Raw genomic sequence first — 144,179 nt, 5'->3', positions numbered from 1 at the left:
CCCCACAAAGTTAGGTCTGTGAACTTGCTGCAACAAGGGAGACTGCACACCTGGCAGCTGTGGGCCTCCTACCAGAGGTGTGACAAGGCTACTGAAGGATTTTGGGGGAGAGCAAAGTGCAGGAACAAATTTAGATAAAGGAGTGTTTGACGCAGTCAAGACAGAGCAAGGTTGTATGTGAAGGGGATCTGTGTTGAGAGATAGATCCAGGGTTGTACTTCCTCAGAAACTACAAAGATAAGATTTTATGGGATGTTGTATCTGAAAATCCCTTACCTGGAGCTCTGTACCTGAGTTAGAGATGAGGACTGGTTCTCTGAGCAACTATGAACCTGTGGTTCAGCCCCAGCTCTGCCACTGCCTACCTCTGCGATCTTTGCCTACTTAACTGCTCAGAGCCTGTTTGGGGACAAGCACAGACCCACAATCCTTAATCAGCAATTCCAAAAAACTAAAAAGCAATAAAAACCAAAAGATTTTTTTGTAACTCATGAGATGGTAAAAACCTGTTTTTACCTAATTCATTTGGTGGCAAAATCTGCCTAAACTGACATGAGTCTCTTTATGGTCTCTATTAATTCTTCAAAGTGTGAAGATTTGTATATTTCTCTGCAGAAAATATTGATGTATTTGATTATGGGGCTCTCCCCAAGATCCTCCTGGGGGATTGTAAAATGTATATAGTATATGAATCATCTTATTTTCCTAAAATATGAAAAATTTTCAATTCCCAACACCATACAGCCCCAGGGTTTCAGGTAAGGATTTACACACCTTTGAAAGCTGACATACAAGGTACTTGGGGGAGCAAATGGGGTGCCATGTGGAAAATTGCTTTTTTTTTTTAATTTTAATGGAAATGCTTCCAATGTTTTATTATTAAGTATAATATTGGTTATTGATTTGAGATTAATATTCCTTAACATATTAATTGTTATGTTATGTTAACATAATATAACATAATATGTTAACATAATATGTTAATATGTTAACATAACATAATATGTTAATTAATATTAACATATTAATTGTTATGTTAATTAAGGTTTTCTTAAATTACAAATCTATGTTGATTTTTTTAAATTTATTTACTTTTAAAATACATTTGTCTCTGCCTCCCCCCCACCTCTTTCCCTTGCCCCCTCCCACCTTCCCTCCCTCAGCTCTTCCCCTTTGGTTTTGTCTGTGAGTCCTTGCTATATGTTCCTTGACTTTCCCCTTGCCTTCCTTGTCCCTGGCCCCCCTCCTTCCCTCTTGTCTCTGTTGATTTCTTTTCCTTTCAGTGTTGCTGGTCATATTTTCCTTGCTTCTTTGCATTGTTGGTTAGGTTCCACTTATAGGTGAGATCATATGGTATTTGTCTTTCACCCCCTGGCTTATTTCGCTTAGCATGATGTTCTCCAGTTCCATCCATGCTGTCGCAAAGTTTAGTACTTCTTTTTTTCTTTCTGCTGCGTAGTATTCCATTGTGTATTTACAGAGCACATGGCAAGTACCCAGTAATGCCAACCATTAGGATTGTAGCAGCATGCTACTTGTACCTTTCCTCTCTCCCCAGTGTCCCCTTCCCAGGTCTCACCCCCTTCCTCAGGGATTCTGGCCACTTTGCCATCCCCCCAGCCCTCCATGCCTCCTCTGGGCATTGCCAATTTTGAAGCTGTCTTCTCAGTTATAAGCCTCCTTCTTAGGACATACTTACTACCAGGCATGGCCCTCCCTTCCATCAGGACACCCTTCAATCCTGTCCTTCATCTCACCTCTGATCCCTCAGCCTGGCCTCCAAAATTCAGGAGCAAGGCCAAACCAACACTTTGCTTGGCAACTTTCTCCTTCCCACCCCAGATCTCCACGCCTAGCTACTGATACTGAAAAGCTGATTAGAAGGGAGGGCCTCTTGTGGGATTTAATGTGTCACCATCTTTCCCATCATTCAGTGGCAGGATCTGCTGGTCCCAGTACCATGGAACCTGATGCATGGCTTACTCAGAATGTGGGAGGCATGGAGGCTTCCCAGCAACTCCTGGTTGTCTCCTGGGATTTCCAGGCCTCCTGAACAAGCCATTCGGAAATCCTCTGTGCCTCCTTCACTTCCTGGGTGTCTGCCAAGGACACCGTCTTGTCATGTGAATGAAACTGATCTTGTTCTTTCTTTCAGAATGCCTGGGGCCAATGGCTGTTGGTGGTGATCTTTACCCATGAGATGTGGTTTCTGTTTTTCACCAAGACAGAGCACACCCAGGCTTTATACCTGCCAGGCGCTGATGGCACCCTTCTAAGGGGGTATGGCTGGGTCCCTGCAGACTCAGCCTTCCAGGTCTGGAGCAATGTGGGAAGAGCTCAGGAATTGAAGACTGAGAGTCACAAGACCTAGAAAAGAAGGGCACCATCCCCCAGGCATGGGGACCATGGGGACAAGATGACCAGTGACTATGGGGTCAGAGGTCATTCCTCCTGGACTGAGGTCAGGGCTCAGGTATTTGGACTGTGTCCTGGCACATTCACAATCCAGCAGTGGGTCGATGCCATTGGTTCTCCCCTTCCTATTTCTCTTCTCAAAGTTATACATCATAAGCTTGGCTTACCTCTTCCTTCCCTAGCTGGTGCTGTGGAGAGGGACTCCTCCATGTTACCTACTTCCCTCAAACACCCCTCTACCTCTGGACTTTCCTGAATCCTGACTTTCTCCATCTTCCCTATACTCCCTGTGGGTTCATTTAACAGCCCCTCAAGGGCCTTGGAGTTCCAGCCCCTGACACTTCCAGGACCCTGGCCCAAGGGCCCTTCAGGATCCCCATGAAAGGGACCATGTATTTTGTCTTTGCTGCACATCATGCATTGTCACCCAAACTGCAACTGAGACAAAGAATGTCTCAGAGTTCTCCCTTGCATTAACACACTGCTGGGTGGGGGGTGAGATTATTCCTCCTTCCCAGCCCTCTCCCAGGGGTCAGACACCAGGAAGTACCCCATTCTGCCCCATCCTCTCAGCAATATCCTTGACTCCTCTGTCTACTCCAGCCCAGCAGCCAGTGCTGGGTCCTGGTTGGCTGGCTTCTCCCCTCTTTCTAGCTGACTTTCAATTCTGAACCCTGACCTTGTTCCCCCTTTGCATATGCCCTCCTAGGACATTTATTCCAGGGAGGGGAGACAGACAATAAACTTAATCTGTAAACTATGCATATAGGGACACACACACTGGAAAAAATATTAAGCAGCCAAGGGGAATGAGAAGTGTTGGGTGCAATTTAAGCAAGGTGGTCTGGGAAGGCTTTATGAACAAGAGCAGGTAAGAGGGAGATGAGGAAATGAGACCTGCTGGAGGATCACTTTCCAGGCAATAGATAGAGCAGGTACAAAAGGCCCAATGGATGGAGCTGGAATGCCAGGACCTGCCCTGGAGCAGTGAGGGTGGGTCAGCCCAGAGCACCTGGAGGCCAATGGGTGGGTGTGACACTGACTTCTAATCCTCCAAGGACATTAATTGAATGAGATGGCACTGATCTCCATTAGCTTGTTGGGCTTTTTAAGGTAATAACCTGGGAGGTGGGGAGGGCGGCAGGGAGAAAAGCAGCTTCATAGTTAATGAGAATGGAATCTGGCATCATGCTTGTAGAAAGCCATTTGGCGTTATGCATTAAGAGATGTGAAATGATCCTACTCTTTGAACTAGTCTTTCTACATCTGGGACTCTTTAAGAAAAATCTCAAACATGGTGATCCTTATGTGGTTCCCTTCAATTCCCCCTTGAAAGCTAGTTGACTCCCCAGGGCCTGACACACTGTCCCTCCAGTCCCAGGGCTCTGCACTCTGGTGCCCCATCCCACACCTGGCCCCTGCTCTGGCCTTCCACCTGGAGCACCTGTCACAGTATGTGATCTCCATCTTCTCCTCTCTCCTCTGACATCTAGCCAGGGACATCTCATCCAGGATCCATATCCTGCTCAGAAAAAGTTCTTATCCTTTACTTTTCAAAAAACATCCATGACTGATCCTATGCCAGGTGCCTCTCTCCATCCTTCCTACTGGGATTTGAAGTTGGGCCAGCACTCCATGAATAGAGGGTGTTATCTGGTGGTCCTCTATATAGGGAATAGCCTGGGCTCTTCCTGGGTCCCCTGAGAGTGCTCATTGGATCCCGTTTCTCACTAGGGATGGCTGAGAAGGGCTACCCAAGGACAGTCTTGGCCCTGCTGTTCTCCCTCCTGCCAGTCATTAGGGTATGAACAGAGGCTTTGAGCCCATTAACTGTGCAAACTAAACATTCCACAAGGGAAGCTGGAATCTGCTCAATATCTGGAATCACATGAAAAGAATGTTCCAGGTCATACAGTTTGCTACCAGAAAGCATCCAAGAGGTTGAAGTAAGAAAATGGCAACTATCTACCTGTCACCTGTTCAATTGCAAAGCCAGGGATGGTATATTTAGTGCTAGCCTGGCCAGGCATAGAGTCCCCACAGATGGTCATGCACCTGACTGGGGCCTCACAGCCCACAGGGGACAGACACATTCCTTATAAGGGATGCAGACATGTATCTTCAAGTATTAGTTTGAAACTAGCTGTAAATGAAGTTTAATTAATAGCATCTTAACTACCTGGAAAAACAATGCTCTAGTTAGTCTTCTTAACACTCAAACCTGATCATGTGCTCTGAGTCAAAGTGCCCTGCCGCTGACCTTCCCCATGGCTGCCACCACCAACTGCTGGGTCCCCATACACCTATGGAGAGAGGGAGGCTACACCTGCATTCAAGTCTCCAGGTAGGAAGACTCTATATCCCTGCTCATGTCAACATCTGGAGGCCCAGGACTGTTCAGGGGTTACCCTCCCCAACTCAGACAATCTTGAGTTGGACCTCTGTAGAAATGGAGCCTTATGGGCCAGTATTGCCAGAGTTAGGATCAGTCAGTGTCCTGGGCCACCTGCCCATGCCCCAAAGGACCATTTCTTTCCAGCAAGATAGAGATTTTTTTTTCTCCAGAACCTCTCACAACATCACCAGGAGATTGGGGGTCAGAATCCCCACCTTTCTGGCCCAGACTTTCTCCCAGAGACCTCTTCTCAGGGCTTCATCTTGTCATGCATCCATAGTGCAGGCCCCTGGAGTTCTTCAGATATGTTTTAGCACCTTTTTCCTCAACCAGAAAGGGTCAGAACTCCAGTCACTTGCATTTCTGAGAACACCTCTAAAGAGACACTTTATATTTGTTCCATATGTGCCAGGCACAGTGCTGGATGCCAGGGACATAGTGGTGACATATCTGAGAGGATAACAGCTCATGCATGTGAACCATTGGCTATCAACAAGAGCATCATCACAGGCAAGATTAGGGGTGTCATTATCCTGAAGTTTTCAGTCCTGCCTGCGCATCCTCCACCACTCCCAATACCCCTGTTATGTCTGGTCTCAGCCTCATTCCTGAGTTCAAACTGCAGGTGAGGAGAGGATCCTTCACTTCAGCAACAGCTGTAGCTAGACCCTGGAGGGGTGGATGGATGCTCCATCTCTTTCTTTCCTGCTTCAACAAGAGTCAGAATTCCAGTCACTTGCATTCCCAAGAACACATCCAAAAAGAGGCACTTTTTATTTGTATAGGGAGCTGGGAGCCAGTCCTGCAGTGGGCTCAGGATGGCCTCCTGTCCCACTGAGCCACCCAGTCCCTCCAGCTCTGACCTATTATCAAAGCCATATTTGTGGATGTGGGAGCACAGGCTCCAGGGTCACTTGCCAGGTGCAAGCCCCAGTTCTGTCACTTGCTAGCTGCATTATCTGGACTGAATGACTTCATATCTCTGTTTCTGTCTCATCAATATAAATGGGAAAGGATAATAGTATCAACATAATAAGGTTCTGTGAGGAATAAGTAAGCCAATGCTAAGCTTTTCAAACTGTAGGTGGCCAACCATCTGTTGGTTATAAAACCAAGCTAATGGGTTGTGACCAGCATTTAACATAAATACAGTGGAAACAAGATAGCACCTTGCTTTGAGGGGTATGGTACACACGTCTTTGTGTACATGTGGCACGAACTGTACCCAGATGCTTTTCTGCCTTTGAGGTACTATTTTGGGGCCTGGAAGATGTTAGATGGATTAAATATAGGCCACAGTGAGGACAAGACATGTGTGCAAACCCAAGAATACCTCCTGGCCATGCCAAGGTAGAGGCATGTGCATATATGCCAGGAGACAGGGAAAGAGAACATGGACAACAGTGGAACTGGGCATGACAGCACACAGATATCCTGGACAAACAGCTGTGCACATGTGGCAGGCAATGCTAGGAGAGGCAGTATGGGGAGGGGCTGGGGTCATATAGCAAGGGCTTTGAAAGCTATGGTTAGCTTATGAACTTGACCGTAGGCAACAGAAATTTAAAAGAAGAGGATGACTAATTTAACAAATATCTATTGAGTGCCTTCTGTGGGGAAGATTTAAGTTTTTAAAAGTTAAGTGTGAAAGCAGTTAAGGGATCAAGAGCTATTGACAATAGTGGAAGCAGATCTATTAAGAGGCTATTGCAATAGTCCTAGCAAAAGATATAATAAGGGAACTTCTAGTCAAGGTGGTAACATAAGTAAACAGAGCTCACCTCCTCACAAAACCACATCAAAATTGCAACTAAAACATAGGACAACCATCACTCAGAACTGTCATAAATCAAGTTGCATGAAAGTCTGATGACTGTGGAATTAAAGAAACCACAACCATTCAGGCTGGTAAGAGGGGTAAAGATGTGGAATGGGCTGGTCTCACATCCAAGTGTGGTGGATAAAAATTCAGAAGGGATATCTCAGGAATGAGGAGTCCCAGGCCCACAACAGGCACCCTGGCCTAGGGTACCAGTGCTAGGAAGATAAGTCCCTGTAATTTCTGGCTGCAGAAAAGCCAGCAGGGATTGTCAGTGGAAGAAACTTTGAGAGTCTCAAGCAGTTCCTCTCCAAGAACACATACAAGAACTTACTCAGACTCACTCCCTATGAGCTCCAGAACCTGCATAGTAGCTTGAAAGTTACCAGTAGCAATGAGGGAGAAACTGAAATGTCTGGCATCAAAGTGAGATCTGGGGGACAGCTTTCTCCCGGACAGAAAGATGGACACAGACCATTGTCCCTTTTCCAAACAATCTCTCCACCGCCACTGAGCTGGCAAGCTCGTGCCATATCTGAGACTCTATCAACCTGGCTAACAGTGGTTGCCCCACCCTGGAGGTCCCCAGAGATCCTGTCCCACCCAACTTACAGGTCCACCCAAGCTGCCTTTCCATATGACTGGCCAGTCTTGGCTCATGCTTCACAACTTCCTAAATTCTCTCAAACAAGCAACAGTCAGCCTCAGTGAGCACCCAGCCCCTGTACCTCTTGCTAAGTGGCCTCAGGCTTGGCACTGGCAGCAACCTGCCTAGAATCACATCCTGGCTTCACCTGGGACTCTCCAAGCCCAGCACAAGTAGCAGCCATCTCACATTGCCTTATATCTCAGGCAGAGTGAACCTGGGAAAACACAGATGGGGGCTGCCCTTGGTCTGCACCACCTGGGGAACTCCAGAGCCCATGCACATAGTGGACAGCTCTGCTATTGGAGCACTGCCACCCTGCTCCTGAACAGAGATCCTCCACAGAGGGTGGAGGCTGGTTGTCAGGGGTCACAGCCAGTCCTTGCAGCTGACTAGACTGAGTAAATCCCTCCCATTGACCTGCCAAAAGCAATCAATGCTCAACTACAAGAGGAGAGTGTACTCAGTCCACATAAAGGCATACCTTGAGTACCCAGCTTGGGTGATAGGGGAGGCTGTGCCACTGGACCCTACAGGACACCTACTACATTAGGTCATGCTACCAAGATGGGGAGTCATAGCAGCTCTACCTAATACAGAGAAACAAACACAAGGAGGCTGCCAAAATGAAACAAAGAAACATGGCTCAAATGAAAGAACAGATCAAAACTCTAGGAAAAAGAACTAAACAAAATGGAGATAAACAATCTCTCAGATGCAGAGTTCAAAACTCTAGTTATAAGGATGCTGAAAGAACTTATTGAGGATCTCAGAAGCATAAATAAGATCTAGTCAGAAACCAAGGATACACTAACTGAAAAAAAGAATAATTTACAGGAAAAAAAACAGTAGAGTGGGTGAAGCTGAAAATCAAATTAATGATTTGGAACATGAGGAAGCAAAAAAAAAAAAAAAAGGAAACGAAGGAAGGAAGGACAATCAGAACAGAGGGAGGAAAAAAGAATAAAAAAAAATGAGGATAGTGTAAGCAGCCTCTGGGACAACTTCAAACATTCCAACATTCACATCGTAAGGCTGCCAGAAGGAGAAGAGAAAGAGCAAGAAATTGGACATCTATTTGAAAAAAAAAGTCCCTAATTTGGTAAAAGAAATAAACATGCAAGTCCAGGAAGCACAGAGAGTCCCAAACAAGAGGCCCACTCCAAAACACATCATAATTAAGATGCCAAAGGTCAAAGATAAAGGGAGAATCTTAAAATAGCAAAAGAAAAGAAGGTAGTTACCTACAGGGGAATTTTCATAAGACTTATAGCTGATTTCCCAAAAGAAACTTTGCAGGCTAGAGGGAATTGGAAAGTCATGAAAAGCAGGGACCTACAGCCAAGATTGCTCTACTGAGCAAAGATATCACTTAGATTCAGTGGGCAGGTTAAGAGCTTTCCAGACAAGAAAAAACTAAAGGAGTTCATCATCACCAAACCATTATTATATGAAGCATTAAAGGGGCTTATTTAAGAAAAAGAAGAGGATGAAAACTATGAACAATAAAATGGCAATAAATACATATCTATCAACAACTGAATCTAAAATACAAACTAAACAAACAAGAAGAGAAAGCATTTTGGTGGTTGCCAGATAAGAGGGGGGTATGGGGGAAAGGGTGAAGGGGTAAGGGTATTAAGAAGTAGAAATAAGTAGTTACAGAATAGCCATCAGGATGTAAAGTACAGTATAGGAAATGGAGTACCCAAAAAACTTATATGCATGATCCATGAACATGAACAATTGTGAGGGTGCTCGGTGGAGGGGGACAAAGAGGGTAAACTGGCACAACTGTAATAGTATAATCAATAAAATATAATTTTAAAAGAGAAACATATAATAAGGACAGAGGTCAGAATGTCTGGATAAGGAGGAAACAAGCATAGCTTCTGTACCTGGGCAGGATGCAGCCATGAAACTGCACACAGATTGGAGGGGAAAGAGTGGAGCTTTGAATGCCAAAGAGAGATTCCACAAGTCTCCAAAACACAAATGCCAAACGACCAAGTGGATAAACTGGTAGGCATGAATCAGGCAAACAGGTGACCTTGGCACATTACTCAACTCCCTGCACTGCCAATTTATGAAATGGGGTCTAGAGGAGAACTTGGCTCATAGGAGTGTTATGAGATTGAAAGCTAATAATGCTAAAAGCCTTCTATCATCTCTGGCATAAGGCCAGGGCTCATGCTAGGACTTATTTCTTACCTCTTTCTTACATCACAGATACAGCTGCAGAAGACACTGGCAGGCAGCCTGGGAAAGGACCAACTTCCAGCCACCAAGATACAAGTCAGGGAAACGGCTGACTTTGCAGTGCCCTGCATCCTCTAAGCCTATGTTCACAACTCAGACCTGTCCACAGGACTTGGAGCATAGGACTGGCAAATGTAGTACATGTCCCTGCCGGATCAGCAAATAGGGACTTCTCCTTGCATCTCCACCATACACACCTGAAGGCCCTCTGAGAGGCAATCTATTTTTAGGGTCAGATGATTCTTGAACCTGTGGCCACATTACCCAGGAACAGAGGGTTTCCACATTTCTTAGTGAAGACGGTCACTACATCCCCATTCAGAACAATTTGCTCCTAAACAAGTATCTCCCTATAATTTGCGCTGAGCCCTTCTAAGTGCAGAGGTAGTGCTGGGTGCTGGGGACATACTGAGGCAGTCAAGCATGATGCAGCCCCATGCAACTCACATCTATAGGGGACATCCTTTGAGGGCAGTCCTCTGCCCTCTCTCTGTGCCGGTCTCTGGGATTTCATTGCCCCAAACTTGCACTTTTCAATTCTAAAAATGAAAGTGGCTCTGACTGGTGAGTGCTCCTTCCAGATCAAGACAACCCTCCAAAACTAGGAAACATGCCTGGCAGCCTTCATCTATCTTCTTGGGTTTCCCAACAGAGCCAATGCTGACTGTAAAATGCAGAGTTTCCCTTAAATATCCTTTCGCCCGCCCAACTAGACAATCAAGGGAGCTTTTCAGTGAGGCTGCAGTGTCAATGTGCCTTAAAACAAATGTTTCCTGGCTCTCCCCAGGGTACATCTGGGATATTTTTCAGGAACACTTCAGTTTTCCTCTAAGTGTTCCTCTGTCCATTCCTCGCTCAACAGAATTTTGGCACAATGAAAAAGCCTTGTTCTTTTCAAAAGTAACAAACAGACTCATTCTTCCATTGCAGTCTTCTCCTGGGTATGTTGTGGGTCAGGCACTGAGTGAGTTGCCTCAGACCCCCTCTGGTAGAGGAAACAGACACATGAACACATCCTTATAATGCAGTGTGACAAGGACAGTGATGGCTGCACAGTTTTGGTACAAAGAAGAGGGAGATCAGTTTTATTCAAGGGGAATGAGATAAAAGGCATGATTTAATTAAAAAAGATGAGTAGGAGTCATCTAGGCAGACAGAAGGGGGTGGGGTATATTAACAACTATACCATCTTACTTCACAAAGAATCTTATCCCATCAGTACCTAACCCTGGAGACATTGTCAATGCACCCACTTTATAGATGTTAAAGTAAGGTTTGGAGAAATTAAGTAACTTGCACAAGGTCAGAGAGTTAGAAGAAACAATTCTGTACACCTTTTTTAAATGTCAGAACATTTAAGTAAATTTGGCCAAGGTTAGACAGGTAGAAGATGATAGTCAGGGATCAAATCTGAGTATCAATTTGAGACCATAGAGGTAAATGGGTTAAAGAGGCTCTTTTATATCAAGCTAAAGAATTTGGACCCTCTCCATTGATGCTACAGAGGCTCTGAAGGGTTTTAATTGGTGTGGCAAGTTCATATCAGCTCTAATTAATCGTGCTCAACAAGTATAAACCACAAATTATAGTAGTGAAAAAGTAACAAGAGTTATTAGCTGGACATGTCCAGGTAAACTTTTTTGTTTATTTAATGATGTTATCTTATTTAATGATAGAATTCTACTTAATGAGAATTCCTACAATTCAATAAGAAAAAGATAGACAATCTAATAGAAAAATGTTCAAAGAAACAGGCAATTTATTTAAAAAATACAAATAGCCAATAAACATATAAAAAAGTTTCACCCAATTAAAAGAGTTATAAATAATTATATAATTAAAACAATAATGAATACCGTTTTCTCCTATCAGATTGACAAGAGATTAAGAGAGAAAAGATCAATAGTTGGCAAGTAAGTGTGCTGGAACTTGTGTCCTCTCATCCACTGCTTGTAGGGGTATATATTTATGCAGCCACTTTGGAAGGGAATTTGTAAATTTCTTTCAAAATTGAAAGTGTGCACAGATTGCTGGATCAACCAAGTTGTTATATCTCCTGGAGAAGCCCTTCCACACAAACACAAGAAGACTCATTGCAACAACCTCACACTTGAAAATTAGAAATAACCTAAATGTCTGTCGTAGGAAGATAACAGCAAATACTACAGTATATGTTCATAACAAAGAACAATATGTAGCAGCAAAGATAACTGAGCTATTTCTGTATAAACTAAACTCTTTCTATTGTTGAGTGGAAAAGGAGAGAACTACAGAATGATGCACATATAATACTTATGTTAAAATATACTTATTTAAACATAAAGCCTGCTTACCTTACATTTTTATATAGGTTCATAGATATGGTTTGAAAATGGTTTAGAAAAGGGCTTGGAAAATACACATAAAAACAATAATAGTGGTAGTTTTTTTCTTTTATTTTCTTTTTTCAGTGAAGGAAGGTTGGTTATTGTATTGAAAATCCAGTGGGAGTTTCTGAGAGGTGGCAGAAACAAACAGGGTTTGGGACCACAAATGAACATTCATAATGTTCTAACTTCTATGAACATCTCCATAAATAATTTCTATTTATATATCACTTACATGATTAACAAATGTGGAGATGGAGATGGATTTTAAGACCACTAACACATCATTTCCCATATAAAGTGCTATGCCCAGTGCTCTGCAGAATGCATAGCAAGCAAAGTCTTGTTACTAGGCACACAGAGATAGATCTTGCCTTCAAGGAGCTCTGAAGCTGGTACAGGGGAACACATCCATCACCATGAAGAATAAATTCCTGGAGAGGAGAGAGATGGGTGTTTGTTCACAAATGTCAGGAATCAAGGAACATTATTATATGGCAATTAAGGAGAGGCAAAGCCTAGCCTGGGCTGAGAGAACTTCAGGTTCAAAGGTGTGGAGGTGAGAGCTCCTGGGGTTTGTAAGAGAGGACAGGAAAGGTTGGGGCACACTATGAAAGGCTGTATTTCTGGGAGAAGAACCTGGACTCCAGTCCCAGGCAGCAAGGAGTGCTATGAGATCTGTGAGCATGTGGGAACTTGCCTAAAAATTTACAGAAAAGTTTTTCCTACATGGAGGGGTGAGTTGGCTGGTTCATGAAGCAAGGGACAAGTAGAAAGTGATTGACTGCCCCAGTATGAAAGATCATTAGTGCTGAGGGAAGATTAGGGGGCAGGAGGGCCTCAACGGAGGAGATAAATGAACCCAAGAGACTCATCGGATTAGGATGGGAAGTGAATGCAGGGAGTGAAAAACCAAGATTTTGAGGCCCTGCTGCCACACAGTGATTCAGGGAAATGTCAGGTGTCAGAAGGAAAGCAGGTAAGGGCAGCTCCTGCTCTCAGAGCTAGAAAGAGGAGCTCTGAGGCCTGCTCACAGTGCAGTAGCTGCACTCTTTCTTTTCCCTTTGGAGCTCCGCTACACTCACAAGGCAGGTCTGGGTCCTCAGGACCAGTTGGCCAAGGGCAGTCAGGCAGACACGTAGTCCTTCTGGCTTCCAGCCACCAGACTCACAGGCTTCCGGGAAAGGCTGACAGGGTGGCTCTGTTCCTTTGAATCTGAGAATATGTGGCTGCGGAAGCCTAAATTAATTAAATGATGCTGAGGACCTGAGGTCCTCCTAAAGAAGTACACAGGGTTGGGTAGCAAGGAAGGCCAGGGTAAACTGCATTCCCTCCCCCACATTGGAATCCAAAGAAGCCAATGAGCTTTGTTAGAACTAAGCCAGCACTTAAATGCTTCCAGGGAGACAAAAAAAATAATAAATCAAGAGCAGTGCCCCTCCCACATGTTACCAATACCATCAACTTGTTTATCCATGGAAACACAGCCATTATATGCCTCAGGGAGATGTCTCAGTGAAGCAACAAGCCCCTCCTTGGAGTTGACTTGGCCCATCATGGTCCCAGATAACAGTCCATGATTGGTTGATGTCTTCATCCAAAATAGCACCCACACACACAACTCTTCTAAGACTCCTCCCCCCATACACACACATACCAGACCTCACCCAAGCACAGATGCAGGAAGGTAATCTTCCTGGCCCCTCCCCGAACTCCCATACACCAGGAATCCCCTAGTCTACAACAAGCACCAGTACAGTATGAAAAGGACTTGGTTCTAACAGAATGAAGCCACAACTGTATCCAGTGGATAAAATGAAATGTTGTCATCCAGAAATCATCAAGCTGTCTCTGTCCACACAAAACCATAACTTAGTTCCTATAAAGTGTCAGGCATTGAGCTAGATACTTTCAAGTTAGTCATCTCATATTTTTCAGATATCCTGGACCAGGACAGCATAGTGGTTGAGAGCTGAATGCTAGGGCTAGGTAGCCTGCATTGAATCCTGTCTCTACCACTTGTGAGCAATCTGACCATGGATGAATCATTATGCCTTACTATCCTTGCCTGTAAAAAGATAATATGGTTGGTAAGAGGATTAAGTGAGTTGTTTGTAAAATGTTTAGAACTGTGCCTGGCACATTATAAACATTTCTATGTGTCTAATAAAATTCCTTTCTTTACTCATTTGACTTACACTGAGTATCTGATAGGGACTTTGTAACAATAGTGCCTATATCTGACTGAAAAAGGAGAGGAAAAAATGCTTCCATTTTCTCCAACAGAATTGGAATGGAAGTTCTCATATGCCTGTAAGTTATATTCAACAAAAGGAGTATTCAGAAAGGAATTTACCAAGAGTTCTGTTGAAGAGGAAGTCACAGGTACAGGAAGGCTGAGGGACAGGGCCTGTGGGGAGGCTGATTGGCAAGTGGTGGAGTCAGGGCCAGCACCCTGGACAGCTCCCCTAAGGCAAGGGCAAGAATGGGGTTGTTCCCAATGTCCTGCAAAGGCTCAGGTCCAATACTTTTGCTGAGGTAGAGAGTCCTTACCTCCCCGCAACTCCTGCAACATAGTTTTTGGAAGGAATGGTGTGGGGAGTTGTCTTCTGAGCTTGGATTTGGAGGGTGAAGAAGTTTAGTGTCTCTGGGGCCTCCTTAGGAATCCAACCCAGGACCTTCTTCCTCCTGTGGATTTCATCTGCCCCTCTCCCCTACACTGCCAGGCTGTGGCCACCTTGCAGATGAAGCAGCAGGAGCACATTGAGGTACAGGGTGTGAGGAGGCAGTGTGAGGACCACAAGTCACACAGCCCCGGTTCAGATCCACTGGTGGGACCTTGGGCAAGTGACTCAACTTCTCTATGCCCAGTTTTCCATCAGTAAGAAAGGAAGAATAGCACCTGCATTGCACCAGGACTGAGTGAGGATTAACTACAACAGCACACACAATACCCCTGGCACAGATTGTTTAATAAATGAGTCTGTTTCTTGCCATTAGGGAATGGAAGACAGGGGATTTAAGCGTGAGCCTAAAGATAACTTGGCTCCCTGCTCAAAAACAGCCATGAATTATGTGTGTCAGAGGGCTTGGAGAAGGGTTTGTACCTTGAAGGCCCTGGAAAAGTCTCTCTTCTCTAAGATTCTACTAAGTTCTAAGTTCTTCAGCCACTAGACAAAAACTTCTGCTTTAAATATCCCCCTTTCAATCAGACAGGGAAAACAATATATGCATAAATAATCATTGTTCTGCACAAGGGAAGACTGCCTCTTTAAAAGCCTTATAATGAGAGAGTCAGAAGAGGCCTGGAGATTCTAACTCAAAGGACTAGAGACAGACAGGTGATATAAATGTGCAAAGCCAGTTAGAGGGAGCCTGTAATGAGCTTGAAAGTGTATGTGTCCTGACTAAAGGCCTCCAAATAAAATATAAAACAATTCTTTCACCCCAAAAGAGCCCTTCTACAGCACCCATTTCTGCTAAAGGGCCTCAATAAGAAGGCTCTCCCCTAATCTGTACTTAACAGATACTAAGGCTGGAGCTCAGAGAGAAGCTACAACTTGCCCAGGATCACCCAGAGCCAGGCCTGTCCCCAAACTGAGGCTCTTTCCCTCTCTCAAACACAGAGGCAGGGCTGATATTCTGGGCCTGGTAGGGGCAAGGCGACTTTTCTCCTCAATCCCCAGAGCTGTTTGACTGCTACAGAGCAAGGTGCTGGCAGCTCCTTAAGTGCAAGAATTTCTCCTTTTTCCCTGTGGTGCCTGGGTGAGTGGAGAGATTAGACAATAGGCTGCTGCCACTCATTCTAAAGCTCTGGTCTCCATCACCTCACCTCATCCCATAGTCATCTCAGGGACAGAAGCCAACTTTCCAATGATCCTCAGCCTTCCACCAGCCAAGACAGCTTGCAATCACAATGCCCACCCAACCAGAGGGACTAGCCAGGAAGCCAGGCTGACCCTGTGCATTTTATCTGCTCTTCACAAGACTCACAACTGTGAAATGAATATAAAATAGCACATTTTACAGGTGATAATAATAACAATATAAGGCACTTACATCCTTCTTACTATGTGCCAGGCACTCTAATCAGTAAGTACTATTACCTATATTGCAGATAAAAAAAAAACAACAACAAAAACTGAGACACAGAAGGGTGAAGAAATTTCCCCAGCATCCTAACTAGTAGTGCAAGAGCCAAAAGCCATCTCAGTCACCTGTTTCTCTAAAGTCCCAGTGCTTCGCACTGCATCAAGGTTCTTGTTAGGGTCAGGAAGCATGGTAGGGGAAGAAGTAGGACCTAATATTCATTTCCTTTTGAGGTGAGAAGGGTAGGAAGAGTCTTCTCGGACTCTGGAAGGGGAGACAAACTGTAATCTCAACAACACAATGCTAAACCCATCTTCCCCAGGACCTCTGTCCTGCCAACCCACAAACCCGTACATGGACTAGATGTTCCATACAGGATCAACGCTCTTTTGGGGGCGCACTGGATCCAGTGTGCAGCCAGGGAAGCTCAACCTGTCCGCTTAGAACGAGGCGTCTCAATGGGTACGGCCCTTTCAGGAGGTGAGCCTCTCTTAGGTCTCTGATGAGAGCAAAGCGGCTGAGTCTAGCTTGGGCGCGGAGGGAAGCGGAGACCAGTGATATTGGGCGTGGCGCCCAAAAGGTCTTTCTTACAGCTCTAAGAGAGAACCCAAGCCACATCACTCCCGGAGTCCACCTGGGGCTGGAGGAAGCTTTGGAGATTGGGGGTGGGGTGGGGGCGGCGGATAGAAATACGGAGCAGGGAACGGGGCGGGACTCACTGGAGCCCGAGGAGGGGTTATTCTCTGGCGAGAGCGTAGAGCCTGGGAGGAGTTAGAGGGGGAGGGGTAAGGAGGAGGGAAGGGAGAAGAGGCGGCGCTGCGGGACCTGGACAGTTAAAGAGGAAAAGGGGTCTACTGGCTGGGAGAGGATGGCGAGGCAGTGCTGGAGTGTAGTAGAGGCAGGGTTGGTATTCCTGGCCCGGTAGGGGCAAGGCGACTTTTCTCCTCAATCCCCAGATTCTCTTAGGAATCCTCTGCTTTGACATTCTCCTGAAGGGCCGGTCCTCGGAACCCCGCCCAACAGTCTCTGCGCTTCACCCTCCCTTCCCTGGGGTAGAAGGGCCGGGGGCGGGGCTGGAGGAAGGGTTGGGGTACCTGTACCCCAAGCTCCTCAGGTCTCAGTCCCACAATTAGGCTACTAGAACAGATGGACGAGGCTGCGGCTCACCTCGGGGGCTCCTTGCCCGCTGTGTTCGGAGATCCAGGTTGCGGTGGAGATTTGGAGCCCCAGGCGCCCCCCTCTCCCGCTGGGTGGGGTGAAAGCAGCCGCTGAGCGCCCCTCCCAGGGGGAGAAAAAGGGACTCGGACCCAGTGGGTCCTAACTGGGGGCAGAAGGTGGGCAGAAAGCCAGCTCTTCACATGCAGCACCCATTATCCTAGGGGACTTGGCCAAGACTCTTTCTGCACCAAGACCCCTTTCTGGGGTTTTCAGCCCGAGCGCATCTGGGAAGGAGACCCCAGCCGGGCCGCGCCCCGCCCCCGGCTCCCGCCCCGCCGACGTCGTATTAGCATGAACGACGCAAGTGGCCGGGGCACCACTCGGGGGCCGAGACTCGCAGCGTCACAGCCCCGAGTGGAAAGGGAAAAAAGAGGAGGCGGCGGAGGAGGAGGCAAGAGTCGGCGCTAGGGGAGGGGAAACCGGCGGCCGGGTGAGCAGCCGGGGGGCGGGCGGCAGCAGCATGCCCCTCGGCCCAAGCAGGCGATCTCTCCGCCCCGCGGGGAAGGCTCCAGGCGCGCCAGAGGCTCAGCGCACTCAGTCTTCGGCCCGGACCATTTAGGGCACCCGCCTTCCCTGATCACCCCTGATCCTAGCGGCGGAGGGTCTGGGGTTCCGCCCCGAACAGCGCCGGCGTCTCTCCGAACCGGGTATTTGCCTTTCCTGGGGTGCAGGGCAATGAGCCCTGCAGCCACCTGAGGCACAGGGGGCGCTGCGTGGCGGGGACCGCGCCCCCGAAGTTCTCTGAGCTCTTGTCTCTGCACTGCAGGGTGCCTGCGTCCGGCCCAGCAGAGGTGTCCTCGGAAGTGCGGCCGGGTGGGAGAAATGGAACCAGCTGGCCAGGCCCAGGAGGCAGCCACCAAGCTGTCGGAGGCTGTGGGCGCAGCGCTCCAGGAGCCCCGGCGGCAGCGACGCCTGGTGCTGGTCATCGTGTGCGTGGCGCTGTTCCTGGACAACATGCTGTATATGGTCATCGTGCCCATCGTGCCTGACTACATCGCCCACATGCGCGGGGGCAGTGAGAGTTCCATTCCAACCCCGGAAGTGTGGGTGCCCACTCTGCCACCGCCCACTCTAGCCAATGCTAGTGCCAACATGCTCAACAGCTCAGAGTTCCCGACGGCTTCGTGGCCCACCGGGCCTGCCCTGAGACCCCGCTACCCCACAGAGAGCGAAGACGTGAAGATCGGGGTGCTGTTTGCCTCCAAAGCCATCCTGCAGCTTCTGGTGAACCCCCTAAGTGGTACCTTCATCGATCGCATGAGCTACGACGTGCCGCTACTTATCGGCCTGGGCGTCATGTTCGCCTCCACAGTGCTGTTTGCCTTCGCGGAGGACTATGCCACGCTTTTCGCCGCGCGCAGCCTGCAAGGCCTGGGCTCGGCCTTTGCAGACACGTCCGGCATTGCCATGATCGCCGACAAATATCCCGAGGAGCCTGAGCGCAGTCGCGCGTTGGGCGTTGCGCTGGCCTTCATCAGCTTTGGAAGTCTGGTGGCACCGCCCTTCGGGGGCATCCTCTATGAGTTCGCGGGCAAGCGCGTGCCCTTTCTGGTGCTCGCCGCGGTGTCACTGCTCGACGCGTTGTTGCTGCTGGTGGTGGCCAAACCCTTCTCAGCCGCGGCGCGGGCGCGGGCCAACCTGCCGGTGGGCACACCCATCCACCGCCTCATGCTGGACCCCTACATCGCTGTGGTGGCCGGCGCACTCACTACCTGTAACATCCCTCTCGCTTTCCTCGAACCCACCATAGCCACGTGGATGAAGCACACGATGGCCGCGTCGGAGTGGGAGATGGGCATGGTCTGGCTGCCGGCCTTTGTGCCTCACGTGTTAGGCGTCTACCTCACCGTGCGCCTGGCGGCGCGATACCCACACCTTCAGTGGCTCTACGGAGCTCTGGGGCTGGCAGTGATCGGTGCCAGCTCGTGTGTGGTGCCCGCCTGCCGCTCCTTCGCACCACTAGTGGTCTCTCTCTGCGGTCTCTGCTTCGGCATTGCTCTGGTCGACACGGCTTTGCTGCCCACGCTCGCCTTTCTCGTGGACGTGCGCCACGTTTCAGTCTACGGAAGCGTCTATGCCATCGCCGATATCTCCTATTCCGTGGCCTATGCTCTCGGGCCCATAGTAGCGGGCCACATCGTGCATTCGCTCGGCTTTGGTCAGCTTAGCCTTGGCATGGGCCTGGCCAACCTGTTCTACGCTCCTGTCCTGCTGCTGCTGCGCAATGTGGGCCTCCTGACGCGCTCCCGCTCCGAGCGCGACGTGCTGCTCGATGAGCCACCGCAGGGTCTGTACGATGCCGTGCGCCTGCGTGAGTGCCCTGCGTCCGACTCGGACCGTGCGCCTCGCAGCCCGCCTGGCCCGTTTGACGAGTGCGAGGACGACTATGACTACTACACCCGCAGCTAGCAGTCCCGCTCCTCCTCCAGGCCACCCACCCCCTTCCTACCCCTGGGGTCAAGGTGGCTGCTCTGTGAGGACGGTGTCCAGCTCAGGCTCAGGGCCTGACCTCCAGCGAGTACCCCGGCGCCAGTTTCTGTCTTTAGTTCCTCTACCAGGGTTCTCTCTCCATGACCCTTTCTGTGTCTCTTTCCCTCCCATCTAGTACAGTATGGAGCACCGAGGCATGCAAAGCAAGGTCCTTGCACAGAAAATGAGATGTGAGAGCCTCTACCTTGGGGCCACCCTGTGTGTAGGGCTGTATGTATGTCTGTCCTCCCTTCTGTTCCTTGGCCTGCTGCACAGAGGTGTCTCCTGCCCAAATCAATAAACCAAAACTGTCCCAGACTGAGTTTCTTTACTGGTGGGGATTGGGGACTAGGCACAGGGCCAGGACAGAGGGGACAGTGAGTTCGGCCCAGCTGCAATCCAAGTTGCAGCCAGCCATCACACAGAGAGCCTGTGGCTCTTTTGCTACCTGAATAAGGAGACACATACGAAAAAGCAAACCCGACAAGGGCTCTCACCAATGGCCACCCTAGGGCCCACATCCCCTCAGCTTGAGACAGCCTAGTGCAGCGCCCAACTGTGTGGCCCAGGGGAAACTGAGGACCTGCTCCCTCTGATGCACAGGACTCACCCCTGTAGGACACGCCCAGTATCGGACACAAACCTCTGATGCTCTGGGGGCTGGGCTTCCCCTTGAGCCCAGCGGCCTACTTCTCTCGACTCCAAAAAGGTATAGGGGTAGAGCTGTTCTGGGCAGAGGTCTGATCTCTGGAAACATGTGTGTGTGATGTGTGTGTGTTTGTTAGAGTCAGGCTGTATTCTATGAGAAGTAGGAAAACAGTTGTCAGTGTGTCATGCTGTGTCCTCATCTTGTGGGTTTGAGCCTGGACTGGAGAGGGTACCACTGTGGGATCTATTGCCAGCCCCTCACACCTCCCCACCTCTACCCTGTCCTGGAGTGGAAGTGACTGCCTTCTTTGAATTCGGGTCCCCAGGAGCCCTAGGCATGTATTTGTGTGCCACTCCCAGTTTCCAAGCCTGCGACCTGCTTAACACCGCAGAGTCCTCATATTCCAGTCTGGAGAGAGCCTGCTGGGATTGCAATGCCTGTTGGGATCTGCATGCTGGTGTGTGCATAGTCTGTCCTCAGTATGTGTGTCTGGCTTTGTGTGTTTGCCTGGGCAGGGTCTGTCTTTGTGGGTCTGTCTGTGTGTTGTGTGTAAGGATCTGTATGTGGGGAGGAGGAGGAGTGCTTTGTCTGGAAGGAGTGTTTGTCTCTGGCTGCCTGTCTCTAAGAATCCCCAGGTCTGTATCCTCCCCCACCCCAATAGTGCCAGACAGTGTGGGGACCTGCAGTGATTAACAGGTTGTTTTTGTTATCATCATCACCATCATCATCATCATCGTTGTCCTTGTTGCTGTTATTTTGGAAGGAGTTGTATGTAGTAGGGTTTGAATATGGCCTAGACGATGAGGAAAACACCGATTTCCCCAGATCCATTCCTTCCCAGAGTTCTGCAGACACAGCTGCGGCTAGGATATTGGGGTTGGGTGAGCGAGGGGACTGGGGATGGCATGGGTCGGGCGAAGTTCTGCACGCCCTTCTCAGTTCTGGCTTCTGCTGGCCTTGTACAAACTGACCCCAGCTGGGCAGTTGTGGCAGGTGGGATTCCGGAAGGCTGCGGCGAGAGGGGTGGTGAGGGATAAAGGATGGGGGGGGGGGGGGGGGGGAGGGAGGGAGAGAGAGAGAGAGAGGGAGAGAAGAGAGAGAACGAGAACAGGGGTGGGGCTGGGACAGGGAGGGGAGGGGAGGGGAGGGGAAAGGAGAAGAGGGGAGGAGAGGGGAGGAGGAACAGAAGGAGAGGACAGGCGCGGCCGGATCGCTGGCAGGCGGTCGGGAGCCCGCGAGAACCCGACAAACGTCGTCGGAGGCTCTGCAGCCGACAGAGCCAGCAGCCCCAACGCCGCTCTGCTGACGCGCTCTCGGATCCCTTGAGCTCACACTCCCGCCCCCAGTCCTGCTCGGTGCGATGCAGCGGCGGCTGAGCGGCAAAGCCTAGGAGAGCAGGTAAGAAGGGTTGGGCTGGCTGCGCCCAGTGCGGGGAGCAGAGGAAGTCTCGGTCCAGAGACCGCGCCGGGACGACAGGTCCCGGGACTGTCGGAGTCCTAGTCCTGAACGGCAGCGGCCGTCGTGGGACCGCCAGGAGACTGAGGGGTTCCGCAGCTCTGCTTACCCAGAAAGAGCGGGGGCAGGGAACGGGGAAGCCGGACGGTGAGACGTTTGGGAGAAAGGGCTTGGAGAGGCTTGATCATCAGGGCCCCGCGGCTCCACGTGAATGTTTTCACTTCTCCAGGACCTCCATCTGCTGAGTGCCAAGGTCTGCACTTCTCGTGCCCAGTCGGAGGGTCTGCAGGTCTCCCCACGACCAGCCCGAAGTGCCGGCGAGCACTTACTTTTCTCCCACTCTGGAAGAAGCAGGTGGGGAGAGGGCGAGAGTAGCAAGCATGAGCCAGGTCTCGGGGAGTCCCTTGAGGGCTGGACAGCCTTGCCTATGGTGCGGGAGCGAGCTGGGGTTGGGCCTCTAGGGCAAAGCAGAGATCTCTGCGGGAAGCCTTTGAAATCCTGACCGGTGGGAGGGCACCAAATAGACTGAAAGGTACACAGGCACACACTTAACACCCTCTAGGCGCCTGCCAAAGCCAAAGAAGAAGGATAGCTGCCTCAGAGACCAGGACCTCCCCTTTGGCCCCGAGGAAACAGCACTGCTTCCATCTTCTGCAGCTCTCCGGGTCGTGGGGTCTCTGGGTTTTGGCTAGTATCTTCCAGCTATGACACTGGCCCTGGGCCAGAGCAAGAGGAAGCATGAGCTACACTGTCTGAAGGGCCTTTACCAACCCGACCTTTCCCTTCTTTGCCCCATCAAAACCCTGTTATTGTGGGGCTGGACCCTCACCTGGATACTGAAGCTTCCACAATGGGTGGGAGAAGCCCCTATGTGAGCCATTGCACTGGCAGTTTGGAGACCACCTAGTCCGGAGCACCTGGTGCAGTGCCTGCAAGGACTCTACATTTTCTGCCCAGCATTTCCAGGCAGCCCCGGGCTCCTCCAGCACTGGACTGGGCTCATCCATCTTTCTGGATGCTCTGTCCCTGGGTTAACTGTGTCAATGCCCAGCCTCTACCTGGACTGTGCCTGCCTGGAGTGTGTGTGTGGTGTAGGGGTGGAATGGTCTAAACATCAGCTTTAGTCTTTTGGGAAAGAATAGGGAATGGGTGAGTAGAGAGCATGGGTGTGTACCTTTACAGGCTTACACTTAGCTTAGAGGGATCTCTGAGGGTAGAGTTTGGGTCCTTAAAAACTTGCCTTTGCCACCCTTTGTCTGACTCACTCTATTGCACCTTCAAAATCAATCCACTACACTCTAGGATATCAGGTGGTCCCTAGGGAACTGGGCTGCCCAACTTCCCTGTACCACCTCCCTGAGCATTCCCATGGCACCTACACTGGGAATGTGCAGACCAGACTGCCTACCTCACAGTCCACCCAACAACACAAGGACCCTCCCTGCCTTGGCCATATGCCAGCCTTTCAATCAGCCCAGAGAACCTTCTGGAACCCAGGGCCTTGGAGAGCTTTGCATTCATTCAGAAATATATTTATGCATGCATGCCTTTCTCTTACTCAGCTCCCCAACACTAATCCTACTCCATGCTAGACACCTGCTAGGTCCCAGAAATGAAACACTAAACACAACAGGTGTGGTCTTGCCCTGGAGAAGCTCACAGTCTAGTGAGAAAGAGAGCTTTAAATCTGCAGAGCACACATCTATTGGGCCCCAGGCAAAAACAAAGCAAGTATGGATTAGGAGTGGGCAAGCCCAGCCCTGCCTCGTACAGTGCCCTGGGGTAGTCAGTTGAGTCTGGGTGACAACAGTTTGATGGAGCAGGTGCCAGCTGGAAGCTCACTTCAGGCACCACCCTCTCTTACTCTGGGGTTCAGAGAAGACACCATGGTCAGGGGAGCTGATCTGGAGGCCAGGGAATTGGGGCCAGACCTCAGTGAGACCTGTGTACACTACTGTTCCTCTCTGGCCTCCTCACAGGGAATAGGTGGGTGTCAGACTACAGGAGATGAAGAGTCCATGGCAGGTCTATGTGGCTATTGTGTTGATGCCTTTCTGCTTCTTGGTCCCCAGATCTGATCTTTGTTTCCTCAACCAGGAGTCATCAAGATGCCCATTCTGGATAAAGTCTCCCATAAAATGGCAGCAAAAACTCTCAGCAGTGAGGAGGAGCCTGTGAGTGACTTTTGGAGCCCTATCTCTTATTCCTACTCTCCCTATTCACATGCCCTTGGCTTCCAGAACAGTGCTGAGTGGAAATTGTCCCCCGTACTTGCCTGGCCTCCATTCCTGCCTTCTCCTGGGCATGAGGCCCAGGCTGCAGCTCTTCCCTGAGCCTGTTGAGGAGCCTAGGCAGGCATGGGGGCTCTAGGAGTAGCTTCCAGAGGTGCTAAGGGAATGCTGACAGCCACACTTCCTAACCTCCAAGGCCAGGGAGAGCCTTTGAACTAGACCAGATACTCTTTCTTTCCTCCAGGACTTACCCCCACTCCAATTTCCACTTCCAATTGCTTTGAGCCCAGAAAAATTGCCTTAAGTAAGCCTTGTCACTTCCTGGCCCCAGCTGTTATCACTGGTTCAGCCCTGGAGCCTTGAGACAAGCCGCCCCTCCCTAGGCAGGTATTCTCCCTCCCAACCCATTCACCTTCCAAAGTGAAGAGCAGCACATCTGATCTCTGCAGCATGGCACATGTTGGTTGTTCTGCGACACTTGTCTTCTTGACACCCACACTACTCTCCATCCACCCCCACGCTTCATTTGGAACCCTGAGCAGAACTTTCTGGTTTCTCGCTGTAAAGTTGTTCACCACATTGTCCTGTTAGCAGCAGCTGACACCTTTGAGGTTGCTTATGCTCCTTGGCACATCCTTCTGTTTGGACTGTGGCCTTGTCTCTCCATCTAACCAGAGTCCAGCTCAGGGCCTGGCTCACATAAACTGCCCAGGAAACATATATTGACTCAAGACCCCAGGGTCCAAAGACCCTCATAAATACACATCCTTGCCTCCATTCCTATTGTGTGCAAGGAGCCCATGAAAGTCTGGAAGGAGCCCCAAGGGCCTGAGACATCCAAGCAGAGGTTTTCCTGCCTTGTTCCTTTTTGAGCATTGTCAATCCCCCATGACTCAGGCTGAGTCCCAGGGCACTGTCAGAGCCTCCAAGAAGGGAGGCCTGTTTCTAACAGGGGCTCTAGCCAGATGTGCTGTCACTCTTGGCCAGGCCACCAACAGGGCTTGGCTTTCTGTAGGTACTTGCCCACTCACCCACCACTAAGGCCCACAGGTCCCAATAGAAGAAAAAAGGAACAAGAGCAGCTACATGGAGGACCTGGTCCTGGCTCTCTGGAATGGGCCGGATAGCCTGAAATGCTGTCCAGACCTGCCTTCTAGTGGTTCCCAGAGTAACAATAGCTTGTAGTTGCATTGACAGCTTCCTCCCTCCCCCTAAGGCAGTGAACTCTAGACAAAGGATCAGGAAAGTGGAGGAGCCCCACTCATTCATCAGGGCATGTTCTCTCAGTCCCATCTGTCCATGGCAGCTGTGGGGGCTCCAGGCTGTGCAGCAATAGAGCAGAGTGGAGGAAAGTTTTCAACAGCCCCCTTCACTCCACAGCCTGCCTGGGACAGAAATTCACTTCTTCCATCACATTACAGAGGAGAAATCCATGAAAGAAGACAGCCAACTTTGTAAAATTTAAGCAATAGAGTGAAAAGTCCTGGTTTCCAATTGTGACCAGCTAAGTGAGGAAGAAGGAAAGGGGATAGAAAAGACAGCAAGGGAGAAAGAAGAGAATGGCTGAGGAGGAAGTGGCAGAGTGATTATTGGATGAAGACTGATTTCAGGTCTCAAGTCTGTCACCAAATTTCTGGGTGACCTTGGACTATCTCTCCACTCTCTAGGTCTAAGTTTCTTCATCTGTCAATGAAACTAAGCCATAAAATATTTAAACACAGATGTCAGATCCCTGGTGAACACAGCTGGTAAACTGAGAAGCATGGGGCCCAGACTCTTTCCACACTTTGGGGGCCCCCAGAGATTATGAGTTTCCTCTTAGGAGTTCCTCTGGGATGATAAAGACACTAGCATTATAACATTTAATAATGTGCCTATTTGTGACCAGTTGCTTCTCTCATTTAATTTTCTCTGGGACTCTCTCAGGTAAGAATTGTTATTTATGGACGAGGAAGCAGAGACTTAGAAAGATTAAAAGAAGAAGAACTTCCACTGCATCTATTCCCCATCCTATTCCCTTACCCACAGGGAGTAGAATACCCCTCTCTGGGTTTCATAACTGGAAGGGGTTTAATAAGAAGCCCAAGGCATGAGTCACCTTCCCAGGAAACATCTTGCATGATTCTGGCCATTAGGACAAGCAATGAACTATATATCCCACCATCTTTCACCTGTTCAAATTTCTCCATTAGAGTCACACCTTTTTGGATCCAGAGATCAATTGGATTCTGGAGCCCCAGCTGGGAAGAGTTTCTAAATTAAGAATGACCAGCAGTCAATATCAGTAACAGGACTATTTCATCTTAGATCCATTTGCTATAGTTGATGAGAATTTCCACATCAATGATATCTTTGATCCTATGTGAGATAGAGGTTATACTCCTACCTGACAGGAAAGGAAACTGAGGCACAGAGGTAGGGGTGATTTGCTTAAAATTGAACAGCTGGTCAGCAACAGGGTCAGCACATGAATCCAGGTCTATCTAGGATCAACATCAAGGTCTTTTCCTCTGCACTTTGTCCCATCCTGGGGGCAGAGCTGGGGTATGGGAGAAAGCAAACAAGAGCTTCCTAAGTTCACAGTTCTGCTGAGCTGAGGCCTGAAAACAGATAAGTCTAAGGATGGGGAACAAGGATGGCAGCAGATGGAGACAGACACTAGGTATCAATTTGGGGACAGGCAAGGGTCACATAAGGGTAGGCAGAGCAAATGCCTGTGAACTCTGTCTTCCAGGGGCTGCCCAAACTTCCAGTGCCCCCACTACAGCAGACCCTGGCCACTTATCTGCGGTGCATGCAGCACCTGGTGCCCAAGGAGCAGTTTAGGAGGAGCCAGGCCATCGTGCGGCAGTTTGGAGCCCCTGGAGGCCTCGGCGAGACTCTGCAGCAGAAGCTCTTGGAGAGGCAGGAGAAGACAGCCAACTGGGTAAGGGTTGCTGGGAGCGGGCTGACTGGGGGACAGACATAGGACTTATGGGGCAGAGGTACAAGAGGGAGACTTGGAGAAGGAAGGATTTGGGTGAGGGACAGGTAGGTGACAAAGATGGGGCAGATGGAAGAGAGGGATCAGGGACAAATAGGGCCAAGGATGAGGAATGGACAAGATATGTGGACAGAGTGCTGACAAATGGGGAAAGGGATGCAGGACAATGACAGGAACAGACAAGGACAGGTTCAGGGGATAGATGGGTGAGAGAGATGGGGCAGCAGAAGGTATTGATGAGGTTAGGGAAGCAGAGAGGGATGAAAGGCAAGAATGAGACCCCCATAAGAATGGGCAGGGGACATGGATAAAGCACCAAACAACCAAGATGAGAAATTTGGGATGGAAGAAAGGAGAGAGTACAGTGCAAGGATGAAGGACAGGCATGTGGGTTGGGAAACACATGTTCCTAGCACATAACTGGGGCCCAGTGTGTGTTTGTGGAATGAATGAATGAATGAATGAATGAATGAATGAATGACGTGCATGATTCAGTGAAGTGTCCCAGTTGTCTCTCAGGGCTGTCAGAATGGGATTGGTGTGCTCCACAAGCAAGGTGCCCTTTCTTGGAGGGAGTGTATGTGGCCCTTGCAGGTAATGGCTCCCCTTCCCTACTCTCCCCTGCAGGTGTCTGAGTACTGGCTGAATGACATGTATCTCAATAACCGCCTAGCCCTGCCTGTCAACTCCAGTCCAGCTGTGATCTTTTCCCTGCAGCACTTCCAGGACACAAATGACCAGCTAAGGTGAAGTCACTCTGCTCTTTGGCTCACAGCTTGGAAGTCTGCCTGGGGGAGGGGTCCTGGCCCCAGCACCAGGAAGGAAAGGATGGAGCTTGTGTCTTAGCAGAGCTTTCTGAGGCCAAATGGCCCTGAGACAGGGGCTGTCCAGGCCATGGGGTCAGGAAAGAGTTTAGTGAGGCTGCACATGAGGAACAAACACATTTGGAGTGGGTGGGCACTAATGGAGGGCATGGGCCCCCAGATGTCCCTATGGCAAGTCTTGACCTGGCTGAGGGTCTGGGAGGAGATGGATACCCTTTGATCCTGCCAGTACTTGAGGCTGGGAATTGTTGGTGGGACTCACCACCCCAGGTGATCTGAGAGGCCCCAGCTGCCCTCTACCCCCAGCTCTAAACAGAGCCTCCAAGGGGTTGGCAATGGTTTCTTTTCACCAGCTGCCTTTGCCAGATCTTGTACCATCTGCTGCAATTTCACAGCTCACTGGGCCACTGGAATGGCCTCTGGGCCCACTAATGACAATAGAAGGGCCATTATGCAAGGATGGGGCAGGTAGAAAACATCTCCCTGCAAGAATCACTCAGACCCAAATCTGGGTCTCTGATTTTAAGACCAGAAGGAGACACAGTGTGGGGATACTTCAGAGGGAGGAAGAGATCAAAGGACTGAGCCTATCTCACCTACAGGAATGGCTCAGCTATGCTTGGGAAATTTCCAACCTGTCCTTTCTCACCAAGACCAGTCCAAAGGTCTGGGGGCAACCTTCCCCCTTCTCCTGCAGCCAGGGCCTCCTCTGGTCAAAAGGATGTGTGTGTGGATGGATGAATGACTTCTGAGAACAGTTCTCAAAATTCCATCCAAGTAGGCATTTTCCTCCTGATGCAGTTAAGCCAGGGCTCATTCCTCCATGAACAGTTAAGATGACACAATTCCATGGCATGGTTCTCTGATGCCTTTTTCCTCCAGTACCTGCTTTCCTTTTCATTAGCACTTAGGAAACCAAATTACTAACTTTTCCCAGGAGACTGAATTTCCTACTACCCCAGGGTCCTGGCCCAGTCCAGCCCCAGAAAGAGCTTTCCTAGGAAGAACCCCACCCCTCATTTTCTAGCCCTTTCCTGTCTGCTCTATGGCCTCTTCCTGGCTTCCTCTCCCTCCTCCTTTTGCTTCTCATTCACATTCTAGTGTCCTCTCTCCCTGGAAGTATTCTTTCCAGGGGTCCACTTTTAATCCAAAGCTTGTGAAAGGCTGACAGCATAGAGATGGGTAAAAGGCAGCAGGTATCCCATCCTGTTAGGGTATTTCTGAGACCTGGCATCTAGCAAGTGATTACTGAGTTTGAAGTAGGGGGAGGATGTGGGCGGGAGGGAGGGAGAGTGAGAGAGAGAGAGAAGAGGGAGGGAAGAAGTGGGCAGAAAGAAAGGAAGAAGGAAAGAAGGAGAAAGGGATATTGGAGAGAGAGAGAGAGGGAGGGAGGAAGCCTGGGTGCCTGAGAGGAGAGGCTAAGGCCTCATCTCTCCCTGCAGGTTTGCTGCTAACCTAATCTCTGGAGTACTCAACTACAAGGCTCTGCTGGACAGGTAAGACTGGGCCCAGCCTGGGAAAGGTAGTGCCCCGTTCTGGCACAGCTATTCATTCACTTGTCTCTCTGCCACATTAGACAAGGAGCACTAGAGGGCAGGGAACTTGTCTTTTTTCAGCTCTGTGTTCCTGGCTCCTATCGAAGAGTACATAGGACCTCCCCCAGCCTGCCCCCCAGCACCACCCCACCTCCCACCCTGCCCTGGGGCCAGGATGACCTTTACTTCCTCTGGCCCAATCATTAATATTTCCTTTTCCTGTTGCAAGCACTATCCTACCTTGATCCTTTTAAAATGCCTCCCTTCCTCCATACCTTATATATACACAAGAGTATGTTTATCAGGAGTCTAGAGAACACACAAGAAGATGGAGAAAGGATAGTCAGCCTTGCCACCTGCTGCTACTTGAGGGAGATGGTCTCCTCAGCCTGAGCCTCTTTACTTGGCTTCAAACTCATTTTACTTTCTGTCTTGAACCAATGTTAATTGAACAATTTGTTGAGTTTTTTAAAATTTTATAAAATGTTTGTAAAACACAAAAACGAATTAGTAGAAAATGGTACAAAGATATAAAATATGAGACCACTCTTATACAAAACTAGGTTTTAACTTTATATTTTTTATTTTTCAATTACAATTTACATTCAATATTATTTTGCATTAATTTCAGGTATACAGTTAAGTGGTTAGATAATCATATACTTTACAAAGTATTCCCCTGATAATTCTACTACCTACCATACATAGTACTATATTCCCTATACCGTCCTTTACATCCCTGTGACTATTTTATAACTACCAATCTGTACTTAATCTTTTTCACCCTTCCCCAACAGCCCTGCCCTTTAAAAGTTATCAGTCTATTCTCTGTATCTATGAGTCTGTTTCTGTTTTCTTTGTTCATTTACATTGTTCTTTAGATTCCACTTATTAAGTGAAATTATATGTTATTTGTCTTTCTCTGACTGACATTTCACTTAGCATAATATTCTTTAGGTCTACTCATGCTGTCGCAAGTGGTAAGATTTGCTTATTTTTCATGGTTGAGTAATATTCCATTGTATATATGTACCACCTCTTTTTTATCCAGTCCTTGATTGGTAGGAAGTTAGGTTGCTTCCATATCTTGGCTATTGTAAATAATGTTGCAATGAACATAGGAGTGTGTATATTCTTTTGAGTTTTGGGTGTCTTCAAATGTATTCCCAGAGGTAAAATTATAAGGCAGTTCCAGTTTTAGTTTTTTGAAGAACCTCTGTACTGTTTCCCACAGTATTGTACCAATCTTCATTCCTACCAACAGTGCACCTTTCTCCACATCCTCACCAACACTTGTTTGTTGATTTACTGATGATAACCATTCTGACAGGTGTGAGGTGGTATCTCATTGTGGCTTTAATCTGCATTTCTTGGATGATTAATGGTGTTAAACATCTTTTCATATGTCTATTGACCATCTGTATGTCCTCTTTGGAAAAGTATCTGTTCATATTCCCTGCCCATTTTTTAATGGATTGGTTTATTTTTTTAGTTGTATGAGTTCTTTATATGTTTTGGATATATTAACCCCTTATCAGATATATCATTGGCAAATATGTTCTCCCATTCAATTTCAATGGGTTGTCTATTCATTTGTTGATGGTTTTCTTTGCTGTGCAAAAAATTTTCAGTTATATATAGTCCCATTTGTTTTTTTTTCTTTTGTTTCCCTTGCCCAAGGAGATATATCAGAAAAAAATATTGCTACAAGAAATATCTGAGATTTTACTGTCTATGTTTTCTTTAGGAGTTTTATGGTTTCAAGTCTTACATTTAAGCCTTTAATCCATTTTGAGTTTATTCATGTATTGGTGTAAGAAAGTAGTTTAGTTTTATATGTTTTGCATGTTATCTGTTTAATTTTTTCAATACTGCTTAATAAATAGATGATCTTTACCCCATTACATGTTCTTGGTCTCCTTTGTCATAAATACTTGACCATGTAGGCATGGGTTTATTCCTGAGCTTTCTATTCTTTTTTTTTTTTTTTTTTTTTTTTTTAAGAATAAACACCTTTATTACATGAGCTAAGATAGGAGATAGGAGGATTTATTTGCTTTTCAAAGCCTTGATTTTTTTCAGCTAGTACTTCAGTTCCTTGCCCTCCAGCACACAGCCACCTGTGTGGCCACATTGGTCTGCTTTTGAAGGATGCAAGCAAGAAGATTGCCCTGCTGGAACTGCTCCTTGAGAAGACTGCTGATTGTGACATTGGCATTCTTTTTCCTTTCATCATATTTCTTCTGAATTTTCTTTGATTGCTTTTTGTTTAAAATCTCTTCCCCCTCAGGATTCAGCCCGGCCATCTTCTTGCAGCCCAGGGGTAGTGCCTAGCGGGACTTGTTCCACTATCGGTATAGTTGCCGTCAATAAGCAGGATGCAGCTCTTATTAGGGTCTCAGTGTGGACTATTTTGTTGTTGCATACATTGTAGACAACATAAACAATCCTTGTTTTGCATATATAATACTATGACCTCCAGGAGAAGTTGTCCATGTCTAAACTCAAGGTTCAGTACTTCTTGTTGCCTCTCTGCATTCAGACTGTGTATGCAGCAGGAATCAATCTTAGTGGGAACCAATCTTAGCATTGAGAGCAGGATGTCCCAGCTCGTATTTTCTCTTCTTATAGCGGGGCCTTCTCTTGCCCTACGTCTTGTGGTACTTGTGCCTGTTATCTTTAGAGATGCCCATGGCTTATTCTGTTCCATTGATCTGTATGTCTGTTTTCATGCTAGTACCATGATGTTTTGAATAGAACCTTATAGTAGTTTGCTATCAGGTAGCATGATACCTAAAACTCTATTCTTCTTTCCCAAAATTGCTATGGCTATTCAAGGTCTTTTGTGATTCCAAATAAATTGTAAGATTCTTTGTTGTAGTTCTGTGAAATACACCATTGGGATTTGATAGTATTGTGATGAATCTGTAGATTTCTTTGGACATTTTTATAATGTTAATTTTTCCTATTCAGGAGCACAGTATATACTTGCTTTTATTTGTACCTTCTCTTCAGTGTTTTATAATTTTCTAAATGCAGGTCTTTTACTTCCTTGGTTAAATTTATTCTTAGGTACTTTATTTTATTTGATACAATTGTAAACGTATCAAGTAGTTTCCCTTTCTGATAGTTCATTTTTAGTGTATGAAAATGCAACCAATTTCTGGATATTTATTTTGTATCCTGACACTTTTTTTCAGTTCTAGTAGTCTTTTTGGTGGAATCTTTAGGGTTCTCTATATACAAAATCAAATCACCTGTGAAAAATGACAGTTTTACTTCTTTCTTTCTAATTTGAATGCCTTTTATTTCTTCTTTTTGTCAGATTGCTATGGCTAGGACTTCCAGTACTGTGTTGAATGAGAGTGGTGAAAGTGGACATCCCAGTCTTGTTCCTGATCTTAAGAGAAACACTTGTAATTTTTGCTCATTGACTATGATGTTGGTTGTGGGTTTGTCACATATGGCCTTTATTATGTTGAAGTATGTTCTCTCTATTCCCACTTTGCTCAGAGTTTTTATCATAAATAGATGCCGAATTTTATCAAATGCTATTTCTGCATCTGTTGATATGATCATGTGGTTTTTATCCTTCCTTTTGGTTATGTGGTGTATCATGTTTATTGATTTGTGGATATTTCACCAACCTTGCATCTCAGGAAAAAAATCCCACTTGATCATGTTTTATGATCTTTCTAATGTATTGCTGGATTTGGTTTGCTAACATTTTGTGAAGATTTTAGCACATATATTCCTTAGGGATATTAGCCTGTAATTTTCTTTCTTGGTAGTGTCTTTATCTGGTTTTGGAATTAGGATAATGCCAGCCTCATAAAATGAACATATGAGTCATCCTTCCTCTTGAACTTTTTGGAATAGTTTGAGAAGGATAGGCATTAGTTCTTTGAATGTTTGGTAAAATTAACCTGTGAAGTCATCTGGTCCAGGGCGTTTGTTTGCTGAAATTTTTTAAATTATCATTTTCATTTCCTTAATTGTAATCACTCTGCTCAGATTTTCTGATTCTTTCTCATTCAGTTTTGGAAGATGGTATGTTTATAGGAATTTTTCCATTTCTTCCACATTGTCCAATTTGTTGGCATATAGATGTTTGTAATATTTTTTTACAATCTTTTTTTCTGTGGTGTCAATTGGTACTTCTCTTTCATCACTGATTTTATTTATTTGAATTCTCTCTTTTTTTTCTAGATGAGTCTGGGTAAAGGTTTACCAGTCTTCTTTATTTTTTTTCAAAGAACTAGCTCTTGGTTTCACTGAGAACCTTAAAGATTCCACCAAAAGACTACTAGAAGTGATAAATAAAGTAGCAGGATACAAAATAAATGTTCAGAAATCTATTGCATTGTTTTGTATTGTTTTTTAGACTCTATTTCATTTATTTGCATATGATCTTTATTATTTTTTCTTTTACTCTCTTTGGGCTTTCTTTGTTGTTTTTTTTTTCCTCTAGTTCTTCTACATGTAAAGTTTTATTATTTATTTTAGGTTTTTTTTTTCTTTTCTTTTCTTTTGAGATAGACCTGTAATGCTATGATTTTCCCTCTTAGGACTACTTTTGCTGTCCTTAGATTTTGGGTTGTTGTATTTCCATTTTCATTTGTCCTAAGGCATCTATGATTTCTTCCTTGATCTCATTGTTAACCCTTTCATTGTTTAGTAACATGTTATTTCGCTTCCATGTATTTGTGTGTTTTTCAGATTTTTTTCTTGTAATTGATGTCTAGTTTAAAAATATTGTGGTCAGAGAAGATGCTTGATATGATCAATATCCTTAAATTTATTGAGACTTGTTTTATGTTCTGACATGTGATGCAACCACTTTTATTATTAGATTCAATAGACATAAGATTCCTCTTTTCAGCTGGTTCAAAACTCCCTCTGGATTTCCAGGCTCGCCCTCTTATGGGTTGGTCATTACAGTTTAGTTAAATACACACATTTGGAGCAGAAGTGTCAGGGGGCACCCACACGGCCACCCTGATGGGCCTCTGCTTTTCTCATGGCTGCCCCTTACCCTCAAGGCTCAGCGCAAACATCTGGTCATCAGTGAGATTGTCCTTGGCCGCTCCTCCTTGCCACCCTGAAGCTCTACCTGAAACCTTCACATTTACCAATTTTATGCTTGTTTTCTGCACCCCATTAGAATAGTAAACTCTTGTCTTGTTTGCTGCTATATTCCCCAGATCTAAGAATGGTGCCTGGCATGAAGGAATGCTCAATAATATTTATTGGCTGAAAAGGTGGAGGGAAGGAAGGGGAGAGAAATAAAGGGAAAGAAAGAGGAGGGGCATGAAGGAGGGAGGTAGAACACAAGACTTGCTGAGACCACAGGAAAAAGAGAATTTCTGTCTTGAACTCAGAGGATGCTTCTGGAAGAGATGATGAAGGAGTAGGCTCTTAAAAGAGTGGAAGAGGTTTTCTAAACAAATTAGTTGAGTGCAAGGTTGGGATGGAGATATGCCTAGCAAAGAATAGAATAAGTAAAGGCAAACGGGACTAAAATGGTAAAGTCTACACTGTAGTGCAGAAGGCAGGGGTAAGGGATGCTAATGAAGGTGCAAGAAAACCCTGAGGGTCTTCTTGGGCATGTAAATTAGGTATTCCACTACTTTAAAAGTGAAGAGTTGAGCTCTTTGACTGCCATCACAATGCAGTTCCGGTTTTTATGTTTTGCTTTGCCTAATCAAGTTACAGGAGAACCAGTTCTGATTTCCTCCCCCCTCCCCACTCTCCCCTTCCAGTCACTCCATCCCCACTGACTGTGCCAAGGGCCAGCTGTCTGGGCAGCAGCTCTGTATGAAGCAATACTATGGACTCTTCTCCTCCTACCGACTCCCTGGCCATACCCAAGACACATTGGTGTCCCAGAAGAGCAGTGTCATGCCTGAGCCAGAACATATCATTGTGTCCTGCTGCAACCAGGTAAGCAGCCCCTTGCTGCTGGGAAGGACACATGTGTGCTCATCCATTCCTGCTTTCCCAAGGGTGCTCAGCCCCCTCCCTGAGCCAAACAGTGAGCTGTGGCAGAGTGGCCCCAAAGTGAGGCCTCCTGGCTCCCTGTCAGTTCCATTTCTCTCCACCGGGTAGACTTTAAGAATAAGGAGAGTCATCAGTTGAAAACACCTTTACTGGGCTCCCATTCTAGCTCTGACCAGCCAGGTCAGGTCAAAAGAGCAGCCTGGATGGATGTACTCAGGGTTGATAATGAGATCCAGCATGGTCTCAGACCTCCACATGCAGTCACTCAGGCTATGGCCTTCTAAGAGACTATACCCCAGAAAGGCAGTTTTGTACACTGTTAGGACCTCCTTGCTTTTTTTTTCTCCCTCTACTTACTAGTGTGTTTGAGATCTATCCTTATAGTTGTATATAGAGCTATTTAATTCTTTTCAACTGCTAAGTAGACAGGCACTGGATAACTATACTACATTTTACTTAGTCACTTCCTACTGGAGACATTTAGGTTCCTCTACCATTTTGCTACATCAAACAATGCTCATATGCACATTCCTTTTTACATCTTTCGCAGCACAAAGGTATATGTTCTTTAAGCCTTTAGGTTAAGCTATGTATTTATAAGAGCAATTGCTGAGTTATAGGGTATAAACATTTTTAGTTTTAATAGAAATTATCCCCCAAAAGTGATTGTACCAATATATACTCAATTCCCTGCAAACATAATGGCCTTTATATGAACTAGGAAATACAAAAGCAAGTGTTCTAAATTTAATCTGGATTTCCTTGAATTGAGGAAGCTTAGAGTCCAACACAATTGACAGAGTTCTGGTTCCCAAATTGTGACTATTCAGAGCCATCACATACCTTGGGAGCCTTGGGCCTGAGGATCTCCGTCTGTTCTCAGATGTGAAGATTCAGTGAAGATTCAGTGAAGCCTGGCACTGTGGGCCAGCTGCCATGAATGACATGTTTGACCTGTTTCCCCCACAGTTCTTTGTCTTGGATGTTGTCATTAATTTCCGCCGTCTCAGTGAGGGGGATCTGTTCACTCAGTTGAGAAAGATAGTCAAAATGGCTTCCAACGAGGATGAACGCTTGCCTCCCATCGGCCTGCTGACATCAGACGGGAGGAGCCAGTGGGCTGAGGCCAGGACAGTCCTCGTGAAAGGTCAGCAGCAGTGCCCAGTGCATCTCTATGTTCACCTCACCCTTGCGCCCATTTGCTTTCTCTCATCCAGGGTTGGGCACCAATGACTCATCCCCATTTGCCATTGCATGGAGAGCTGAAGGCTCCCTTCAACTCAGGCTCCAGTAGCAAGTGTTGCTGTCAGCCAAGGTGCCTCGATGCTGAAGGCACCTTTGGTACCCTCTTATATCATCTGACAATACTCTAGCTTTCTGGGTGAGCCTGACTGGAACTGGAATCCTGGGGTGTCTAGAAGTGCTGGGAGCAGGAATATTTCAAGGTGGAGGCAGGCCGGCAGCAATTTAGCAGTTGTGTTTTACTTGTTGGCAAGGATGGCTTTCATTGGAGGGGTCTGAATTACTGGGAGAGCTGTCAGATAAAGATTTGGAATGGAGCTCACCTCTGGGAAGGTGCCATCTTTACGTGAATTTTTGGTCTTAAATCTTTTCATCTTCAAGCTGAAAGTTTCCAAGTATCCCTATAAAAAATCCAGTAGTGTCTTAACATTTTAAAGTCATCCTGTGGAAACTACTTTTCAAATCCAAAGCCAGCTCTATTCCCAGGAACTGGGTGAAGCGTCTTCCTTTTCTGCCTATGTTAGAAACTCCTGGATGATAAGTGAGACTTCCATGAGCCTCTATCTGCTCCTCAGGTTTTCAGTTGGCCAGGTGTCCATCTAGACCCCCTAAGTGTCTTACAGAGGACCTGGGCTAGGCCTGGGGAGTATGATAGGAAGAAGCACCTACCCTCAAGGCCACTAGATAGGAATGGGGAAAGAGAGGGCATCAGGGAGCAGGCTCAAATATATGACATCTACTAATGTAAGGTAATTAGAGACAGTAGGTGCCAAATAAGTGCTTCAGGACTTCAGAGCAGGAAAATGGCCCTTCTAATTGGGAAGGTTTCAAAAGATTTTGTTGGAAGAGGTGGAAATTGTGCAAAGTCCTATGACATAAGTGAGAGTGACAGGAGGGATGGATCATGTCAAGGCTGGCAGATTGATTGTGGGCAAAGCCTACTGCCCACCAGGGACATCTGCCCTGCCCAGTACCATGATGATAGCAACCTGGCTGGTAAGAATGGCCATGCTGAATATACTGAGAGAAGTAAGAGGTAGTGTGACCTGGCTCTCTGACAACAGGCATTTGACTTTTCTGACCTCTCTTGCTAGAAAGTTCTTCCCATGGGGCTGGCTGGCTCTTTGCACTACCTAGAGCTCAGCTCAGGTGTCACCACCTCAGGACCTCCTTGAGCATTTCTCCCCAATCATATTCTGTCACTTTGACTTGTCTTCTCATCTTGATTACATTTTTCACTTGCAATCAGCTTTTCCTTTGTTTGATTCGTGCTGATTATTTGCCCCCTCCACCACTGCCACCAGTCAGTAAGGTCCAGAAGAACAGGGACCTTATCTGTTTGGTTTAACTTTGAACCTGCTGTGCCAAATACAATAAGCATTCAATTATATTTGTTAAATAAAATACTGAAGGATTATTAAAGATACTAAGCCCCAGGCTTATTTCCCATTTACCAATTAATTCTTCTTTCATTCAGTTATTGGGCACCTGTGAATGCTTGGTTCTAAATAAGGGGTTGCATAGGCCACAAGGAAGTTTGAGAGTGGAGCTTGTTCTCACAGACCTAATTGCCAAGTTGAGGAATTAATAACTTATCATTTGAAAGTCAGTTAATTCCCTTAGGAGACCATGGTGTAATCAAATCCCACTCTTCTCCCCTCCAGGGACAGTGACAGGCATCAAAATAATCGCTTCTGCTTCCAGTACAGTTTCCACTTTATTAGCAGGCCAGGCCAAGCCATCTCTCTGCAGGACTGCTGGGATTGCCTTGAGGTCTCAGTGCTTGCACTGCACTAATCGGAATTAATTTGTTAATGGCACTTGATCTGGTCTTCTGAATAGAAGTGCTGTTTCTGTGGAAAGTGTGAGAGAAACAGGGGGCTGCAAATGCCTTCTTTTTAGAAATCCAAATAATCCAGTTTGCACTGACTGTGTCATCTGCACAGCAGGAAACCAATGCTTTGCAGAGTCTTCTTCTCTGGAGCAGCCCTTTCACACTGAAGGAAAATGGGGAAACCATATAGAAAACAATTTTGGTGTCAAAGTAAAAGATTATGGCAGCTTGGGCTAGGGTTGAGGGGGAAGATGGAAAGACACGGGTGGGGTCTAAATATATTTCAAAGTAGAAGAGGAAGAATAAAAGAAGTGTGTAGTGTTCCTAAGCCTTTGATTTGAGCAACTGAATAGATGGCAGTTTTATTCACTGAGATGGGACCAGGTTGAGGAGATGGCTACAAAATGGAGAAGTCCTTTCCAGGTATGGCAGGGTTGAAATGTCTTGAGTCATCTAAGTGGAGACATCAGATTAGATCTATGTGTCTGGAACTCAAGAAAGAAGTCAGTACACAGATATAATTTGAGAGCCATCAGCACATAAATGATATTTAAAGTCATTGACCTGGGTGAGATCATTTAGAAGCAGAAAAATGGGACCTTGGAGGTCAGGAAAGGAAAGATACTAAGGGGGATTGAGAAAGAGCAGCCCTGGAGTCAAAAGAAAGCCAGATGAGTCATAAAGATCCAAGATGGGAGGAGGAAGTGGCCAACCACAGCAAATACTGCTGAGAGCTCAAGGAATAGTCACCAGTGAACTTCACAAAGGTCAGACTGGAGTAGTAGGAAGAATGAATGGTTGTTTGCTGATAGAAGTGATCCAACAGCATACAAGAAATTGTTGATGAGGTCAATGAGTACAATCAATAAGTGTGGATGACTCTTTTCAGACATTTTGGTATTAAAAGAAGAAGGAAAATGCCCTGACTGGTGTGGTTCAGTTGGTTGAGTGTCATCCCGCAAAATGAAAAGTGGCCAGTTTGATTCCCCATCAGGGCACATGCCTGAGTTTCAGGTTCAGTCCCCTGTCCAGGTGTGTGTGAGAGGCAACTGATCCCTGTTTCTCTCTCACACTGATGTTTCTCTCTCTCTCTCCCTTCCCTTTTCTCTAGTAATAAATAAATCAAATCTTTAAGACATAAATAAATAAAAGGAGCAGAAAATGGAGAAGTTGCTGGAAGAGGATGGGGTAAAAGGAAGTGTTTTTAGTAGGAAAGGCAAGCACACAGTTGTGTGCAGACAATACATGCATAATCCCACAAAAGAACTGTTAATTAAGAGAGAAGAGGCAAATGGAAGGGTAGAATTCTTGAAAAGACAAAGATGGAAGCCAAAGAATAAGAGGCCTTCAGTTGGTGCAAGGAAAATGGAAACCTGAACCCAAGGTCCATAAGACTGTGCTGTGGTGGCACTGTGAAAAGGTTCCCAACTGGTGGCATCTGGTCTCAGATCAGCAAAGTTGTAGCCAGGAGCTGAGAGGAAGAAAATGGGATTCTGAAGACAAAAGAGAATGCATGAAATAGCCTCTTAGAAATTGGGAAAGAGAGCTTACTCATGAAACTTGATAAGATCTATGGACTGTTTTGAGCTCATATTTGAGGGCTTAGGGTTAATGCATTTAGCAAAAACCAATTAGCATTGTTTTGCAATTTTCCCTCACAATGTTCAGGTCCTCAGATTCAGGCAAGGAGAAGGTAGGTCACCAGGCTCAGCGAAGACTGGTGATTATGACTGAGGGAAAGGAGGGGAAGATGTGGCAAGAAAATGTTTATAATGCTGGAATCTAAACTGAGTTTGCTAGGGCTGCCATAACAAAGTACCACATACTGAGTGGCTTAAACAACAGAAATTTATTTTCTCACAGTTCTGGAGGCTAAAGATCTGAGATTAAGGTATCAATGGGCTTAGTTTCTTTGAGGCCCCTCTTCTTGGCTTGTGGTTGTCTGTCTTCTCCCTGTGTCCTCACATAGCTTTTCCACTGTGTTCTAATCTCCTCTTCTTATAAGGACACCAATCTTGTTGTAGTAGGTCCCATCCTAATTACCTCAATTACTTCAATGAAGACCCTATCTCCAAATATAGTCCCATTCCAAGATACTGGAGGTTAGGACTTCAACTTAGGAATTTTGGGAGAACACAGTTTAGCCCATCACAAGAGGGAAGTGAAAAACAAATGTGGGTAATGGATAGTGGAAATAGGTAGTGAGGCTTATGGTTTTGGGGTGTCCATGAGGTGAGCCATGTTGCAGTGGGGGTAACAAAGTATGTGAATCAAAAAGTCAAGAGTGGTCAGAGGGTTAGATGCTTGAAATTGAGACTTCGGGGGCGGGGGGGTCAGTTCCTGGTAATGATGAATTCCCGGATGTGATTGTGGGAGTGGGTGGGAGGTTAGACTGCCAAAGTTGGGAGGTCAAGGATCTGAGAGAGGATGATGTGGGCTGGGTTATCCACATGGACACTGAAGCTACTGGGACAATAATTGGAGTAGTGACGGGGAGGAGAAAGATGAACCAGGAGGCCATATCTGCATGATAAAGAGGTTGGTGTAACACAGCAATAAGAGGATGAAGCTGCTGCTCCAAAGGGAAAGGAAGGAGGAGGAGTCATTTAAGAGCAGGAACTGGGAGAAGGAAACCACCTACCTGACCTGGCCCTGGAGTACATGAGCATCAAGGAAAATAGTCCATGAATGGGCACAGCGATATGTACCCCTCAGAGAAAGCCGCCCTTCAGTTCAGGCATAAGGTAAACAAGAATATGTACAGAAGAGGTAACAATGCAGGGGGACCAGCCAGCACTAGTCAGGTGTCACAAAGTATTCAGGAAGGAGGAAAGGAGAGGGGTGAGGTTGAGCCTACACAGGGAACATTGGATCAGCGGGACATGGGAGTGCTGGCAACACACCCAGGAACAATGGTCATCACTGCAAACAGTACTCCCAAATCTTTCACTGCCTGGAAGCTACTCTATCCTGGTTCTAGGCATGCCTGCTTGGCTATAGTTACAGAGGGTGGGGATAGCTTTCTGACCCATAGCAGTATCAGTTAACACTATGGAGTAGATGCTTCTCAGGGCATCTCTGTTGAAGTCCCAAGGTCTCCACCCTGCTTCCTGGGACTGGGAAGAGACCAATGTCTGTGGCATTAGGCCCAGTCAAGTGCTGTCCTTCATGAGTCCTTGGCCAACCTGAGCTCCTTTTGTCTTGGTAGAGGTCTAGAGAGAAGCTCCTGAGCTCAGATGAAATCTGCCCCTAAATTCTCTTAGAGTCAGCTGAGGCCCAGCATGACAATTGATTTCATTTAACCTCTCTCCTCAAGAAAAGAGGTGGTTCACCCGGTCCCCAGCCAGGCTGGCTGGCTCTGTGAGCTACCAGGTTCCTCAGCCCAACCTCCCTGCTGTGCCACTGAGAGGGTGGAGTAATACTTCTGTAGACAAGCCCACAAGCAATGGAGCCAGATGGCTTCTGCAAAGCATATGCTCTTCCTCCGTGGTCAGTATCCACACACTTCCACAGACCCTCACACAGCACTTCTCACACGGGGCTCACTGAGAACGCGGTGCAGGACACATATGTGTATTGTCATCTCCACTGGCAAACCAGCCATCCACAGCCAATGCCAAGAGCCCACCAGGGCCATCACTGCCTCCAGAGACCTTCAGTCTTTGTTGCTGAGACTGGTATAAGCAGAGTTGTTAGGACAAGAGTGAACAGGATAAAACCAAAGGAGTATCTCTGAAAAGAGTCCTGGGAGTATTTGTGGGTCTCACCCCTCTGCCTTTCATAGCCCGGGAGGACTTCCTGTGCCAACTTGGAATTGAGGCTAATACCAACTGATGTCCATGTGACTGGGGCTGGCTGATGATATCAGGGTTATCTAGCAAGCTCCTTTAAAAAAAAGAAACCAACAGAGACAAGAGGGAAGGAGGGTGGGGGCAGGGGAAAAGGAAGGGAAAGGGAAAGTCAAGGAACATATAGCAAGGACTCATGGACAAAACCAAAGGGGAAGAGTTGAGGGAAGGAGGGAAGGAGGGGGCAAGGGAAAGTGGTAGGGGGTAGGCAGAGACAAATGTATTTGAAAAAATAAATTAATTTTTTTAAAAAGCCATTAATAAACAAACAAACAAATAAATAAAACAAAACACACACACACAGATTCTTCAGGCCCAGTGATTTTCCAGTGGGACAGGAATGAGGCCAAGGAATCTGTATTTTAAGCACCATCATGTACAGCCTGGTTGGGACTCCCTTGTTTATATGTTAGCAGCTTCTGTGCATGGAGGTCCCTTTAATGTTGGTCCCTGTCCTGGGCCCTTTCTGGCCCTGTTTGCCTTAGGTATTCATTATAGCTCATGAGGAAGAATTTCATCCCCATGGAATAGGGTAGGGTGTGTCTCCTACAGGTTGAGGTAACCCCACTCATAGTTGTCAGCTGCAGAGCTGGGACTGACCCAACGGCATCTGCATCCCAAGTCTGCAGGGCCTGGTAAGCAGGCCTAAGATTTGGGGCCTCAGGAGGGATGTTCATATCAGCTCAGGACCTTCCTCCCCAGTGATCTGTGGCTTCCTGAATCCAGGAAGAGCCAATGCTCTTATCCTGGTCTGGAAATTTAATTAGACATTCGGCCCCGAGTCTGGAAGACTACAGGGCTTGTCAATTTATACAAAAAGGATATCCAGCTCAGAGAGCCCCCTCCCCCACCGCACTGGCTTTCCTGGGTGCTGCTGTGGAGATCCTGCCAGCAGGCTCTGAGGCAGATGCCTGCATTTACAGAGTCCCGTAAATATTTATCCCCAGCAGCCAACCAGAGCTCAGAACTGCTTTCAAGGAGGAAGCTGACAGAAGGTGGCCCTGTCGACAGAAGGCCTTTGCTGTGGTTTACAAGAATCACTTGGATGGGGTGTTTTGCTATTTAAATATTGTCACCCAGAGATAGACAATTCTGCTGATTTTAAAAAGAATTACACATTAACAGCCTCTCTGATTTAATTGGTCCAGAAACACCTCCTGAGCCCTTGAGGTGGAATGCTATTTTCTTTCTTGGGGGAAGGTGGGAGTTGAGCCAATGCCTCCCGCCCACAGTGGAAGCATGAAGACTTTTATGGACAAGAACATCCACACAGGAGTAAGCACATGGTCTAGGGCAGGAGGTCTGGCCTTGACCTGATGTCCCTTTTGTCCCCCAGAATCTGGCTCCCTAGGCTAGGATATAAAGATGGAAGCCCCTCCCTGAGTATAGGAACAATGGGATGCAGAGGGTCTGGTGCCTGACACATGGAGAGTGTTCACTAAATGACAAGTTTTGTTAGATTTGGGGAAACACTCTGGGAACATAACCTCTCTGGAAAAATCTAGTGAACTGAAAATAGGCACCTGTTGAATGGCCATTGTCCATGCAGTCAGTGACAGTGGCCCATGGCTCTAGACTGAATGACTTGTATTCCTTTCATGGAACCCTAACCCTTATTAACTCTGGGATGCTCCTTTGCTTCCCTCAGCAGCCCCCCCACCCACCGCCACATACCACATGCCTTGTGTGCATAGACTACAAACCCCTCTCTCGTTTTTTCCCTGGTTGCCACTCCTTTGGCCCTCACTTTCCATGATATCATATGCAGCACAAAAGTATTTGAGATACAAGGCAGCTGGGAGGTATTTTTGATATCTCCCACCTTTCTTTAATCACCACCCTTGATTCTAGAAGTACAGTAGCACACCTGCCTTTGTGAGGAGGGTGGGTAGAGTACGAGGAAGAAAGAATTCTTGGCTCTTGAAGTTTTTATTTTTGTCTTAAATTAAATGAAACATATTTGGGAATAATTGTAGATGCATATGCACTTGTAAGAAATAATCTTGATTGTACCCTTTCCCTGCCCAATGCTAACATCTTGTGAAACTCTAGTAGTGTCACAACCAGGATATTGACATTGAGACAAGTTAAGATACAGAACATTCTCATCCCCACAAAGATCCCAGTATTGCCCTTTATAGCCACACCTACTTCCTTCTGCCCCCAACACTCCTCAACCCCTGGCAACCACTAATCTGTTTTATTTCAAGAATGTTTTCTAAATGGAATAATACAGTATGTTATCTTCTGAGACTGGTTCTTTTTCACTCAAGTATAACTTTCGAAAATTCATCCAAGTTGCATGTGTCAATAGTTCATTCCTTTTTGTGTATTGAATAGAATGGATGTATCACAATAGGTGTGATGTAACCGTTCACCCATTGAAGAACCTCTTATTTTTTTCCTCCATTTTGGCTATTATAGATAAAGCTGTTATATATACATATATGTATAGGTTTTTGTGTAATCATAAGTATTTGTTGCATGAAAAATGCCCAAGAATGAAATCTGCATGTTTTCCAGAGTGACTGTACCATTTTACATTCCCATCAGCAATATATGAATGGTCCAGTTTTTCTGTATGCTCATCAGCATTTTTGCCACTATTTTTTATTTTAGCCAAGCTGATAGTTCTGTATCAATATTTTAGTTTAGTTTTAATTTACATTTCTCTTAATGATTGATGATGCTGAAAATCTTGTCATGTGCTAATTTACCATCTGTATATCCCTCTTTGGTGAAATATAATTTCATGTCTTTTGTTATTTAATTGGATTGTTTAGGGGGTTTTTTGTTGTTTGTTTTACTGTGAATTCTAACAGTTGTTTATATACTCTTTACTAATCCTTTATAATATATGTGGTTTTTATATTTTCTGCCAATCTGTAGCTTATCTTCTCATCTTCCTAATAGGATGTTTCCGTGAGTGAATGTTTTAGTTGTGAGGAAGTCCAATTTATTAAATTTCCTTTTTATAGATTCTCCACTTGGTGTCAAATTTAAGAATTTTTTTTGCCTAGCCTTAGATCCCAAAGATTTTATTTTTTATTTTTGCTGAACTTTTTAAAATATTAAATTGTACATTTAAATTGATGACCCATTTTGAATTAGTTTTTAAAAATAAGGTATGAGATTTATATCCAGGCTTTTTTGTGTGCATGTGTGCCTATGGCTGTCCAATTGCTCTAATATTTGTTCAAAAGGCCCTCCTTCCTCCACTGAATTACTTTTACACTGTTGTCAAAATCTGTTGGGCATATTTATATGAGTCTGTTTGCAGGTTTTCTATTCTCTTCCATTGATCTATGTGTCGATCTCTCTGCCAATACCAATAGTTTATTAGTTCTAAGGGAGTTGGGATTTTTTTGTATATTCCTTAGGGTTTTTTACATAAACAATCATGTCGTGTGAAAATAGGGGCACTTTTATTCTTTTTCTGGTCTGTATACCTTTTATTCCCTTTTCTTACCTTATTGCACAGGCTGGGACTTCCAATATTATGTTGAATAGCATTGCTAAGAGTGGATGGTATCTTTTCTTTTTCATGATTTTAGGGGGAAAGCATGTAATCTTTCACCTTTAAGTAGGATATAACCTCTAGGCTTTTTTCTATAGATGCTCTTTATGAAGTTGAGGAAGTTCCCATCTATTTTTAGTTTTTGAAATTTTATCATGAGTAGATGTTTAATTCTGTCAAATGCTTTTACTGCATCAATTGATATAATCATCCTTTTTTTTTGACAGTCTGTTAATATGATGGATTACATTAATGGATTCTCTAATATTGAACCAGCCTTGCACCTATGGAATAAAACCCACTTAGTCATGTAGTATAATTCTTTTTATATGCTGCTTAATTCTATTTGCTTATGTATTGTTTAGTACTTTTGTTTCTATATTCATGAGGATTATTGGTCTTTAGTTGTGCATGTGTGTGTTTGTACTTTGGGTTCATAAACTGAATTGGGAAGTATTTCTTCCTCTTGTAATATCTGAGAGAAATTGTGTATAGTAGTGTTAATTCTTCCTTTAATGTTTGGTAGAATTCTCCAGTGCAACCATCTGGGCCTGGAAATTTCTTTTTTGGAAATTTTAAATTTAGAATTAAGAAAATTCAATTTTCTTAATAGTTATAGGGTTATACAAATTTCATATTTTATATTTGGTGTATTCTAGTAGTTTATACTTTTCAAAGGATTGGTCCATTTCATTTAAGTTGTCAAATTTGTCAGAATTGTTCATAGTATTTCCTGATTATGCTTTTGATGTGTGCAGGGTCTATAATGATAGCTGTTTTATCCTGATGCTGTGTCTTTTCTTGCTTGGTTCTTTTTTTGTCATACTTGCTAGAGATTTGATTTATCTTTTAAAAGAACCAGCTTTCTTTTCATTGATTTTTCTATTTTTTTTTGTTTTGTTTTTAATCTCACTGATTTCCTCTCTCCTGCTTGTTTTGTGTTTATTTAGTGTTTCTTTTCTAGGTTCTTGAGATGAGAGCTTATATTATTCATTTGAGACTTTTCTTCTTTTCTAATGTCAGCATTTGTGCTGCACATTTTTCTTTCAACAATGCTTTAGCTGTGCCTCACAAATTTTGATATAGTGTATTTTTATTTTCATTCATTTCAATTTTATTTTTTACAAAAATTTCCTTTAAGACTTCCTCTTTGACCTATGGATTATTTGGAAGAGTGTTCTTGAATTTCCAAGTATTTGGAACTTTTTCTGTTACCTATTTTTATTTTGATTCCAGTGGTCAGAGAAGACATTTCATAGGATTTCAGTTGTTTTCATTTTGTTGAGGGTTTTTTTATGACCTAGCATATGGTCTACCCTGGCATATATGTTCCATGGGAACTTGAAAAAAATTCACATTCTGCTGTTGTTGGGGAGAGTGTTCTATAAATGTCAATTAGATCCTGGTGATTGATTGTGTTGTTGAGTTCTTCTATATCCTTGCTGACTTTCTGTCTAGTTGTTCTGTCAACTATCGAGAGAAGTGTGTTGAAGTCTCCAAATGCAACTGTGGATTCTCTATTTCTCCCTTCAGTTTTGTCAGTTTTTGCTTCACGTGTTTTGTGATATGTTTGATATATACACATGTAAGATCGTTATGTCTTCTTGGTATACTGACCCTTTTTTATGTCAGTAATGTATATGGTAATTTTTTTTTGCTCTGCAGTTTACATACTCTGATATTAATATAGCCATTCCTGTTTTCTTTTGATTAATGTTTGCTTGATATATCTTTTTTCTTTCTTTTACTTTCAACAAACCTATATCATTATATTTGATGTGAGTTTCTTATAGATAGCATATAGCTGGAACATGTCTTTTAATCTACTTTGTCAACTTTTGTCAATGTAATTATTGGTATGTTGGGATTTATTTCTGCCATTTTACATTTTGTTTTCTCTGTTTTCCAATTTTTGATTTCCTTTTCCTGCCTTCCTGTGCATTACTTGAACATTTTTCAGAATTCAATTTTGATTTACCTGTGTGTTGTCAGTATACCTATTTGTATAGCTTTTTCTGGTGGTTTCTATAGGTATTACCATATGTATGAAATTTATCATGGGCTATTGGTATTAAAATTTTGCTACTTCTAGTGAAGTGTAGAAAATTTACCACTCTTTACATCCCTTTACTGTCCTCCATTTATAACTGTCTTAAATATTTCCTCTAATATAAATTTAAATCCACACCAGGAAGTGTTATTATTTTGGCTTCAGAAGTGAAATATAACTGAAAAAACTCAAAAAGAGCATGAAAATTTGTTTACTAAGATTGCTGCATACAAATTCTCTTAGCATTTTCTCATCTGAGAATATTTTGATTTCCCTTTATTCCTGAAGGATATTTTGTTGGATGTAGAATTCTGTGGTGATAATTCTTTTCTTTCAGCACTTGGAAAAGGTCACACCACTTCCTACCAACCCTCTTGGTATCTCATGAGAAATATGATGTAATTTGAATTGTTTTTTATTTTCTCTATAGGTAAAACACCATTTCTCTCCCTTTGCTCTCAAGACTCTTTTCTTTGTCTTTAGTTTTCAGAAGTTTGACTATAATATGCTTTGTTGTGAGTTTCTTTGAATTTATTTTGTTTGAGATTAACTGAGCTTCTTGAATCTTTAGGTTTATGTTTTTTGCCCAATTTGGGAAGTTTCTAGCAATTATTTCTATTAGTACTTTCCTGCCCTGCTCCGTTTTCTCTCCTTCTGTAACTCTAATGACATGATTGTTAGATCTTTTATCCCACAGATTCCTTAGGCTCTGTTCTTTTTTTTTAAGTCTGCTTACTCTTTGTTCAGATTGGCTAATTTCTATTGCTTTATCTCCAAGTTCACTGATTCTTTTCTCTGCCTCCTGCTGTTGAACCCATCCACTGACCTTTCTATATTGACTATTGTATTTCTTAATTCTGAAAATATCATTTTATCTTTATTTTTTCTTTTTCTTTTTTTAATTTTTTTATTGTTCAGATACATTTGTCTCCATTTTGCTACCACCACTTTTCCCTGCCCCAATATCTTTACTTTTTATCTTTTAAAAAATTTTTATTGAATTTATTGGGATGACATTAGTTAATAAAATTATATATAGGTTTTACATTTACAATTCTGTAAATACATCATCTGTGTATTGTATTGTATGTTCACCACCACCCCTAATTCAAGTCTCCTTTTATCACCATTTATCCCCCGCTTTACACTCTCCTACCTGATCCACTGTTATTGTACTGGAAACCGTTGGTGTAGTGGGAAGTTATACACAGGGGAGCATTCCGTAATCTTATGATTAAATCTCAGTCTTTTTATGGCTTTATGTCCCAGTCTTTCCACTAAGCTAGAGAACTGTTGCTATTTTACTTAAAAATTTTTCAGCTTTATTAAAGTATAGTTGACAAATGAGATTGTAAGATATTTAAAATGTATATTATGATGATTTACTATCATGTGAGTTATGTGAAAGGATTCCCCCACCCAATTAAATATCACATCCATCACCACATGTTTTATGGTTTTTTGTATGAGAACATATGAGTCCTATTCTTTGCAAATTTATTTGTACAATATAGTGTTATCATCTATAGTCACCATGTTATACATTAGATCCTCAGACCTTTTTCTTCTTATCACTGAAAGTTTATACCCTTTTGTCAATCTCTCTATTCTCACTCCTTAGCCCCTAGCAATCACTCTTCTCTGTTTCTATGAGTTTGACTTTTTTTAGATTTCACATATAAGTGATACTATATAGTATTTATCTTTCTCTGTCTGACTTACTTCACCCAGCATAATTCTCTGAAAGTCCATCCATGTTGTCACAAATGGCAGGATTTTCTTCTTTTTCATGGCTAAATAATATGTAAGTGGCTGATATCAGGACCAGATGCAGTGGCCAACTACCCCCTACCCTAGTGCTGACCAGTCAGTAGACACCACGATTCTGACCATGACCCTTCCTCTCTTAATCACCATGATAAATGATGATTATCCCCTATATAACTTGTGCCCTACAAGACAACAGGAAGCGAGGTCTTTGAGCATTAGCTCACCTGTGTCTCTAGGCATTTCCTGAATTAAACCCTTATTTTCTTTGGTGCAAACTCCTGTTTATGTCTTATTGGGCTTTGATGCACGCAGGCAAATGGACCCCTTTAGTCTGATAACAATCAGGTCACTAGATGTGGGGTTCAAACCCTTTACTTCTCAGAGATGCTTGGAGTTAAGAGTTCATTTCTGATTGTATGATGCTATTTGTGGGTTGGGATTTAGGGTAAGTTTGTGTCTCAGTGTTTCCTACCCATTTTCATGTGGGTATTTTCTCATTTACACTTTAAGAAGGAGTCACTCAATTAGATTCCCCCCCTTTTTTTTTTTTCTTGAGAAGGAATGGCTGTGTTATTCCTGTAGACTGAATGTGTCCATTGGAGGAGGTGCATTCAGGAGTCTCCTCTGTTGCCATCTTGGACTGGACTCTTACTATTTTAAATGCTTAAGGAAGAAGATTCGGTCTTTTTGGGGATCTCTCACATATATCAGGCAGTCTCTATCCTCCTATGATCTAGGGGATTTCTATATTGTTTTATATATGTCCATTCTATTTCAGGCCTTCAGTTGAGAGGTTTTTTTTGGTTGAGAATTTTGATTTTCACAATTAAGCTGTCGATTTTTAATTTTTAAGAATTCTTTCTTGTTTTTTGGTGACTCCTTGTAATTGCAGTCAGTTTTCTTGTAAACAGTGTTCTGCCCCTCTTCCATACTGCAATCAAAAAATGTTTTCTGATGTTTTTCGCTGTGATTTTGTTTTATCTGTGTTTAGTTTTGATTATCTTAGCTCTTACCATTATGCCCTTGGTTTTCTTAAAACATCTCTGCTTTTTTCCCTTTCTGTTTATTTTCCATAAGAAAAGAGCTATACATTTAATACAGGTTGCTAACTTTATTTTCATCTTTCAGTTAAACTCAGTTCTCATGGCTATTGTGTGGTGTTCCCTCAGATCCTGTACTTGGACATTTACCTGCTCAGTCTCTTTCCTGGGGAGCCATATGATTCACTGCTGGTGTCAGTTACCACAAAAATACCAGTGTTTCCCCAATCCTCTCTTTCAACTTGGTCTTCCCTCCTGAGCTTCAGAACCACATATCCAACTGACTCCCGAAGATTTATTTCTTCATGTTCCGCAGACATTTCATTTTTATTTTATTAAATTTTATTTTCATTTTTGTTGAATTTATTGGGTGACATCATTTAATAAATTTGTATAGGTTTCTGCTGTACAATTCTATAATACATCATCTGTATATTGTATTGTGTTCACCACCCAAGTCAAGTTTCCTTCCATCACCATTTATCCTCTTTACCCTCTTCTACCTGTCCCCATGCCTCTTTCCCTCTGATAATTGCTATACTGTTGCCTGGGTCTATGAGTTTTCTTCTTAATTCCTTAACTTTTTTTACCCTGTCCCTCAAACCTTCTCTTCTCTGATTACTGTCAGCCTGCTCTCTGTATCTAAGAGTTTTTTTGTATATTTTTTGTTCATTTTGTTCATCAGACTCCACATGTAAGTGAAATAATATAATATATGTCTTTCTCTGACTGATTGACTTCACTTAGCATAACAGTCTCCAGGTCTACCCATGCTGTGAAAAATGGTAAGATTTCCATTCTTTTTGACAGCCTCATAGTATTCTGTTGTGTAAATTTCCCACAGCTTTTTTTTTATCCACCCATCCAGTTGATGGGCATTTGGTCTGCTTCCAAATCTTGGCTACTATAAATAAGGCTGAAATGAACAAAGGAGTGCATATGGTCTTTTGAATCACTATTTTGGGTCTCTTCAGATATATTTCCAGAAGTGGACTCACTGGATCAAAAGGCAGTTCCATTTTTAGCTTTTTGTGGAAATTCCGTACTGTTTTCCACAGTGACTGCACCAGTCTGCATTCCTACCAACAGTGAACTAGGGTTCCCATTTCTTCACAACCTCACCAGAACCATTATTTGTCCATTTGTTTATGATGGCCATTCTGACCAGTGTGAAGTGGCATCTCACTGTAGTTTTAATCTGCATTTCTCTGATGGCTAGTGATGCAGAGCATATGTCTCTGGGACCTCTGTATGTCCTCCTTGGAGAAGTATCTGTTCAGGTATTTTGCTCATTTTTAAATTGGACAGCTTGTCTTCCTCGAGTGGAGTCCTGTGAGTTATTTATATATTTTGGAGATCAAACCCTTGAACAAGATATCATTGGCTAATATATTTTACCATAGGGTTGGTTCCCTTTTCATTTTTTCTGATGCTTTCTTTAGCTATGCAGAAACTTCTTATTTTGATGAAGTTCCATTTGTTTATCTTTTTCTTTATATCCCCTGCTTTAAGGGATACCCAAGAGTTTCCTCCCTATGTTCTCCTCTAGGACTTTTACGGTGTTGCGACTTATATTGAAGTCTTTTATCCCTCTTGAGTTTATTTTTGTGTGTGGTGTAAGTTGGTGGTCGAATTTCAATTTTTTGCATGTAGCTACCCAGCTCTCACAACACCATTTATTGAAGAGGCTATTTTTACTCCAACTTATGCTTCTGCCCCCTTTGTCAAATATTAATTACAAAGAGACATGGGTTTATTTCTGGTGTCTGTATTCTGTTCCATTGATCTATGTGCCTGTTCTTATGACAGTACCAGACTCTTTTGATTGGAATGGCCTTGTAATATAGTTTGATGTCAGGTATTGTGATCCCACATACTTTGATCTTCTTTCTCAAAATTGCTGCAGCTATTTAGGGTCATTTATGGTTCCATAAATTTTTTAAATGTTTGTTCCATATCTGTGAAATATGTCATTGGTATGTTAGTAGGGATTGTGTTGAATCTATAAACTGCTTTTGGTAGTATGGACATTTTGATGATGTTAATTCTTCCAATCCATGACCATGGAATATGCTTCCATTTATTTGTGTTTTTCTTAATTTCTTTCTTCAGTGTTGTATAGTTTTCTAAGTACAGGTCTTTTACCTCCTTGGTTAAGTTTACTCCTAGGTATTTCATTTTTCTTGTACTATAGCAAATGGGATTTTTTTTTCCTGATTTCTGTTTCTGATATTTCATTGTTGGTGTACAAAAACGCCTTCAGTTTCTGATTATTGATTTTGTATCCTACTGTTTTGCCAAATTCACTTATTAGGTCGAGTAGTTTTTTGGTAAAGTCTTTGGGGTTTTCTTTGTACACTATCATGTCATCTACAAGCAATGACAGTTTTCCTTCCTCCTTTCCAATTTGGATGCCTTTTATTTCTTTTTCTAGTCTGATCACTGTGGCTAAGACATCCAATACTATGTTGAATAGACATGGTGAAAGCGGACAACCTTGTCTTGTTCCTGATCTTAGTGGGAAAGCTCTTAGTTTTTGTCCATTGAGTGTGGTGTAGGCTATAGGTTTTTCATATATGGTCTTTATTATGTTGAGGTATGCCCCCTTTAATCCCACTTGCTGAGTGTTTTTATCATAAATGGGTGCTATACCTTATCAAATGTTTTTTCTGTATTTATTGATATGATCATGTGATTTTTGTCTTTCATTTTGTTTATGTGATATATTTTGTTTATTGATTTGCAAATATTGAACTATCTTTGCATCCCTAAGATGAATCCCACTTGATAGTGGTGGATGATCTTTTTAATATATTGCTGGATGTTGTTTGCCAATATTTTGTTGAGGATTTTAGCATCTATGTGCATCAGCGATATTAACCTGTAGTTTTCTTTCTTTGTTGTGTCTTTATCTGATTTTGGGATTAGGATGATGCTGGCCTCATAAAAAGAATTTGGGAGTCTTCCCTCTTCTTAGATTTTTTTGGAATAGTCTGAGAAGGACAGGGGTTAGCTCTTCCTTAGATGTTCTGTAAAATTCTCCTGTGAAACCACATGGTCCAGGGCTTTTGTGTGTGGGGAGTTTCTTGATTACCGCTTCAATTTCACCAGCTGTTATTGGTCTGTTCAGGCTTTTGGCTTCTTCTTCGTTCAGTGTTGGAAGATTATATTTTTCTAGAAATTTGTCCATCTCTTCGAGGTTTTCCAATTTCTTGGCATATATTTGTTCATAGTAATTTCTTATAATTCTTTGTATTTCTGTGGTATCAGTTGTTATTTCTCTGCTTTTATTTCTGATATTATTTATTTGGGTCCTCTCCCTTTTTTTGTTGATGAGTCTGCTTAAAGGCTTGTCAATTTTATTTATCTTTTCAAAGAACCAGCTCCTGGATTGGCTGATCCTTTGAATTGTTCTTTTCGTCTCTATGTCATTCAGTTCTGCTTTAATCTTGACTATTTCCTTCCTTCTACTTGCTCTGGGATTTATTTGTTCTTGTTTTTCCAGTTCTTGAAGTTGCAGTGTTAGGTCTTTTATTTGAAATGTTTCTATCTTTTTTAGGTAAGCCTGTATTGCTATGAACTTCCCTCTCAGGACTGCCTTTGCCGTGTCCCATAGGTTTTGGACTGTTGTATGTTCATTTTCATTTGTTTCCAGAAATTTTTTGATTCCTTCTCTTATCTCATTATTGACTCATTCATTGTTTAATAGTGTACTGTTCAGTCTCCATGAGTTTGCAAGTTTTTGAAGTTTCTCTTTGAGGTTGATTTCCAGTTTCAAGCCCTTGTGGTCCAAGAAAAAGTTTGGTATTATTTCAATTTTCCTGAATTTGCTGAGGCTTTCTTTGTGTCCTATCATTTGGTCTATCTTTGAAAAACTTCCATGAACATTTGAAAAGAATGTGTATTTTGTTTTGGGGGGATGTAAGGTTCTATATATGTCAGTTAAGTCTATTCGATTCAATGCATCATTCAACTCCACAATATCCTTGTTGATGTTTTGTTTGGAAGATCTGTCCAGTTTTGACAGTGGGGTGTTAAAATCCCCTACTATCAGTGTGTTGCTGTCTATATCTTTTTTGAAGTTATCCAAGATTTTCCTTATATATTTGGGTGCTCCCATGTTGCATGCATATAAGTTTACAATGTTTATGTCATCTTGATAGATTCTTCCTTTAAGTATTATAAAGTGTCTCTCTGAGTCTCTTTTTATGGTCTTGTTTTGAAATCTATTTCATCTGATATAAGTATTGCAACCCCTGCTTTCTTCTCTTGCCCATTTTCTTGGAATATTTTTTTCCATCCCTTCACTTTCAATCAGTGTAGATCTTTTGTTCTGGGGTGGGTCTCTTGTAGGCAGCATATTTGTGGGTCATGTTTTCTTATCCATTCAGCTATCGTGTGTCTTTTGATTGGGGCATTTAGTCCATGTACATTGAGAGTTATTACTGATAGAAACCTATTCATTTTTTCTCTTTGTACCTGTGGTTTTCTTTTTCTCACTCTTTTTCTTCATCTTCTTAAACTAGTCCCTTTATCATATCTTGTAGTGCTGGTTTGGTAGAGATGTATTCTTTTAGCCTTCTTTTGTCTGGGAAACTACTTATTTCCCCTTCTATTTTAATTGAGAGCCTTGCTGGGTAGAGCAGCCTTGGCCGTAAGCCCCGCTCTTCATGACTTTGAATATTTCTTGCCATTCCCTTCTGGCTTGTAGTGTATCTGTTGAGAAGTCAGCTCCTAGCCGTATCGGGGCTCCTTTGTATGTTACTCCCTGTTTCTCCCTTGCTGCCTTTAGGACTTTCTCTTTGTCTTTGATATTTGCCATTTTAATGATGATGTGTCTTGGAGTGGGCCTCCTTGAGTCCCTCTTGAATGGGGTCCTCTGTGCCTCCTGGATTCATGAGACCTTTTCTCTCCTCAAATTGGGGAAGTTTTCCATCATTATTTTTTCAAAGAGCTTCTTTATCCCTTGCTACTCTTCTCCTCTGGTACCCCTATTATGTGGATATTATTGCATTTCAGGTTGTGCTGCATTTCCCTCAATGCCTCTTCATTCTTTTTGAGTCTTTTTTCCATTTCTTATTCTTTCTGGGAGCTTTTTTCTACCTTATCCTCCATCTCACTGTGTCAATCCTCAGCTTCATCTAGCCTGCTTTTGATTCCTTCTACTGTGTCCTTCAATTCAGAAATGGTATTCTTCATATCCTCTTGTGTCTTCTTGATAGTTTCTATGTCTTTTTCCAGATTGGTATAGTTTGCTATAAGATCCTGATAGTTTCTCTGCTGTTCCTCATAGTTATCTTTGAGCTGGCTGAGCTCATTGAGCTTCCTTAGAGCCATTGTTTTGAATTCAGTATCTGATAGTTCCTTTGCCTCTATTTCATTTAGCTCTTTTTGTGGGGATTCCTCTTTTCCCCTCATTTTGGGGGAACTTCTTTTTCTTCCCATTTTTGTGAGAGTCTATTATTTTTCTTTCTTTCTTTCTTTCTTTCTTTCTTTATTTCTTTCTTTATTTCTTTATTTCTTTCTTTCTTTCTTTCTTTCTTTCTTTCTTTCTTTCTTTCTTTCTTTCTTTCTTTCTTTCTTTCTTTCTTTCTTTCTTTCTTTCTTTCTTTCTTTCTTTCTTTCTTTCTTTCTTTCTTTCTTTCTTTCTTTCTTTCTTTCTTTCTTTCTTTCTTTCTTTCTTTCTTTCTTTCTTTCTTTCTTTCTTTCTTTCTTTCTTTCTTTCTTTCTTTCTTTCTTTCTTTCTTTCTTTCTTTCTTTCTTTCTTTCTTTCTTTCTTTCTTTCTTTCTTTCTTTCTTTCTTTCTTTCTTTCTTTCTTTCTTTCTTTCTTTCTTTCTTTCTTTCTTTCTTTCTTTCTTTCTTTCTTTCTTTCTTTCTTTCTTTCTTTCTTTCTTTCTTTCTTTCTTTCTTTCTTTCTTTCTTTCTTTCTTTCTTTCTTTCTTTCTTTCTTTCTTTCTTTCTCTTTCTTTTTCATTTTGCTTCTGCTTCAATTGATCCGTCTACATTTCCTGACTTTGTGGATTAAACTTCTATGGTAGAGGGCAGGTCTTTTATTTATTTATTTATTTTTCCTTTACCTTTCTTTCTGAGCCTGCCTCTGATGATGTCAGTAGTTGACCCTATATGACCTTCGGTCATTTGTTTGAACCTTCCAGGAATCTACTGTCTGTGTCTGACTCCTGCTTTGGGCAGCTCTGTGACCCCTTTGGCCAGGGATCCACTATTTCTGTGGATCACTCTGCACTCTCACACCTGCTCCTTGAGTGCACTCCCCTGCTGCGGCAGGATCCCCTGCCTGCCCCAGCGCACCCGTGCTCCAGCCTGTGTGCAAGCACTTGCCCCAGCCTGGGGCTGGCTTACTCACCCGACCTCAGGCCCTTGTCTGCCGCCTGCACCAGGCCTGGGGCCTGGCACTGGTCAGGTAAGGGTCTTCTATTGTGTGCTTTCCCGGCTTTTGGCTCTTTGGTGGCTTGGCCTACCCAGGCAAAATGGAGACTAGGGAAATGGGAAGAAGTCAGCTCCGGGACTCTCCCGTTAATCCTGTCTCCAGTCTCTCCCCCAGGGTCTCTGGGAAGCTCTATGACTCCTTCGGTTAGGGATCCTATTTCTGCAGACCCTAATTGCGTGCCTTCTGGCTCCCGCACCCGCTTCTGCATCTTTGGGGGCGTGGCCTGCCTGCACAAATGGGGACTACTAAATGGCAACTGGACTCTGCTTCGGAGACCTCAGATAATCCTCCAGTTCTTTCCCCAACCCCTCCATCTCCAGTCTCTCCTCAAAGGTCTCTATGCAGCTGTGTGTCCCCTTTGGCCAGGGATCCTCTATTTCTTCCAGCCAGTCTGCACTCAGCCCCTAGCCCACAAGTGTACAAGCTGTGTGTGGAGTGCGCAAAAGGCAAGTTAATTGATTCTCTTCTGCCTGGGCGAGGTGGTAGCTGCAGAGTGGGAGGTGAGTTATCACCGGAGCTCTGCTGACCACTGTCTCTGTTCTCTTCACAAAGTTTTCCTTGCCAATCATTCCTCAGGCACTAGCCCACTTTCCTGCCGTCTCTACCCAGAGATCAAGGAAGGCAGCGGCCACTGCAAATTTTTGCGTTGGCCCTTTAAATGTTTCTCTGCATTTCCAGCTACCTGTCTCTGGCAGAGAGCGCCCCTAAGCTTTTCGGAGTTGTGTTTTGTCTGTGCGTTTTCCTGGTTTCAGCTGCTGTAGTCTAGGGGTCCCTGTTTATGATTCAGACTCTGTTCTTTTCAGGGGGATCCAACTGGCCATTTCAATGTCCCTCTGGTGCTGGTGCCCATGGGCGTCCAGCCCACCCTCTCGAGCCTCCACCGCACTTCTCACCCGTTGGGATGTGCGAAAGTGGATTCCACTGTCTGTCTGTGGCTCCAAGGCTCCTCTCCCTCTATTGTTTCATTGTTTTCCAGGTGATTTCTTAACTATTTAGTCACAATTCCAGTTTGGTCTTGGGAGGAGGTCAGCGTGACACCCATTCACCCCTCCGCCATCTTTTCCCCTCTTTTATTTATTTGAGTCCTTTTTTTTTCTTGATAATTCTGGGGAAGAGTTGACTATCTTGTTTATCCATTCAAAGAACCAGATCTTGGTTTTATTTATCTTTTGTATTTTTTATACTCTATTTTCTTTATTTCTGCTCTCATCTTCATTATAACTTTTCTTCTGCTTACATTGGGACTTTTTTTAGGTTCAAAACTATATTTTCTTGAATATGCTCAATTTCTACCTCTTTGCCTCCTTCTACCCAGCACCCTCCATCAGGCAATTGCCAAACCTTTGTTCATATCCATGGGTCATGCATATAAATTCTTTGGCTAATCCATTTCCTACACTCTATTTTTGATACCCATGGCTATTCTGTTACTACCAATTTGTACTTCTTAATCCCTTCACCTCTTCAGTTCCCGAAACACCCCTCCCATCTAGCAACCAACAAAATGCTCTCCATATCCATGTTTTTGCCCTTTTCTTCTTTTTTGCTTATCTTGTTTTTTAGATTCAGTTGTTGATACATATGTATTTTTGCCATTTTTTTATTCATAGAGTTGATCTTCTTTTTCTTAAAAAAATACCTTTAAGAATTCATATAATAATGGTTTGGTGATGATGAGCTCCTTTAGTGTTTTTCTTGTCTGGGAAATTCTTTATCTGCCCTGTGATTCTAAATGATAGATTTGCTGGGTAGAGCAGTCTTGGTTTCAGGTCCCTGCATCTCATGACTTTGAATATTTCTTGCCAATCCCTTCTAGCCTGCAATGTTTCTTGAAAAAATCACCTGACAGTTTTATAGGAACTCCCCTGAAGATAACTAACTTCTTTTCTTTTGCTGCTTTTAAGATTCTCTCTTTATCTTTAATCTTTTTTATTTTAATTATGATGTCTTGGTGTGGTCCTCCTTCCTTCCATCTTGTCTGGAATTCTCTGTGCTTCTTGGATTTGCATGTCTATTTCCTTCACCAAATCAGGGAAGTTTTCTTTCATTAATTTTTTTCAAATATATTTCCAATTCCTTGCTCTTTCTCTTCTCCTTCTGGCACCCCTATGATACAAATCTTGGACCTCTTGAAGTTATCCCAGAGGCTCTACACTATCCTCATTTTGGGGGGGTAGGGGATTATTTTTTCTTTATGTTATCCCTGTTGTCTTCTTTTTTTTTTTTTGCTTGCTTATGTTCCAAATTATTGATTTGATTCTCAGCTTTATCCACTCTACTGTTGTTTTCCTGTAAATTGATCTTTATTTCAATTAGCGTATCCTTCATTTCTGACTGGATCTCTTTTATGCTGTTGAGATCATCGCTAAGTTCCTTGAGCATCCTGATAAACAGTGTTTTGAACTGTGAATCTAATAGATCGCTTATCTTCATTCTGTCTCGTTCTTTTTAATTTGGGCCATATTTCTTTGTCTCCCCATTTTGGCAGCCTCCCTCTGTTAGTATATAAGTATTAGGTAGAGCTGCTATGACTCCCTGTCTTGGTAAAATGGCCTAATGTAGTAGGTGTCCTATAGGGTCCAGTGGCACAGCCTCCTTATCACCCACGATGGAAACTCAAGACACATCCTCTGTGTTGACTGTGTACACCCTCCTCTTGTAGTTGAGCCTTGATTGCTATTGGCATGTCAATCAAGGGATTTACTCAGGCCAGTCCGTTGCAAGGACTGGTCACGATGCCCTGACCACCGACCTCTGCCCTCCATGGAGAATCAGCTGTGCTGGGGCCCACTCCACAGAGTAGGAGTTACTTCAGTAGGGCTCTGGAGCCTGGAAACTCCTCCCCTTGAGCACATAAATTTAGAGGTGGTTGGATAGTTGTGCTTTAGTGTTGTCTGTAGCTGGCCACATGAGTGTGCAGGCTCAGGGGTTTCCCAGGTGGTGTATGCCAAGGTCAGCCACCACCTGTGTCTTGCTGTGTGCCACCCCGCATGAGCTACAAAGCAATCTGCAGATGGCTGCTACTTGTGATAGTCTTGGAGGCTCACAGTGAAGCCAAGGTATGAACCAAGGATGGCTGCTCTTAGTACCAAGCCTGAGGCCACTTAGCAAGGGGTACAGAGGGCTGGAGGCTTGCTGAAGCTAGCTATTTCTTGTTTGAGAGCATTTTGGAAACATAAGCCAAGACAAGCTATTTATATGGAAATGCCACAGGGAAACAGCTTGGGTAGACTCATAAGTTGGGTGAGGCAGAGCCTCAGGGAATCACCAGGGTAGTGCAAACAGTGTGAGCCAGGTTGATGGAGTCTCAGATATGGCACCTGTCTGCTAGCTCTGTGGCTCTGTGGGGTGGGGCGTCAGAAAAGGAACAATGGCCTCCATCTGCTAGCTCTGTGGCTTTGTCAGGGGAGGGCTCAGAAAAGGAACAATAACCCCTGTGTGCAGTTCTGTCTGGGAGAAAGCTGTCTCCCATCTCTTGCCCTGATGCCAGACACTTCAGTTCCTCCCCATATGCCACTAGTGCCTTTCAAGCTGTTACCCAGGTGCTGGAGCTCAGAGGGAGTGAGTCTGAGTACAGGTAAGTTTGTGTGTGGGCCCTTTAAAGGGGAATTACTTGGGAATCTAGAATTTTCTTCCACCAATTCAATCCCCATGGTGTTTGCAGCCTGAAGTTATGGGGACTCATTTTCCTGGCACTGGGACCCTAGGCTGGGAGAACTGGTGTGGGGCTGGGACCCCTCAATCTTCAGATATCCCTTCCATTTTTTATCCACCCCACGTGGGTGTGGGGCCAGGCCACTCCACATGTCCACATCTTTGCTCCTCCTACCAGTCTGAAACGATGTGGTTTCTTTAATTCCATTGTTGTCAGACTTCCATTCAACTCTATTTCTGATGGTTCTGAGTAATGGTTGTTCTATAGTTGCAGTTTTGCTGTAGTTGTGTGATGAGGTGAGCTGTATTTTCTTGTGCCTCCATCTTGACCATTGGTCCACAAAGCATGCTACAATGGGATTTGTTTGCTGTTCTTTTTCTAGTGCATTAGTGTAAATTTAGGTTGTTTATTTGAGCTTTTATGTTTGTTTGTTTCTTAAGATAGGCCTGTAATAATATGGATTTCCCTCTTAGAGCTTTCATTTTGTCCCAAAGATTTTGGTTTGTTGTGTTCTAATTTTCATTTGTTTTCATTTGATTTCACTTGAAATCAAAAGATATCTTTTGATTTCATCCTTGATCTCATTGTTTACCCATTCATTGTTTAATAACACATTATTTTGACTTATGTCTTTGTTTTTCAGTTTTTTTCTTGTGATTGATTTTTACTTTCATATCATTATGGTCAGAGAATATGCTTGATAAGATTTCAAACTTCTTAAATTTATTGAGACTTGTTTTATGTCCTAATATGTGGCCTGTCTTAGAAACTATTCCATGTGCACTTGAAAAGAATGTGCTTTGGGGTGAAATGCTCTGAAGATATCAATGAAATTCATCTAATCTAATGTGTTGTTAAAGGTGGCAGTTTCTTTGTTAAATTTCTGTCTGTAAGATCTATCGTTTGACGTTAATAGGGTGTTAAAATCCCCTTTTATGAATATATTATTGTCATTCTCTCTCTTTATGTCCATCAAGATTTGCTTTATATATTTAGGTGCTCCTATGTTGGGTGTATAAATGTTTACTAGGGTTATATCCTTTTTGTATTAATCCCTTTATCATTATATAAAGTCCTTTTTGTCCATTAGCATAGCCTTCTTAAAAGTCTATTTTGCCTGATGTAAGTATTACTATTGCAGTTTTTTAAAAATTTCCATTTGCATGAAATATCTTTTCCTATACCTTTCCTGCTGAGGTGGGTCTTTGTACAAAGTAGATATATGGCTCTTTTTTTATTTATTTGGTTACCCTATGTCTTTTGATTGTAGCATTCAAGCCATTCATATTTAAAGTGATTATTGATAAGTACATTTTATTGCTATTTTATTCTTTGTAACCATGTTCCTCTGATTTCTTCTTCCCCTCCTCCTCCTCCTCCTCCTTCTCCTCCTCCTCCTTCTCCTTCTCCTTCTCCTTCACCTCTCCTTCTCCTTCTCCTTCTCCTTCTCCTTTTTCTTCTTCTTCTTGACCCTTTGACATTTCTTGTAATACTGGTTTGGTGGTGATTAAATTCTTTAGCTTTTTTTTGTCTGGGAAGCTCCATTTTTCTTCTTCAATTTTAAATGTTAGCCTTGCTGGGCAAAGTAGTCTTGGTTGTAGGTTCTCGTTCTCATCATTTTGAATACTTCCTGCCAATTCTTTGTGGCCTGAAATTCTTCTGTTCAGAAATCAGATGACAGTCTTATGGGAGCTTCCTTGAAGGTAACTGTCTTTCTCTTTCTGCTTTTAATATTCTCTCTTTGTCTTTAACCTTTACCATTTTAATTATGATGTGTCTTGGTGTGGGCCTCTTTGGGTCCATCTTGTTTGGGACTCTCTACACTTCCTGGACTCTAGACATGTGTGTCTTTTTTTTTTCACCAGGTTAGGGAAGTTTCAGCCATTATTTATTCAAATAGGTTCTCAATTCCTTGCTCTCTCTCTTCTCTCTGCTACCCCTATGATGTGGTTGTTGTTATGCTTCATGTCATTCCAAAAATCCCTTAAATTATCCCCATTTTTTAATTCTTTTTTCTTTCTGATGCTCTTATTTAAGATTTCTTGCTACCTTGTCTACCATATTACTGATTCAATCCTCTGTTCTATCTAACCTACTGTTTACTCCTTCCAGTGTATTCTTCATTTCATTTATTATATTCCTCATTTCTGACTGGTTATTTTTTTATGGCCTCTATGTCCTCCTTCATGCTTTTTAAGTTCTCACTAAGTTCCTTGAACATCCCTACAACCATATTTTGAATTCTATATCTGGTAAATTGCTTGCCTCTCTCTTTTTTTTTTTTTAATTTTGCTCTTTTTCTGTAGGTTTTTTCCTGTTCTTTCATTTTAAGAATTTTTTTATCTTCCCATTTTGGCTACCTTTTGTTAGTTTGTATATATTAGGTAGATTTTCTATATATCCCAGTCTTTGTAGGGTGGTCTTATTTAGTAGGTGTCCTGTGGGACCTGTGGCACAGTCTCCTTGATCACCTGAACTAAGTTCTCCGTGAATGCCCCTTGTGTTGGTTATGTGAGCTCTCCTGTTGTAATTGGATCTTGATTGCCATTTGTGCTAGGGCCCTCAGGATGGCTCATTGTGAGGACTGACTCTGACCACAGTGTACAAGCTGCTGTGTAGCGGCTGACTTCAGGAAGTAGAATTCACCTCAGCAGGGTGTTGTGCCTACCAGAATCTTCCTTTCGATATTCTGCTTAGGGAGCTAACTGAATTCAGCTCTTATCTGTCTGAAGCTGGTAACTGGCTGTGTTAGTTCCAAAGCCTCTTGGGAGGGAGTCCGTTCTGCTTATGACTGGCCCTGGGTAGCCTGTTAGGAGCTGCAAAGTGGCTCACAGTTTGTAACTGCCTCTTCTAGCCCTGGCTGTGCATGGGAAGAACCAAGCTGCCCACCAAGGCCAGCTTCCAACAGTACTGACACCAGGGGCAGGTTAGCAAAAGTCCCAAAGTACCCCAAGATCCACTTCTGCTTACCTTTACTTGTCACCTGCCCGTTAGCCTCAGTCATTTAAGAAGCTTCTGGATTAACTTGAGTTGTATAAGGTAGATTTTCAGTGAATCATCAGGTAGGGGTGAGTGGTCTTCACCAAATTGATGCAGGTTCAATCATAGTGCCAGCGCTGGATCTGAGGCCACTCAGCAAAATTCCCAGGGAGTAAGAAGTTTAGCTGCCCACAACATCCTCATCAGGTGCCCACAGACTGTTTTGGTGGGGCAGGGCTTCAGGGGTCATCAGGATGAGGCCAGCAGAGTTTATCAGGCAAAACAGACCAAGATTTGGCCATGTGAAGAGAGGGCTTTGCACCCATTGGGTAGGCGAGGGGGAAATGGCCCCTGTCTTACAGCCACAAAATTTAGCCTGTTCCAGATTCTGTTGAGACCTCCTAGAGGACCTGAGCTAAGCAGGGCATGGGCTCCAAGAATCAGGAGGGTGGGACTAGTGGATCTTTGTGAAAAGGAGACAACCATCAGGCTTTTCGAAAGGTTGGGGCAGGGCTTCACTCTGCAGCCTAACAATACAGTCTGTTCCAGATTCTGCCTCTACTTCCCATAGGGACAGAGCTCAGCAGGATGGGGCCATCACGGGTTGGTCGGATGGATCTGCCAGCAGCCCAAAGGATGGTACCTTCAGATCTTGATGGGAGGCACCAGTCAGGCTCTCATAAAGGTGGAGGAAATGGTCCCTGCCCCAGATTCACACAACTCAGTCACTGACACCCCACACGCCCAAGTGTGCCCAGACCTCTACACCAAGAAGCTGATTCCTCCCCAGGGTGTAAACTCAGCAGGGTGGAGCAACAGGGAATCCAGAGGGTGGGGCTATTGCATTTCCCCAGGCTGATGCTGTAAGGAGAGGAGTGCTTCACCCAAGAAAGATGGTGTCTGGGGTGTGGAAGAGGGACTCAGCAAAGGGAGGGACCCTGGAGGCTGTTTCTTCAGCTCTTTTCCCTGAGCCACAAACCCCAGTCTCTCCTCACACAACTGTAGTCTACTCTGCCTTCCCTCCACTGGAGCCCAGGTTGAGTGCCTGCAAATGAGATTTCATGCACTGGAACTTTAAGAGGGTGCCTGGATCTCTAGCAGTCTCGCATCTTTCCCTAGAGGACAAAATCTTCAGTGATTTTCACAGCAAGATGTTATATGGGAACCTCTTCCTCATTCTGGTGCTCTGGACTGGGGAGCCTGGTATGGGGTTGTGACCCCTTGCTACTCATGAGGAAACTTTGCAGATGAGATATCCCTCCCAAATTTTAGTCAACACCCATGGGAGCTGTGCCAGGCTTTTTCTCATTTCTGCCATTGCTGCAAGTTTCTATGTGGCTTCTTCCCTAAAACGTTCTTTGTAAGACATCTGTTCAGCTAGTCTTCAATTGGTTACTTAGGCTGACAATTCTATATATTAATAGTAATCCCAGTTTTTTTCTGGGAGGAGGTGAGTGTAACTTCCACCTGCTCTGCCACCATCTTGGAAGTCCTTTATATTTTTTTTTTTCTTTGCTGAGACACTCTGGATTTTTTTTCACTTGTCTCAAATGTGTTCGTAATTGCTTGTTGAAGCATTTTTATGATGGCTAATTTAAAAATATTTGTCAACTAATTCTATCATTTCTGTCATATCTGTTGACACCTATTGATTGTCTTTTTAAAAATTTGTGTATATTGGTTTGAGAGAGAGAGATGAAGAAAGAGAGAGAGAGAAAAAAACATTGATTTGTTTTTCCATTTATTTATGCATTCTTTGGTTGATTCTTATATATGCCCTGACTAGGGATCGAACCTACAACCTTGGCATATCAGGACAGTGCTCTAACAAACTGAACTATCTGGCCAGGGCTACTGATTACCTTTTTAAATTCAACTTGAGGTTTCCATTGTTCTTAGCATGCAAAGTGATTTTTCTATTGAAACCTGGATATATTATGTTCTGAGACTCTAGACCTTATTCAAACATTTTGTTTTAGCTAGCTTCCTTTGACGTTGCTCCAGCAGGGGCACGAGTGGATGTTGCCTTGTTCCAGCCAAGTAGGTGTATAAGTTCAGGTTCTTTATGTGGCCTATGTTGACATGCCAAGCGAGGGTACTCTTTGTTATTGGTGAGGGGTTAAGAATTCAGTTTCCCTACATGATCTCTACTGATCCTATGTGGGGTATAACTGTGATAGTTGTTACTGCCCAATGGAGATGGAAGTCCCAGCTCCCTGTGAGAACATGTCTTCTCTGAAACCACCCAAGATGAGCTGCCTCATTTACAGACTGATGATGGTAGAAGTAGTCTAAGCTCCCTACTCTATCTTTGCTAGCATGGGGGGTGGGGGATAGGTTATTATCTAAAAGTATTCTCTTTGGCTAGTCTATCCCATCTGGTTCTTTGGCTAAAGAGAGCAGGCTTTTACCAGGCTTTTTTTTTTTTTTGTACACAATTGTTTGTGTTTTTATGTTACTGGCTACTTTAGCTCCAAGTCTGAAGTTTTCTAAAACAGAAAACCCAAAGATTCTGTGGATTAAACAACAGAAGCTTTTCTCACAGTTTTGGTAGCTAGAAGTCCAAGATCGAGATGTTGGCAGGGTTTGTTTCTCCTGACGCCACTTTCCCTGGCTTGCAGATGACTGCCATCTCAATGCATCCTCCCATGGCCTTAACCCTTTCCACACACATCCCTCATGTCTCTTCTTCTTATGAGGGCAACAAGTATATTGCTTTAGGGCACCACCCTTCTAACCTTTAACACTTTAAAGGCCCTGTCTCTAAATATAGTCACATTGGGGGCTAGAGCTTCAACATATAAATTTGGGAGTGGGGAGAGGGGACATAATTCAATCTGTAACAGCCAAGGAACTCACTATCATGTGTTCCTTTGGTCCTGAGGTTCTTAGTCACTCTGACTCCCTCTTTTAGTCTTTCAGAAGCTTCTATGTTTGTTTTAAATATAATGTCCAGTGTTTTTAGAGGGAGGAATAGGGGAGAGTTTGCTTGATCTTCTAGAAGCAGAAGAGTCCCTCCTTGCACTTTTTAAAAAGGCTTTTGTAACTCAAGTCAAAGCAGTTCTCATTTGCAAAAACAGGTTTAATTGGGCAAGAGATACATTTGTTATAACTCTCATAATCTCTGGGGATAGGGAGCAAAAAGATTATCCCATAAATCACAGAGTAGAGAAGTATATGGGATGTGCAAGGGCAGATTATCCTCCCAAGAAAGATGTAATTCCTTCATCTGGAGAGGAAAGATGCTCAGATGGGATTGACAATGGTTTAGAAGCTGTAAACTTCTGAGAATGTGCCAGGCACCTCTCTCTCCATAGACCATATGAGGCTGACTTGAGCCAACCTCCCAGATAATAGATCAGAGCAAGCATCTCAAAGAGGGCTATGTGTGTGTGTGTGTATGTGTATAGCACCTGGTAGTTCTTCAGTCCTCCCAAAACAGAGGTACCATGTCGATTTTCTTTGTTCACTCTAGTCATGGTCTGTAAGATTTCTACATCTAACAGATGCACCAGGACCCTGCAAGGCCTCATGGCCTCTGGAATTTCTGCATTGCCAAAGCTGTCAACTCCCCAGGAGTGGGTGGCAGAGCAAGCTCCTCCAACTTCTCACTATTAAGCAGGGGCTCCTTGAGGAAGATTGATTTACCACATTAACTGAGCCTCCGTGTGCTCAATGAGTTCACAAGACAAACGGCCTCTGCTGTGTGCCTCCAAGCCCACTGCTCTGTTTCCATCACATTTGTGCCAGAGTCATGGTGGATGAGTTTGGCTATAGTTTATTTTCTGCCTGACATGATAAACTTGTCAGCATTTGACTGATCGGCTTTTTGTATGCAGGGGGTTCATTTGCAAGGCCACCTGGCATGCCCATTGGGCTGTCCTGCTCCCCTTTCACTCTGTCTAATGAGCCAGCAACTGGTTCCTGTTGGTTGGCACTGAGCTCCAAGGTCCTGCACAACCAGCATGCTGGGTAGTGATGGCTCAGTCCTTCCCAGGAGTCCCTCATTCTTGTCTGGAGGAGGGTGGGGCACTGATGCCTGGGAAGCTGTCCTTTTTTTGCTGCCAGCCTCAAGTTGACCAACTGGGAAGGAGTGTACCAAGCCTCCACTTTCCTTTCCAGAGGCTCTGCTAGGCCTGTCCTGTAGCCTTCTGGCTGGACTCCTGGGAGTTGTGGGGGAGCTGAAACCTTCCCACTCTACCTTGGCCTTAGAGCTGCTCCTAAGGAAACTTTGGTGTAGGCAGATAACAAAACTGGATTCTCAGACATCACTGAGACATGGCCAACAGGGCCAAGGTGGGCAGCACTGGAGCTTCTCATAGCCTCTTGTCTAGCTTCTAGGCTCTTGACCTTCCCAAGCTCCTAGGCAACCTAGCCTCTCTTATCACATCAACCTCTAAGGCCTAACTAAGGCCTTCAGTGGCTCCCTGCTGTTGCTGGATGAAGTCCCTATTCCCAATACTGTTATTCAGTCCTTGATGATCTGCTCCCAGCCTTGGCATTAGGTTTGGATCAAGTTCAACTCCCTCTATTTACTGGTGACTTTAGGTAAGACATGTACTTCCTCTGTTTCTCACCTGTGAGTAAGGATGATAATAGTGCCTATCCAGTAGTTACCTGTATGAGTGCTTAGATTGATGTCTGACACATAGTAGGTGCTCAAAAATGTTAGCTAACATCATCCCTGTTTTGTGTCTTTCCAAAGTCTCTTAAATCTTGCATGCCTTTACCCACAAAGTCTGGATGTCTACCTCCTAGCCCTCAGAGCCTTTTCCTCACTGTTATATCCTTCCTAATATGCTTCTCTATTCCTTTCTGCCTGTTTAAATCTTCCCCAGGCCTAACTAAGGCCTCCCCATAGTCTGAAGTCATTAGCCAGCCTAGGAGCCCAAAGAAACCCCCAGAACAGCACACTGTACAAGGCCAGGCACCATGGTCATGGCCAGGACTCCTACTGGAGCAGAGACAGGTAGAGCTTGGAGCCTTGCAAATCCCTCTCCATCTCTTCCCCATCCATCACCCCCACCATGAAGCTTCAGGCTCCCCAAAGTTTTGGTTTTCTGACCCTCCGGGAGCCATGGACTTTTTTTCTGTTGGCCACCTGGGTTCCTCTGGGCTCCTCTGTGCGATGCACACAGATGTCAACTTTACCTGTCCATGCACTCTCTAATCCCTTGTCAGCCATGGACATTGCCTGCTTGAGCTGGGGACCCAGGTCCCACCCTCTGTAAGCTCACGGCTAGGGAAAGGGGACTAGAACAGTGCTTCTGGGGCTGAACTCTCTGTAACTGCTTGAAGAATGGGAGTCTGGTTCATGTGCTATAGGGTCATGAGCTATGTGGTGGGAGATGGTTAGTATAGAGGGAATTGGCCAGCCCTGACTCAGATGCTATTGAGGCTGACCTGGTGGACAGAGCAGAGGTTTCTCATCTGCACAGAGCAGGCAGCTCCAAGTGTGAGGAGTCCTGGAGAGCAGGAACTCTGCCTTGGCTATTCCCACTAATCTTGGGCACAGGACAAGCACTCCTAGAGGTTTAGTGAGCTTGGAAAGTCTATAAGAAGTGTTTTGATAGGCAGAGTAGGAGAATGGACCCCATACTGCACGATGGTGCACAGATATCCAGGTAGTGGCATGAGACTGAAGTGAAGTCTATGCAAAGAGTCAAGGGAGTTGAGCCATAAGGGGCAGCAGAGGCTAGCTCTGTAGCCCAGGAGCTGTATTTACAAGTTTGGATTCTACGTGGTGGGCATGAGGAGCTGTTTCAGGTTGGAGGGGTAACATGGTGACTGAATCACACTTAAGAAACAGGAGGAGGGGCAGGCCACTATGACATTTGATTTATCTTTAGCTCCTCAGGGCAGGGTTCAGAGCTTTGAAGTTCAGCAGATTGAGGCAGGAGAGCCCAGAAGGTCAAGTGGAAGGTGATGAGTCATTCTAGCCCCATAGGGATTAAGAAGCATCCTGAAAGAACAGGATGCCTGTTCTTTCCTGAACCCTCATTATCCCAGACAGGAAGTGGAACTGGATTACAGAGAATGGGCTGGCTTGCTGGACACCTTCCTTCCCAGAGTAGAAGGTCTGCTCTGAGTGATGGTTCCTTCCCCCAGAATTTTCATAAAGTAGGCGGAAGGGAATGGGTGGGGACTGGAAACTCCTTTCACATGAAGACATGTGGAAACTTCTCATGAATGTGGAGGAATCACCTGGGCAGAATAGGGAACAGCGTGGGTAACCTTAGCATCTGTGTACCCAGCACGTGTTGAGGAGACCCAAGAAGAGTCCTTAGGGATTGTCTTACTCAAGGCTGACAACACCAGCAAGGGTAACTTGCCACATGCCTGAGTAGGGTAGCAGCCCAGAGAGGCCAGGGCAAGGCCAAGAGTAGGGAGGAGCAGACAAGACCAATCTCTGACCACTCCATGTCCCAGCTGGACAGAAGAAAGGACAGGAACATTCCTGGTATGGTCCCACACTGGCATCATTGGCCTTGTATGTGCTCAGACTCCCACTTCCTGAGGAAGGTGCTGCTATGCTTGGCTCCCACCCACAGGCTGGACCCAGCTGGTAAATAGAGGCTGTGCTTGGGCTTGAGAGTGGAAGCAAGTAAAAGCTGCACCTGCTCCCACACATTCCCTGGACTTCAGGAAGGCAGATTCCAGATGCCAGTGAGAGACGATGGGCTTAACTCTCAGCTTGAGGCACTGAAAGAAGAGAAGCCTCCAGATCCAGAGGCTCTGAAAGGGAGAGTCCTGACTCAGCAGTTACTGGGATCCCAGTGGGAAAACGAAGAGGCAGATGCTGAGAGGTGCATATGGCTGTGTGTGTTTACCTCAGAATCAAGAGGCACAGAGCTGGCTACAGGAAATAGAAGGGTCAGCACTCAGGACAAGCGCCCCCCTCTTGATGCTGAGACAAGAGGGAGAAAGGAGGGACTTGGTTGTCATCTTGAAGGGACCCCCTGCCCTGCCCCCATATTCAACAAAGAGAATAGCCTTCTGAGCAAGGACCTTGAACTTACATACCTGAAGAAATCAAAGTGCTAAATAAATGAGAGAGGACTATGGAAAACCAAGGCATAGCCTCTCAGCTCCAGCTAATTCCTGCAATGTACAAATGTGAACCCAATATCACCAGACAGTATAAGTTAGGATTAATTATGGCCACATGTGACAGAAAACCCAAAATAATAGTATTTTTAAAAACACAGAGGTTTTTCTCTCTTTCATGTATACTGTAAGTAAGACAGAGTTGATACAGGGTGGCTAGGGTTCTTCCATCTCACTACAAAGTGTGGCCCTCATCCTCATGGTCCCAAATGCAGGCTAGAACTCCAGTTATTATATCTGTGTTCCAGGCAGCAGGATAGAGAAAGGCAGGAAGTAGGACAAAGAGCACATTCTAGCTATCTTTAAGGAGATTGTTTGGAAGCTGTCATATAGTGTTTCTAGATCTTGTTGGTAGAATTTAGACACATGATTACCCCTGGTTGTAAGGGAGGCTGGGCAAAGTAGCTTTATTTCTGCTTGTCCCTGGGCCCAGCTAAAAACCAGGTGTTCTGTGGCTAAAGAGAACGAATACTGTGATACACAACTAGCAGTCTCTGACACAACACCCCTCTGCTTCCAAACACCACACACTCCACCTTTCCATGCAAATAATATCCTGAGACTTGTGGATGGTGACAGTAACCCTCATCCTGTTAGAGCATCCAGCCCAGAAATCTGGATCTCTGGGCAATGTGCAGCCTACCCATTAGGTCCTGATGCCACATTCTGTATGGGATGATGGAGAAGGAATATAATCACCACCATGAGGACTCCTGACTTGGGGAAGGAACGCGCAGCAGCACCAGCCACAGTCCCACTGGCCAGGCTTTGTGAACCTTCCTGTGCTTGCCTGAGGAAGCTACCGGTAGCCCATCTGGCTGGCCTAGTTCTATTCCAGGAGGAACCCCAAGTCCAATGTCCCTGTGGAGGATTTAAGCCCCCTTGACAACCTGTCTCCTACACAACTCAGTGGCTTTTAACCTATTTGTCCTGATGAGTTCCATGGGCATGAAACAGCACCAGTGGCTCATCTGGTTATAGATTTAGGGCAGCTTGGCCCCTCCATCTGCCCCTGCATTGACATAATAGCTGAGGTGGCCGGGGACAGGCAGTGCAGCACCCTCATTCTCCTACTAAAGATTTTAATGTGTAATCGACTAACTTTAAAATTCTGGAAACTAATGTTTGAAAATCATAGTCCAGGACAAATAAATATGGCTACGTGCCCGATGTGACTTTCTGGTGCCATAGTGCAGGATACTGTTGAGGGAAAAGTGGAGCTTCTCCCTCGGCGTAGTGTTTAATTTCCATGGAGAAGGCCCTGTACCAGCTCTTCTCATCCTGGTAGGCACGGCCAGTGACCACATTGCTGGAACCAGAACTGATCACAGTTGGAGGGACTCTGAGGCTGAGCTGGGCCCTGAGGTTAGTATAGAAACCTAAGACAATCTGGCTAACTTTCCAGACCACTGACTGGGATAGGGGAAGGGTCAGAACTGGATCCATATCTGGGAGTCCATGTGTGTCTGCCTGTGGCATGTGAGGCTTTGCAGAGGGGACCCCAGGCCCCAAGTGGGACAGGGGATAAAGCCTTGCTTGCCTGCCCTGCAGACTCCACCAATCGGGATTCGCTGGACATGATCGAGCGCTGCATCTGTCTGGTGTGTCTGGATGCCCCAGGAGGCCTGGAGCTCAGTGACACCAACAGGGCACTCCAGCTCCTTCATGGCGGAGGCTGCAGCAAGAATGGGGCGAACCGCTGGTATGACAAGTCCCTGCAGGTAAGCCTCCCCTGAGGCATGGCCAGTGGCCCGTGCCAGCTCTGCTCACAGCCAGCAGACTCACTCACCAGCCTCTGCTGCCAAGGATGCTGCATGTAGAGCCAAGAGAGCTAAAGGAGTTGGAGATGTGTCACTGGTGTCATCGGTAGACTGGCCAGGAGAAAGGCCTTCTTCAGTAAAGAGCAAGGGACCAAACCCCACTCAAGCTCCCTAACTTTCTTGCAGCCTCTGCCAGGCTGAGGGCCCTCTGGGTCAGACCTGGCTCACTCTTCATCTCCCATCACACACTGTAAGGTGGGGGCATGCCAGGTGCTCCTCCCACTGAACAAATCTTCAACACATTCAGCAAGAATCATATCTGATTCCCAGGGATGTCAGCTTTTCTGAATTTATGTCACCTTGGCCTGGCCATTTTGACACACTTTCCTCCTTCCCTGAGAAATAGGGCATCTCAGTGTCTACACAGAAAAAGTCATAAAATGAAATGAAGCAATTGGGGTTTTTTGTTTTTGTTTTTGTTTTTTTTCATTCCTATGACATTAGCCAAGAAACAAGACAGTCACTTTGGCCTGGAGGAAAACACTCACGCAAATGGCGATGAGGTTGAGGGGTGGGACCATTCATTCCTGTTCTTACATTGTTTTTCCCCAGCATGCCAATCCTAAATCGATTCTTGTTCATTTCTAAGCCACCACACTTTCACAATGACTTTATTAAATAGCAGCCAGCAATCTCTATGCTTTTGGTTAGCATTGCTCACACATAGTGGGCATTTCTAGGCTTATTTTTCTCTTTCGCTGTCCCCTGCATTCTGCAGGTTACCCTTTTTATTGGTGTGCATATTGATTCTGCTCTTTCTGATGAGTCCTGTTGCTACTGCACTGGCTGTTTCAGCCTTCACCAACAGTGCTAATGGCTTGTAGCCTTTCACAGAGCAGCTGTGGGAGGGAAATGATGTAATGGATGTACAGGACCTGAAATATAGTGAGGCTTGGTTAACAGCTTTCAAAAGAGACTGTTTGCCTCTCTTTCTTTTAGTGACAGTGGCAGAAAAGCACTAATATGTGAGTGGGCACAATCCTCCCCTCCCTGCCTCACGTGGGTACTCATACCCACCTCTGGGTTTTTTTCAAAGGTAGGACAGATTATCAGGTGAGTTGGAGAAGCCCAACTGGCTTCATGAACAGGAATTGAAAGGACTGAGAGCTTTCACAGGACAGAAGGCAGGGGACATCGGGGAAGAGAGAAATGAGCCTGCAGGGATGGGTTTTGAAAGAAACTCTATGGGAAGTTTGAAGAGTGAGAGCAAAGATTTGAGCAGAGGACAACTATGTGAGAGATTGAGGGAGACCTGGAGATAGTCAGCTCCACTGTGTGCTGTACAGCCTTCAATAGCTTGCTTGTTTGCTTGTTGATTATGGATGTTAGGCAGATGCCCCCTGAGTGTGATGCTGCACTAGACAAGCTACAAGGCAGCCCTACTTTATTTGGATTGTGCTTTAAGAATCAAATCTCATTCTTATTTTCTCCCAGTACTTTTGTGCATTGACTATGTCCCTTTTCCAAGTCAGCTAAATACAACCTTTGTCATGAAAAAAAACATATGTAATCTTTACAGTTCCCATGGTCCTTTCATATATCTTCTCTATAATCCTCATATCAATTCTGTGGACCAGCCTAACTCGATCCAAGTTAAATGAGAGCAGACTGAAGTCAGAGAGCTGAATTGTCTCGCTGAAGTTCTGCCAGCTGGCTGGCAACTACAACAGAACTGAAATCTGGGTCCCAGACAGAAAGCCCAGGCAGCAGTTGATGGGGCACCCTCAGCATACTTTTCCTCACTCCCATGAAGGGATATTTTATTTCTCACTAGGAATCTGTGCGTTGTCCAAATTAGATTGTTATCTTTCATTCAGTCATACAACAAAATTATTGAGCACCTACTGTGGAGTGAACACTGCTATAGGTGCTGGGAATAAAATCATTGTTGCCCAAACACACATCGGCCATCAGGCACATCATGACACGGTGCAGTAGAAGGTGTGGTCCTGACACTTACTGTAAAGGGGAAACAGGCCTAACAGAAGCTGAAGGAGCTTGCCCATGACCTACAGAGAGTGTGCACAGCCTTTCAGGAATTGCTGGGATACTTCAGCCAGTGAACATGCTGCACTTTCACTGCGCAGAGCATTTCTGGTAAGGAGGTTGCACAGTTTAGTGCTGTTTGAGACTCCCGCATTCTCTGGCCCTGGCAACTGCATGAAGTGTTCTTTTCAGAAGGTAATGTGCTTTAATGTCCCTGAGGAGGGAGCCCCTTGAGAGGCCAGGGGCACCTGGCCTGGAGCTTAGGGGCAGGTTTGAAATGCTGACTCTACCAGAGGTGTGCTCACCTCTCTCTTCTTTATTACAGTTTGTGGTGGGCCGGGATGGCACCTGCGGTGTGGTGTGTGAGCACTCCCCATTTGATGGCATCGTCCTGGTGCAGTGCGTGGAACATCTGCTCAAGCACATGTGAGTCTGGAGGGAGGACCCTTCCAGAGTAGCCATGCTGTCAAAACTGGACTGCTTAGCTAGGCCAAGAAAAACTGGGGTGGCTACATGGGGCTCGTGTTAGTCTGGAAAGTGTCTTAGCAAAAAATGAGTTTGCAAACTAGCTTGAATGACACATTATACATTTTATCAGCCATGGACAGAAGGGACCATCCAGGCAGTTAGGCAGAAGCATGGCAAAGAATTTCTAGCTAAGAAGGAGCATCTGCTTTGACCAGGGAAGCTCTGATCAATCCCTATGGTTTGTCCCCAAGTCCAGGATCGGCTAACTGATGATCCAGCACAGACAGAAGGTTTCTGAGCTGCAGCTCTCTCTATCTTCTCAGGCTGCATCTCTCTCCTTAGCTTCCAAACTGGCCGACTAAGGGCTTCTCTGACTTTTAACACACTAGGTTCCTTCCTCCATTTACCACTTCCCTTATTCTCTTTTTTTTAGAATCTTCTCCCTGATTTTATGTTCTAAACCTCTTCCACGGTTTAGGAACTCTTTAGGATCTCTGAAAACCCAGACCAACCTTAGCAAACAGAATGACATAATTTGCTTCAATTTATCTCCAAATGTTTTATAGTTGTTATGGTATAATATAGTAGAACAGGAAAATGTTAAAAAAAAACAACAACAACTGGCTTTGCAGTCAGATAGAACTGGATAGAATCCTGGCTCTGCCACCTGCTAATCTGTGTGGGCTCTCTGAGCTTCACTCTGTTCGTTAGTACAGTGCTTCGGGGGCACCTTATATCCTCTGAACTTCAAATAGCTGAGATGACTGCAGAGGGCAAAGAAAAATGCTGCCTGCAGCCCTCAGCTCTCAGGGCTGAGGAGGTCACTTCTCTGTGCCTGCAGGATGAGGAACAGCAAGAAGCTAGTCCGAGCTGACTCTGTCACTGAGCTGCCAGCTCCCAGGAGGCTGAGGTGGAAATGCTCCCCGGTAATTCAAGGTTTCTTAGCCTCCTCAGCAGAAAAACTTCAACGGTAAGGAAAAGCTCCAGCCTTCTTTGGAGTGATGCTCTGGGGGTCACCAATGTCCTTCCCACATTGGCTGCCAAGAGTCCCTGATAAGTTTCAGGGACCCCAGCTCCTCTGCTCCCCATCCCCTCATGAAAATGTAGTCAAACTAAAGGGGAGTTATAACTCTAGGGGAAATAAGCTTGCCAAAGGATCCATCATTTCCATAAAATGCAAACATGGAGCAGTTTTTTTTTTCAAGGGTTTCACTTGACTGAGCACAGTCAAGATGGGGAAATCATTCTGTTTGGGGGGAGTAATAAACAACTGGTTTGAATAGGTCATTTGAATCCAAGCTATTTCAATTTGCTTGAATTTTCACTGCACCTTGACAAGGAGGGTTTTATTCCCAAGGGCAGTTCAGGCCCTAAAGGTACCCAGGCAGGGGAGCAAAGACCCCTAATAGGACCCAGGCAGGGGGGCCAGGGATGAGTGTGGGCCCCTCTTGGGGAGCACAGTACTGGCAGTGGCGAGGTGTGAGGAGAGCCAAGGGCTGACAACTGAATCTGGACCTTGGTTGTTCATTCTCTCATTCAGTAAGTGAACATGAGTGTATTCATTCATTCATTCATTCATTCATTCATTCATTCAACCAATATGTGCAGAGCTCTAGTTTGTGCCAGGCCTGTGGTAAAGCTCTGAGGACACAGAAATGAATGTTCTGTGAGACCTGCCCTCCAAACTTTAGTGGAGGAAGCAAATCCCCAAAGAAAAAATGTGTGATGTAGTAAGTGCCAAAAACCAAACAAAGGCATACAGATATGAACCCACAGAGGACACAAGAGCTGAATTCTGCCAGGACATTGAGGGGGACTTTACAAAGATGGGCCTTGAGAGATGGAGAGGAGTTTGTGTTGCAGGCAGCTGGCGGAAGGGGGTTGGGGTTGATAAAGATCCAGACTACTTCAGAGAATAACAAGTGAGAGAATGGCCAGAGTTAGGGACACTAAAGAGAAGCTGGAGCCTCATTATGAAGAGTTTCATGCTCCTCATGTCACAGGGCCTGGAAGCTGTGAGAAGCCCTGGAGGATTTTGTACAGGGGGTTTCGGGGAGCCAGCCAGCAGACTCTGGGAATAGGGTAGGTGAGCTGGATAGAGTGTGGCTGGCTTGGAGGCTAAGGGTGCAGAGGACAAGTCCCCTGCAAGCTGCTATGAAGACTGACTGGCTTTCATGGAAGAGTGGCCTTGGGTGTTCCTCAATAAGGTGGTGCTCATATCTCAACCATACACAGCTGTTTTGGGATAAGCAAGCTACTAGGAAGGTGAGTTAGTTGCTGAGCCCTGGGAAGAAGAAGGATCCTGCACACTTTTAGGGGTTTGAGCAGGTCTCACTTGATCCTGAGGCCCACAGCTCCTCTTTCTGGAAGATGGAGAAGAGGGAAAGTGTGGGGTCCAAGTGGGCAGAGCTTGAGCGAAAGGTTTCCAAGGGCCTGTCTTGATTCTGAGCTCAGCTTGTGTGGAGACAATGAGTCAACAGGTCAGACTGAGGGTTGAGTTCCCATGGGAACTGATTCTCTGAGTTCTGCTGAGTCCCCAGAGCCTGGCATGGCCACATTGAGAGCTGAGGTTCTCTGAGGCAGGAGAAATAATTCAAGGAGGGGCAGGCAGGGAGTGTCAGGTCCTGAGGGAGCAGGTGAGTGAGTGGAGGCCCAGGTTTCTCCCCCAAGGCTCTGCTTTTACACATGGCTGGTAGGCAGATGGTGTGGACCTGACTGGACATTGCTGCAGGGGGCAGTCAGCCCAGACCCCAAGCTCATTATGAAGGAGGAGATTGGTCATTATTGGGGTGCTCAAGGGTCTCAGTGTAGACTCAGGGACTCTTCCTGCTATTCTTACAATGACTCCTGGGCAGCAAATATCTGGGCATGTCACGGCAGCCACAACATCAGTGTCTGGGTAAAATGGACTTTTAGTCACTGGCAAGCAGTCTTTACTGTGGTGACTGTGCAGAGCAGTCAGGTTCCAGGTCTTTCTTTCCAAAGCACAACAGGGATGAGTCTCAGTGAGGAGAAGCTATTTCCAGCCATCTGAGAAGTGGGCTTTGCCCCGGACAGAGAGGGTCTGTGGATCTGGCAGGATGGCCAGAATGCCAAAAGAACACACAAAGATGCTGGACATATCTTCCCAAACCGGTCAAACAAGTGATCTCTCTCAGGCTCACTTCTGTGAGCAGAGGGATTTTATGACTGTGTTTGTTAGCACTGTTCTCCTTCTCATGCAAATATCTGTTCTGCCTCCATGTCCCTCCCTGCAGTCAAGCCCATCTCCCTCCAGTCCCAGAGCTGAGCCAGAGCTGAGCCACCATCTTGTCCAGCCACACCTCATCTTCAGCTCAGAGAAAGCTTGGTCCAGCACACCCTCTGCCATTTGAATATGCCAAGGACCGTCTCTGACATACTGATCCATTCCTGGAGGGCAGGGACTGTGTCCTGAACTTCTGGAGTGCTAGTACATAGACTAGGCTCAAAAAACTTGTTTAGATTCTTTGATGTGTGCATTCTATTTTTCATGAAATAAAAGCATTTTTCCCCCCACAGAATAGTAAAAAATCTCGACTTCATTGTTTATAAGTTTGACAATTATGGGAAGACATTCATTAAGAAGCAGAAATGCAGCCCCGATGCCTTCATTCAGGTGGCTCTCCAACTGGCCTTCTACAGGTGAGCAAAACCTGCCCAGAAGGGCTGATTGACAAGCTTCTCTAGACTCTAGAGTCTAGAAGTACCCTGGAGGGAGAAAGACTTTCTGTGGGTTTAGAGAACAGGAGGATGACCAGGGCAGACTGCTTGGTAAAGGTGCCACCTAACTGGGTTTCAAGGTATGAAACTTTCTCAGAAAAGAGAATGAACAATGTCATAGTCAGTCACTTACCTGAGTGATGACCCAGGGATGCAGAGCACAAATGGCAGGAAGGAAGCTAACCAAGGCCAAACAGGTAATAGGGACATTGGACTGTGAAGATGCTCCTCCTCCATATCCCTTCCAGTCCCCCTGGGCCTCTGGAGCTGTGACATAACCTCCCATTATTCTGGTTGCAATAATAAAGTAGAACTATCATCCTTCAGTGGGTCGAGTCAAAGATTTTGGACTCCTCCTTGATTTGTCTCTCATCCCCTACCATGTTAGTTGTTTCCCAAGTGTCTCTTTGCCCTTCACCTCCATTTCTACCTCCACCACTGTTGGGCCTTCCCAAGCCCCTGTCATCTCATGCTCAGTCAACTGCAGTGTGCTCCCTGGGGATCTCTGCCTCCAATCTTACCCACTATATCCTATCTTCATAAAGCATGAACTTGGAAATATGAAAATCAGAAACTATCATTTACCTCCTTGAACCCTCCTAATGGCTTCCCACTATGCTTAGAACAAAGTCCAAGCTTACAAAAGTTCCCTGGCCTTACCTGGGTTCCTCCCCAAAGCTCTTCCCCGCTGCTAGACCTTTGCTCTGGCTGTATCTCTGCCTAGTCACATGTCACCATCACTCTTCGCCTGCCAGCTCCTTCCCACTACTCAGGTGTCAGCCTTTAGAGGCCCTTCATGACCCTCTTATCTAAAGTATCCACCTCAGGCCTCCTTGCCACCCAGTTCTCTATCATACCAATTCAGTTATCTTTTTCTTTCATGACAATTGTCTTTCATGTGAACTACCTTGTTCGTTGATTTGTCAACTTTGTTTTCTAAGCTGTCTCTCCTAAGCATGACATTCTGGGTACCTTGCACTCCTGGCACAGAGCAGGCATCAGGTACTGAGTCAAACATGAGAAGACACTACAGGAGTGTTAGCTATACATGACACAGTCAAGTCTGTGATTTAGAAAAATCTCTATAGTTGTAGGTAGTAATGGTTGAAGGCAGAGTAGAGCACCTGACTCACCTTTTATAGAATGCTAAAACTAACATGCAAAGCAAATCTTCCTCAAGATACGGCTGACTTCAGTTGGCTCCAGTATTCCAGATGCAACTGTTCATAAACTGGCATTGCTAGCAAAGAGCAGTTGTTCCACCAGATCTGTGTTCAGTTTGTAACACCCAGGGAAACAGGAAGTGACCTTGTCTAAAGCTGGAGCAAGGAACGCTTACTAATAAGCAGGCAGCACCCCTGTTGACACAGCATCCTGATCCTAGTGTCCCACATGGGGCTGTAACTCATGGGAAAGGGAGCAGCCACTCTGAGCATCTGTCTTCTTACTACTCATTGGTAAAGCCTGATGTCGCCTTCATCACTGGGACACAGAGGCCTTGCCAGCACAGAACTGTGGCAGGACCTGATGTCTGGAATTGCAGTCAGTGCTATTCTGATGCTCAGATATCAACTGGCTGAAATGGGCCATGAGGTCAGGTTCCTGCTCGAGCCATGACTAGGGACTTCACTGAATGAGTACTTCAGATCTTCAGATCCAAAGCCAAGAGGAGCCTACACAGAGCACCCCCTCCTAATGTGATCTTTGCTGTCACTGGACATGACCAGATGATCCCAGGACTCATTGAAAAGCTAAAACATGATCTGCTTCCCATGGAGAACATTCTTCACAGTATAAGCTTTAATATATTTAAAATAAAAGCTTCTTCTAGATTCAGCAAAACCCTGGAAGCTGCCTCAATTGGGGTTGATCAGTTTCCAGCCAGTGATGGCATCTATTTTAATGCTTGGTAGAGCATTTGCCTCCAGTGGCCATAGAGATATGGGAAATGAGTTCCCTGCCAGTGTCTTGGAAAAATTAGATATAGGTGTAATAAAAGTTTATTCACTTGCTCACCAAGCAATACAGAAACAAGCACTGTGCTGAATTGGACTTGGCCTTCCACCCTCCTGGAGTTAACCCAGTGTAGCACAGACATGCCCTGAGGAAGCTGTGACTTACTGTGTGACTTGGTATTGTCACTGCTCTTCTCTGAGTTCTGTGTCTTTCCCTTCTTTCAACCCCAACATCAAGGACTTTACTGACTTGTAAACAAAGGTGTGTGCCAGCCAAGCACACAAGCCTAGGGGTGCTCACTTGGTTCACATGCCTAAGGAAGAGACTTTCTCTGGCTATTGTGGGCAGTGGCTGCAACGGCTCCCATCATAGGCCTTAAGGATGAGAGACACAGCCATACTGCCCATGGGTCTGTTAGAAGCCCAGCTGCCCCTACACATTGCAACACCTTACTCCAGCGACCACTGAGGCCCTTCCCTCCCTCCATCCATAGTTCGTGCTTGAATTGTTTTAAATAAAACAGGATTCTCTCAAGAGTGTGAATGATTAATTACACAATTATTCCATTCTGTACCATTAATCAAACAGTCATCAGGTCTTGTAGAAATTTCTAGGTTTCTCGCCAGATTGGGATTTTTTTTTAAAGCTACCAGTCACTTCTTTATTTTATATCTGTGCAGTATCACCAATGTATGGAAATGTACATAGCTCTTCATATTAGACTCTTACAAAATTCATCTATGGGAAATTGCCTCTAAAATTAATCAAGGTTAAAGTGAAATATTATGCCAAGTCAGGACTGTAAAATAAAGCCAGCTGGACTATCATTCTCTCAGCATTTCTGAATGCCTGAGAATGCATCACCATTTGCCATTCACCTCTCACTTATGCAGGCTCCATCGCAGACTCGCACCCACCTATGAGAGCGCATCTATTCGCCGGTTCCAGGAGGGACGGGTGGACAACATTCGATCAGCCACTCCAGAGGCACTGAGCTTTGTGAAAGCTATCACTGACCACAAGGCTGCTCTGCCGGTAAGGTCTGCTCCATCTGAGAAGTCTCAAGGAGGCTACCTGTCTGCTCAAATCTATGACAATTACCTCCTTTGACCTTTTTGTCACTGAGCAGCCTCTTAAACTCCATATTTGTATATGATCTGTTTCCAGGATTCAGAGAAACTGCTGCTTCTGAAGGATGCCATCCGAGCCCAGACTGAGTACACAGTCATGGTGAGTGATAAGGCACCTCCTTGCTTGACCTTATGACTGTGGGCTGTGCCAGAGCTGGAACCACCAGAGCAGGGCCACCACCCAAGCTGGGTGAGAGCTGAGCCACCAATTGCCCAGTCAGTTGGCAAGATCACCCTGCCTCTCAGAGTCTCCTTCTTGTTTTTAGAACCTAGATAACGCACCTCTCCTGTTTTCTACATGGATTTTACAAGAATACCATGAATGGTCTTTGAAACAACAATAATATTAGTATGAAATATGTACAGCAATTTATTCTTTATATTACAAGAGAAGTCAAATGTGAGGAGTTTGCACCTGGGTCTGGCAAACTGCAGTGGTTTCTACACCTTGCACAATCACAAGTGAAGCAGTGATTTTGCTTTCTTATTCTTCATATTTTTATTTATACTGCTTATAAATAAAAGGTCTTTTCTGAAAATTAATAGAGACATCAAAATTGTAAGGAAAATATTTCCCTAGTTTAGAGAAATAATTTACTTTCTAGCACTGCAAGCCAGCATATAGAAAACAGAGAATAAGCTATTTCTGGGACAGGTGATCAATATGTTAATTGCAAGTCATTCTGATACAGTCTTTAAAAAGGAGTTCACCAGATTTCACTCAATGTAGTTGAAAGCAAGTACAATTCATATCTGGATTTTAAAACTAGTCAATGTAGACTTTCCCCTAATTCACTATATTCTCCAATATAGGTCTCTAATTCCAAAGAGTAGAGTGTTCTGTTTGTAGAAAATCAAACTCACTCTCATGTTTCCAATGGCTATTTTTTGGTTTTCTGTTTTATGCCTTTATATAGTGCTGAGTGTTATAAAATAAAAAAAGTAGTTTATAAGCCTGACATTGGGAGTTTACTGTGCAATTAGTAGAAGAGGCCCTTAAATGATAGATCCAATCCTATGTGAAAGGACCCCACAAGAAGTAGCAGAGAGCATGGAGGAACTAGCTCATTCTTCTGCTTGGGAAAGCCAAGACTTCATAGAGGAAATGGTGCTTAATGAGACATGAAAGATGAGGAAGTACTTATAACAGACATAGAAAGAAAGGATGGACCCAGGAGGCAACAGCATGTGCAAAGGCGAAGTCTTGAGAGAATAATGCACATTGAAGGAAAAGCAAGTAGTTCAGTATGTATAAAGAACAGAGAAGCAAGATAGCTCATTATGTTGGATTTTCCTGTTACAAAGCTACTCTGATGACCAGGTAGGATGAGGACCTGATTGGAACATTGGGTGCCAAGGGGTAGCAATGCTGATTATGTATAAGGACCTATATATATTTTAAAAAAGCTGATATAAGGACTGAAGTAGAGCAGGGATGGGGGCTGAAGAGGAAGTACAAACTTTTTTTAACGTGTCTTTTTTATTTTAATTAATTAATTTATTTTTTCAAATACATTTGTCTCTGCCTACCCCCCACCACTTTCCTTTGCCCTCTCCCTCCCTCCCTCAACTCTTCCCCTTTGGTTTTGTCCATGAGACCTTGCTATATGTTCCTTGACTTTCCCCTTCCCTTTCATTTCCTCCGCCCCCCTCCCTCCTTCCCTCTTGTCTCTGTTGGTTTCTTTTCCTTTCAGTGTTGTTGGTCTTATTTTCCTTGCATCTCTGTATTGTTGGTGAGGTTCCACTTATAGGTGAGATCATATGGTATTTGTCTTTCGCCCCCCTGGCTTATTTTGCTTAGCATAATGCTCTCTAGTTCCATCCATGCTGTCGCGAAGTTTAGTACTTCTTTTTTTCTTTCTCCTGCATAGTATTCCATTGTGTAAATGAGGAAGTACAAACTCTTGATTAAATATGGTGAATTGAACACAAGGGTTAACTGTCACTCCCCCTAAAACCATCAAAAATATCAGCAAAGGAATTTCAGAAGATTTTAATCCTCACCTGAGGACATTTTTTATTGCTTTTAGAGAGAAAAGGAGGAAGAGAGAGAAATATTTATGAAAGAGATAAGCATCAATTCGTTGCCCCCCATATGTGCCTGGACTGGGGATTGTACTCACCTGGACCGGAGATTGAACCCTTAGCCTTTTGGTTATGGGATGACACTCCAACCAGCTGAGCCACACTGGCCGGGGCAGCAAAGGGATTTTTAAGCCACAAATACATTAGGAAAAAGAGAATAGAAAAGAAGTGACAGATAAGTTTCAGAGCTGAAAAGTAAAACAGGTGACAACTAATTTAGCAGACCAGAGGAAGCTGAAACCCAAGCAAATAATGAGGGAGGCTCAGGAGCCTAATGAACTACATTGCAGGACGTCAGACATTGGGGGTTTCCACCAAAAGTAGGGGTGCATGTGGGGCTGAAGATGATTGGTTGATGATTTATATAAGAAACAGACTTCCAGTTCCTCTCCACTACCCCAGTGCAGCCAGGCTAGTATCTTCCCCTTCCCCAAAGGTGGACTAGAAGCTGATCTTCTGGAGAGGTTGAAGAAGGACTCTAGACTTGGAGACACCAGATACAGCTGAGGGAGTGGATATTTTCTCCAAAAGAGAAGATTAATCAAAGCTGGCTTACTTAATGGTAAACCCTCCAGCCACTCAGCTCCAGGTATGCAGCTAAACACCTTTATTACCACCTCTCTGCAAGCAGGAGATTAAAGGATTTCTATGTGGTAAAACTGACCTGGTCAGGAGAGCAAAGCCACAGACACTGACAGTGAGGGTCCCTAATGAAAAAACCTAGCCAGTTCACTTCACAGTGAAATCCTCCAGTTGACAAGTACATTCTCATTCTTCTACTCATCAGTGATTTATTCTTAAATATAAACAGGTGGCCATAAATCATCAGACATTGAGGAGAGCTGCTAACATAAAAGATTAAAAAGAGTACAAACAAATAATTTTGTTTAATTTTTAAAATAAAAGAAAGCTAAAGGGAATGAAAACAACGCAGGAAACAGAAGGACTTGTTAAAACTATAAATGAAATCCTCTGAAAGACAAGGGATGTTATTGAATTCATAAATAAAAATAATATTTTATTTCTTTTTCAATAAATAAAAATAACCCTGGGGGAAAATATGATGGATATGTAATTGGACTTCTCAATGGCATCACTGAAAGATGGAAGATAGTAGGGCAACACTTTCAAATTCTGAGGGATATATAATTTTTAACACATATTCCATGCCCAACTAAACTATCATCAAGTTTGAGGACAGAATAAGGGTACGTTCTTTTTTTTGTTTTTATTTTTATTGTTCTAATACATTTGTCTCCATTTTCCTGCCACCACTTTCCCCTGCCCCACCCACCCCCACCTCCCACCCTCAATCCTTCCCCACTTTGGCTTTGTCCATGGGTCCTTTATACATGTTCCTTGAATCGACCCTTCCCCTTCTTTTCCCCATTAGCCTCTCCCTCCTTCCCCCTTGTTACTGTCGGTTTGTTTTTTATTTCAATGTTACTAGTTATATTTTCCTTGCTTGTTTGTTTTGTTGATTAGGTTCCACTTATAGGTGAGATCATATGGTATTTGTCTTTCACCCCTTGGCTTATTTCACTTAGCATAATGCTCTCCAGTTCCATCCATGCCATCGTGAAGGGTAGTAGCTCTTTTTCTCTTTCTGCTGCATAGTATTCCATTGTATAAATGTACCATAGTTTTTTGATCCACTCATTTATTGATGGGCACTTAGGTTGCTTCCAGCACTTGGCTGTTGCAAATTGTGCTGCTGTGAACATTGGGGTGCATATATTCTTTTGGATCGGTGTTTTGGGATTCTTAGGGTATAATCCCAGCAATGGAATCTCTGGGTCAAAAGGCAGTTCCATTTTTATCTTTTTGGGGAAATTCCACACTGTTTTCCACAGTGTCTGCACCAGTCTGCATTTCCACCAACAGTATTCTAGGGTTTCCTTTTCTCCACATCCTCACCAGCACTTGTTGTTTGTTGATTTGTTTGTGACAGCCATTCTGACTGGTGTGAAGTGGTATCTCATGGTGGTTTTAATTTGCATTTCTCTGATGGCTAGAGATGCTGAGCATCCTTTCATATGTCTCTGGGCCTTCTGTGTGTCCTCCTTGGAGAATTGTCTATTCAGGTCCTTTGCCCATTTTTTAATTGGATTGTTTGTCTTCCTGGAGTGGAGTCATGTGAGTTCTTAAAATATTTTGGAGATCAAACCCCTGAGGTATCATTGGCAAATATATTTTCCCATATGGTTGGTTCCCTTTTCATTTTGCTGATGTTTTATTTAACCATGCAGGGTAAGGGCATATTCAGACAGATAAGATTTCAAAATTTTTACTTATTAGGCTTTCTTCTTTGTAAAGCTATTGAAGGATGTAGACCACTAAAGTAAGAATAAAACAAAAAAGAAAAAAAAAGCCAGAGAATCAAAAAATCAGAAGACTCAATACAAGAAGTAGAAAAAGAGGGTGATAGTAAAAGTAGATCCCAAGTTGGCAGCTGTTCAGCAGAACTAGGGAGTAATAGGTCTATAGAAGAGCAAGAAGTGAGAGGAGAAATGAACCTGATAATTATCAGATATATTTCATTGTATTGAGGGAAGTTTTATACTTCTGGCTGAGCATTTAAGAATCAACTATTTATAGATCTATAGAAAGCTCAGCAAGGGGGAAAAAGTCATAATTTAAAAATTGTCAATTCTAGGGAAAATAAAAAAAAGTTTAGTAAGAAAGGAAATCTAATCATAATACACAAAGAACTTATTTGTGAATATTTGCATAATTATTATCATGTAAACACTGAATGTTGATGAAGCAAAAAAGAGGTAAATTATAACTATTGGGAAGATAGTAGAGTGCAAGTGTATTGGAGGAGCAGGGGTACCAAAGAGTCAAAGTTCATCTACTATCATAAGAAGATTATAGGTAAAACAAAAAATGCAGTAACAGCCATCAAAGCATGTTATTTAGAACTAAGAAAGTAAACGTCAAAAATATTCTGAGTGGTTGCCTCCATGGAGTGGGAATCAGTGCTGGCAAAGTGACATAAGCCATTGGTTTGTTTCAGTTTTTAAGCTATTATAAATAATATAGCTTTAATTAAATGATAATTAAATGTTTAGGAAAAACATTTAGAAAACTATCCTCCAAAACATTGCCACACATTATTTTGTGTTAACTATTTTAAGTTGATGGGGACAACTAAAAAAATAGAGGATGGGGAGAGAAGAGCTATAAAGATGCCTTATAAGTAAATCTGGTACCTGGTTGACCATACAGGGTAAGGGGCAAGGGAAAGAACCAAGAACCCTGCAAATATCTGGCAAGTATATTTGGTAGTGGTGGTGGAGAAAGGAAATTCCAGTGAAGAAACAAATGTTGTCCAGACTCTCATCACATATTTTCACAGCACCTTCTGATTTCCTTCATAGCACTTACCTCAGTTTTAATCACCAGTTTGCTGGAATGGTTGGTTAATATCTGTCTCCCACCACACATAAGACTCCATGAGGGTGAAGTCCATGAGGGTGAAGACTGCTTTGTTCTCTGTTGTCACTCCAGTGCCCAGCAACATCAGGCACATAGTAGGCATTCAATTAAGATTAATGATGAGTCATTTCACTCATTATTACTCATGGTTCTAATCCAAACAATGTGTTAAACCAATGCAAGTTGCCGCATGTCAGTTCAGAGATGGTGAAAACAAGGGTGGGTTGTCTTCTTCTACAGATCTACAGAAATCAGCAATTAAATAGAGAAATTGAAAGTGCGCTCTACTTCACAGATGGGCTCAGTTCTTCCCCTCTCCTAACAGGGCATGTATAAAGAAAGCTGTGGTTGCTCAGGCTGGTGTGGCTCAGTCAGCTGGAGTGTCGTCCCATACACTGAGAGTTGTAGGTTTGATTCCCAGTCAGGGCACATACCTGGGTTGCAGGTATGATCCCAGGTTGGGGAACCTATAAGAGGCAACCAATCAATGTTTTCCTCTCACATTGATGTTTCTCTCTCTTTCTTAAAAATATCTTTAGATGAGGATTCAAAAAATAATAATAATAAAATGAGCTGTGGTTGTATAATATGTCTTTTCAGCCTATAATTAGGTACATGTGGAAATACTAGGACCTCTGAGACATCTTTATGCATTCATTCACAACTGAAAGAGAATAGCTGTCGAAATCTCCATATGTGCTTTGTAAATCTGAGCAAAGTTCACTGTGATGAGAGGTTTCCTTATATGTGGGGCTGTAACAGCTGGATGGGCAACACATAACTGTGAACCCCGGCCCCTCTGCAACTCAAACTGCCCTGAGGGTAACCTAGAGGTTATCACTGTAGGCCAGAGGTGACCCCCATGCCTGCATCAGCCCCCCCCAACAAATTGTCCCAAATAAACATGTAATCCAAGAAAAACCAGTGTTGTGTGCTACACCTGCAGCCTAAAGTGGGAATGATGTAGAATGCATGCCCTAGCCCATGGCCCCACTTCCAGCCACACCAACACACTGAGTGCCTCCTACATAGAGATTCTGGAGCACCCATTGCGATTATCTTATCCTTTGATAAGAACTCAAATACTTGTGATAAAAAGGAAAAAACCTTTTTCCATTCAACAAGTTTTTCCCTTGAAAATGTCAGCTGGGTCTTTGCTAAGATGTCTACTTTCTGTCTCAAAAGTTTCTTAGATTTTGAATCCACTTGAGTTTAATTGATTCTTGGTCCATGAAATAGCAACTAAGATACAGGAACAGATTTAACACCCTCTATTCTCATTTCTAGGGCTCCCACTGAAGGATCAAGTGTTGGTTATGGTGAGAGTCTGCCCCAATGATAGCCTAGGGCACCTCTCGCTGTGTTTGCATAGGGCTTGGCAGTCCCTGGGCCTGGCACTTCTCCCTCTCCCCAGACTCCTTCACTAACTGAAGACGTATTGTGCATGGCCCTGCCCACCTGCTCCTTTCACTTAGAGCACTAAGTGGTCATACATGGTACACAACAGCAGTGAGTATGGGAGGGACTCATGCTAGAATGCAGCCAGATCTGGACTCATCCTATGAATATAAAAATGCACAAGGGCCTAAGGAGCAGAGGCCACATGGTAAAGGGTTGCCTCCCATACACACTGTCCACAGCAAGCACTGAGTAACTGTGGCCCCTGGAGTCACCATTAGCACTGTAAACTGGAGAAGAGGGGAAGAGGTATTGGGAGCCCTCATCTCATTTACTATTCTTTGTTCCCTACTGCCTAGGCCATAACAGGGATGGCTATTGACAACCACCTGCTGGGGCTGCGGGAGTTGGCCCGAGAAATGTGTGAGGAGCTACCTGAGATGTTCACGGATGAAACATACTTGATGAGCAATCAATTTGTCCTCTCCACCAGCCAGGTACAGCCCTACTGTGGCCGTCACCCAAGAAGCCACTTAATGTAACCAGTGGGCTTTCTGTAGAGCTCAGTGAATACAGCCTGCTTGTTGGATTTAGGAAACTCTTATATCGGCATCTCATGAGCTCTGTAACCTTCTGCAAAATGACCTAAATGTTCAGAGCACTGGTTTTCATCTTCTAAATGGGAGTAATCACAGACATGATCTTAGTAGAGGTGGACAGTACAGGAAAGCACCCATCCTGGTGCCCTAACCATTATGCTTACTCTCTTTTAATGTTATCTGTGAAGACTGACAGATCTAGAGTGAAGTCCTGACTCAACTAGATGCGATGATGTAGGTATAAAGCCCAGTCCAATGCCTGGTATGGACAGGGCCCTCCAAGCAGGCCACAGCCACTACTATAAAGGGCCAGTGACCAGCAGTAAGTGATTAGCTGCCAGCCCAGCATCTCCTAACCAGCACCACAGGCTTGTTCTGTTGGAAGACTGCTGTCACAAAGACAGAATGAAATCCATTAGAGAAAGGCAGCAGTTTAGGGAAGAAAGTACCCCCCATACATCAGTTTCCTAAACTCTACCTCATCTGTGAAAGGCTGGGCATGGGCAATAAAAGGAGCTCATAAAGTTGTATATGAGGATAAAAGCCCACTCAGTAATTTGATTTTCTCATTTCTGCAGTGAGCTCACAAATGTGACTAAACAAGGGTAGAACACAACATAAATTCTTCAGGAAACCATCCATGGGCAAAAAGTGCTTTGGAATGGCTTTATGGCCTTCAGCTGTTGCATGGCAAATTTATCTGACAATGAGGTGACTCTATTAGCAAGACTAATGGTTTGTTCTGCCCCATTAAAACAACCAGTGTCATTCTGAAGGTCCAAGTACACAGCGCCAGAAACCTGTGGGTTTAAAACAAACCCACGCTGCACCTGACCCAAAATGTGTTCTATTTTCTCCTTAACACCAGCTAATAAAATTAATTAGAGTGTGGTGGTTTATTTGTTTAAACTGGAAATGAACAATTTATGACTCAAATGCCTTTAGAAACAATTTTCTGGGTTTGTGTCTGGATTACAAAATCTGGATGCTCTGAATTCAAAACATAGTAGATACATAACTAAAATTCCGATTGATAACAAACTTCAAAAAAACCCAGTGCTGGGTAATTGTGCATGACCAGACTGTGGGGAGAAAAAAATCAGACCAGCCAGGCAATGCTGACAGTAATTAAGGATGTGGGGAAAGTTGACAGAGGAGACAGGCCAGATTTCCTCCAGTTCATAAATTACTCCCTCTGGGAAGACATTGAACCATTGAGTGTCACCAGGGTGCTGTTTAGTAAATTACTCTGATTGCCTCGGTGCCTCCAATGGCCCCCAGGTGAAGAAGAGACTCAGCTGAGACCCAGCAGCAGGTGAATTTGGGAGCTTCTGACTCCACAAGTAGAGCAGATTTCACACCAGGGAATAGCTTACGGCCCTCTTCTCTTTCTATCATGCGGTTAAATGGGTTTGTCATAATGACTCTGGCCATGGCCATCTATGCTGAAGCAGTCAGTTGATTTGGTTAATTCATTCAAAAGCCCAAAATAGTCAGAGAAGCAAATACTCCATTGAGGCCCCTGGGTTGTCAGAACGTACTTCATTCTGGCAGACTCACAGGTTGCATTTCAGAACAAGCAGCTCCTGACCTGTTCTCTCTTGCAGGTGCCCACCTCCATGGAGATGTTTTGCTGCTATGGACCCGTGGTGCCCGATGGGTATGGTGCCTGCTACAACCCCCAGCCTGAAAGCATCCTTTTCTGCATCTCAAGCTTCCATAACTGCAAAGAGACCTCTTCTCCCAAGTTTGTGAAAGCTGTGGAAGAAAGCCTGACTGAAATGAAAGACCTCTGCATTCTGCCTCAGTCTGCTTCAGGCAAGCCACTGGTGATAAAAGAAAAAGCAACAAGTTCTAGCCAGTGCCACCAACCTTGACTCCTACCACTGCATATCATCTCCCCAAACCCAGCATCTGCAGCTGCCAGACCCTGCTGAACCCCTGCTTTCAACCATTACCCTAGCTTTCTGCAGCTCCTCTGTCCCCGGGACCCAACACACAGACTACAGCGGGGGCATCACACAAAGTTGAGTGTCTGGAGGAAAGTGTTTCTCATTAGGCATGGAATCGTCATTAGTTATAGAGCTGCCCTCTAGCCTGTGCACTGATAAAATTGCTGCTGAGGACATCAGACCAGCCTGGATCAGATGTGGCCTGGGTGAAGTGGGGAAATGTATACTGACTTCCCTTCACTTCCTCGGAAGCTTAACGTTGGTATGTCCTTCCCCAAAAGGACCTAGAATGTCCAGGTTACGTTTTTGCCCAGCAGAAGAATGAATTACCTTATTAAGTGCAATGTACCTAATGAATCATGGGGGAAGAAGCTAACTCCAGGTCATTACCTTTTTTATTTTGGGGAGGAGTAGGGAAGGTTGTTTTCAGATTCAAAGCAATCTAATCATTCAGAGTGGCCTGTGGTGAGCCACACAGTTCTGTAAGCTCTTTCTCCTCTACACACACTGAGGCCGTTAATTTAAAATATAGTGACCTGGGCCCACGCACACACTTCACCTTTTGCTTCCCAAGGAGAGCCTTCAACTGAATTGATGAAATCTGATATGGCTATTCTGGAAGGGGAAAAAAACTTGTCTGTCATTGCCCTGGAGTATTTGCTGCCCTCTGCTTCTCCAGGGTCCTCAGGGACAGTCCAGGTTGAATGAACAGCATAGCCCAGGGCAAGCAGTGGAGATGGAGTGAGGACCAGCCCACTTTCCCAAGGATCCTGTCACTTCTGCTTTTTCTGGTTGCTTTCTTACTCCCCTTCACACACAAAAAAAATGTCCCATAGGTGATCTGCCTTTTAGAGGAGATGAGAAAGGGTTGCATTGGGAGTTTTCTGTTGTTGTTGACTTGTTTTGTTTTATTCATCCTTAACAAATGCTTTTAAGAAAACTGTTGTGACATTAACTTCAGAAAATGGTGTTAGTGGCCCAAACAGGACATCCTTGGACAGATTGGTTTCTTTATGTGAGGGATGTTGTCAACGGACTAAAATCTATGTGGAGGAGCCCAGAGGGCTGAGGGACAGCTGGCCAGGAGGGGAGACAGCCATCTCCAGAGCCAACCCTGATGGACAGACAGAGGGCAGACAGTCCACAAAACCAGAGCTGAGACTGTCCTGAGAGACAGTGATCCTAGAGGAGATCTTCCCACTGGGGCATGTTTTAATAGAAAATGTAAAAAGACAAAGGAGTAGGAAAGCAGCCAGAAAAATCAAAGTACACATACCTGAGGTTCTCTGTTTCTGTACAGAGGAGCTGCAGAGTTCAGCTCTCATCACTGTGGATTCCTGGGTGGGAGTGGGGGGAGTCCTGAAAAAGTCATCCCCACCCCACCTACACCCATCCTGCTGTGCTCTGTGATGTTCTGAGATCTCCACTCTGGCCCTGAGATCCTGCACCTGTCCCTTCCCTGGATCACTGAGCATCTGTCTGCACTTTGACTTGTTTTGAAGCAGGCAGGGTAGAGATGGGAGCAGGCATTTTGACCTTTGCTCAGCTCTTTGAAAATACAAGCAGTCCCAAACAATGAGTTCCTGGAGCCCTTGGTTTTAGATTGTGGACTTCTATTGAATAATTCTGGAGATTCCAGAACTGCCCACTAAAGTCATTGGTCTGTAGGTCCTTGCTCCAGCCCTCAGACATCCATCCTCCTGCTCCGCTTGGGAAGTGGCAGCCCAAGCATCTTGAGACTGTCTAGGAACTGCTATCCACCTGATGTAAGTTGACCCAAAGCACCTTGTCTGTCCTCACCCAATGACTGTAGTGCAGACCTGAATTCTTTTCTGATTTCACTTCAGGGATTTCTGAGCAGGTAGAGAGCTCTGGATTTGGAGTTAGGAGCCCTGCTGACTTTGTCCAAGAGACTCATCGAATGGGGACAAGAATGTCCCAACCTTGTGAGGCTGTGAGGATTGCAGATCACATGTGTAAAGGTCTTGCAGAAGCAGATGGGCACTGATGCCCACTGTCAAGATGTTGTTTCCCCAGTAGACACTGTGTGAGTGATCTTCATTTCAAATATTTTATACTGATTTGACAGAACTGAACTCACACCTGCCCTTCTCTGAGCATAAGAAAAGGAAACTGGCTCTGTATATTCAGATATTAACAATGCATTGTGAGGGCTTTGAGAAGTGTGACAGGGGACATTTTGCAGGAGGGATACCTCCTCTCACAGAGGAAAGGGCTGGAAGCTGGTCTTCCCCCTCCATGCACAAGTGGATGCACAGAGTCTTTATGCAAAGGCAACACTGAGCCATGGCCATGGGCATCTCTGTGGGGATCCTAGTAAAAGAGACTGTCCCCAAAGAGATGGAAAATGAAACCTGAGACAGTCATTTTGAGATAGTGCTGCATAATAAAAATGTATGTGGCCACATAACAATACTGCTATGTTGACAAAATATATAGTTATTTGAGTCTTATTTTTATAAAAATAGTTTTAGATTTATGGCAATATGTACATGTGCATTTACAGCCATTCCATTCTAAGTTATAGTTTTGTGCTTTAGAGAAATATATATGACTAAAGAACTGTACATTAAAAACACTATATTTAAATTATTTAAAGACTGTAAGTCTGTATTCAATAAAAAGTAATGCCAAGAAAAGACGCTGTTGGCCATTGTTTCTACCCAGAAATGCTATGAAAATTTTGGTATAAATTCTGTGATCTGGATCAACAATTCATTTGCCTTTATCTGAGATCTGTTAGCAGCAGTGGTGGATGTCTTTATATACAGGGACCAAGAGAGAAAGGGGAGGAAAGAATATTGTCTCTCTAGTATGTGGCATACCACCATGGGGTGGGGGTGAGGGCCAGAGAAGCTTCACAGGATGTTTGTGATAAGATTGGCAGAAAGTTGGGTGTAGAGTTGGGTGTCTCCATTTAGGCCTGCCCAAACATGCACAGCAAGAATGGAATGGATGGAGAAGCACCAGATTCAGAGCTGAAATATGAACCCAGCTCTAACTCTTAACTTAACCATGGACTTTGGGGATGTTATTTCACCTGTCTAACCCTCAGTTTATTCAACTGTAAAATGGGGATGTTGATAGCAGCACTATCCACTTCCAAGGTTGTGGTGAGATGACATAAGATGGTCATTGTATGAAGACACAGGCAATGGTATTTTAAAAAACTAGCATTTTTATTGCAGGTTCACAGATACCTGTGCACACAGGTTCCCCCAGCCTGCATGGCTGAAAGAGCATTCCAAGCTTTAAGACTGGTTCCACAGCTACAATAATCCAGAGCCAGAACAGAAATTCCACCAAATGCTTTCCAATCAGAGCCTAAAAACAACCTCAAAATGTATGATATGTGTGATTGGAATATGGAAAAGGAATTATTCAAAAAGATAAGGGCTAAGGATGTTCCACAAGGAATGGAAGGGTTAGGAAGTTTCAGGATCTAAGTAATATGGGTTTGCTCTATCACATATGAGATCTGTCCGGAAAACCCCAGCCATTGTTAATATAATGAGAACAGTTTCTGTGACATCGATGGAACCTGGCAGCTGAGGAGAGTGAACTGAATGTGCATATGTGAACAATAACCACTTCATTGTACTAGTCAGTGGGGGTGGTAGACACCGTTGAGTGAGCACATGTACTGTGTGAACATTGCATTCAAAATGGGAGAGTAGAACAAAAATCTGCATCAAATTTTGCATTAAGCTTGAACGTTCCTCCATGGAAACTATTTGGATGATTCAGAAGGCTTTTGAGGATGATGCAATGAGTGCAATGCAAATAAAAGTGCAACACAATGCTTCAAAGATGGTTGAAAATCTGTTGAAAGTGATCCATGTTCTGGAATGCCTGAAACAAGCAGAACACCGGAGAATGCTGTACACATTCAGCATTCTCCGGTGTTCTGCTTGTTTCAGGCATTCCAGAACATGGATCACCAAAAACTGTTGTGTCCAAGATTGTGATGCAGGATCTTGGCATGAAACATGTCATGGCAAAATTCATTTTGCAGCTTCTGCAACTAGAGAAGAAGGAAAATCATGCTGCAGTTGCTAATGCCTTGATTCAACCCTTTAACAATGAACCAGATTTCCTCAAGGCCACAACTGGAGATGAATCATGGGTCTACAGCTATGATCAGACACGAAGGCCCAGCAATCCCTGTGGAAGGTGCCTGGTTCTCCACTCCCAAAGAAGGCACAGAAAAATTGCAGCAAGATCAAAGCCCATGTTAACTATGTTTATTGAGTGGGAAAGTGCTGTCCATTATGAGTATGCCCCTCCAGGCCAAACAATTAATAAGGAGTTTTACCTCTTTGTTCTTCATCCTTTGAGAAATGTAATATGATGAAAATGGCCTGAGCTACGGGCAACTGGTGATTGGCAACTTCAACACGACAACATGCCTCTCATGCATCATGTCTCATGCAGAGTTTCCTGGTGAAACATCATACCACTCAAGTGACTCAACCCCCCTAAAGCCCAGATTTTGCGGTCTCCAACTTCTGGGTTTACCCCAAAATTCAAATCACCTGTGAAAAGGAAGAGATTTCAAACCATCGATGAGATCCAAGAAAATATGATGGAGCAGCTGATGGCTATTCCAACAAATGGTTTTACAGTGTTTTGAATGGTGGAAGAGTCACTGGGAGAACTGTGTGAGGTCCCAAGGTGCCTACTTTGAAGGGGACTGAGGCATCATTGTCCTATGTACAACGTTTCTTGTATCTTTTTTTTAAGGCTTTAACCAGGGGATTTAATGTGTTACATTTTATTTTATTTTTTAAAATATTTCATTGATTATGCTATTACAGTTATCCTGATTCCCCCCCCACACACCCCTCTATCCAACACCCTCCACTCCCTCAGGCAATCCCCCTTCACCATTATTCATGTCCATGGGTCATGCGTGTAAGTTCTTTGGCTACTCCATTTCTTATACTGTACTTTACGTCCCCATGGCTATTCTGTAACTACCTATTTTTACTTCTTAATCCCCTCACCTCTTCACTCATTCTCTCCTACTCTTCTCCCAGCTGGCAACCATCAAAATGTTCTCTACGTCCATGATTCTGTCTCTGTTCTTGTTTGTTTAGTTTGTTTGTTTTTTAGATTCAATTGTTGATAGATCTGTAATTTTTGTCATTTTATTGTTCATAGCTTTGATCTTCTTTTTCTTAAATGAGTCCCTTTCACATTTCATATATAATCATTTGGTGATTGATGATCTCCTTTAGTTTTTTCTTGTTTGGGAAACTATCTCCCCTTTGATTCTAAATGATAGCTTTGCTGGATAGAGCAATCTTGGCTGTAGGTCCATGCTTTATATGACTTTGAATATTTCTTGCCAATCCCTTCTAACCTGCAAAGTTTCTTTTGAGAAATCAACTGACAGTGTTTCTTGTATCTTGTATCTTCTTCAATAAAAACTCTATTTCTCATAATACATGGTTGTATACTTTCAGGACAGGCCAAATCACACTTGGCCCTGAAATAAGCAGATGTAAGCAGCAGAGAAGAGTATGAACAGGCCACATGCAAAATAATGCCATCCACTCCTTGTTGTCTCTGAAGATCCTGTGGGGTGGATGTCAGTACATTCAGGTAAAATGCAGGGAAGAGTCCCTCTCAGTTTCACAGGAGCAACCAGAAATTACCAAGTTAATCCTAAGCAGTTTTCCTTGGGGGTGAGGTGAGAACAAGTGCCTTGAGTTTTCTTTATAAATTCAGCAAATTTCACTGATTTTGTTTCTCCGAGTTGTCCTTATAAAGAGAGCTCTTGAGTCTACAGGATGAACAACATGGCATCCTTGGGGAAAGCTAACCTCGCATCATGTGAGAAGACCATTCTAAAAACTCTGTCCTTCTTTGTTTCTTAAAGACCACTTCCTTTTTTCTCCTATTGTTTTCTCCATCTTCTTATGGGATTTTGCTTTCTACTTCTGAACCTCATATGGTCTCTAATTTCATATATTAAAAGAGCAGCAAAATGGCAGGTTGAGCTCATTCAGATGGGTCCTCTCCACCTATAAAAGATATATACACACAGAGAGAAAATTCTTTTAAACCTATATTTGAATTCAAGAAAAAAAATTCACAGAAAAAAAAGGATGTTCAAAACACAGCAGTGAGCAGGAGCTAAAGGTATATCCAACTTCACACAGACTCTAGTGGTTGACACCCCTGAAAGTTAAAAAGGACATAACTTCAGCCCGTGATAGGTGGAAGATGGATGTAAATATCCCACACAAAACCAGAACCTCATAAAGTTATCCTAACCCTGTAAAAAGGACTAGAAAACTTTTTCCCATCAACCAAGGGAAGCATTAAGAGACCATGCCATTCACTGAGAGCTGTAAATAATGGGGGAGGGGGAAGACATCAATGTGAAATTAAACTATACACTTGTGTCATATATGGATGTGGAGTCTGAATTAATACAACTTGAATGTAAAGCAGGAACTCCAAGCAAATATTTTTTTTTTTAATTGCCTGGGTCAATAAGATCCAAATGGTCTCAGAAGAAGCAAGTGCAAAACCACTTTTCACAACCCCAACCATAGACACATCAGACACCAACAGGGGGGAAATACTCCATTAAAGATGAAATCACAGTCAGAAAATAAAAATGGCATAAGAAATGGAGCACAGGAGGGAAAGTAGCAGATAAAACAAGAAGAAGAATTAACATCATAAATGCTGGAAATACTAGATTACAAAAGGAAAGCTATTTAATAAATATGTTTAACATTAAAAAGAAATAAAAAACAGGGAAGATATATGTAGGAGTTAAGAAAGGAAAGATTAGAGAAGATGGTGGGGGAAGCACTATTCAAAGAGAAAATGGCTAAGAATATTCCAAAATCAGAGAAACATGTCTTTCTAAAACTCATGATTCAAAGAAGAAATAATAATAAAAATTTAAAATTTAGAGTATAATGATAATAAAGATACCTCATATTGAAACCTCTGAGATACAACTAAAATGATGCATTTAGGGAAATCTATTGCTTACAGTCCTTAAATCAGGAGAGAAGACTAAAACTTGATGAGCTAAGTGTAACTTAGAAAGTTAAAAAAAAGAAACAAACAGTATACTCAAAGAAAACAGAAGGGACAGCAAACTCAAATAAAATAACAAAGATTAAAAACAGCTATTACAAAATAGAGGCATAGGTAGATAGGCTTCATTTCTTCACACAGCCAAAAGAAGGACAACAACAAATTTAAAAACAAAAGACAACCAGAACTGCCAGAAAATTGAAATGTATGGAAGTCCAACAACCAAGGAGCTAAAGAAGAAACATTCATCCAGGCTGGTAGGAGGGGCAGAGAAGGGCAGCCGGGGTGGAGATGACATGCGGCAAGGGGGTGGACAAGGCAGGCCAGGTGATGGCTGGTGGATGAGGCAGTCCCACATTCACAAGCGGAGAGCCAGGAGGAACAACTGGGAAGTGAGACAGACCTTGCAACTCAGGGTTCCAGCACAGAAAACTAAAGCTTCAAAACCTCTGGTGGTGAAAATGTATGGGGGTTGCAGCTGCAGGAGAAACTCCCAGCCTCACAGGACAGTCCTTTGGAGAGACCCACAGGGTCCTAGAATGTACACAAATCCACTCTCCTTGGAATCAGCACCAGAAAGGCCCAATTTGCTTGTGGGTAGTGGGGGATGTGGCCTAAAGCCAGCTGAGAGCCGAGTAAGCTGCATAATTCCCTCTATGACTGCTCCCCCACATACAGCACCACAATGCAGCAAGCGTGGGTTGCCCTGCCCTACTGAATACCTAAGGCCCCGCCCCTTATAACATATAATAGGAGCTCTGAGACAAAGAAATGTGATCCAAATGAAAGAACAGATCAAAATTTCAGAAAAAGAACTAAGTGATGAGGATAAAGACAACATATCATATGCAGAGTTAAAAACACAGGTAATCCGGATGCTCACAGAAATGATTGAGCACAGATACAAAGTAAAGGAAGAAGTGAATACTATGCAAAGTGAAATATAGAAAAATATACAGGCAACCAACAGTGAAGGAAAGGAAACCAGGACTCAAATCAACGATTTGGAACAGAAGAAAGAAAGAAACATTCAACCGGAATAGAATGAAGAAACAAGAATTCAAAAAAAAATGAGGAGAGGCTTAGGAACCTCCAGGACAACTTTAAATGTTCCAACATATGAATCATAAGGGTGCCAGAGGGAAAAGAGGAAGAGCAAGAAATTGAAAACTTCTTTGAAAAAATAATGAAGTAGAACTTCCCCAAATCTGAAGAAAACAGACTTCCAGGAAGTTCAGGAAGCTCAGAGAGTCCGAAAGAAATTGGACCCAAGGAGGAACACACCGAGATGCATTGTAGTTACATTACCCAAGATGAAAGATAAGGAGGGAGCCTTAAAAGCAGTAAGAGAAAAGGAGCCAGTTACATACAAAGGAGTTCCCATAAGATTGTCGTGATTTCTCAAACGAAATCTTGCAGGCAAGAAGGGGCTGGAAAGAAGTATTCAAAGTAGTGAAAGGCAAGGACCTACATCCAAGGTGACTCTAATCTAGCAAAGCTATTGTTTAGAATGGAAAGGCAAATGATATGCTTTCCACATAAGGTAAAGTTAAAGGAGTTCATCATTACCAAGCCCTTATTATATGAAATATTAAAGGGATTTGTCTAAGAAAAAATCAAAACTATGAACAGTAAAATGACAACAATCTCATAATTATCATAAACTGAACCTAAAAAACAAAAACTAACCAAGAAAACAACTAGAACAGGAACAGAATTGCAGAAATGGAGATCACATGGAGGGTTATCAGTGGGTAGGGGGAGGGAGGAGCATGGGGTAAAGGTATAGGGAATAAGAAGCATAACTGGTGGGTCAAAGTAGACAGAGGGAGGTTAGGAATAGTTTAGGAAATGGAGAAGCCAAAGAACTGATATACAACCCATGGACATGAACTAAGGGATGGGGAAATGGTGGGGGTTGGGGGAAGTGCAGGGCAGAGAAGGATAAAGGGGAGAAAAAAGAATAAGACAACTGTAATAGTATAGTCAATAAAATATACTTAAAAAACAGCTATTAATGCATAACTAGAATATTCCAAAAATTTGTATGGAAACCCAAAAGAATCTGAATAGCCTCAGAGATCTTGAGAAAAAAGAACAAAATTGGAAGAAACAGATTACCTGATATCACACTATACTACAAGGCCATTGTAATCAAAACAGTATGACACTGGCATAAAAAGAAACAGAAAATGAAACAGGATACTGAACCCAGAAATAAACCCATGTTATGGTCAATTAATATTTGACAAAGGAGGCAAGAGCAAACAATAGGGTAAAGATAGTATATTCAATAAATGCTGTTGAAAAATTGGACAGATATATGCAAATAAAAGAAACTAGACCACCTTCTTACACCATTCACAGTATAAACTAAAAATGTATTAAAGACTTAAATGTTAGACTCAAAACCATAAAAATCCTAGAAGAAAACATAGGCAGTAAAATTTCAGAGGTTAAGAAGAGTAGCAATATTTCTTGTAGCAATATTTCTTCTAATATATCTCCTCAAGCAAGGGAAACAAAAGAAAAAATAAACATATGGGGCTATATCAAACTAAAAACTTTTGCACAGCAGAAAAAAACCATCAACAAAAGTAAAAGACAACCCACCAAATGGAAGAAGATATTTGCCAATGACATATCCAATAAGGGGTGAATATCCAAAATTTATTTAAAAACTCATACAACTCAACACCAAAAAAAAAAAAAAAAAAGAAAGAAAGAAAAAAAGAAAACTCCAAACAATCCAATTTAAATATAGGCAAAAGACCTGAATAGACATTTCTACAAAGAGGACATACAGACGGGCAATAGACATATGAAAAGATGCTCAACATCATTAGTCGTCAGAGAAATGCAAATTAAAACCCCAACAAGATATTATCTCACCCCTGTCAGAATGGCTATCATCAATAAATCAACAAACAACAAGTGCTGGTGAGGATGTGGAGAAAAGGGAACCCTTGTACACTGTTGGTGGGAATGCAGATTGGTGCAACTAATGTGGAGAACAGTATGGAGACTCTTCAAAAAATTAAAAATTAAACTGCCTTTTGACCCAGTGATCCCACTTTTGGGAACACATCTGAAAAAGCACAAAACACTAATTCAACAAAATATATACACTCTTATCTTAATATAGGCATTATTTGCAATAGCCAAGATTTGCAAGCCCAAGTGCCGATCAGTAGATGAGTGTATAAAAAAAGCTGTGGTACATTTACATAATGGAATACTACCTCACCATAAAAACGTAGAAGAGTCTTACCTTTTGCAACAGCATGGATGGACACAGAGAACATTATGCTAAATGAAATAAGCCTGTCAGAGAAAGACAAGTACCACATGATTTCACTTACATATGGAATCTATTGAACAAAATAAATGAACAAAGAAAATAGAAACAGACTCATAGATACAGAGAACAGACTCAGAGCTGTCAGAAGGGTAGGTGATTGGGGCTGGGTGAAAAAAGAGAAGGGATTACGGAAAAAAAAAACCTCATAGACACAGACAAGAGTATGGTGACTCCCAGAAGGAAAGGAGAGTGTGGAGAGGTAGAAGAGGGTGAAGGGAGGGTAAATGGTGATGGAAGGAGACTTGATTTGTGGTGGCGAAAACACAATACAATATACAGATGATGTATAATAGGATTGTGTATATGAAACCTATATAACTGTATTAATAAATATCACCCTAATAAATTCTTTTTTTTAAATTTATTTACTTTTTAAATACGTTTGTCTCTGCCTCCCCCGCACCACTTTCCCTTGCCCCCTCCCTCCTTCCCTCCCTCAGCTCTTCCTCTTTGGTTTTGTCCATGAGTCCTTGCTATATGTTCCTTGACTTTCCCCTTCCCTTCCCTTTCCCTGCCCCGCCCCTTCCCTCTTGTCTCTGTTGATTTCTTTTCCTTTCAGTGTTGCTGGTCATATTTTCCTTGCATCTTTGCATTGTTGGTTAGGTTCCGCTTATAGGTGAGATCATATGGTATTTGTCTTTCGCCCCTGGCTTATTTCGCTTAGCATGATGCTCTCCAATTCCATCCATGCTGTCGCGAAGTTTAGTAGTTCTTTTTTTCTTTCTGCTGTGTAGTATTCCATTGTGTATATGTACCATTATTTTTTGATCCAATCATCTACTGATGGGCATTTAGGTTGCTTCCAACACTTGGCTATTGTAAATTGTGCTGCTATGAACATTGGGGTGCATAGGTTCTTTGGAATTGGCGTTTTGGTGTTCTCAGGGTATAGTCCCAGCAGCGGAATCGCTGGATCAAAAGGCAGTTCCATTTTCAGCTTTCTGAGGAAATTCCACACTGCTTTCCATAGTGGCTGCACCAGTCTGCATTCCCACCAACAGTGTACTAGGGTTCCCTTTTCTCCACAGCCTCGCCAGCACCTGTTGTTTGTGGATCTGTTTATGATGGCCATTCTGACTGGCGTGAGGTGGTACCTCATGGTGGTTTTGATCTGCATTTCTCTGATGGCTAGTGATGCTGAGCATCCTTTCAAATGCCTCTGGGCCCTCTGTATCTCCTCCTTAGAAAAGCATCTGCCCAGGTCCTTTGCCCATTTTTTGATTGGATCGTTTGTCTTCTTGGAGTGGAGTCGAGTGAGTTCTTTATATATCTTGGAGATCAAACCTCTATCTGATGTATCATTAGCAAATATATTTTCCCGTACGATTGGCTCCCTTTTCATTTTGCTGATGTTTTCTTTAGCCAAGGAGAAGCTTCTTATTTTGATGAGGTCCCACTTGTTTATTCTTTCCTTTATGTCCCTTGCTTTAGGAGACATATCAGTGAAAAAATTGCTGCGTGGGATATCTGAGAGTTTCCTGCCAGTGTTCTCCTCTAGGACTTTGATGGTGTTGCGACTTATATTTAAGTCTTTTATCCATCTTGAGTTTCTTTTTGTGTATGGTGTCAGCTGATGATCCAATTTTTTGGATGTAGCCGTCCAGATCTCCCAACACCATTTGTTGAAGAGGCTGTTATTGCTCCATTTTATGCTTCTGCCCCCTTTGTCAAATATTAGATGTCCATAGAGACCTGGGCTTATTTGTGGGCTTTCTATTCTGTTCCACTGGTCTATGGATCTGTTCTTGTGCCAGTACCAGATTGTTTTGAGTGTGGTGGCTTTGTCGTAGAGTTTGATGTCCGGTATTGTGATCCCTCCTACTTTGTGTTTCTTTCTCAAAATTCAGGGTCGTTTATGGTTCCATATAAATTTTTGAAATGTCTGTTCTATTTCTGTGAAATACGTCATTGGTATCTTAATAGGGATTGCGTTGAATCTATAAATTGCTTTGGGTAGTATGGACATTTTGAGGATATTAATTCTTCCAATCCATGAGCACAGTATATGCTTCCATTTATTTGTGTCTTCCTTAATTTCTTTTTTCAATGTTGTATAGTTTTCTGCATACAGGTCTTTTGTGTCTTTGGTTAAATTTATCCCTAGGTACTTTATCTTTTTTCTTGCTATATCGAATGGTATTTTTTTTCTGATTTCTTCTTCTTCTATTGCATTGCTGGTGTACAAAAACGCCTTTGATTTCTGAATGTTGACTTTGTATCCTGCTGTTTTGCCAAATTCACTTATTAGGTTGAGGAGTTTTTTGGTAGAGTCTACAGGGTTCTCTATGTACACTATTATGTCATCTGCAAACAATGATAGCTTTCCTTCCTCCTTTCCTATTTGGATGCCTTTTATCTCTTTCTCTTGTCTGACTGCTGTGGCTAGGACTTCCAATACGATGTTGAAAAGAAGCGGTGAGAGCGGACATCCTTGTCTTGTTCCCGATCTTAGTGGGAAAGCTTTCAGTTTTTGCCCATTGAGTATGATATTGGCTGTAGGTTTTTCATATATGGCCTTTATTACATTGAGGAATGCCCCATTTATTCCCATTTTGCTGAGGGTTTTGATCATAAATGGGTCCTTTACCTTATCAAATGCTTTTTCTGCATCTATCGAGATGATCATGTGGTTTTTGTCTTTTCTTTTATTTATGTGATGTATCACGTTTACTGATTTGCGTATATTGAACGATCCCTGCATCCCTGGGATGAATCCCACTTGATCGTTCACCCTAATAAATTCAATAAAAATTTTAAAAAGGGCAGCTATCAATGAAGGGGAAAACAAAAATTATAGAGAAGCTAAACAAAGCAAAAGTCGATTCTTTAAAAACACTGCCATAATTGACAAGTCTCTGGTAAAACAAATGTTAAAAAAAAGAAAGATAGTCAGAAATAAATAATATTATGAATAAAAAGTTGACATAACTACAATGAGTAGACATTTAAAATAAGAAAATATCAACCACCATATGCCAATAAATTTGAAAACTTATATAAAAGTAGAAAAATCCTTAGAAAAAAATAATTTGCTAAAACTGATGCAAAAATAAAATTTCTGAATATTTTTATAAATCTCAAATAAACTAAAGAACTAGTTTAAAATCTTCCCACTCAGTGAAAAAGAGCAGGGGAAGAACCATAAAATTTTACAGGCAAGTTCTACTAACATTCAAGAAGTGATCATTTTAATTGTATATAAAATTAATAAGGGGATAGTCCCTCTTCTTCTATACTTCTTTATTTATTTTATGAAGCTAGTATAACTTAATATCCAAACCAGACTAGAACACACAATAAAGAAAAATTACATGCCATTTCACTCATGCATATATATTCAGAAATCCTAAGCAAAATACTAGCAAATTCTAACAGTACATAAAAAAGATAATATGTCGATGACCAAGTCTGGTTTATCCAAGAATGAAAAATATTTTAATATTAAGATACTTATTCATCAATAGCTTAGAGAATAAAAATAATAGTATAATTCTAATTTATTATACAAAGTGGTACAGCAGATTTAAAAAGGCACCAAACTAAAATTCTAGAGTTGAAAACTAAATAACCGAAATAAAAAATCTGGTGGCTTTAACAGCTTAATACACAGCTGCAGGAAAAATTAGTAAATTGGATTACAGTTAAAAATAAATGAATAAATACTTATTTACACACATACCACCCCAAAAGAAGCATGGATGAAAAACCCAGGAGAGAAGAGATGTATAGACTACATTGAGAAGGTCTAACATACATTTAACTGGAGTTGTTGAAAAGTGAGAAAATGGAACTGAGAGAATATGTGACAAGATAATGGCTCCAATTTTTCTGAAACCAAATGGAGGGCTTAAATTCAGTTTCAAGAATCTCAACAAATCCCAGGCAAGGTTAATAAAAAGAAATCTATACATAGGCGCATCAAAAGGTTTCCAATTCATGCTACACCCTGACTTGCCTGGGAAGGCTACTTGGCCTCTCTGTGCCTCAGTTTTGTATATAGATAATCACAACAAAATACAACGTATTTTATAGGGATGGTAAGATGATTAAGTGAGATAGTGTGTGGAAAGTGCTTAGTATGTTGCCCGATACATACTTTTCTGTAATTGGCTGTAAATATTGGCTATTGTTATTTATCAACACTTTCCATACCAGGTTGAAATCCCATGTTTACCTGGCTGTTACGGTAGCTAAAGCAAATCGTCTCCAACCACCATTACACCCTTTTGACTCCCAGCAGTGGGCGCACAGCAGGAAGTAAAGGCATCTAGAAATGGAAATTCCTCACCCTCCCCCGTTACACCAGACACTGGGCTAGGACTGGTATGGAGGATCCCCAAGCTCCATCCCCATCCTCCCTGACCACGCCCAGCCAGGCGCGACCACGCCCAATACTAAGGGCCTGAAAAGCAGTTGCCTAGCAGTGTGTGTTTCGCAGAGCGGAGGGTGGGGGCCCAGCCATGCCCAAGAATACGTTAGTCATCTTGCGCTATGGCCCGTATAGCGCAGTCGGCCTGTCTGTGGAACATCGCACCTTCCGCCTGGAGGGCCTGCAAGGTGGGCAGCTGAGCGCCAAAGGGCCACCAACACCAACCTGTCTGTGCCCAGGTATACCTTAGCCTCTGAGCATCTGTGCAGGCTGTGCTTTCTGTCTAGATCTCCTTCCTTCCTCAAGCCCAGACCAAATGCCACCTCCTTTGGAATACCTCCTCTGAGCCCTCACCACCTTGAGATGACTCAGTATCTTCCTCTGGCTTCCCATTTCAATATAAGAGCAGGAACAAACATTCTCTGTGAACCCACTGGGTGCTGTGCAGTTTACACAAGTTATCTGGATAAGAAAGGATTACATACTTTGCTTACACAGTGGGAAACTGAAGATCAGGAATAGTAAGTGATTTCCAAGGTCATATGGCTGGCTGGAAAATGGTGGGGAGTCTGTCCCCTGATCATTCATTCATGCAACAAACCTTTGTTAAGCAGCTAATATGTGTCAGGCACTCCTCCAGTTACCTGAGACATACTGGTGAACAAAGATAAATGTTTTGAAGTGGCCTTCTCATTGTTGACTACTAACTGACAGTAGCGCTAAGACTCTGACAGAGAAATATAATCATAGTGGGCCCTACCACTGGCCATAATTGGAGGGGGAAAGGAAAGTTCTGGAAAGGTTTATTACATTTGAGCTCAGCTTTAAAGAGTAAGCAGAAACTAACAGGTAAAGGGAAGAAAGAGCATTCTAGCTGGAGGGACTGATATCTGCAAAGGCTGCAAGCATGAACAAATTATGTATTTGTTGAACTGATACAACAAATATGAAGATGAGATTGGAGAGGTAGACAGGGACCAGGTCCTGCAGAGCCATATAAAAGGTTTAGGCATTGGGATAAAACTGTGGCTTCTGTGAGAAGGATATATTAGAAGGGGTCAAGAATGGAAGCATGGAGACAAGTCGGGGAGCTGTTGGAGTGGTCTGTGGGAGAGATGATAGTAGCTTGTACCAGGACAGCCATAAAAGAGTGGTAGAAAAAAGTAAAATAATGGTACTCCCTAAAAAAAGTACAGAGTGGAGGCAAGGGTCAAGAGGCTACTCTCTGGATCCAGTCAGCTCTGGCTTGCGCCAAGTGCTGATGGATAGAAGTGCTATACACTAAAATTGAGAACATCAAAGATGTTCAATTGGAGGAATATACTCCATTTTGGACATTATTAAACTTTAAGTGCTTTCAGTTATGTAGGTGGAGGCTCTTAGCTCTACTATCTGGAATTCAGAGAAAACAAAATTCTGTCCTGGAGATAGGAAGGTATGAGTCATAGGCATGGGGAGAACATATAGAATAAGAAGAGAGCCTGAGACTGAGTTTTCATGAACTCCATTATCTGACCCAAACCCCAAATTGTCCAGGCAAAATGCCTTGAGAGTGAGGAGGACACAAAATCAGCGATCAGGGAAGGCCTCCCAGAGCAGGTAGTATTTGAGTTCTATTTAGTTTAAAGTGTGTGGAGTTTTTCAGGCATTAGAGAAAACTACTTTCTTTGAGAGAAGAATTGATTGAGAAATTTTTTTTGTAAATAGCTCAGTATTATTTGGGGATGCTTAAAATGCTTTGTAATTTTGTCTAAGGACATTTCCTAAATAACTGACTTTTAACTTCTTCACCATCTGCTGAACTGGGACCATCCACCAAAACTTCACCTCATAACCCACTTTTAGTAACATGATGAGACTAAACAACTACAGCATTTTTTTAGAAAAAATATAGTAGATCTAGCTTCCAGTCAAGATGGTGGTGTAGGTAAACACAGTACTCAGAAACTTCCACAACCACATCAAAATTACACTTAAACTACAGAAGAACCATTATTTAGAACTGCCTGAAATGTAGCTGAACAGAAGTCCTATGACTAAGATATGAAGAATAAGCCACATCAAAACTGGTAAGAAAGATGGAGTCGCAGAACAGGCTGGTCCCAACCAATCTGTGGTGCTTAAAAATCATGAGGACTATCTTGGATGCTGAGGTCACTGCACAGGCCCAGCCCCACACCAGAAGTCCCAGCCAACGGTTCCAGTGCCAGGAAGAGAAGGTCCAAAAACTTCTGGCTGTAAGAACCAGCCAGGATTGTGGCTGAGTGAGATGGAAGGCTTCTGGAGTCTCAACCTCTTAAAGGACCAGCACTCAGTCTCAGTCACTCTGAGCTCCAGCACTGGGGCAGCAACTTGAAAGGCACCAGGGATATAAGGGAGGAACTAAATTGTTTGGCTTTAAGTCTAAGGCTGGAGTGGATGCTTTCTCCCAAACAAAAGGGCTGGCAGAATCCATTGTTCTTTTGCTAAGTATCCCACGCTCAAAGCTAGCAGGCAACACTGGCAACAATTTGAGTCTCCAACAACCTGGCTAACACTATTCGCTCCATGATGGTGATTTCCTGACATCCTGCCCCACGCAACTTGCAGCTCAGCCAAGACCTTTCCAGGGCCTTTCCATACAAATGACCTGTCTTGGCTTGTGCTGCTGACTTTCCTAAAAGCCCTCAAACAAGCAGCATCTGGCCTCTGTGTAACCTGTACCTCTTTCAAAGTGTTCTCAGGCCCAGCACTAATGGCAGCTGGCAATGGTTCACAGCTTGACCTCTCCTGCACAAGTAGCAACATCTGCAGATTGTTTTGTAGCTCATGCTGGGTGGCCCCAGACAGACACAGGTAGCAAATGACCTTGTCCTGCATCTCCCAGAAGGTCCCAGAGCCAGTGCACCCAGTAAACAGCTTCAGACCATGCCAAAGTACCACCCAACCATCTCACTGAACAATACACTCAAGGGGTAGACTCAGGGTGCCTGAGTCCCAGTAAAATGAGTTCTGTTCCATGGGGCAGGTCCTGCACTACTAATTCTCCATAGTGGTTGCAGCTAGTCCTTGCAGCTAATCAGCTTGGAGGTAAATCTATCCCATTGACATGCCAACAGCAATCAAGGCTCAACTACAACAGGAGGGTATTCTCTCCAGGAGCCATACTGGGGGCTCACCTGGAGCTGCCAGCTCAAGTGACTGGACAGGGCTGCATGACACATACTCCACAAGGCCACTCTACCTAGCCTGGAAGACATAGCAGTTCTACCTAATACATAGAAACAAATACAGGGAGTCTGTCAAAATGAGCAAACACACACAAAATATATCTCCCAAATGAAAGAATGGAACAAAACTCCAGAAAAAAACTAAACAAAATGGAGACAAGCAATCTACCAGATGTGGAGTTGAAAACATTGGTTACAAGGATGCTCAATGAACTTAGGGAAAGAGTAGAAGGACTTGGTGAGAACTTTAACAAAAGAAACTAGAAAACAAGGAACAAACATCCAAAGTATGTAAAAGGAAGGAAATAATAAGGAACAGAGTGTAAATAAAAGAGTCTAAAAAATACAATGGAAAAAAAATCAATGAAATCAAAAGCTGGTTCTTTGAAAAAATAAACAAATTGAGAACCTTTAGCCAGACTCATCAAGAAAAAAACAGAAAGGGCCAAAATAAATAAAATCAGAAATTAAAGAGAATAAGTAAAAACTAACCCACAGAAGTACAAAAATATATACATAAGAAAATACTGTAAACTATTGTATTCCAACAAATTGTATTCCAACACCCTGGAAAAAATGGATAATCTCCTGGAAACATACAATCTTCCAAGACTGAATTAAGAAGAAAAAGAAAATCTGAAGACACTGATAACTACTCACAAAGTTAAATCAGTCAGAAAACTCCCAACAGTCCTGGACCAGACAGCTTCAATGGCAAATTTTACAAAAACATTCTAAAAAAATGAGGAGGAGAGAAAACTCCCAAACTTGTTTTACAAGACTAGCATTATACTGATACCTAAGCCATACAAAGACGCTACAAAAAAAAAAAAAAAAAAAAGAAAGAAAGAAAGAAAGAAAGAAAAAGGAAACTATAGGCCAATATCCTTTATGAACACAGATGTAGAAATTTTCAACAAAATGTTAGCAAACTAAATTCAGCAGAACATTAAAAATATCAGCCCTGGTCAGTGTGACTCAGTTGGTTGGAGCATCATCTCACAAACTGAAAGAAAAAATATCATACACCATGATCAAGTAGGATTTATTCCTGTGACACAAGATCGGTTCAATATTTACAAATCAATTAACATAAACAAAACAAAGACTAAAAATCATATGATCATGTCAATAAATGCAGGAAAAGCATTTGACAAAATCCAACATCAATTTATGATAAAAACTCTTATCAAAGTCAGAATACAGGGAACATTCCTCAACCTAATAAAGACCATATATATAAGCCTACAGCTAATATTGTGCTCAAGTGAAATTATGAAAGATTTCCTTTAAGACTGGGGAAAAGACAAAGGAGGTAAAGGACCAAACTATAAGACTTTGAGGAAAGAAGTTGAAGAAGATACAAATACATGGAAGAATATATTGTGCTCATGGATAGGAAGAATAAACACTGTTAAAATGTCCATACTACCCAAAGCAATCTATAGATTTGATGCAATCCCTATAATAATACCAATGGCATTTTTCACAGAAGTAAAACAAGTCATAAATATGGAACTACAAAATACCTGGAATAGCCAAAGCAATCTTGAGACAGAAGAACAAAGTTGGAGGTATAACATTACCTGATGTCAAACTATACTATGAAGCTATAGTAATCAAAACTGGGGCATAATACTAGGGCACTGACAGACCAAAATAGAGAGCCCAGGAATAAACCCACATCTATCTGATAAACTAGTCTATGACAAAGGAGACAAAAATACACAACAGGGTAAGACAGTCTCTTCATTAAATGGTGTTGGGAGAAATGGACAGTTGAATGCAAAAACGGAACTAGAGTACTTTCTTACACCATATACCAAAATAAACTCTAAATGGATTAAAGACTTAAATATAAGTTCTGAAACCATAATACTCCTAGAAGAAAAAAAGGGCAGTAAAACTTTGACATTGCTTTTAGCAATATTTTTTTAATATGTGTCACCAGGTGAGGAAAACAAAAATAAATAAACAAATAAACAGATGAGACTACATCAAACTGAAAGGTTTTTGCACAGAAAAAGAAACCAAAATGATACATCTGATAAAAAGTTAATTTCTATAATATGTCAGGAGCTCATATGACTTCACACTAAAAAAATAAAAAATGGGCAGAGGATCTGAATAGACATTTCTCCAAAGAGGACATACAGATGGACAATAGACAAAGGAAAGATGTTTAACATGATTAATGATAGAGAAATGCAAATTAAAACCACAATAAGATATTATTTTACACCTGTCAGAAAGGCTGTCATCACCAAATCAACAAACAACTAGTGTTGGTGAAATTGTAAACTGGTGTAGTCACTATGAGGGTTCCTCAGAAAATTGAAAACAGAACTATCATATGACCCAGGAATTCCACATGAATACTTATCCAAAGAAATTAGTACTTATCCAAAGCACTAATTCTGAAAGATACTTGTATCTGTATGTTCATTGCAACATTATAAATAGCCAAGATATGGAAGCAACCCGAGTGTCTATCATAAGACAACTGGATAAAGAAGATGTAGCACATATATTAAATGGAATATTGTTCAGCCATAAAAAAGAATGAAATCTTGCCATTTGTGACAGCATGGATGAACTTAGAAGGTATTGTGATAGGTGAAATAAGTCAGATAAAAAAAAAACAAGGCCATATGATTTTACTTACATGTGGAATCTAAAAAATAAAATGAATGAATAAATAAAACAAACAAACTCTTTGATACAGAAAATAAATTGATAGTTTCCATATAGGAGATGGTTTGGGAGGATGGGTGGAAAGGGTGAAGAGATTAAGAAGTACAAACTGGCAATTATAAAAATAGTCACAGGGATGTAAAGCACAGCATAGGAAATATAGCTAATCATATTGTAATAACTATGTATGGTGCCAGGTAGTTACTAGACTTATCTGGGAGATCATGTTGTAAGTTACATAATTGTAGTACAACTGAAACTAATATAAAAAATATTTAATGTAAACTTTAATTGAAAAATAAAATTTTTAAAAAGATATTCTTATGAATATCCAGTTTTTTCACTACCCTTTGTTAAAGAGACTGTTCTTTATCCATTGAATGACCCTGGCAGTCATGTCAAAAATCAGTTGACCATAGATGTGATGGTTTATTTCTGGACTGTCAACTGTATTCCATTGGTCTATATTTTTATTCTATGACAGTACCACACTCTTTTGATTATGTAGCTTTGAGTAAGTTTTGAAATGAGGAAGTGTGAGTTCCCAAGTTCTTTCTTGATTGTTTTAGCTATTCTAGTCCCTTGAAATTCCCTGCAATATTTAGGAGTTTTTCCATTTCTGAAATATTCAGCATTGGGATTTTGAGAGAAATTTCACTAACTCTGTATAATGCTTTGGGAAGTACAGTTGACCCTTGAACAATGCAGGGGGTAGTGGTGCTAACCCCCCAAACTGTCAAAAATCCAAGTATAAAATTTTAATCCCCCCAAATTTAGTCATCCCTCAGTATCTGTGAGGGATTTGTTCCAGAAAATACCCCCACCCTGGAGTGGATACCAAAATTGCAGATGTTCAAGTTTCTTATAAAAAATAAGGTGGCATGAAATAATGCATACAGACCACCCTCCACATCTTCTGAGTTCCAACCACATATATAAAACACTATTTTTGATCCTCAGTTGGTTGAATCAGGAGATGCTACAGAGATCTGACTGTATTTATTGAGAAAACATCCCTGTACGAGTGGGTCCCTGCAGTTCAAACTTGTGTTTAAGGGTCAAATGTATAATCATCTCAAGAATATTAAGTCTTTCAACCCACGCACATGGGCTATCTTTTCATTTATGTAAGTGTTCTTTTTTTTTTTAGCAATTTTTGTAGTTTTCAGTGTACAAGATTTACAATTTGTTAAATCTTTTACTAAGTGTTTTGTTGTTTCAGATGCTATTGTAATTGAACTTATGTTCTTGATTACCTTTTCAGATTGTTCATTGCTGGCATATAGAAACACAACAGATTTGTGTGTTGATTTTGTATTCTTAAACTTTGCTGTTTTGTTTATTAGCTCAAACATTGTTTTATGGAAAGTAGAATTTTCTAGATATAAGATCTTGCAATCTGCAAATAGAGGTAATTTTACTTCTTTCTTTCCATTTTAGATGCCTTTTATTTTTTTCTTGACTAATTTCTCTAGCAAGAACTAATACTGTGTTGAGTAGAAGTGGCAAAAGCAGGCAATCTTGTCTTGTTCCAGATTTTAGGTGAAAAAGTTTCAACTTTTCTCCACTGAGTGTGATGTCAGCTGTGGATGTTTCATATATGGTCTTTATCATAGTGATAAAATTTTCTTCTGTTCTGTTTGTTAAGTGTTTTTATTATGGAAAAAATATAATTTTCAAGTGGTTTTCCTGAATCAACTGAGATAAACACGTGGTTCTGTATCCTTCATTCTATGAGGTATATTATATTTCTTGATTTTCATATGTTGGGTCAACATTGCACTTCTGGGGTAAAACCACTTGGTCATGGTGTATATACTTTTATTATGCTGCCGAATTCAATTTTCTAGTTTTTTTGTTGTTATCGTTGAGGACTTTGCATCAATATTCATAAGGAATATTGGTCAGTAGTTTTCTTTTCTTATAGTGCCATTGTCTGGCTTTGAGATCAGCATAATGCTGGCCTCATAGAATAAGTTCAAAAATGTTCCCCTCTCTTCAATTTCTGGAAGAGTTTGAGAAAGATTCGCATTAATTCTTCTTTAAGTGTTTGGTAGAATTCACACGTAAAGCCATATGGAGGTTTCAGTCTCCTTACTAGTAGTGATAGGTCTGTTCAGAGTTTTTATTTCTTCATAAATCTGTTTTCTTAGTTTTGTGTTCCTAGGAATTTGTCCATTTTACCTAGGTTATCTAATTTGTTGATATATAGGATTTAATAGTATTCTCTTACAACCTTTTTTTTTGTATGTTTTAAAATCCTGTCTGTTTCTGTAAAGTCAGTTGTAATGGCCCCTCTTTCATTTATTATTTTAGTTATTTCAAGTCTTCTCTCTTTTCTCCTTAGTCAATATAGCTTAAGGTTTGTGGATCTATAGATCTTTTTAAAGAACCAACTTTTGGTTTTGTTGGTTTTCTTCCATTTTTCTATTATTTTGTATTCTGGTCTAATTTTTATTTTTTTTGTTCCCTCTGCTAGCTTTGGGTTTGGTTTGCTCTTGTTTTTCTAGTCCCTCTAGCTGTAAACTAAGATTATTGACCTGAGATCCTTTTTAGCATAGGCATAGACAGCTATAAATTTCCCTCTGAGCACTTTCATTGCATTCTGTATTTTAATATGTTGTATTTTAATTTTTACTTTCTCAAGATATTTTCTAATTTTTCTTGTGATTTCTTCTTTAACTCATTGGTTGCTTAAGAGTGTGTTGTTTAATTTCTAAACATTTGTAATTTTTCCAGATTTCCTTCTGTTATTGCTATCTAGTTGCATTCCTTTCTGAAGAGAAATGATAGTTTGTAAGATTTAAAAATTTATTTAAATTTATTTTGTGGCCTAAAATATGACCTATTCTGGAAAATGTTTCATATGCACTTTAGTAGAATATATAGTCTGCCTTTGGTGGAATGTTCTATTTATGTATGTTAGGTCTAGTTGGTTTATAATGTTATTTAAGTCCTCTATTTTTTTTTCCCATTTTATTTTATTTTTAGAGAGAGGGGAAGAGAGGGAAAAAGAGATGAAGAGAAACATAGATGTGAGAGAGAAACATTGATTGGTTGCTTCTTATACAAGCCCAGACCAGGACCAAACCCACAACATAGGCATGTGCCCTGATCAGTAATCAAACTGATGACCTTCCACTTTGCAGGGCGACACCCAATCAACTGAGCTATGCTGGTCAGGGCAAGTCCTCTATTTTCTTTTCTTTTCTTTTTTTTCCCAAATACATTTGTCTCTGCCTTCCCCTCTCCACTTTCCCCTGTCCCCTCCCCCAACTCCCTCCCTCAATCCTTCCCTCCTTTGGTTTTGTCCATGAGTCCTTGCTATATGTTCCTTGACTTGCCCCTTCCCTTCCTTTTCCCCTGCCTACCCTCCCTCCTTCTTACTGATATTCTGTCTAGATGTTGTACCCATTATTAAGAGTGATGTATCAAAGTCTCCAACTGTTTTTATAAAACTGTTTCCCCCTTCAATTCTGCCAATTTTTGATTCATATATTTTGGGTTTCTATCATTAGTTGTATATAGATATATAATTGTTAATCTCCTTGATAGAGCGCAACTTTTATTAATACATACTGTCCTTCTCTGATTCTTGTTAACTTTTGACCTTAAATCTAGTTTGTGTGAAATAATATAGGCAATATGTCTCTCTTTTGGCTGTTATATGCATAAAATATTTTTCCATTCTTTCATTTTAAAACCACTTCATGTCTTTGTATCTAGAGTGAGTCTTTGGTAAACAATATATAAATAAATTGCGGTTTTTAATTCATTATGCCAATCTCTGCCTTTTAATTAAAGAAGTTATCTATTTACTAGTAAGTAATTATTACTAAGGAGAATAATTACTACTAAGGAAAGACCAACTTCTGCCATTTAGCTATTTGTTATCTGTATGTCATATCTCATTTTTGTTTCTCAATTTCTCCATTACTGTCTTTTTAAATAATTTAGTTGATTTTTTTATAACGTACCATTTTTTATTTCCTTCTCCTTTCCTTTTCAGTATATTTTAAACTTATTTTCTTTATGGTTACCTTGGGGATAGCAATAAAAAATTTAAATTTAAAAAAACCTTGTTTAAATACCAGCTTAGTTTGCATTAGTATACAATCTGCTCCTATATATCTCCATCCTTCTCTCTTCATGTTGTTGTTGCCATCTTTATTAATTGTGTGCCCACTAAAACAGATTCATAATTATTGTATTATTTATTTGCCTTTTAAATACATAGGGAAAAAAGAGGAGTTATAAACCAAAAGTACAGCAGTGATTGATTTTACGTTTACCACTGAAGCTACCTTTATCAGTTTCCTTCGGTTTTTTTATGTCTTCATGATACTCTTTGGCGCCCTTTCCTTTTAACCTGAAGGACTTCTTTCACCTTTCTGGTGAGGCAGGTCTATTAGCAACAAATTCTGTCGGCTTTTATTTATCTAAAAATGTGTTCTTTTTCCTTCATTCTTGAATGATAGTTTTGACAATCATAGAATGCTTTGTTGACAGTTGTGATAGTTACCTCTTTTTTTCTGTCGCCTCTTGGCTGGGATACAGTGCATAGTTTTTTGACCAAACACAAGTCTATATGTTGCTATGAAGGTATTTTTTAGGTGTGATCAGCATTTACAATCAGTAGACTACATAAAACAGATTACCTCCCATGTGAGTGGGACTTTGATAAATTGAAGGCCTTAATAAAAAAAACTAAGGATACCTAAAGAAGAAGCAATTTTCCTCAGGACAGCAACATAAAACCCCTGCCAGTGTATCCAGCCTGCCCGACCTATGGAATTCATAATCAAGTTCTGCAACATTAACTCTCACCTAAATTGCCACTCCTTCAGACTTCAGATTCAACAGCCCTCACAATTTGAAACAAGTCCTTAAAATAAATAACCTCTATTCCTGCACTCTCCTTCTCTGCCCTCTTTCTCTTTCTTTGTCTCTATATATACCTGTTGGTTCTATTTCTCTGGAAAACTCTAATCAATACATTTTTTTTTTTGCAGTAGTTTAAATATGTCATTACACTGCCTTCTGGCCTTCATAGTTTCTGATGAGAAATCATTTGGCTGTTAATCTTATTGAGGAGTCTTTGTAAATGACAAGTCATTTTTCTTTTGCTCCTTTCAAGATTCTTTCTTGGTCTTTGTTGACAATTTGACTATAATGTGTCTTAGTGTGGATCTGTTTGAATTTATCTTTCTTGGGGTTAGTTTAGCTTCTTGAATATGTATTTTTACACCTTTCATCAAATTTAGGAAGTTTTCAACCATTATTCCTTCAAATGCTTATTCTTCCCCTTCCTCTTTTTTCTTTCTGAGATTCCTATTGCATATATGTTGGTACATTCACTTTTTAAGGATTCTTTGTTCTTTTTTTAAGATTTTATTTATGTATTTTTAGAAAGAGGGGAAGAGAGGGAGAAAGATAGGTAAGAAATATCAATGCATGGTTGCCTTTCGTATGCCCCCCACTGGAGACCTGACCCACCATCCAGGCATGTGCCCCAACTGGGAATTCAACCAGTGACCCTTTGGTTCACAGGTCAGCACTCAATCCATTAAACTACACCAGCCAGGGCTAATTCTTTGTTATTTATGTTCCTCAGAATCAATAATTTTAATTATTCTGTTCTCAAGTTTATTGATTCTTTTTTGTAATTTCAGGTTAAAATTTGTATTTTGAAGTAAAAACTTATACTTACATATTTACAAAATCATCACACAGGAATACATCTTAAAATAATGTTACATGCTTTATTTACTTAGAAGAAGTTACAGACATAGCCAAAACAAATAGCTGTCATTTATAAATGCAAATTTCTTTCTTTGAGCAAAAGAAAGCTCATGTTAAATGTCAGACTGAAAGCCAGTGAGACACAATGATGCAGTGACAGCTCATCACTTCCCTGAGTGAGGAAGCTTGGAACTGCCTCCTGGGCTGGGGACTGTTCTGCTTCTCCTTTCTGGCCTTTAGTTTCCCTGAGCACCAAGGGAAGACTGGATAATTTCTAAAGTCCTGTGTATCATGGTCCTTCATTTCAGAGCACAGTACATAATTATCACAGTATCATTTTTCTTTTTTCATAAAGTTCAACAGAAAATAAGGTGCTCAAAAATTTTACTACAAAAGGTACTATGATTTTTATTGTAACTCTCACTATATTTGGAATGTTTCCATCTCAGAAGTTTCTGATTTGGTTCACTTGGCAATTCCTGCTTTTGACACATACTCCACTCACACCAGCATATATGAAGAAACGAGCAGTCTTTTATCTGAAGCTGTTGTCTATGATCCTGCCTTCATCACATAGACTGGGCTGTGTCTATACTCAGGCCCAAATCATCTTGTAATTATGGAATTCCCAGCTGATTGATTTACTATTTCTTTCTTACATTTCACTCTTTACCATATAAGTTGTATTTTAGTATGTTCCTATACTATTTCTTCAATTCATGTTGCTGTCAGTTTGATCAATAGTTTGAGGTTTTTACCTAACAGTTCTTTAGATATTTTGCTGGTATGTGAGACTCACATTGCAGAGACAACAGGAGGGTATGCCTGCTGGTGGGCGAGCTACCTTTCAGCCCCTTATAACAGTTCTGACTCCTTCTCTTTCTATTAATGTTGCATTTAGCCTTAAAAGAGTCAACTTAGTTCATTCACACTTTCAAGTAAAATATTTAGTTTCTTTGTCATTATTAAACATGATTTTTTTTTACACCAAAGACATGCTAAGGACAAACATCACAAAACCATGCACTTAGATAAATGATAAAAAAAAATAGTTGATTTATCTCCAAATACCAATTCTAAAATCAAGGTCTTCAAGCTTTTGACCATACACATGGATCCCCAAATTCTAGGATACATTATTCTACATCATTATTTTTATAGTTTGACAAAAACTAAAACACATACTCTTAAATAACAGCATATCAATATCATTGAAATTTATTACTGCGTCCGCCAATGGTGTTGGTGACAATTCAGCACCAAGAGGAATCCCCAGTTTTGGGTGTGGTAAAAAAAGAAAACGTTATTTAGTGCAAAACAGCTCAACTGTGATACAGTATGGCTGTGAAGACAGCACTGTTCTGGGTTGCCCTGAGGCCAGGCTCCTCTTGGGTAGACAGCTCTACTCTGCTTTTCGCTGCTCTGCTCTGCTGCATGTTGGCCTTCTCTGCCCTGTGCTGGCCTGCTTCACTTTGCTTTGGAAATCCCTTCTTAGTAGGTATCTTCTGAGGGTCCACAATTTGCAATGTTTAGCTTTCTCCATAATTACTTGAAAATTCATAGCATTAATAAAACTTGCTAATTATGAAATCTTACCATTTGCAGCAACACAGATGGATCTATGCTAGGTGAAATAAGTCAGACAAAAACAAAGTTGTCTTTTTCTTTATTCAGCATTCCTTTGTTTGTCACCTTTTACTATCCTCCAAAGTTCTGAGAAAGTTGGTTCTGGCAATTTTGGAGTTCGTTTGGAGTTTTTTTCCATGTTTCTGTGGGTAAATGGGAATTTGGATCTGCCCACTCCACCATTTTGCTGACACTTTTTAATGGTTTCTTACTCCAGCCACAATCAACATGCTTGTATAGCATTCAATTAGATCATTTACACACCAAGAATTACATTAAAGCAGAATGTATAAATGAATATTTTTGTTATAGTGTACTAACATACAATTTACAAGTATTAAGGAAGAAAGATTTCTCATTTATTTTTACACAAATCCTGTTGACTTTGCTGGTCACCTCTTCCTGGTCAACTGTTTCCTGCTTGCATTCTTGGCATTGTTGCCAGAGAAATGGCATGAGCAAAGACTAAAGACAAGGTTCTGAAGTCCAATTGATCTAGATTTATATTGGTGTCCACCTTTTAATAGCTGTGTGACCAAAGTCAAGATTAAGTTATTTTTCCTCTTTGAGCCTCCATTTACTTATTGGTAAAATGGGACAAAATCCCTACTTCAACTGATATAAAATTCCAAAGAGAAAATACATGTAGAATTATGAACACCATACCTGCACATAGTAAGGGCCCAGTGAGCATTGGTTCTTATTGTTCTAGGAGAGGAGAGTCACTAGGAAGGGGAGGAGAGAGTAGTTTGAGACATGTGGGCAAGCAGCAAGCAATTGGTTCTACCTGGAGTAAGGTATGCAAGAAGAGAGTCAGGCCATTTTACCCTTGGCAAAACAGATCCAGAAAACATTCTTGAGCTAAAGAATCATGGGATCAAGGATATGCTTTAAGAGGCCAATTCTGAAGAAAGAGTTTTGGGGAGGAGAAGTGGGAGGAAATGAATTACTAAGAAATATTAAGAGGTTAGAAATTACATTCTGATGGATTTCGGTCAAGATGGCAGCATAGGTAAACACAGGTCTCCTCCTTGCACAACCACATCAAAATTACAACTAAACTATAGAAAAACCATCATTCATAACTATCAGCAATTGATCTGGATGGAAGTCCTAGGCCTAGAGAATTAAAGAAGAAACCACATCAAGACTGGTAAGAGGAGTGGAGACCCTGAACAGGCTCATCCCCCACCCCTATATGGCAGTTAAAAATGAAAGGGTCCCAGGCCCACACCAGGTTCCTCAGCTCAGGGTTCCAGTGCCAGGAAGATAAGTCTCCATAACTTCTGACTGTGGAAACCATCAGGGATTGAGGCTCTGAAGGACAGAAACTGCTGGAATCCTGGACAGTTCCTCTTAAAGGGCCCACACAGCCTCACTCCTTCTGAATCCCAGTCCAGGGTCAGCAGATTGAAAGGCATCAGAGATATTTGGGAGGAAATAAATTGTGTAGCATCAGTGCAAGAGCTGGGGGTGGTGGCTTTCTCCCAGACAGAAATTCTGGCAGAGGCCACTCCCCCTACAGCGCCAGCAGGTGGGCGCCATTTCTGAGACTCTGACAATCTACCTCACAATATTTGCCCCACCCAACTTTCAGGCATACCCAAGCTGTTTTCAGTGGCTTTTACATATGAATGGCTTGCCTCGGACCATGCTTCAGATTTTCTGATTCTCTCAAACAAGCAGCATCTGGCTTTAGCAAGCCCCATACTTCTTACTAAGTTGCCCCATGTCCAGCACTAGCAGGATTTAGGTTGTGTTTACAGCTTGGCCTCTCCTGGGAATCACCAAGCCCAGCACAAGTAGCAGCCATCTGCAGATCACTTTGCAACTAGTGCTGTGTGACACCAGACAGAGCATGAACAGTGGCTGACCTTGGGTGAGCCAACAGCAATCAAGGATCAACTATAAGAGGAGGGTGTACTCAGCCCACATGAAGGGCACACCTCAAGTAACTAGCTTGGGTGATAGGGGAAGCTGTGCCACTGGATCCTATAGGACACCTACTACATTAGGCCACTCTACCAAGCCTGGGAAACATAGTAGTTCTACTTCATATATAAAACCAAACACAGAGAAGATTCCAAAATAAGAAGACAAATAAATATGGCCCAAATAAAAAAACAGAACAAAACTCCAGAAAAAGAACTAAACAAAAACACTGGTTATAAGGATGCTCAGAGAACTTAGTGATGATCTCAACAGCATAAAAAAGATCCAGTCAAAAACAAAGGACACATTAATTGAAATAAAGAACAACCTATAGGAATCAACAGTAGAGTGAACGAATCTGAGAATCACATCAGTGATTTGGAATATCAGGAAGCAAAAAACACCCAATAAGAACAGCAAGAAGAAAAAAGAATCCAAGAAAAATGAGGATAATGTAAGGAGAATCTGGGATAACTTCAGATGTACCAACATTCGCATCATAGGGGTGCCAGAAGAAGAGAAAGAGCAAGAAATTGGAAACCTATATGAAAAAATAATGAAAGAAAACTTCCCTAACTTGGTGAAAGAAATAGACATACAAGTCCAGGAAGCACAGAGAATCCCAAGCAAGATGGATGCAAAGAGGCCCACTCCAAGATACATCATAATTAAAATGCCAAAGCTTAAATACAAAGGATCTTCAAAGCAGTTAGTTACCTATAGGGAGCACCCATAAGACTGTCAACTGATTTCTCAAAAGAAACTTTGCAGCCTAGAAGTGAATGGCGAGGAATATTCAAAGTGAACAAAAGCAATGACCAACAAACAAGCTTACTCTACCCAGCAAAGTTATCATTCATCATCAGACAGGTAAATAGTTTCCCAGACAAGAATAAACTAAAGGAGTTCATCATCACCAAACTAGTATTATATGAAATGTTAAGGGGTCTTTTTTAAGAAGAAGATCAAACATATGAACAGAAAAATGGCTATAAATACACATCTATCAACAACTGAATTTAAAAAACAAACAGACAAGCAAAATAGGAACAGAATCATAGATACAGCTAAGATTTTGATGGTTGCCAGATGGGGGTGGTGGGGAGGTAAGTGAAAAAGGTGAAAGGGTTAAGAAGTACAAATTAGTAGTTACAGAATAGTTATTGGGATGTAAAGTACAGCATAAGGAATAAAGTAGCCAAAGAACACATGCAGGATCCATGGACATGGGCAACGGTGTGGGGATTGCCCGAGAGAGTGGGGGCAGGGCTGGGTAGAGGGTAAAAAAGCAGAAAAATTTGGGACAAATATAACAGCATAAACAATAAAACAACAGCAACAAAAAAGAAATTACATTCTGGATTTCAGGAGAAAGATAAAGGCAGATTTGAGTTAGAAATAGTTATAACTTCAAATGGTATCTATGTGTTGATGATCCCAAATGTATGTCTCCAATAAGGACTTCTTATTGTCACTAGGATATTTAGTAGGTATTTTAGAGTGATATATCCAAAATTTCCAGACTAGCCTCCTAATACTCACCCCCACACCAACCCCTCCTGCATTCTTTCCATCTCAGGCCATAGCAATTCCATTCTTTCAAGCTGAAAACTTTGCAGGCATCTTTCTCTCCTCTCTTTTTCTCACATTCTCCATTTAGTCAAGCAAAACATCTTATTTATTCTATCTTCAAAGCATACAGACAGAATCCAACCACTTGTTATTCTTTCAACCGCCACTCTCCAAGCCACCATCATCTCCTGCCTGGATCAAGACCTTGGCCTCTTAGTTAGCTCCCTGTGACCACTCTTGTCTCCCAAAATCTGTTCTCAGCACAAAAGCCAGGTGATGGCATTTAAAATGAGTCAGACCATGGTCTGAGAATATTCTGGTGACTCCCAGATCACTTAAAGTGGAAACCAAATGCCTAACGTGACCAAAGGCCTAAAGACTCCTAGTTACCTCCCTGACCTCATTTCCTCTCATCACCACTCCTCTCACTCCCTCTGCTCTAGCCACGCTGGCCTCCTCATGGACTCTTGAACACTCTTACTGCCCTGGCACCTCCTGGCTATGCAGTTGCTTCACCTGGAATGCTGTTTTTCCAGATTCCTGTGTGGTCTTCACTCTTCACTCTCTCTCAGCCTTTGGGTTTTTCTGAAAATTCACTTTCATGGACAGGTCTTCCTTGAGCATCCCTATTGGAAATAAAAACACTCCCCATGCCTCCCTCTTCTTTATCTCCCTTTTATCCTCTTTCAGGCCTTCTTAGTGCTCACAAGTATCTAACATAACATGTATTTCACCTATCTACCTTGCTATTCTTTCCTACTGAGATGTATGTTTCAAGGGAGCAGGGATTCTTCTTTTTTTTAATTTTTATTTAATTTTGTATTGGTTTTCAGTGTATATCTTAGTGGTTAGACAATCATATAATTTAAATGATGTCCCCTTGGTATTTCCAGTACCACAACTGGAACCATACATAGTTATCACAATATTATTGACTATATTTCTTATGCTTTACTTACTTCCCCATGCTTATTTTGTAACTACCAATGTGTGCTTCCTACTCCCTTCACTTCTTTCACCCAGTGCCCCAAAACCTCCAACCCTCTGGCAGCCATCAATATTTTCTCTGAATCTGTGAGTCTGTTTCAATTTTTTATTCATTTATTTGGTTCTTTAGATTCCACATTAAGTGAAATTGTATAGTATTTGCCTTTCTCTGGCTGACTTATTTCATTGAGCATAATACCCTCTATGTCTATCCACAATGTCACAAATAGATTTCATTATTTGTTATGGCTTATTAATATTCCACTGTAGAAATATACTACTATCTACTGATAGGCACTTTGCTTGCTTCCATAGCTTGGCTATTGTAAATAACATTGCAATGAGCATAGGAGTGCATACAGTCTTTTGAATTAGTGTTTTGGGTTTCTTCAGATGTATTCCCAGAAGTGGAATCACTGGGTCAAAAGGTAGTTCCAGCAAGGACTCATGGACAAAGCCAAAGTGGGGAAGGACTGAGGGAGGGAGAGGGGGCAGGGGGGCAGGGGAAAGTGGCTGGGGGAAGGTAGAGACAAATGTATTTGAAAAAATAAATTAATTAATTTTTTTAAAAAAGGTAGTTCCATTTTTAACTTTTTGAGGAAACTTCATACTGTTGTCCATAGTGGCCGTACCACTCTGCAGTCCCACCAACAGGGCACTAGAGTTCCCCGTTCTCCACATCCTTGACAACTCTTGTCATTTGTGGATTTATAGATGATAGCCATTCTGATGGTTGTGAGGTGATACCTCCTTGTGGTTTTAATTAGCATTTCTCTGGTGATTGGTGATGTTGAGCACCTTTTTATGTCTATTGGCCATCTCTATATCCTCTTTGGAGAAGTGTCTATTCAAATCCTCTGCCCATTTTTTAATTGGATTGCTTGGGTTTTTGGTTTTGGTTTTGGGGTTTTTTTTGGTGTTTAGTAGTATGAGCTCTTTATAAATTTTGGATATTAACCCTTTATCTGATGTATCATTGGTGAATATGTTCTCCTATTCAGTGGCTTATCTCTTGATTTTTTTTGATGGCTTCCCTTGCTATGTAAAAACTTCATAGTTTGATATGCCATTTATTTATTTTTTTCTTTTGTTTTCCTTGCCTAAGAAGATATAACAGAACAAAAATTGCTATGAGGAATGTATTAGGTTTTACTGACTAAGTTTTATTCTAGGATTTTCATGTTTTTGAGTCTTACATTGTTGAAGTCTTTAATCCATTTTGAATTATTCATGTGTGTGGTATAAGAAAGTTGTCTAGCTCTATTGTCTAGTTTTATTTTTTGCAAGTATCTGTCCAATTTTCCCAACACTATTCATTGAATAGACTACCTTTACTCCATTGTATGTTCTTGCCTTCTTTGTCAAATATTAACTGGCCATATAGACATGGGTCTATTTGTGGGCTCTCTATTCTGTTCTATTGATTTACATGTCTGTTTTTATGCCAGTACCATATTGTTTTGATTACTATGGCCTTGTCGTATAGTTTTACATCAGGTAGTGTGATACTCTCAACTTTATTCTTTTTCAATATTGCTGAGGCTATTTGTGGGTTTTGTGGTTCCACAAAAATTTTTGGATCATTTGTTCCAGTTTTGCAAAATATACCATTGGTATTTACAGAGATTGATTGCTTTAAGTAATGTAGACATTTTAATGATATCACTTCTTTCTATCCATAGAACATGGTATAAGCTTCCATTTGTTTATATATTATTTTATTTCTTCAGTGCTTTGTAATTTTCCAAGTACAGTGTTGGGAAACGCCCCATCTGTTTCAGGGACTGTAGCCCTGCCAGCAGCCGAGAGAGCTTCAAGGCTGGAAATAATCAAAGAGGCCTTGGGAAAACAGGCAACTGAGGAGATGAAACCTGTTCCCCTGGCAAGGGCCCAGCCCCTGCCCCCCTCGCATCACCCTGCTTGGCCCTGTGATGGTCAGTGATCCATGCTGGGTAAGTTCTCTCAAGAGGAGGGACAACCTAAGCCAGATGTTGGCCAGTATGGCAGCAGACAAGGACTTGGGGGACACGGAGAAAGAGCAAAAAGGATCATGCCCCTCAGCTCGGCTTGGACAAGGCCAGAGTCTTCATTCTATCTGAAAGAGGTCTCTTTATCTCTTGGTGGCTCTGCCCCACCCGCCTGGCTCAGGCTTGAAACAATACTAAAGTATAGCCCTAAACTGGATCGGGCGGTTCCCCGGGACAATCAGGCCTAGAAGTAAGTTCGTCTAAGCATGCTTTGTTCTTCCCAGTAAAGCGATGATAACTGGCTCAGACTGAGAAGATGATTTACATTATTCATCTGAGGCAGATCTCTTGTGATCCTTCAATTGTTTCTGTCTGTTTTCTGTAAACATAGCCTTTTGACATTGACTGATGAGCTTTGCTGTATACCCCTGTGCATATGGTTCTCAATAAAAGCCTTCGGACACAGGGGTTCAGGGCCTTCTCTCCTCTAGAGGGAAGAGCCATGTCCCCTCTCCTGGGAAACAGAGAAGTGTTTATGATGACTCGTGTTTATTCCCCTCATCTGTGACCACCCTGGGATGGGCTCTGAGGGATTCAAAGCCCCGTTCCCTCCTCAGCAGGCCCCCAGATAGTAACCCTCAGATCCTGGAGTGCCGAGTGAGGATTGCCATCCCCTGTTGTTTCCTGGACCAGGGATGAGTGGCAACCCACGGAAATCCCCCACGCACCACATGGCAGTACAGGCAGTTTACACGCTTGGTTAAATTTAAACTATTTATTTTCTTTTGGTGCAATTGTAAATGAGATTGTTTTCTTTTTTAATTTTTATTTAATCTTTATTGTATTTTTTCCATTACCATTTAGTCCCCTTATAAGTTCTTTCCCCCAGCAATCACCACACTCTTGTCCATGTCCATAGATCCTTTTTCCTTTTTGCTCAATCCCTCCACCCCTTAACACCACCCCCAATAGCTGTCATCCTGCTCTCCATCTATGATTTTTTTTCTTAGTTTCCTTTTCTGATACTTCATTATTGGTATATAATGCAACTGATGTCTGAATATTAATTTTGTATCCTCCTCCTTTACTGAATTTATTTATTAGCTCTACTAGTTATTTGGTGGAGTTCTTATGGTTCTCTATATACTGTGTCATGTCATCTATAAATAATGACAGCTTTATTTATTCCTTTCCAATTTGGATGCCTTGTATTTCTTTCTCTTGTCTGACTGCTGTGGATAGAACTTCCAGTACTATGTTGAATAAGAGTGATGAAAGCAGACATTCCTGTCTTTTTCCTAATGTTAAGGGAACTGCTTTTAGTTTTTCCTCTGAGTATAATGTTAGCTGTGAGTCTGTCATACATGGCATTTATTATGTTGGGGTATGTTCCCTCTATTCCCACTTTGCTAAAAGTTTTTATCATAAATTGGTGTTGGATTTTATCAAATGCTATTTCTGCTTCTATTTATATGATCATGTGATTTTTATCTTTTCTTTTGTTTATGTGGTATATCATGTTAATTGATTTGCAAATACTGTACAAACCATGCGTCCCAGGAATAAATCCCACTTGATCATAGTGTATGATCTTCTTAATATATTGCTGGATTTCATTTCTAATATTTTGATGAGGATTTTTGCATCTATGTTTAGCAGGGATGTTGGCTTACAATTTTCTTTTTTGGTAGTGCTTTTGTGTGGTTTTGGAATTAGGATAATGCTGGTCTTGTAAAATGAGTTTAGGAGTCTTCCTTCTCTTGAATTTTTTGGAATAGTTTGAGAAGGATGGGCGTTAGTTCTTATTTGAATGTCTGATAAAATTCACCTGTGAAACTATCCAAGCTAGGACTTTGTTTGCTGGGAGCTTTTTTTTTTTTATTACCATTTTGATTTCATTAATTGCAATCAGTTTGCTCAGATTTTATTATTCTTCTTGATTCAGTATGGGAAGATTGTATGGGATAGCAATTTATCTATTTCATCCAGGTTGTCCTATTTATTGGCATATAATTTTTTGTAATATGTTCTTACAATCTTTGCATTTCTCTGGTGTCAGCTGTTACTTCTCTTTTTTCATTTCTGATTTTATTTACTTGATTCCTCTCCTTTTTTCCTTGATGAATGTGGTTAAATGTTTATCAATCTTATTTATCTTTCAAAGAACTAGATCTTTGTTTCAGTGAATTTTTGTACTTTTTTTTAAGACTTTATTTTTGCTCCAATCTTAATTATTCCTTTTCTACTACTCACTTTGGGCTTTGTATGTTTTTCTTTTTCTCGTTCCTTAAGATTAGATTGTTTATTTGAGATTTTTCTCATTTCTTGAGATAGGCCTGTAATGCTATGAATTGCCCTCTTAGGGTTGCTTCCACTGTGTCCTATAGATTTTGGGTTGTTGTATTCTCAATTTCATTTGTTTTAAAATATCTTTTGATTTATTTCTTGATCTCATTGGTAACTCATTCATTGTTTAGCATGTTACTTAGCCTCCATGTGTTTGTGTGTTTTTCAATTTTTTCTTGTAATTGATTTCCAGTTTCTTACCATTAGGATCAAAGAAGATGTTTGATGTGTCAATCCTCTTAAATTTACTGAGACTTGTTTTGTGTGCTAATATGTGGTCTATCCTCAAAAATGTTCCAAGTGCATTTGAAAAGAATGTATATTCTGCTGCTTTGGGATGAAGTGTTCTGAAGATATCACTTAAGTCCATTGATCTGCTATGTCATTTAAGGCTGCTGTTTCCTTGTTGATTTCTTGCCTGGAATATCTCTCCATTAATGTCAGTAGTGTATTAAAATCACCTACTATGATTGTATTACTATCGATCTTTAAGAGAGTAAGGATTCTTCTCTATTTTGTTCTCTGCTGTGTCTGGAACTGTGCCTGGCATATCTTAAGGATCAATAAATATTTATTAAAATGGACCTATATTAAGCCAAATGCTAGAACCACAGGAGGTGAGATTGCAGAGAAAGCAAGAAAAACAGAAGCAGGCAGATAGCAGGACATTGGCAATAGTCCCTCAGAGGGGTGCAGAGGTAGGAGAGAACCTGAAGGTGCAGGAAGCAAATGATGTAAGAATTTCAATAAGAAAATAGGCACCAAGCTGTTAAGTAGGGACTATCTCTAGAAAAAGACGAATTCATTGTTGATGAAGGACCTAGGAAAAAAGAGTTCTCAAAGGCTTATGATGGGAGGATGAACTGGCACAGTAACTTTAAAGGGCAACTTGGCAGTGTCTTAAAGTTTAATTATATGCTGTAGAATCCAGTTATGCCATTTCTTAATTTCTCTCTCTCTCTCTCTCTCTCTCTCTCTCTCACACACACACACACACACACACACACACATACACAGACTTGCACAAGTACATGGAGGCATGCTCTCCCTCTACATTTATTGGTGACACTGAAAAATTGGAAACAACCAGAAAAGAAAATGGCTGAATAAATAGCAGGAATCTGTCACATGAAATGCAATGCAGCAGAGTTATATACATTGGTAGGACTGGATTACCATGACATGGTGTTAAGGAATAAAGTAGGTCCTGAATTTTATGTATACTGTGATCCCACTTACACTGAAAAAGACAAAGGTAAGGGAGGGGGAAGAATTATGGATGATTTAAAATTTTTGGTTCATTTCTATAATTTTAAAGGGCTTTAAAAAAACATTGGTCTACAATACATTTATTATCTGATAAAATTTTAGAGTAAAAGTGCTTTAAATCAATAAAGGAGATGGGTCAGAGCATCCATCTCCTGAGGCATAAGGGAGAACTGGGTGAGCCCTTGAGTGTGCTGGTGGTTCTTCACCTCTGAGCACACAGGTTCAGGAAAAGATAGGCTGCAGGCTGCAAGTTAAGGAGGTAAAGGAGTGGATAGAGGAAGCAAAGAACATAGGCAAGTCTTGCCACAGTAGGAGAGGAGAGGAATATTTTGAGAAGATCAAGGGGAGAATTATCATGGTTGAAGGAATCTTGAGTAATCAGCAGGTGGTTGATTTTTAAAGTTAGCCTTGTATATTCTTGAATGATAATTCATATTATACTGGAAGCCAACATTTATTGAGGGCTGGTGACAATGCCTTAGTGTTAAGAGAAGCAAAGGAGGGAATATCTGCTCCAGCCTCCCTGTCCTAGACTCCCCTTCCACTGTAGACCCAAAACTATCATCACACCAAGCATGTTGTGGTATATTTTCAGATGTACTTCATCTGTAAAATCTGCATCTGAATTCTGTGGGGGTTTTTAAAAATCATAGATCTTTATCATTTCCTGAAGACCTGTTGGTTTTGGAAATATGTTTAATCTTTCCTGAACTTATTATGCCTTATGCAATCTAAACATTTTGGGGTTTTTTTTTTTCATTACCCATGAATTATAATAGCTCAGCAAAAAATATCTCTACTATGGCCTCAGTACTGATTAAAATGAACTAACTAATGCTTAACAAAAAGTTCTAAGTAATTCCCCTGGCTATGTTGCTTCTGGCCTGCTGTAAATTAAGTCTGCCAAATGACCCACCAAAGGGAACCTGATCCATTAGAATAGAGTCTGTCTTATTTAGTTAGGGTGCTCTGTTTGACAGCTTCCCATCCCTAACTGTGCATTAGCTACACACATTAATTAATGGTCACCACCATTGCATCTGTGCAAAGCAGAAAACGGGGAAGTGCTTGCTTGCCTGTCTGCTTTGACTTCCTAACCAGCAGAGTTTAAATCATTCACAGATGGTGCACAATTCTCCTAGCACTAAGAAGAGGGAGGTTTTTCCCTGTCTCTTCAGTTTAGCCAGATCCTACTTGAAAAATGAGGTGCCACTTCAAAGAAGCAGGGATTCTGTGGGTGGCCTTACAGCTTCTGGTTGATTTATGCTGGAGTTTAGCCACTGCCTTTGCAAAGACTTTGTTGCACAGAGTATATTTATCTGACCTTTCTTTGAAGAGACAATCCTATGGCAGCTCATAGGAACAAATGGGTCCTCCATGTAGAGAAGTTGGCATTTGGATGAGCTACAGGAATTCTGGTTTTTCTTTGAGTTTGATCCCTTAAGCCTGCATTGGTCACCCTACTGCTGGGCTCAACACATCCTCAACTGTTGAGAAGGGATGGGTGTCCTGAGGGTGATATACAATCTAGATTTTGAGGTGGCTTATCACTTTAATAAGAATCGGACTTAGGTCACTCAGGATTGAAAAGTGTCATTGGAGGTGCCCAATGATGTTATGAGCTTGTTTATTTAATGAGCTTTATTAACACCAGGCACCTAGGGGGTTAAGTGAGTGTTGTGGTCAGTGAGGGAGACACATGCCCATAAAGGCCCCGAGAGCCCATGTTTTGTGACCATATAGAAGGCAAAATGAAGAGTTACTTGTTCCCTTAAGAGTATTTCATCCTGTTGGGTTTCAATGGCTCAGACATACCCCCATTATTCAGCACCTCCACTTCCATAGGGTGGGTTGAATATTTGATGGATCAAATTCAGTTTCTTAGGTACACATTGCCATGAGAGAGTGCTGCTGTTCTCATAAAACAAACCCCAAACTCACGTGCTACATGAGGTTTGGTCAGATGGGGCCCTGAAGGAAAGGGTCAGGGCAGCTGCAGCATGCACGCCTTCCTAGAGTCTTCTCCTACAGAGCCCTGTTTTGCTTACACTGCATATACTGTGACCAGCTCCAGACAGCACCTGCACCCTCCTCTCCAGAAAACCCAGGCCTTAGCACCAAAACCCTAGAGGTGGGGTGTAAAGGGAGAGTGGAGAAGCTGTTTTAGACATGATTTTCCCCCATCATATTGAACTACATTTCCCAGGAACATCTTCAGACAAGGAAAACCAAGGTCATAGAAGCTGAATTGCCTCCTTTCTACCCACTTGGAGCTTTTCCCTCTCCAGCTACACTTCCCCTTTTTTGAAAGGGTGCTGTTTGGAGACTGAATGGTCCCTAGAAATCTCTGCCTGTCGAGATTTATGCTTCCTAGATGAACCACTGGCCATTCCAAACTGAGTGGTCTGCTTCATTTAAACAAGTAATCGTTCCAAGCTGAGTGCTTTCCTTCAAAGATGTCTAAGAACAAGATATTCAAATAGGATTCAACATAAATTTGCCAAAGAAAAAGACGTCAATGTTCTGTAGAGACTGGCATTAGCTAAAGTAAAGTCAATTAGGGCCACCACTGGGTGCCCAAGGAGTGCTATCTTGTTAATGGAGATCCTTGCTGAGTTACTTTCTGAAGTTCCTTTCCAGAAGTGAAATTAAAATCATGCAATTAAAATGTTCACAGTTGGGGCTTGATGTTCTTAAACTGATTGAAAGATGAAGTGGACACACCAACACTTTGAAAAAGCAATTGTCTCCATAATTAAATGCAATTAACTGACAACTGTTTGCTTTTCTCCACATAAGACTGATTGAAATGCTAAGATGTTAAAAAAAAACCAAACAAAAAAAAACATGTCCCTGTCTGATTTCTCTTTCCATCCTAACCAAAATTTTCACCAATACATGAAAACTGCCAAGGGAGGTGATTTAGCACATCAGCTCTAACACCAATGTTAGAGGTGAACCCATCAAGAAATTTTGAGAGAAACAAATTGAAAAAAAACAGAGCTCCAGTCTGCTCAATGCAAATCATTTCTCCTAAGCCCATATACTCTTGCATTTCTCCAATAGAGAATAAACCTAAAAATTTTTCTGTAGCTGATCTTTAAGAAAGGAACCATTGAATGTGATAACCAAAATGCAGATTCCAAAGGTGAGAATAAAAGTTTAGTTCATTATCTTCTTTAAAAACACTTTTTTTCTAATTATTATATAAAAATCTTAAAAAATGATAAAACAATAAAGAGAAAAACTTTCTCATAATTTCACCACAGAGAGATAATCACTAGGTTATTTTCCTATTACATATACATATTTTAATTAATATTGAATATATATTTTATCTGTAGTCTGATTTGCTTATATTACATATATTTTCTTGCTATTAAAAATTCATAAACACTTTTTGAAATATCCAAATAAAATCTCATCATATGGAGTGACCACTATTTACTTGATCATCCTCTTATTATTGGGCATGTAAGTTATTCACAGTATTTTGCTATTATAAAATAACAGAATGAAATATTTTATTGCAAAAAAAATGCCTATATTTCTGATTTTTTTCCTTAGGAAGCTTTCTTATAAGTTCAATTTCCTGGGCCAGATATTAGGATAATTTTTTAATTCTACTTTTTTGAGGTTTTTAAGAGTTCTTTCATGCACTGTCAAATTGCCCTTCAGAAAGGTGACCAATTTATATTTTCATCAGCAGGGTAAGAAGTAACCTAAAATTTCACAAGTTCCCTACAACATTGAATATTGTCTCTACAAGAAAAACTCAAAATTCTCCCTAGAGAAAGCTCATATTTTCATAGATCATAAGGGTCTGGAGAAAATTGCAACCAATCTTAAAATGTTAGGTCTCTGGCTATGTTTCTCAGCAAAGGTGAGGGCACTCTGAGGCCAGCATCAGGTGGGTGCCCAGCAGGGCAATTGAATTACCATCATAAACAACTGGAGAGCAGTCCAGCTGCTGTCATCCATGAGAACATCTGCATAACGTGTTAATATAGAGTCTGCCTCCTGTCACTCACATCCCTTTCTATCTTTTCTAGCTGTGCTGGCTGAAGATGGACATAAGGTCACTCTAGAGAAGATAGAAGACTGGAATGTGGTAGAACTCAAGGTGAATGAAGAAGTTGTCTTCCAATGCAACATTAAAGACTTGGAATTTGGTAAGTCCTTCTTTCCAGGATTTTGCTTTCTCTCAAGTGTCCTCAGATTCTAGTTGAAGTGCTCAGTGTGTCATACCATATTCCAATTGGGAATCTTTCTGAGTCTTACATTCTTACTTAAAGCATTGTGGCATGTGAATGGGCACATCCTAAACCACATGCAGTAAAGTACTTGATGCCCTAGGCTTCTTCCCAGAACACTGGGAATAGACAAGGGACAAAAAGAAAGTGAAGTTTGAGCTCTAGACTTCAAACAATATGATAGAAATTTAGGGATGATAGGTTTTGGGGGCTTTGCATTTTAATAATGTGTTTTATTATTGGCTGCCTTCAAAATAGTTTTTGTTTCATTTGATTATCCCATCTATCTTCATAAGACAGAGTTGGTATGCCATTAGTATACATGGTGTCATCTGCAACATTTTAAGGATTTCTTTGCCCTGGTGAGCTGCTGACCTAGCAGACTGTCATTGGACATACCTCACTCTGCTCAGAAGTAAAGCTTTCACAATCCACTAATAACTCTATTAAAGGCTAGTTAGCCATTAGCACGCTTGTGTACTTTGAAAACACTCTCTATATGGAAGCCATATGTGTGTCTTATTTGGCATTAAATTGTATATAAAGCTGGCCACAAGAAAATTTTATTTATTTCCCTAGGAGGTGATGGTAAATTAGACCCTCTGTGCCAACAGGCCAGGGTAGCTGTGCTAAATGCCTACTGATCTCCTCGTTGGAACAGGCATCTCAAGTCTAAAGAACAGCAACTCCCTTCATGGTTCAGTGATGCAAACGAAGCAGCCATGGATGCCAGGTTCCACAGACAGAACAAGGCAATACCAGTCTGCTCTTCAGCCAAGACAGGATAGGACTTTTCACCCAACTGCAAGAAAACAGGGCCCACAAAAACAATACAACCACACCATTTGCAGCACCTTTCAATCTAAACCCCATAGAGAGACCCCTTTAATATCAGGCACATGTTGAGCTGAAGAAAATAATAAAGTGCAACCTAATAACAAAGCTCCATCTCTTATTAATAACACATAGCTGTCAGAAGCATCTGAGATTCTATTCTATAGTTAGCAAAGAGCTAGGAACAGGTAAAATTGAAGATGGGCAGGAGGGGGTGGGTGGAAGGAAAAATAGTGGACTTTGAAAATCTGAACCAAAGTTAATGTCAGTATTTGGAAACCTAGGTAATTACAGGTTTATTTCTTGTTCCGAATGGAATACTATTTAAAATACTAATAGACAATTACGTGAAGTCAAATCTTCAGTTATCCTTTTTTAAAACAAGAAAATTATCTGCCTTATTTTGCATTGGCCAGTTCAACAGGCTGTTCTAAAGGGGTCCCAAAAGAGGCCAGGGTAGAAGGGTAAAGTGGCTACCTTGTCCCTCTGGAGGCTAAGACAGCCCCATGGAGTTAAAGAAGGGTTTTAGTTAAGGTCAGTGTAAAACCCAACGATATAAAAATGATGCTCTTTTCACTTTCAGGACTATGTACCACACTGCAGCATACATTCTTAGCTATACAGTAAAAAGAGAGGAGAAATGCAGATATTGATGTAATGACATTAAATGTAAGGTCATGGTAAGAAAGCATCACACCTTTGAGAAGAAAGATGCATGGAAAACTCTGGGCATGTGTTGAAAGAAGGGCTTTCAGAGCTCCAAAAGGAGGCCGCTGGCTCTGAGCTTGTGCCCCTCAGGGGAGTGACCACCCTACTTCCTGTGGTTTCACAGCACCTGGAGAACTATCCTTTCCATTGCTGCAGGTAGCCTCAAACCCCCTGCCCCCTCCCCAGACTTGAAAGGCTTCTAGGGCTTGATGAAAGCACTTGTACAAGTTCTTTCTCACACGTGATAAAATAGAGATATGATTTTCATTTTCAGCCCAAACTTCACTTATCAGATTTCACTCAGAGACAGTGAATCACTTATGACTGTTTGGAAATATTTAATTGTCCTTACTGAGAACCTGAGGCTAAAAAAGTTCTTCCTGGTGTCTGGTGCCAGTTTTCACACATCTTTAGCAACCCTCAAATTAATCTCTTTTTCTCAAAGACCAGTAAGTTATCAATGTAGCCTTCTATCTTTGTTTCATATAAACATTTTACTACAAAAGAAATGCATTTTTATTATAGTAAATTGGAAAAATAAGTAAGAATAAAGTATAAATTTGATATCATTTTGGTATATTTCAATTTGGGTTTTTCTATTTACTACATCTTAATATGTATGAAGAGATAAGCATATGTAGAAATTGATTTCACCAATTTGGGATCATGTTGTATGTACCCAATTACACATCTTTTTTTTAACTTAAGATTTTTATGCTGAACTTCTTTTGTGTGACTAAGAATTTTATCTTATATCAGGAAATTTCTTCCTCTTTTAACTTTCCTACTTTCACTGCTAAAACTTTTTCTGCTGGGAAACAAAATTGCAAGCTTTTCTGTCTGCACTTTGTGCTGTAACTTCAGCTCCAAAGACAGTCCCTCCTTGGACTTTGGGACATGAATGTTGAACTGGCAAAAGCATTCCCCATGGCAGCCACCCTGTGCTCCCCCTGCACATCACCCCCAGCCTGTATTTGTGCCCTCAGAGTAGCATCCCACTCCCATTAGGGCCTACTCTCCTTCACTCCATGACCAGAGCAGGAGGACAGGTGAGACAAGACTGCACACATATTGTAAGAAAAACCAGAGTGCATAAAGTTTCTAGGAGATGCCTGAACTCGGGGTATGGTGTTCCGGTTAAAATAGGAGTCAAACAGGGTATTAATATCAATCCTTATTATAGAAAAGGTAACAGGGTTACCTCAGGGTGGTGGCTTGGATAGGTGGGTGGGGTAGGTAAAAGGAGGAGGCCTGCAAGACTCTCATTTCTTCTGTACCATGTATGTTTTCAGTTGTGGAATTGTTTTTTACTTGCTTGGGGGTGATACTTTTCAAATAAACATTTAAAATAAAATGAATTAAGCCAAAAATAAAACTTGAATTTGATTTTGAGGTCATCTGTCTATATGACCTAACCCTTCTCTGTCATAGATTAGGAAGAGCTTTCTCTTTGAAAATGTAATCATTTTTTAGTCTAAAGAAATGTGCCACTTCTGGTCAAGAAGGCAGCATAGGCAGACATGTCTCACCTCTTCCAACAACTACATCAAAATTACAACTGAAATATGGAACCATCACTCACAGCCATCAGAAGTCAAGTTCAATGGAAGTCTGACAACTAAAGAATTAAAGAAACCATATCCACTCAGACTGGTAGGAGAGGCGCAGATGCAGAATGGGCTGGTCCACACCCACATGTGTTGTATAAACATTTGAGAGGGCTATCTCAGAAGCAAGGACTCCCAGCCTCACACCAGTTCCCCCAGCCCAGGGCTCCAATGCCAGGAAGATAAGTCTACACAATTTCTGGCTACAAAACCCAGCAGGGATTGAACAAGTGGAAGAAACTACTGGAGCTCCAAGCAGTTCCTCTTAAAGAACCCACACACACAGACCCACATACTCAGACTTGCCCCTTCTGAGCTCTAGCACTGGGATAGTGGCTTGAACCACCACTGACATATTGGGAGAAACTAAAGTGTCTGACATCAAAGTGATGAGAGGCCATTGTCCCTTTTCTAAACCCTCCTGCAAGAGAGCCAAAGAGCCAGCAAGCTGGTGCCATATCTAAGTCTCCATCAACCTGGCTACACTGTTTGATCCACCCTGGAGATCCCCAGAGACTCCGCCCTGGCCAACTTATAGGTCTACCCAAGCTGCATTTCCATATGAATGGCTGGTCTTGGCTCATGCTTCACAACTTTCTAAATCCTCTCAAACAAGCAACACCTGGCCTCAGTGAGCCCCAAGCCCAGCACTAACAGCAGCAGCATAGATTCACAGCTTCACTTTGCCTGGGAATCTCTAAGCCCAGCACAAGTAGAAGCTATCTCAGCTTGCATTATAGCTCAGGCAGGGTAGCTCTGGGAAAAACATAGGTGGGGGCTGACCTTGGCCTGCACCACCTGGGAGACCCCATGGCCAGAGTACCCACTGGACAGATATAAACCACATCAGAGCACCCTGCATGGCTGATCCTCCACAGAGAGTGAAGGTTGGTGGTAAGTCATCACAGCCAATCCTTGCAGCTGACTGGCCTAGGTAAATCCCTCCCATTGATCTACCAACAGCACTCAAGGTTCAACTAAAAGAGGAGAGTGTACTCAGCCCACAAGAAGGGCGCACCTCAAGGACCCAGCTTGGGTGATAGGGGAGGCTGTGCCACTGGACTCTACAGGACACCTACTACATCAGTCCACATTACCAAGACATGGAGACAAAGCAGCTCTTTCTACCTAATACACAGAAACAAACACAGGGAGTGTGCCAAAATGAGGAGACAAAGAAACATGGCCCAAATGAAAGGACAGACCAAAACTCCAGAAAATGAACTAAACAAAATGGAAATGAGCGATCTATTAGATGCAGAATTCAAAACACTGTCTATAAGGGTGCTCAAGGAACTTATTGAGGATCTCAACAGCATAAAAAAGATCCAGTCAGAAATGAAGGATACACTAATTGAAATAAAAAACAATTTACAGGGAAACAACAGTAGAGTGGATGAAGCTGAGAATCAAATTAATAATTTGGAACATAAGGAAGCAGAAAACAACCAATCAGAACAACAAGAAGAAAAAAGAATCCAAGAAAATGAGAATAGTGTAAGCAGTCTCTGGGACAACTTCCAGAAATTCAACATTCGCGTCATAGGGGTGCCAGAAGGAGACAAGAAAGAGCTAAGAATTAGAAATCTATTTGAAAAAATTAATGAAAGAAAACTTCCCTGATTTGGTGAAGGAAATAAACTTGCAAGACCAAGAAGCACAGAGAGTCCTAAACAAGATGTATGCAAAGAGGCCCACTCCAAGACACATCATAATTAAAATGCCAAAGGCTAAAGATAAAGAGAGAATCTTAAAAACAGCAAGAAACAAGAAGTTAATTACTTGCAAGGGAGTTCCCATAAGACTGTCAGCTGGTTTCTCAAAAGTAACTTTGCAGGCTATAAGGGATTGGAAAGAAATGTTCAAAGTCATGAAAATCAGAGACCTACAGACAAGGTTGCTCTACCTGGCAAAGCTATCATTTAGAATCAAAGGGCAGATAAAGAGCTCTGCAGACAAGTAAAATCTAAAGGAGTTCAATATAACCAAACCATTATTATATGCAATGTTAAAGGGACTTATTTAAGAGAAAGATGAAAAACTATGAACAATAAAATGGCAAAAATACATATCTATCAACAATTGAATCTAAAAAACAAATTAAGTAAACAAGAACAGAGACAGAATCATAGATATGAAGAGGATTTTTGATGGTTGCCATATGGGAAGAGGGTGTGGGGGAATGGGTGAAGAGGTGAGGGGATTAAGAAGTATAAACAGATAGTTACAGAATAGCCATGGGGATATAAAGTACAGTATAGGAAATGGAGTAGCCAAAGAACTCATATGCATGACCCATGAACATGACCAATGATGTGGGGATTGCCTGAGGGAGTGGGGAGTTCTGGGTGGAGGGGGATAAAAGGGGAAAAATCAGGACAACTGTAATAGCATAATCAATAAAATATAATTTAAAAAATATATAATTTTAATGGGCCCCATGTTCTTGGGTCTGGATTCCTAGGAGACTAGGAGGCCTTGGAAATCCCCCTAGGGTGTGAGAGGTCTCTGAAGCATGGAGGTTGGAGGTTAGGTTAGAAAGTGTCCTGTGGTGGTACACAATGAGTATGACCAGTGATCCCAGAGGTTAGAGCAAGCTCTTGACATCTAAACTGTGATCTGGGAACTTAGGAACTTAAGGGACTTTTCTTCAAGGTCTATGTCTACTCTTGGACTGGAGGGAAGGACAAGAGGGAAGGGAATGTACCCACAAGGTGAGCAGAGCAGCATCAGGTGCTTTAAACGACAGTGACCCTGGAACCTGCTAGTGGTGACTCTAGGCAATGTGGGCAAAAATCTCCCAGAGGCCCAGAGCAGTGTAAGAGACCATGGAGGGCACATCTCCCACTGTACTCCTGTCCAGAGAAGGGGGCACATAAAAGGGTATGGACTTGTCTTTAACCATGCAGGAGGACATATCTGAACAAACTTGGGCTTTTGTTGCTAATCTTTCATTTGTACCCATGAACCCAAAAGAGCTAGGTAGCATTTGGGTTATATATGTGAAAATTATTTGCCTTTCTATAAATACCTGTCTATCAGAAACCTGCACTTACAATAATAGGTCTTTTACTTTGGATAAAAATCAATCCTCCTCACTTGGCAGAATAGGCTGACTACCAAGAGCAGTGATTTTTGAGAGCAAAAGATGGCTGAGAGGGAGGGCACACCTCCCCAAGGATGGATCTGATTCTGGCCTTCTTCAAGGTGCAGACACCTTCTGTGGAGACTAAGATGATGTACTTCCCCTCTCCAGGGGGGTGAGTCTGCAGCTAATTGAACTGATATGAGCATATGTTGAATGAGGAAAACCAAGCTGAGAACTACAGCTATAAATTTTTTATGAAGTGCTTCTTTTTCCCTAAACTTTTATTTTAAATTTAGGAGTATATTTCTGAACTACTATCACTGCTGTACTATAAGTTGGTCCCCACATTTATTGTGGCATTACATTTCTTTTAAATTCTACCACTGACCTAGACCTTATTCCACACACACAACCTGGTCATCCCAAATTTCTCACAGTTCTCAACGTAAGCCACGCTTTTCTTTTTTCTGCCTTTCTTATGCTGCTTTCTCTTCCTAAAATGTCTGTGCTGTGTCCTCTGGCTGACAAAATGTGGCTTAGCCTTTGTGTCCCCACTTACTTATCAGGCCCTCTTGACAGTAGTTGAAACTAGTTAGAAATGGGAAGTTGTAACAGTTAATTTTATGTGTCAGCTTGACTAAGAGATATGCTACCCAGATGTTTGTTAACATTATCTTGGGCGTGTCTATGAGGTTGTTTGTGGAACAGATTAACATTTGAACCTATACACTGAGGGGAAAAGATTGTTCTCCCCAGTGTTGCTGAGCCTTGTGCAAGTGGTCCAGGACCACAAGAGAACAAAAGACAAAGTAAGGGAGAATTTACTCTCTCTGCCTGACTCTCTTTGAGCTGGAACGTTGGTAATCTCCTGTACTCAGACTGGAACTTACACCATCAATCGATTCTGTGGTTCTTAGGCCTTTGCATCTGGACTGGAAACATCACCACTGGCTGTCCTGAGTCTCCAGCTTGCAGATGGCATATTGTGGGACTTCTCAACCTCCATAATCATATAAGCCAATTTTTAACAATTTAAAAATTTATATATACATATATAAAACCACACAAATATAATATGTAACATATGTATACACAAATATGTATACACATATATTTATAATATTTGTGTATGTAGTGTGTGTATATATATCTATAGATAAATAAATAATTTTATTATAAGGAATTAACTCATGTTATTATGGAGACTAAGAAGTCCCACAATCTGCCATCTGCAAGCTGGAGACAAATATATACGTGGTCTGCCCAGAAGGTATTCAGCCATGTACTATGAAAAATAGAGACATTTGTTGAAGAAGATACAAGAAACATTGTACACAGGATGATGATTCCTCAGTCCCCTTCAAAGTAGGCACCTTGGGACATTATACAGCTCTCCCAATCACCATTGGCTTCTCCATCGTATTTTCCTGAATCTCATTGACGGTCTGAAATCTCTTAGTTTTGGGAAAAACCAGAAGTCACAAGGCACCTGATTTTGGTTGTAGGGGTGCTGAGTTACCTGGATGATTTGATGTTTTAAGAAAAAACTCTGCACAAGACATGATGTATGAGTAGGTCCATTGTCTTGATGAAGCTACTAATCACTGGTTGCCCATAGCTGAGGCCTTCTGAATCATCTGAATAGTTTCTGTGGAGGAATGTTCAAGCTTAACACAAAATTTGATGCAGATTTTTTGCCCTATATTTTTTGAATGTGATAGCCACATAGGACACATGTTCATTCAACAGCATCTACCAACCCCACTGACTAGCACAGTGAAGTCATCACTGTTTGCACATGTGCTTTCCAGTCCACTCTCCTTGGCTGCCAGGTTACATCAATGTTGTGCAAACCATTCTCATTATGTTAACAATGGCTAGACTTTTTCCAGACAGGCTGCATATGTCCTATTGTTCTGCTTCTCTGGAGAACACTGACTAACACAAAAGTCTAGACTGTGCTCTTCAGTCTCCAGCAACCCCGACTCCATCTACTTCACTATCCCATAATCTTAGCATGGAGCTTTGTGGTCCATATGGCCATTGAGTTACAGCCAATGGGTATGTTTTGCAAGTAACCAGAAGGATGAAGGGGGAAAAAAGGAGGAGTTCCCTTTTCCTTTAAGAAGAATTCTCAGAAACCCCACATTATCCTCCATTTACATGGCCAAACATAGCTACAACAGGGATTGCGAAAGGAAGATGTTTAGTCACATAGTCATGTGCACTAAAATATCTTATCACTAAAGATGATGGGAAGAATGGCTAATGGGAGGTGATTAGAAGCATCAGCCACATGCTGGCAAAAAGTAGATGTTCACAGGATGTCTGCTAGATGTATGTATTAAAGGGGGTTCAGTCATCACCAAAGGCTTATGATGCCTGATCTTGTGACATGCTCAGTGTTACAGATCTGGAAACATTTCTAGGCAGTTCAAAGTCCCTGTCATTGTACGTCCTTCTTCTCCAAGATACTACAGTCAGAGTCATGATAAAAATGGAGAGTCCCCTTAAGTTAATCTATAAATGTAATGTTAGCCCAATTAAAATGTCACCAGGTTTTTTAAAACAAGAAAAACTGATGATAAAGTTTATATTGAAATATAAACAAACAATAGTAGTAAAAAAAATAATAGAAATCAACAATCAACAGGAATGTGTAGTATGAAAAAGGGCTTTTCAAATCAGTGGGGAAGAGTCCTTCCTCTAAAAACATTGTTAAACAACTGGATTGCCATCCAGAAGAAAGCTGGATTTCTAGTTAACCTTATCCTATAATAAATTTAAGATGGCTCAAATATTTAAACATGGTAAATGAAATCACAAACTTGAAATCTTTTTTAAATTTGGAGTAGAGAAGGCCTTTCTAAGTATGACTCAAAACCCAAAGACATAGTAGAATGAATGGATAAATTCAACTCCATAGGAATAAAAATGATTTTGTGTTTTAAAAACTGTAAATAACATCAAAAGTTAAAACACAGATAAGGAAAAGCCTTTTCAACTCATATCTTTAATCTATATAGAGCTCCAACAATCAATAAGAAAAAGGCTAACAACCCAAAAGAAAACCCGCAAAGGACATGAAGAGACAATTTACAAAAAAAGGAAATATATATGGTCCTTAAACATAAAAAAAATGTGTTTAACCTCACTCATAATAAGACCAATTCAAATTGAAACTGATACTAACTCAAATAATGAGACAGCATTCTATGTTAGCAAGGATGTGGGAAATGGGCACTCATACATGGCTGGTGGCAATATAAATTGGTAACATGTCTGCACAGAAAATCTGGCAACATTTGTTAAATATTGAAAACATATATCTTTTTATTCAATAGATTCTTATCATAAAGATTTATATACACACATATAAATTTCTTTATGTACAAAAATTCTAGACAGAATGGCTTTTATTAAAAGATTGAAAAATGCCCCATATTTACTAACCAGAGCCTGGTTAAAAGAACCACAGTTTATTTATGCAATGGAGTCCTGTAAAAAGACAGAGATCTTTGGAGTACTATTCTGGAACTATCACCAAGATATATTGCTTAAGTCAAAAAAGCATGAAAAACATGATACAGAAGAGTGTATATACCATGTTACAATTTGTTTAAAAAAAAAGGAGAAAGTACATATGTATATACATTGAATCTGCAGAAAATACCAAAGAACAGGAAGTAGCTTCCTCTTGATAGGGAGTCCCAGAGGAACAGAGAAACGGTGGTGAAAAGACCTTTTCACTATACAAACTTTTTATCTTTTAAAGAGCATAGCAGAAAGTCATTGAAGACTAAAAAAAAAAAAAAAAAAAAAAAAAAGGCAGGAATCAACTGAAAGACTGTACTAAAGAAAGATCCAGTATGTGGAGAAACATCTAAAAGACAGTTCTCTCAAGAAATGGTATTGGGTAAAATTTGATCCTTACTTCATACCATATACCAAAGCTAAGTCAAAAATGGTTGAAAGACCTGTTCTTAAGAGCCAAAACTATGAATCTTGTAGAACAAAACATAAGGGTAAATTTTCATAGCCCTGGATATGGTAATGGTTCTTAGATATGACATCAAAACTGTTGGGTTGCTTGTGCAACTAAAGAAAGA

General features: G+C 42.2%; 3 protein-coding genes across 3 annotated transcripts; all 3 read left to right on the top strand.

The window, feature by feature from the left end:
* Positions 1-18,026: 18,026 nt before the first annotated feature.
* SLC18A3 (solute carrier family 18 member A3) lies at positions 18,027-19,616 on the top strand. Its single transcript, XM_054572333.1, has one exon. It carries the CDS (start codon positions 18,030-18,032, stop codon positions 19,614-19,616), a length of 1,587 nt encoding a protein of 528 aa, XP_054428308.1. The 5' UTR covers positions 18,027-18,029.
* A 4,114-nt stretch (positions 19,617-23,730) lies between these two features.
* CHAT (choline O-acetyltransferase) lies at positions 23,731-91,345 on the top strand. Its single transcript, XM_054572332.1, has 14 exons — positions 23,731-23,954; positions 26,746-26,937; positions 27,622-27,740; positions 29,261-29,314; positions 35,116-35,296; positions 36,323-36,500; positions 72,396-72,565; positions 74,976-75,076; positions 75,960-76,088; positions 78,659-78,781; positions 81,709-81,850; positions 81,983-82,045; positions 89,229-89,366; positions 91,076-91,345. The coding sequence occupies exons 1-14, from the start codon at positions 23,889-23,891 to the stop codon at positions 91,343-91,345; spliced, it is 1,926 nt and encodes a 641-aa protein (XP_054428307.1). The 5' UTR covers positions 23,731-23,888.
* A 14,982-nt stretch (positions 91,346-106,327) lies between these two features.
* CUNH10orf53 (chromosome unknown C10orf53 homolog) lies at positions 106,328-134,477 on the top strand. Its single transcript, XM_054572331.1, has 3 exons — positions 106,328-106,424; positions 133,633-133,752; positions 134,413-134,477. The coding sequence occupies exons 1-3, from the start codon at positions 106,328-106,330 to the stop codon at positions 134,475-134,477; spliced, it is 282 nt and encodes a 93-aa protein (XP_054428306.1).
* Positions 134,478-144,179: the final 9,702 nt, after the last annotated feature.

This window comes from Pteronotus mesoamericanus, unplaced genomic scaffold (assembly GCF_021234165.1).
Source record: "Pteronotus mesoamericanus isolate MK-2021 breed Mesoamerican mustached bat unplaced genomic scaffold, CSHL_Meso_final contig_230, whole genome shotgun sequence".
NCBI lineage: Eukaryota > Metazoa > Chordata > Mammalia > Chiroptera > Mormoopidae > Pteronotus > Pteronotus mesoamericanus.
Note: the sequence above shows the minus strand (reverse complement) of the source record. Positions and strands in the feature narration are given on the sequence as shown.

Excerpts from the sequence above, each read along its gene's own strand:
- SLC18A3 (XM_054572333.1), top strand. The coding sequence starts at position 18,030 with ATGGAACCAGCTGGCCAGGCCCAGGAGGCAGCCACCAAGCTGTCGGAG.
- CHAT (XM_054572332.1), top strand. The coding sequence starts at position 23,889 with ATGCCCATTCTGGATAAAGTCTCCCATAAAATGGCAGCAAAAACTCTC. Across the intron at positions 78,782-81,708 it reads CTCCAACTGGCCTTCTACAG|GCTCCATCGCAGACTCGCAC; the intron begins GTGAGCAAAACC and ends TCACTTATGCAG. Across the intron at positions 89,367-91,075 it reads TTGTCCTCTCCACCAGCCAG|GTGCCCACCTCCATGGAGAT; the intron begins GTACAGCCCTAC and ends TCTCTCTTGCAG.
- CUNH10orf53 (XM_054572331.1), top strand. The coding sequence starts at position 106,328 with ATGCCCAAGAATACGTTAGTCATCTTGCGCTATGGCCCGTATAGCGCA. Across the intron at positions 106,425-133,632 it reads CCGCCTGGAGGGCCTGCAAG|CTGTGCTGGCTGAAGATGGA; the intron begins GTGGGCAGCTGA and ends TATCTTTTCTAG. Across the intron at positions 133,753-134,412 it reads CATTAAAGACTTGGAATTTG|GAGGTGATGGTAAATTAGAC; the intron begins GTAAGTCCTTCT and ends TTATTTCCCTAG.